The sequence below is a fragment of the Anolis sagrei genome, chromosome 4, assembly GCF_037176765.1.
Source record: "Anolis sagrei isolate rAnoSag1 chromosome 4, rAnoSag1.mat, whole genome shotgun sequence".
Classification (NCBI taxonomy): Eukaryota; Metazoa; Chordata; class Lepidosauria; order Squamata; family Dactyloidae; genus Anolis; species Anolis sagrei.
In genome coordinates, this window is record NC_090024.1 from 187,109,452 (window position 1) to 187,253,630 (window position 144,179).

General features: G+C 40.6%; 5 protein-coding genes across 5 annotated transcripts in view; all 5 read right to left on the reverse strand.

The window, feature by feature from the left end:
* The window catches only part of PI16 (peptidase inhibitor 16), a 15,690-nt gene extending 15,273 nt beyond the window's left edge, over window positions 1-417 (reverse strand). The window contains exon 1 of the mRNA XM_060773160.2: window positions 1-417. This exon is cut by the window's left edge and continues 47 nt beyond it. Within this exon, the coding sequence (XP_060629143.2) occupies window positions 1-124 (124 nt within the window). The 5' untranslated portion in view covers window positions 125-417.
* Window positions 418-17,399: 16,982 nt separating this feature from the next.
* C4H6orf89 (chromosome 4 C6orf89 homolog) lies at window positions 17,400-46,637 on the reverse strand. Its single transcript, XM_060773159.2, has 8 exons — window positions 46,515-46,637; window positions 38,399-38,606; window positions 37,435-37,600; window positions 27,021-27,172; window positions 26,775-26,914; window positions 23,625-23,751; window positions 22,172-22,295; window positions 17,400-21,062 (listed from the first exon to the last, which is right to left on the reverse strand). Exons 2-8 carry the CDS (start codon window positions 38,585-38,587, stop codon window positions 20,977-20,979), a joined length of 984 nt encoding a protein of 327 aa, XP_060629142.2. The 5' UTR covers window positions 38,588-38,606; window positions 46,515-46,637; the 3' UTR covers window positions 17,400-20,976.
* Window positions 46,638-52,736: 6,099 nt separating this feature from the next.
* On the reverse strand, window positions 52,737-86,462 carry RAB44 (RAB44, member RAS oncogene family). Its single transcript, XM_060773158.2, has 14 exons — window positions 86,398-86,462; window positions 83,285-83,513; window positions 81,177-81,288; window positions 78,746-78,908; window positions 77,647-77,793; window positions 76,570-76,660; window positions 75,737-75,832; window positions 71,323-71,507; window positions 63,052-64,130; window positions 61,188-61,269; window positions 59,370-59,484; window positions 56,824-56,925; window positions 55,691-55,767; window positions 52,737-54,384 (listed from the first exon to the last, which is right to left on the reverse strand). Exons 2-14 carry the CDS (start codon window positions 83,510-83,512, stop codon window positions 54,297-54,299), a joined length of 2,565 nt encoding a protein of 854 aa, XP_060629141.2. The 5' UTR covers window position 83,513; window positions 86,398-86,462; the 3' UTR covers window positions 52,737-54,296.
* Window positions 86,463-90,257: 3,795 nt separating this feature from the next.
* Window positions 90,258-103,458, reverse strand: CDKN1A (cyclin dependent kinase inhibitor 1A). The gene is made up of 3 exons (XM_060773157.2): window positions 103,248-103,458; window positions 93,380-93,787; window positions 90,258-92,571 (listed from the first exon to the last, which is right to left on the reverse strand). The coding sequence occupies exons 1-3, from the start codon at window positions 103,447-103,449 to the stop codon at window positions 92,522-92,524; spliced, it is 660 nt and encodes a 219-aa protein (XP_060629140.2). The 5' UTR covers window positions 103,450-103,458; the 3' UTR covers window positions 90,258-92,521.
* Window positions 103,459-139,171: 35,713 nt separating this feature from the next.
* Window positions 139,172-144,179, reverse strand: part of SRSF3 (serine and arginine rich splicing factor 3) — an 8,631-nt gene continuing 3,623 nt past the window's right edge. The window contains exons 3-6 of the mRNA XM_060773156.2: window positions 143,873-144,007; window positions 141,825-141,863; window positions 140,284-140,370; window positions 139,172-140,034 (exon numbers count right to left, since the gene is read on the reverse strand). Coding sequence (XP_060629139.1) covers window positions 140,007-140,034; window positions 140,284-140,370; window positions 141,825-141,863; window positions 143,873-144,007 — 289 coding nt within the window. The 3' untranslated portion in view covers window positions 139,172-140,006. The remainder of the gene's footprint in view (window positions 140,035-140,283; window positions 140,371-141,824; window positions 141,864-143,872; window positions 144,008-144,179) is intronic.

Consider the following 144,179-nt stretch of genomic DNA (forward strand, 5'->3'; position numbering starts at 1 on the left):
GGTTGTGCAGGTCCAGGATCAGCTTTTTGTCCTCGCTTGAAAAGGACCAGCTCAGCTCCATGGCTGTGAGCAACAGGAGGAGGAGTGGGGGGAGGAGGGGACTCCGCAGGCCTGAGCTCAGCATTGTGGCACTGTCTTGTTTTAACAGCCCACGGGTCTGGCAGACAGCTTTAAATCTCTTCCCAGAATAAGGAACACCCAAAGCCTAAGATCGCAAGGAAGAAATTTATCTTTTTACTAGAATGCCTCTCAGATCCTCAGAGGGGGACACACCCATTTCGCGGAGTATCACAGATGGAAGAAGAATAATGGTCCTTAAGGGACAATCAGGAGAGCCATGCCCATTTGCTGGAATCAGTGGGATGCAGGGAACCTATATGTGCATCTGTCGCTTCTTCAGAAAGAGGGACTTCGTTTAGGAACCATGCTGCTGAAACCCGATGCTTCACACATCACTGACCCTAGCATCCAACCCTCTCAGACTTGCACATATAACCCTCCCCCCCCCCCCCCCGCCTTCCCAATGTCCCTCTCCAAACATTTGTAACATGCAAATGGAAGGGGGAGAATGTCCCATAAGGAGATCTTCACACATTCTTCTTTTGAAAAGCTATTTTAAATTGTAAGTCGCTCGGAGCACTTTGGTGGAGAGCGACTAATTAAGACATAAAGTGATGATGATGATGATGGTGATGGTGATGGTGATGATGATGATGATGATGATGATGATGAAAAGGAGAGTGTACATTTACTGTGTTTGTAGCATGTGACAGTATGATTAGGCGCTAACACTGAGGTTTTAAAAATGTTTAAAGTCAATACCAAGTCATTACCGGGCTAGTGGTCCTTCCAGGCCATTCTTTGCCTATAGAATTCAACCTCTGATAATTTACACAGTAGTTGTGAGTTCCAGATCATTTGGAAATTACACAATAATAAGAGAGAGTACTAGAAAAACACAAGTGTCACTTTCTACCAGCATTAACTATCTATGAAAGTGTGATTTTGGGGTAAGTGACAAGATATATTTACATCAGGCATAGACAGACTTCGGCCCTCCAGGTGCTTTGAACTTCAACTCCCACAATTCCTAACAGCCAGCTGTTAGAAATTGTGGGAGTTGAAGTCCAAAACACCTGGCCGGCCAAAGTTTGCCCATGTCTGATCCTTCAGCCCTCCACATTCACTAGGGTTAGGGATGAAGGACCCTTTAAAAATGGGGAAATCTTCAGATAATCAAATCTGCAAAAGTTAAACCCAAAAACATAGAGGTGTGACTCATTTACTGAAATGTGAGGTGTGTATACCAACTGTACAGAGCAAAAGAATCTGTGACACATGCAGGCTGTCACTCCAAACTGGAGGATCACACTTAGGTAGAAACATTTCAAAGAGAACCACAGTGTTGAATGTTGAGCTAAACTGTGCTTTGAAACTACATAGTGTACAAGGGAAGTAGTTCACATATCTAACAGGGTTTCTCAATAGTGTTATTTTTGCATTGTACTTGTGCGCTTGTTTGGTGTTTGATGAGATCCAAACTACTATCTGCAAAACATTCCTGGTTGGTAAAAATCCATCTTTTCTCCAAAGTAAACCTGAAATAGCTCATTCCAGAGAAATGATGCATTTACTTCCATGAGAACAGCCATTTCAATTTTGAATGCTATATAGAATATGGCTACAGGCCATGGGCACTTATTATATTTTGTTTATGACATCACTAGCAATGAGAAACAGTTGCCGCCTCATTCCTGTGCTTTGTGACCTTCTTTTTGAAAGAACGCATTCAAAGCAATATGTTTTTAAGCACTATAGAATCCATCACCTAATCAGAGTAACATCATTAGCCCTTTCCTTTTGGGTTTTCTATTGCTCCTTTTAAATTATCTCAATTCAGCTTCATTAGATACTCCCTAATCTCTAGGGCAGTGGTTCCCAATCTGTGGTCCATGGACCACCAGTGGTCCACAAGAATGAAAATGTGGTCCGTAGCCTCACCATTACTACACCATTGCCTCAAAACCTCGCAAAACCCTCTTATAGTGCTGAGGCAATGGGGATGTCAGGATGGGAGAGGCTGACTACCCACAAATGATTACTACTACCACATCAGCTCTAGATTATTAGATATCGTTTTCTGTGGGCAGCCAGATGGAGACTACTGGATGGCATATGTTCTGTATCAGAAACTAGAGCTGATGTGGTCTATCCAATGCAATTTTCTGAATCAGCTCCCCAAAAACCGATTCATAACCCTTTTGGTACTAATGTAGGAGAGTGGTCCCTGCTCAAAGTGGTCCCTGGTCAAGTAGTCCCTGGTCAAAAAAAGGTTGGGAGCCTCTGCTCTAGCAACAGAACATATATTATAGCAACCCTTTTCAAAAGAGAAAAACATTGGAATTATCTCTTTTATAAATGATAAAATGCACAAAATTAAAATTGAAATATATGTGAAAAGAAAAATGAAGTAAAAGCAATCTCACTTTGCTTGGGAATAGTGAGGGGGAGAAGGAGAGAAGAAGCAACTCCTGCCAATTTACGGTTGGAAGAGCACAACTGCAACGGAAGGAAACCATTGCACCAGAGACAGCATTGGAAGAGCAGCAATACTGGGAGCCATTAATAGCTTTTTCCATCAATGAAAAGATGTATTCCACTAATGCTTGAAAAGCAAAGTCAGTAGCAGGAAAAACATGGGGACACATAATAAGTACTAGCCAAAGAAATTGTATTATCCTGCTATAACTGTGATCAGTTACAGCAGGATAACTGCTTAGCCTTGATAGCTTGATAGCTTTTAATCGTTTTTATAATGTTGTCTGATTTTATGTTTATTGATGTTTGATATTGCTTGTTTTTCTATGCTTATTTTAACCTGCTTTTTTGGGCATGTCCCTTTGTAAGCCGCCCCAAGTCCCTTCGGGGAGATGGAGGCGGGGTATAAAAATGAAGTTATGATTATAAGATTATTATTATTATCTTTTAACCTCGTGTGATAGAGCCCTTTAGCTGAATTTGTCACACTAGAATTTTATATTATTCTTGTTATGAGAAAGAAAAACATCCTCCAAGCTAAATACTGACCAGTTTCAAATTGATTTGAAACAGTTTTATTGAATTTTCATTTATGAGAAGTCATCTCAATCTCCTTACTTACAGCTGAAAATTATCTCCCTTTTTGTATTTATTTTGACTGGTCGGATACATGCACAATGCGCATAGTTACAGCAAAATAAGGTGTTCTTGTAAGGATATTCTGTTATCAAATTAGGTCACATGCTGGAGATACTTTAGATGAAGAGTAGTGGATTGGACCTGATAGCTCATGAGGCCCCTACCAATGCTTTGATTCCATTATTCTAATTCATTTTTAGAAGAGTAAAATACTAGGGGGAAGCTAAATGTCCATGGTAGACAATAATGTGAAATATTTGCATATAATTAAGATCAGTGGTCTGTGTTAACTGGGTAATTATGACCATAATTTCATAAGGAATTATGGGTAGAATGGGAGTTGGCCTGCAATTGTAGTTCATCTATGCCAGTGGCTTCCAACTTTTGGTCCTTTGCTTGTTTTGGACTTCAACTCCCAGAAATCCCAGCCGGTTTACAAGCTGTTAGGAATTGTGGAGGCTGAACTCTGAAATACCTGGCAGACCAAAGGTTGGGAACCACTGATCTAATTAATTGAATTAATTGTTTTCAATTGTAATTGTTGAATGTTTTTTTATTGTTTTATGATGGTAATGCATCTTATGATGCTTGTTGTGAGGCCTCCCTGAGTCCCCCCTCCTGGGGGGGGGGGGTGTGGGAAGGGCGGGATATAAGTATAGGAAATAAAATAAATAAAATAAATAAATCTATGCCATCTCCCAAAGAAAAAATCAAGGATAGCATGGCTTTCAGGATACGTTCCCTCCACACAGCAGACCCAACTACCCTGCCTAAGTACAAAATATACTACATTTGCACATGCAGTGGCAAAAATTCACCCACCAGGCGCTGTGCTACAAGTCAAGACAGTTGTGACTGTCGGCAACTAACTTCTTCTTTCTCAGCTCATTTCACTCAGAACGCAGTGGTTTCTGATTTGTTTCTAAGGATGCTTTCAGAATGAGCGCAAAAGAAATTATTCGTTGCAAACGCAGACTGTGAACATTTTGAAAAGTAATCAACGGCACAGAAAAAATGGGAATAGAAAAGGGGCTGTTTAAATCCTTGCTCGCAGCACTTCATCATGATGCTGTGATGTGAGTGAAAAATGCTCAGGGGATAAACAAGCAGGTGAGCAAACATTCCAGTAAGTACAGAGAAGAAGGGAAAAAAGATGAAGAAAACAACAGATCAGTAGAGGCGACTTTGGCATTGCACAATTAATTTTAAAACAGCCTCAAAGTGGAGGTGAGGGAGGGATAATGGTATGTGGCAAAGACAGATGCTTCCCTTTGGCACAAAAGGAATGCTGCGATTGGCACCAGGCAGGAGCAAGGAAGGCATTTTCAATAGGTCTGCAGCTACAGGGAAGAAGTGCAAATCTCCCTCCCTCTCTCCCTTGAGAGTTCCTTTTTCTACTGCATCTTATAAGGAACTTTCTGCTAGCTCTGGCTTTTTGTTTTTACTGTATTCATACTATTTAATTTCTGAAGTTATTTCTTATCTGTTTTCAAAAGGCAGGATTTATATTGTGAGAATATACACACATTACAGAAAACACACACACACTTAAGGTTGTATGAAATCACACAATGGCCGTCATGCATCCCATTCTATGCATGTCTATGCACAATCACAAATGAAGGAAGCAATACCAGAAAAAAATGCACATGATCATTGAGATGGGGGTGGGAATGCAGTGGATATATATTTTGCCCTATCTTCCCAAGGGAACTCAGAGTGGATTGCAGCATATATACTAACTCAGGCAAACGTTCAATGCCTTAATACAATGAAACACAAATACACAGACAAAGACAAAGGCAAAAGCTTCTCCTTTCATCTCTTGCTCTGGAGGCGGTGCTCATTTCCATTTCCAAGCTGAGGAGCCTGCATTGTCCATAGACACATCCTGGTTGTGTGGCCAGCATAACTTGCATGAAATGCCTGCTTGCATTCCCGCCAAGGTGGTGCCTATTGATCTACTCACATTTGCATGTTTTCGATCTGCTAGGTTGGCAGGAGCTAGAGCTAGCAGCAGGAGCTCACCCCGCCCTGCAGATTTGAACTGTCAACCTTCAGGTCAGCAAGTTCAGCTGCTCAGTGGTTTAACCTTTTGCACCACTGGGCTAATGGAATCAATTTAGACGAAAGCCCACACAAGGACAAAATTTCCAATCATATTCTTGCTCCATATAACTTGCAGTGTGCCCTATATAATCCAAACAAAAACATGAAAGGCTCCATCGATGCATGCCCCAAAATTACTATATTGTGAGAGTTTTGTATATCATTCTTCTGCAATTCATCCAAAAACCAGTGCAATGTGGATTTCAGGACTGGGTGCTTGAAATTATCCTATTCGTGACAAACCAAAGCCTTACTTCTGCATATGCCTTCTTGTTATTATTTACCATCGTACTGAAATTTGATTCATTGTAACTGTCCAGCTTCTGCAACAATACATAGAAATTTAAAATGAAGAGGCATGGACAATCATGAATTAAACATATCATGATTATCATGATACATATCTTTACACTTGAGGATTTTATCTAGTTCCTTTGTAGCAATCTTTCCTAGTCTTGAAACCTGATATCTTTAAAGACTTACATTTGAACTTGACAGTGATTTAAGAGATATAAGTGAATGAAGGTTTCAGTACAAACAGGAAAAACATTTGTTGTTGAAGGCTTTCATGGCCAGAATCACTGGGTTGCTGTGAGTTTTCCAGGTTGTATCACCATGTTCCAGAATCATTCTACATGTTCTGCAGAAAAGACGATTCTAGTGTTATTCCTGCTACATTCATCATCAGTAAACTTTATATTTTATTCCATCTCCCAAATGGTTCTGTAATACTATTTCCCAGTGGAACCTCTCCCTTTCCCCAGTTTCCTATGAGGCAGCAGGTTCATAGATTAAAACGTGCCCCACATGGTGTATTTGAAATATGTATCTGTACCCAGATAATAATACCAATACCACAGAATCGTAGGCCTTCAACGGTTGTGGTGAACGTGTTAATAATGAAAAAGTGACTTGGAAAGGTGTTCCCTTAATCTGAGATCTCATCCACAACTATTTGTTTTGGAACAAATATACGCATCACCAAATTACAGAGCAGAGATCAAACTCCCACCCACAGACTGATGAACATGTCTTCTACAGGATCTGCTAGACAAATATTAGCTAAGTGTATGAAGAATGTGGCTTTCATTATTATTAAGTGCTTTAACATAGAAATATATGGTCCAACTATATTTCTGCCTATAGCTGCAATGTAGCTACGTAACAGCTGCATGTGCTTTACGCTTTGACACATTGTAGACTTGTAGCCAAGATGACAGGATTTCAATGAGGCCCTGTATTCCTGCACATAAAACTTTAGGAACATATGAACTGTCCTGCTGGCTCAGATATGATGTAGTTATCCCAGCGTATCCCCTCAAAGGGCAACTAAAGCCAGATGTTTCTGAAGAATGCCAAGAATCCACAGCGGGCAAATGCGGTCTAATCTATGTGCATGGTGGCTTCATCCAAGAGCTTGAATTCATCTCACGTCCAAAAAGCTTTGTTTTGAAAACATGGAAATACCCTCATTCTGAAAATTCATTGCTGTCTAAATAACAAATCACTCTGTTGAATCTTCCTACAGTGTGCATTCTGAGTATTGTTCTATGTAAAAGCTGTCCACATAAACATATGACGATCCTTGGACATTACTAGAGTATCAACATTATAAGAGTTCTTGCATTTGATGTAGAGATATGAAATCTGATACATAGCCCAACACGCCCTGAACATTAATCAAATCAGAAAGGCATTTGTACATTTCTCATGCTTTCATGAGATAACATTTTGAGTACGAATGGCCTACTGCACCTTGGTTAATAGGCTGGAAGGACATGTGTTCCTCTCTAAACATTGGGGGTTCAAAGAGGAGAATCAGCCATTAGGTTTCCTTGAAACTTGTACATTCGTCATATTAGAACACGGTAAAAGTGGGATATTTCAGGCCTAATAGACAAGACTTGGGGCATGAGAATTTCATTTCATAACAGTCTAGTCAACACTGCAATACTGAGGAAGAATGCAAACTGGACTTGAGTTCATGATGCTTTTTTAAATTTAAATTTGACTTGGAAAATGTGCTTCCAGTAAGAGCCATGATCTGGTTGCACAATACAAGCTTCACTTGCTATTAAACAAACATGTACTAACATTTTCAGAGTCTGAAAGCCTTTTTTTTTGGAAAACAACTCCCAGAATCTCTAAGTCAGTATTTGCTAGGGGATTTGGAGGTTATATTCCAGAGATAACTTTTTGCTAGGTTCTGCTTTTACATTGCATATACAGTCCAAATTCCCAATGTGGATCTAATATGTTGGAAAATTCAAGCTGCAGTGAAATCCAAGAGTGCCTTTCACTTGTTCAGTCTGGTGTAAAGACTGTACAGTGTTCCCTTACTTATTGCAGGGGTTACGTTCCAGGAAAATATGTGGTGAAAATATGTTCTTCAGTCTCAGCAAAAAGTCATTTTGATGACAGGAAATTAACTTCACTGAAATACATCTATCCAGTCATGGAACGGCTTTTCAATGCTGGTTGTTCACCATTTTCTTGGTTTTTGACGATAAGTGAAAACCCATGAAGTAGGGACGCCCCCTTCCCTTCTCATCCTATTTACCCCCTCTTCTTCCTCCTCCTTGTCACTGCCTGGGCCTCTTGCTGCCCCCTTGCCCTCTTTACCTCCCTCTTCTTCAAGTGGCAGCAAGAGGCCGTGGCAGCGATGAGGAGGAGGAAGAGGAAGGTAAAGAGGGCAAAGAGGGAAGAAGACTGCCCCCTCACTCTCTTTACCTTCCTCTTCCCATGAACCGGTGTGAAGTCTAAGATCTTATGGGGAAGCCCTCCTTTTGCTCCCACCACCGTCACAAGTACAGTTGGTGGGGACGAGAGAGAGGGCCTTTTCGGTGGTCCCCCCCCCCCCCCCGCCGCCTCTGGAACGCCCTTCCAAGGGAAATAAGACAGGCCCCATCCCTCCCCTTGAAGACCTGGTGGTTTCAACAAGCCTTTGAGAATGACCAGTTCTAGTCAAGCCCCAAACATTGTTGAATATGGCCTTGCACTTCTAGGTAAGATTACCCCCGCCAACCCTCTAATAGGCCCTGGAAATGAGCAGCCACAGACTTGTACCTGCTATTGCCGTTAGCTTATTATAGCACTGTACTTAATTCCCGGCCCCCTCATATTTTGAGTTTGCACTAGCCTTGGCCCAGTTTTTTTAATTGCTATGAACAGGCAGGATTATTTTTTAATATACATGTGTTATTATGATAACTTTATGCTTATGTTGTTTTAAAAACCAGTTTTTAATAGTGTCTTGGTGTATTGTCATTGTTGTTATTTTGCTTAATTGTTTTGATTTGCTTTGTTTATTATTGTGTTATGTTTCTATTGTATTGTGTTTTGAGGCTTCGGCCTGTGTAAGCCGCATCGAGTCCTTCGGGAGATGCTAGCGGGGTACAAATAAAGTTAATAATAATAATAATAATAATAATAATAATAATAATAATAACAATAATGCTGTTTACTTTGCATGTTTCGGTGATGTTACTTGGAAACCGCCCCGAGTCCCTCTCGGGGAGATAGAGCAGTATATAAATAAAGTTTTACTTTTAATTATTTATTGTTGTCAAGTGGCAGCAGGAGGCCCCAGCGGCGATAAGGAGGAAGAGGAAGGTAATGAGGGCGAGGGGGTGGCTCTTCTTCCCTCCTCACTACAGAGTTCCCTCGCTGCTTTTTTTTAAAAAAAAAAAACGTAAAATAGCAAGTCAGCGATAAGTGAACCACAAAGTAGTGAGGGAACACTGTAAATCATGTAGTGCCAATTTATACCCAGTAATTCCTAACTCTTGTGCTCTCAGTTCACAAACATCCTTAGTGGTTCAATAGAAGCCTGTATTGGTGAAGAATGTGACTTCTCCGTTGTTCTCTGGGGGCTATTTAGTCCTTATTGTATTTTCAGACACTGTTCCAAGTGATTTGAAATCTCTTTCCTGTTATTATGATCTCTCGTTTTCCTTTATTCCCTATTTTTCAATTAAATGTTCTTCCAACTGGATACCATGACAATTGGAATTCCAATACAAAAAAACAGAGGGGGTATCATTGTAACTAAATCTCCAGAAATGAGAAAGCTATTCATTTGTCATCATCTGTCAGCTTAGCAATTTCAGACACATCCAAAATTGGCTAAGTAACAATTGTTTCTACACAGCTTCTAACAGCTTTCCTGAATAAAGAATTTTAAAAGGAGACTGCAACATGAAACCACTGAATCACACCTCAAGGTCAATGCTATAATTTGTGGCATAAACTGGGATTATGCTTTTTAGATATACATGATGAATGTATACCCAGGACACATTCACTGCTTTATGAATGTGTCCTGGATAATTTTCCCATAATTTGCATTTCAGAATTTTCCTGGAATTATTTACTTCACTTACCATCCCTTATTTCATAACCATTTGTAATACATTTCAGCAAAATATCCATCTAATAAAATGAACTCTTAACACTGTAACTGCTATACTACACTTATCTGCATTCAAAGCAGTGGTTAGGAACATCTGGCCTTCCAAATGTTTTGGATGACAATTCCCATAATCCTTTAACCATTGGCCATACTGGCTTGAAATTCTAGAAGTTAAAAGCCCTAAAGAATCAAAGAGCCAATGCAACTCTGCTTTCAGAAAAAATAATGAAATGTTGTGGCACCTTAACTGAAGTTACTGATCCTACTTTCTAACATTTATCTACAATAAATTTAGCACTAATCAAATTATTTTGCAGTCATTTTAGCAGCAACTTGCTAATCATCCTCAATATGGTTCGAAATGAAACATGTCAAACATAAGTGGAATTTCCTTGAGGAAGTGACATCTGCTATGTGTCTAGTTCAGACACAGAAAAAGAGCAGCCTCAAACACAAGAAAAATTCATGCAATCACTACATCTAAAAATGATTGTTTTATTGCATAGAATTCAATTGATAGTCTGTCCCTCCCCCTTATCCATAGTTCTGGTATCCAGAGTTTGTCCTCTCTAGACATTTTCTCTGTCTTCCAACAAGACTCTGGTATTCTTGGGTCAGGAGACCTCTTCATTTCGATAGGTTTCACTCTCATCCAGTTTTTTGTATCCACATGATGTCCAGGAATATATTCCCTGTACTGTAACTTATATTATCATTAAGAGATAAGCAAAGATATTTTTAACTGAAACAATGAATTTTATGTCAGGAAGACATCTGAAATAGGATTGTCTGCTGAAATATGGGGCTTTTAGTGGTTATGTAGAACAGGAAAGTTCAGAAAATGTTGCTTACGAGTAACAGTTAACATCCCCTCTTTTACACAACCATGACAAATTTGGGGTGTTTTACAAATGCCACCACTCATAGAATCATAGAATCATAGAATCAAAGAGTTGGAAGAGACCTCATGGGCCATCCAGTCCAACCCCCTGCCAAGAAGCAGGAATATTGCATTCAAATCACCCCTGACAGATGGCCATCCAGCCTCTGTTTAAAAGCTTCCAAAGAAGGAGCCTCCACCACACTCCGGGGCAGAGAGTTCCACTGCTGAACGGCTCTCACAGTCAGGAAGTTCTTCCTAATGTTCAGATGGAATCTCCTTTCTTGTAGTTTGAAGCCATTGTTCCGTGTCCTAGTCTCCAAGGAAGCAGAAAACAAGCTAGCTCCCTCCTCCCTGTGGCTTCCTCTCACATATTTATACATGGCTATCATATCTCCTCTCAGCCTTCTCTTCTTCAGGCTAAACATGCCCAGTTCCCTAAGCCGCTCCTCATAGGGCTTGTTCTCCAGACCCTTGATCATTTTAGTCGCCCTCCTCTGGACACTTTCCAGCTTGTCAATATCTCTCTTGAATTGTGGTGCCCAGAATTGGACACAATATTCCAGATGTGGTCTAACCAAAGCAGAATAGAGGGGTAGCATTACTTCCTTAGATCTAGACACTATGCTCCTATTGATGCAGGCCAAAATCCCATTGGCTTTTTTTGCCGCCACATCACATTGTTGGCTCATGTTTAACTTGTTGTCCACGAGGACTCCAAGATCTTTTTCACACGTACTGCTCTCGAGCCAGGCGTCCCCCATTCTGTATCTTTGCATCTCATTTTTTCTGCCAAAGTGGAGTATCTTGCATTTGTCACTGTTGAACTTCATTTTGTTAGTTTTGGCCCATCTCTCTAATCTGTCAAGATCGTTTTGAATTCTGCTCCTGTCCTCTGGACTATTGGCTATCCCTCCCAATTTGGTGTCGTCTGCAAACTTGATGATCATGCCTTCTAGCCCTTCATCTAAGTCATTAATAAAGATGTTGAACAGGACCGGGCCCAGGACGGAACCCTGCGGCACTCCGCTCGTCACTTCTTTCCAAGATGAAGAGGAAGCATTAGTGAGCACTCTCTGTGTTCGTCCACTTAACCAATTACAGATCCACCTCACCGTAGTTTTGCCTAGCCCACATTGGACTAGTTTCCTTGCCAGAAGGTCATGGGGGACCTTGTCGAAGGCCTTACTGAAATCCAGGTACGCTACATCCACGGCATTCCCCGCATCTACCCAGCTTGTAGCTCTATCGAAGAAAGAGATCAGATTAGTCTGGCATGACTTGTTTTTGATAAATCCATGTTGACTATTAGCGATGACTGCATTTGTTTCTAAGTGTTTGCAGACCACTTCCTTAACAATCTTTTCCAGAATCTTGCCCGGTATCGACGTGAGGCTGACCGGACGGTAGTTGTTTGGGTCGTCCTTTTTTCCCTTCTTGAAGATTGGGACCACATTGGCCCTCCTCCAATCTGCTGGAACTTCTCCCGTTCTCCAAGAACTCTCCTAAAAATACCAGCAATAAAACCAGCAGGGCATTCCCATTGCCCCGTGATTTCAAAATATTTCAACGTTCTTTTAAGTTATGTTTTCATTTTTATTTTTCTGAAATATTCACTCACCTGCACTTTCTCCCCTCTTTCCAATCCCAGTGTTTAGCACAAGGTTTTCCAAATATCGCTGAAGCCATACATATTCTAAGCAAAACTTAGATAGCTAACAGTCTATATGTAAATTGTCTTGGATTTGAAAAAAATATGCTTCTCTGAAAATGAAGTAATGGGCTTCTTTGGTGGATGACTTGAGCTGCTTTTCTGCTTCAGAACTACAGCAACTGTAGTAGAAATTCCTAAAATAGTGTTACATTTACCCACCAGCCCTATCCTCAAAATTGAGTTGCACCACTGCCCACCTGTGCCCAGGAATTTTATATCCGAGTGTGTATTTTTAATCATGTTTGTTTCAAGCTCGTCCCTATGTAAGCCTCCCCTAGTCCCTTCGAGGAGATGGAGGCAGGGTATAAAAATAAAGTTATTATCTTATTATTACATTTCTCTTACATTACAGTTTTCCTCTGCCCATGAGGTGGCACACAGAAAACAGCAGCTTTCAATAGTGACACAGGGTTTTTAAAAAATTTAATAATGAAGAAAAGCCATAGGAGGAAAAGTGCACCAACAGTTGTATTTAACTGCAAAAGGTAAAAATTGACCATGGCCCCCAAACATACAAATATCATTTATTTACATTTTTACAGTCATTTCCCAAAGGTTTACAAAAGTTTTCAATATATTACTTTATAATTCTACATAAAACTCTGCATGTATTGCATATTTACAGTCTTTCATATCAAAAGTTCCATAATTTGGTGTATATACCTGTCCCACATATATATATACACACACACGCCACACTATTTCCCTGACGCCCCTGAGCCATTACAATGTTTAAGTGAATCATTTCACTCATATTCCCTGCAAGAAAAAAATAACATTTTTTTAAAAAAAACAATAAAAGTCATTTTAAAAAAAACAAATTAAAAAAAAAACAAATGAAAAGCCCAGCATTTCCCTCAATTGATAAAAAAGCAAATTATATTGTTTTTAGGTTCTTGTGGGTTTTTTCGGGCTATAGAGCCATGTTCTAGAGGCATTTCTCCTGACGTTTCACCTGCATCTATCGCAAGCATCCTCAGAGGTTGTGAGGTCTGTTGGAAGTAGGAAAAATGGGTTTATATATCTGTGGAATGGCTGGGGTGGGGCAAGGAGCTCAGCTATGTAAATCGGAAGCCCATCCACCCAGGCTTTATGGACTCCCAAAAATCCATAAGGACTCCACCCTACTCAGACCCATCGTGAGTGCCATTGGATCCCCCACATACGACCTAGCAAAATTTCTTGCTGCACATTTACAAAGCCATATTGGGCTAACTACACACTACATCAAGGACTCAGCCCACTTCATAGAAAAAATCAGCAATCTCAAGCTAAATACAAACGACAAACTGATCAGCTTCGATGTGGTATCTCTATTTACCATGGTCCCGGTAGCAGACACCATGGCACTCATCAACCAGAGGTTCCCAGAAGACATCACGGCTCTGTTTCACCATTGCCTTACCACCAGTTACTTTCAGTGGGACAATGAATTCTACGAACAGAAAGATGGAGTAGCTATGGGGAGCCCTCTCAGCCCGGTCATAGCTAACTTCTACATGGAACACTTTGAAGAACAAGCCCTGGAAACAGCAACCAAAAAGCCCACGATATGGTTCAGATATGTGGATGACACCTTCACCATTTGGAGCCACGGAGAAGAAGAACTCAACAGGTTCCTGGACCATCTTAACAGCATCCACCCAAACATCCAGTTCACCATGGAAAAAGAAAATGAAGGAAGACTGCCTTTTCTAGATGTCCTAGTCATCCGCAAACCAGATCAACAATTGGGTCACACCGTCTACAGAAAACCCACACACACAGATAGATATCTACATAAAAACTCCAACCATCACCCAAGTCAAAAAAGAAGCACCATTAAAGCCTTGGCAGACCGTGCAAAAAGAATCTGCGAACCCCACCTCCTCCAAGATGAACTGAACCACCTCAACTGGGCTCTCCAGGCCAATGGATACTCCACCTCAGACATCAGAAGAGCTGCAAGACCAAGAACAAGCCATGAGAGTCAAGATGAAGATCCACCCAGAGGAAAAGTGTTCCTGCTATACATCAAGGGAACCACTGATCGCATAGGGAAGCTGATAAGGAAACACAACATACAAACAATCTACAAACCCATCAAGAAAATCCGACAAATGCTACGTTCAGCAAAGGACAAGAGGGATCCTCTCACCTCTGCAGGAGTCTACCATATACCATGCAGCTGTGGACAAGTCTACATAGGGACCACCAAACGCAGCGCCCAGACACGCATCAAGGAACATGAAAGGCACTGCAGACTACTTCAACCAGAGAAGTCAGCCATAGCAGAGCACCTGATGAACCAGCCTGGACACAGCATATTATTTGAGAACACAGAAATGCTGAACCACACCAACAACCACCATGTCAGACTACACAGAGAAGCCATTGAAATCCACAAGCATGTGGACAATTTCAACAGAAAGGAAGAGACCATGAAAATGAACAAAATCTGGCTACCAGTATTAAAAAACTCTAAAATTATAACAGCTGAACAACAGAGAGGAAAAAACCAGGCACAGATTAACACCTCCCAGCAACAGATTTTCCCAGGCTCAGGCAGGCCTTCAAATGCTAATGAAGGTGATCAGCTAAACATTCACACCTAACTGCAGCAGGGAAGAGCTCCTTGCCCCACCCCAGCCATTCCACAGATATATAAACCCATTTTTCCTACTTCCAACAGACCTCACAACCTCTGAGGATGCTTGCCATAGATGCAGGCGAAACGTCAGGAGAAATGCCTCTAGAACATGGCTCTATAGCCCGAAAAAACCCACAAGAACCTAGTGATTCCAGCCATGAAAGCCTTCGACAATATATTGTTTTTTCTTAAAAGCCACCATATATGTTTGCTTTTCTTTAAAATACAAATTATATTACTTCTTTTAATTAAAAAACCCATCATTTTTAGGATTCCCTAAGCTATTAAAATCCCAACAAAAGGCATACAAAGGAAAGGAGATGAATACCCATAAGATGTAAATGCCTTCCCGTTAAAGCAACAGAATCATTTGACACCCAGTAAATTGGTCTGGAGGGGCAGGCAATGCCTAAAATCCACAATCTGGTTCACCAACCAGAAAAACAAGGGCTGTGAGCTCTAATGCATATCAAGAGCTCAATATAGATTTCAGGATTGTCCCTTTCTTTTCAAGGCTTAAGTTCTCCTTCTGGAGAGATGAATCATAGATTGTCAGCATCTTCCTCCATTTGGCAGCAGAGAGTTTTTAATCTCTCTACAGTTGCTGAAAGAAAAAAAAGGCCAAGACTGATATTTTGGCTAGCAGTTCTACCCTGATCTAAAACAACTGTTGCACAAGGTTTTATAAATTTAAAGGTTGCCAGGGTAAGTAATGCCACAGTGATCCAAACATAGATATCCATGGAAGTGGGTGTGTTTGGGCAGCTGCAAAATGCTCTGTTTGAATATCTTACGATCAATAAGCTTCTTTCCATCCCATGCACCTCTTCTTCCCATTATGTCACATCAATTCTATTCACCAAGGTAATGTGGTTTGCTCATAAGGATAAATCTTTCATTATTAAGAAACTGGCAAGTGAGCTGCACATCTTTGGCTTGTGAACTTTTAACAACAGAAATTGCCAATCCAGGGCACCAGGATGAGCCCCTCCTTGGGACCAAAGCCATGAGGATCAGGAATGTACTGTGAGCTCAGACACTGATCTTTGTAAATAATGCAGGACAGCAGAAGAGACAATGTGCTTCTCCAAAAGAGACATAGAGAAGTCCAAAGTACACTAAGCTAAGCTCACACAGGGAATCCAAAGCGCTCTGTGCATGAAAGAACTTATCAACAACATGCAACTATAAAACCAAGACAGGAATCCGGGGGGGGGGGGGATTACCATCACAGTTCTCATGTCTAGTGCACATTTAGGGAACATGTATACTCAAGTATAAGTCAACCTCATATACAATTCGAGGGCAGGTTTTGGGGCCAAAATCATAGAAGACATGCGGATATATCAAGGATCATTCCACAAGGAAGGGAAAGCACCTCAGGTGGTCTGCCATCCTGGCCACTACCACAGGCTCTATCTTCCCACCCAGACATTTAAAAAGGCCAGTAGCAGCACCATGGCAGACTAAGCTTTTGCCCTCAAAGAAGGGAACAGTTCTATTTTTGATAAGAGTTAAAGCAAAGTATTTACACTGACTCATAGATAAGTCAAGCCAGCTTTTTTGAGTTGATTTTCTGACTAAAATGTCTAGGCTCATACATGAGTATATATTCTTTCCAGACTGAGTATTAAGCACCAATTACTTTAAGGATGCTTTGATTCAGGGATGTTTTAAAAACTGGATAATGAACAGGACAGTTACTCTTCATACTTTCGAGATTAGAAAAGCATTCACTCAGTCTTAAAATGTAGTTGAAAACACAGCTTATCATCTTGTTTTCTTCTTATGCTCATCGACCAGGCCCTCAATAAAACAAGAAATATGACAACACTAGTACTCTGGGCATCACACAAAGGAATGAAAGCAGGAGTTAAGCATCCTTTAGAAAGTTATTTGAAATCAGAACAAAAAAAAAACCCAATCTAATTAAATGCTCCTAATCAGCTGAAAATCAGAGAACTTGGACTTCTTATTTCTGTTGAACAAGTACTTCTGCTTTTAATTCCTTGCAGCTTGGAGAAAAGAAGGAGAAAATGTACTAGATGTTTGAAAACAAATGATGTAAACTCCAGAGGGAATGTGGCTTGGACATGTGCGCTGCACCTCCTAGACCCAGATCTGGAAACCTATGCGAAGACAAAGTGCACGTGGAAAGCCAGTACATAAGCAGGACACAACCATTATCTCCTGTCCAAGACGCTAACCATTTCCTCATCTGCATCTAAGGTTGCAAGAAGAAAAATATTTTATGGTAACACTTGTGTAGCACATGTGTATCCATTGGCCTTTAAAAACTACTGCACTCTGGAGACCCTGAGGCTGATTGTTCGACCTATTAATTCCCCCATCCCCACCCTGCTATTAGGCTGTCAGTCTCACTGACATAATCCCCTGACAAATAGGCATTTTACTACCAAATCAGAAATTGTCTCCATACCTTTGTACATACGAAGTGCCGTTAAGTTCTTACATCTGATTCACTTGAAAGTCTGCTTTTAATTTATTTATATTGCATTACTTGCATGAAAAGCCATAGCAACTTATGCATACTATGGTTCAGGGTGACTGTATTCTCAGCAAAGTCCTTGGTAAAACATGGTATGGCAAAACTTGGAAACCTGCTAACTTCAAATTACAAAACAAAGCTACCTAATAGAGAGGTTACTCATGAAGCAATCCCTTCTAAGTCTAAGTTCCCTTCTCTTTATTGGAGGTTAAAGACAGTCCCCAGGTTACAGATATGATAAGCTCTGTAGGTTTGTTCTCAAGTCGAATTTGTAAGTAAGTTGGAAGGCGTATATTTTTAAAGCGTAACTCCAAGCCATCTGGGGGGCATAGGGGAGGGTTAACACCCCTGTAATGTTTCTTTTGCTGTCTGTGCCCCTGTTCAGAAGATTTCACCTTACTTTCTGTCTCTGTGATAAATGGATTTTAAAATTTGGGGTTGTTGTGGAAACAAAGATTGGTGATAAAACTTCAGTGGAGACTCCTTTTACTCATGATAACTCTTACAGGAAACCCCGAGGTTTTCCTGGGAGTAGATTTCTCTCACTTCCTGTTGTCTCACCCCTGTTCTTAACTATGAGTTGTATGTAAGCCATATGTCTGTAGCCCAGGGACGGCCTGTACTTCCAAATAATTGAATACACTTATCCCACATTTATCTGGGAGGAACAACCATTAAATACAGAGGGATGTACAGTCAGGCACCCATATCTGCCGGTTCCAGATCCATTGATTCAACCATCAATAGATTTAAAAATATGTTTCAAAAACAGAATCTTCTCGCAGCCAAGAGACTGAAAGAGGTAGGGCTGCTGCTGGGGTAATGCGACAGAACGCCCATCTGCACATTCACATTGCTTCCTGCCATTTGACAGTTCATGTGAGAATCTGGAACCATGACATAGCAGTGAAGCAGGAAGGTCTAGGGAAGCAAGGGCTTGTGCCAGGCAACCAGGGCTCACCCTATTACCCAGCACGCTGGTCTGCCTTATCATACTATCCTGCTTGACACAGGTGTTTCAAAGATAGACCAGAGTGAGGAGGATGCCTGAGGACAGATGTGTTAAACTACATGTTTTCCCCTCACCGGTGTTTACAGTAGTCTATTGCACAGCAATGCTGCAGGGGCCCCCGTGTACAGGATTGAGCATCCACGGATGTTGGAATTTCTGAAGGGTCTTAAAACTAGTCCCCCAAGGATACTGACTGTACTTCACAGCAACCCCTGCTCAGTGTCTTAACCAGATTATATCAATATGATATTCAGAAATTGCTATAAATTGAATTATCCACACTAATAAAAAAAAGCAAACAGTACAAACATTTCCTACAATTATCATATATCTATTTTACATGATACTTTACTCTTGATGCAGAGAATGAAGATTGTAGAAGAGTTTTTTCCCCTTTACAGATCTAAAGTTGGATTATAAAAAATGAGTATTTTTTATAGAGAAAAGGAAGAGTAATCAAAAAGGTCAGCTATTCAGTCAAGGGAAAATGCTGGGGAAAGAGACATGAAATGCAAAGTCAAAACGTCTATAGTGTCGATCTTTTTAAAATATATGTATCTAACTTCATTCCTTAATATAGTTCAGAAATTTGTTATGTTTATTTGCAGGCGGACCTCCACGTTTGTGGGTTTAACTTTTGAGGATTTGATTATTCAAGGATTTGATAAATATGTCCTCTCTAGGAATCTTTAGGTCCTACAGGACAGGAAGTTACCCACGGAATCATACTGGGGAACCTGGAGAATCCTAGAGAGGCGTTTTGTCAGGTATAAATTACGGTGAATTTTTTATATGTGGTTTTTCCACTCTCACAGGATTTTGGACTCATAACACCTGCGAAGTGGAAAACCTACTGTATAACAAACTGAGGATGGGGCAATGTTTGAACACTACTCAAAAGGATGGGAGCTCTGATTCTAGCAGAGATCATTAACAATATTGTCAGACCATTCCTTATAACTTAATTTTCTCAGGAAGAAAAAAAAATAGTGCTCTTATTCCTTATATGAAACTGATCTACATTTGCAATAGAAAAAGAAGGTTTTTGTTTGTAAAACAAATTTCAACATGTTTGAAAACAAAAGAATCCCCAAAAGCACAAAAAATGTTAAAATGTATGCCCCAGCCCTGACTGCTGGGCTCTGACTTTTCCCTGACACATCTGCAAGTGATCTTATCCCAGCAGGACCTTAAAGACTAGCTCCTGGGAAGCACCAGTAAAACTGGAGAGAACACATGCTTGAAACTGATCCTCTCTAAAAACATAGGCCAATTGAGTCCATGAGCAGCAAGAGGAAATGCATAAAGCCTGGAAGAAGCTCAAGAATAATTAATGCATTTTAAGACATGAACAGAGAAAACAATCTCAAAACACAGGGGGGGGGGGGGGAGGAAAGGGACAATCATGTTGATAGCACAAACATGTCTGAAGAATGTGCTTGCTCCAGTCCTGCCCACAAGGTATCCGTCCGCTGGAATTACAAGCAAAATTTGCATGGAAAGGTTTCAATGTGCATTTTAGAGCCTAAAATGGGCAAAGACAGATAAGACCAAAGTAACTGATTGGCTTGAGATGCCTAGCATAGATGCCACAAAAAGGCTTAATTTACAAGAGAATGGTGATCAGAATGTTCTAGGAGGAGAAAGGAAAAGAAAAGAAAAAGTCATCCTCCAGCAAAGTTGGCTGTTTGATGCACTTATTAGTCACTATGAAACAATCTTGGATTTGGCATTAAAATGACCCAGAGCAGTGAAGCAACAAAAATATGCATTTCAACATTAGTGAAGAAAAATGGAAAAGAAACTTGCGGAACACTTCTCCTTGTCAGCTACACAAACTCCACCTCAGCCACACACATTTGACAGATGACTGCATAAAGTCATACCAAATGCTAACTTTGTTGGGTTAGCAAAAAGAAATAGTTCTTGTTTTTGTTTTGTTCTTTAGTGAAAAGAATGCCTGAATGTTGTGATAACACATAAGGGTCATCACAACAAGGCAAGTGTGGAAAAATGCAGCTGTGGATAAAGTTCTTCTGTAAGACAGAACCAGAACCTGAGCATATACTTCCTCCAAGGGACAGTTGCATTCCTGCATAATATTTCAGTAGTTTCATCATTCTGCAAAAGTTATCCAGAAACAGATCCATCAGCAGTAATAGCGTTACCTCTCCAGGATGTCTGGGGAAAAAGTGTTACATACTGTAAGGATTCCCTCTTCGAAGATCACATGTATCACATAGAACACATGACATGTCTTTACTCTCTCCAAAATCCTTCCAACAGGTTTCAAAAACAAACCTACAGATTGCAAGAGAGAAAGTGTTCCTCGAAGCCCTACCAAACTTTTAAGGGAAAAGTCATTGGGATACAGAAGCCAGAAGACATCTTTTGGAAGTGCACACTCTCCTCCAAGAGTAAGGACCAACACATTCCTGGAAATGGTGGTTAAAGCATTCTTCTCTCTTCTTCCTGTGCTCTGCTTCCTCCTCTGTGGTCCTGAGTGCACTGCAAAAATCTTGTTTATAGCAGCTTTTAACTGACAGATCCATCACAAACAACAGTGGGTTCTGATCCCTTGGAGCTGAAGCCTGTTGTCCAATGATCCACATTTGCAAAACCTTGCAGAAGAGAGAAAATAATGGATCAGTCTGTTTTGCATCACCACACCTTTTTAAAACAATGTTCTCTATAAGTTCTGCTCTCTGTGCATTGAACTTATCTTTCTGAATTTATTTTTACTGTGAGACTTAATGATGCCCCAAGGTACTACTTTCCCTTCCACTTTAATGGTAGTTATATTAGAGACATGAATGCTGCACACTCTGCTTGTATTCTATTGTAATTCTGAAGAAAACAATTCTCTATATTCTGTATACTAAAAAAGTAATAAAAGGGGACTTTAAACATGGTAATAGATGGAGATGTGGAGGCATGACAAGACATCTTTTCCATATGTCAGATTTCCATAGTTTTTTGCTTTGTTTTCTTTGAGAGTTTTGGGTCTTGGGGAGTCAAACTGTCACATTTTTGTGATATCCTTAATGTTCTGACCACATTTTTGGCTAACATTTTGGGGAGAGTCTAGAGAGATGTTATCTAGCACCTACAAAATGATACTTCATGGGTTGCAGAGGCTCACACCTTGCATTACCCCACCCCTGCACTAAAGCATTTATGTTACAATTTATTTGTTAGCCTTTAAGGTGCTGCAACACTCCATGATTTTTTATAATTAATATAAACATTTACACAAGAGTCCTCCTTTGTTCATCTCCCTGTTCCACGCTGCTTTCTTTTAAATATAGCTAAAAGTGATATACCATGGGTTTGTTTAGTGACATATCATCACACATCATGCTCTTCATTCTTATAAATTGTTCTTGGCTTTCTGACAACTACAGAGCATGAGACACAAAGCTTCTCACAATAGCAAGGCATCATTCCAGGGTGAGGAAAACCAGTTAAGAACAGCATTTTTATGTACAGAGTTCATGTATTTTCCCCCCATAGATAGGGTGTGGAAAGCATTTATCCTCTATTGCATAATAATACTTGGAACATTTAGGGGGGCAAAATCAAAATGACTTGTTAGTCATGCCTCACCATCTTCCAGCACATCAGAAATCATTTATAGCAACAAAGAGCGCAGAATGTTATAGGGGACCGGGGGGGGGGGGGGGATCTGCTGCAATGTAGCTCTGTTTACAGCTGCAACATCAGCACTTACCAATATCCCCAGCTTCCAGTTCCACCTCTAAAGTCTCACAATGGTCTCTGCACAATGAAGAAGGGATAACATTCAAGGTAAGCTGCCCACTCCCAACCACAAAGACATTCTGTAATCTGTAGGTCTGCAAAAATATAGCACAAAGAAGCTTCAATTATCCTATTCAGAGCTTCCATTCAGATGAAAAAAGGATATAAAATAGTGCTTTCATAAGACAATGAATCCAGAGGAACCAAATTTCAAAGAGGTCACTATTTTAGTCTGTTTCAGTTTTTTAATTTAAAAAAAGGAGAAAAAAACTGTTTTATGGAATCTTTTAAGACTAACTACAAAAGGTGGTGCAGAAATAAATTAGTTAGTCCTAACCAATAAGTGCAAGACAACAACTTTTCCATTCCTTTTGAGCAGGACAAACAAAGGGATGGAAAAGCTGTTTACTGCCAAGCTGTTCTATATATAATATGAAAATCTAACCAGAACACTTTATAACATACCACATTAGAAGTCACCTCTGTATCATTATGCACTCACTCCTTCCCAGGGTTCCCTCTTTCAGTGAAGAGAAATATATACACAGGCAGTAATCATCGCAACCATTAATTTGGGATGTCAGAACCACCAAACGTAAGTCACACCAGAACAGCTGCATTACAAGGATCTAGAACTTATGTAGAGGAGCCAGTGAACTGTAATGGTTTGAACACTGGACTATTAAAATTCAGAGACTAGGATTTGAGTTCCCAACCTGCTATGGGACCTACTAGGTTTTTCCTACGGAGAAGGTCACATGCTCTCAACCTCAGAAGGCAATGGCAAACCTATTTAGACAAATCTTGCCAAGAAAGCTGCATAATAGATTTGCCTGTGGTCACCATAGGTCAATGAAGACTTGAAGGCACACAACAAAAACAGCAAGCACTTATGCTCAAGCTCTGCTATAGAGAAACATGATTACATGCTTGTTCAACCTTGCCCCTCTCCAACAATCCAAGAGTGCAGGCTGAAAGGAAAAAGGTGTGTGCATAATGCCGCTTGTGGTATTTCAAGATTATTCCAATAGTAGCACCCAATCTCCTCCCACAATCTCTACTCTGGAGAGTGTTTACCTGAAAAGAGAAGAGAGCTAGTAACTACAATTTGACTAAACCAGAAATGCCAGCTAAAAATAAAGAGTCCTGCTACCGAGACCCTGTTATCTGCGTTCAACATATTTGGATGGCAACAACAGGATCTTAGGATTTTGAGAGTTAAAAGTCCCCAAATTGTAGGACATTTTGTTGATTTTCTAAGTGGCTGCAAGATCTGATTTCTTCTCTTATTTCTCTCTTAAGTGAAACATGCATGTAGATACATTTTGCCTTTGTTCTTGATTTGAATTTCAATTTGATGTGAACTCTTTTGGGTTTGGGGGAAAGTACCACAGAAGTATTTCAATAAATATTAAAGCACTTACCTTATCCTGAAGCTGTGGATGGTGGATGAGAAAACAGTTTTCAAGAGAAAAAGACTTTGGATACAGCAGTGAAGAGAAGATGGGAAACAATTCCTGCAGAATCTGAGTCTTATTCAGTGGGTTTTGCCTATGGAGTAGTTCGGACCATACATTTAGTATCATACAAATAAAATCATAGCCAAACTTCTCTTGAACCACTTCCGAAAATATTTGTACCTATGATTATTATAAATTATTATCGTTTCTATTGTGTATAAGTAATGTAGTAATGTTATTGATTAGCCCTTAGGCCATATCACAGTAAGAAACAGAACAACAAGGCCTGACAAGACCTGATCACACTCCATGTAGAAAGTTAAAATAAGACACTTATAATAATACAGTAAATACATATGATAAGACATGATAAAACTGATAAACTGATCAAGCTGAGTATATACATCATATTTCATTATCACCCCTACAATTTACCCCAATCAGCCCTACATATGTGGTTCTCAGACGTATTGTTTTGCTTAAGTACAGAGCTGTTTTATACGTTATTTTTGGGTCTTGGCCACACATAAAATATGTTGTTCTGATGTGAGAATCCCAATACATTGTCCGTTTGATATATGGACCAAGGTGGAAGTCTCTCACCTTTTGATACAATTTGCAATCAAACAATATGTGTGCTATATCCTCAATTTCAGGTGCCCCGCAGATACAACTGTGTTCATTATAAGGGATGCTGTTAAATCTCCCGTATCTAACCATTGTCTCGAGCTGGTCAAATCTGGCTCGAGTGAATACCTCCCTGAGATGTTTTGGTATTTGCATTTTTAGGTAGTTAGCAGTTTGAAAGGTACATTTATATTGACTCAGCCATTTTAGGTTAGCAGTCTTACTGAGGGTGGCTATAGTGTATAAGTAATGATTAAAAAGAGAGAGACAGAAAAAGAGAAATAAAGAGTGAACAAACAAATGTATTTAAAAGTCAATGCACTGGGTGTACTTTTGCCAGTGCTTGGATGAGTGCTTAGACCTCCTTGGGATAAATTAAGGCCATTTCTCTTCTATACCAAAAGCAACATTGTCAGGGAACCAAGAGGCAATTATTACATACATGTATTTTAAAGACCATCCTTTTAAAAATGTCAAGTTCATTAACAAACAAAATACAAAGGAAGGGAAATTAAGGGAGGCGTCACTTAGCCCAACATTAATTAAAACCACATGGGAAAGAATTGGGACTCTTAGTCTATTCACCATTCCAGGAAAAGAGAGGGCAGGGATACATTTTAGAAATCCCAGTGTGGGGCCCTGTCATGACTCATTCTTAAATATCCTGCACCCAAACTGTCCATCACAAGTTCATAAAATACGAATAGTGCCGAGGGACAGAGAACACTGTATTCCACAAAGATAACACAGAGCATGTTCTTATAGCATATTCAAGTATACAATTACATTATATCTTCTAACCCCCACCCTGAGAAAGGTGCTGATGGGAGCAGAGAGGAGCTTATAGAATGCTTTCTGATTGTGTGAGGGAAAGGAGTGAGAAGGAAGGCTGATTATATAGAAATCAAATCCTGCTTGTACTGAAAAACACCTGAGCACGGACACAGTTGTAATGCACACACAGAAAAAAAGAGAAGTGGAGAATAACTATGTTTTGATCAATAAACTTTTTGCTTAAGAGTCTTCATACACCAGAGGGTATGAAACACATGCAATTTAGAGTATCATAATAGAACTGCAAAAAAGAGATGTGGTTGTTTCATCCATATAAGTAAAAATGTAATGTTCATTTGTGGGATTAACATCACTCAAAAACCATTGGATGAACTAACACCAAATTTGGACACAATACACATACCAGGCCAATGAGTGACCATCACTTACAAAAAAAAATTAAAACACAGCAGAAGAGACCTTAAAAGCCAAAAAAAAAACATTACAACGCATGCACAAAACCACATATATACACAAAAACACACACACATATATACAAATATATACACACATATACACATACAAAACAAACATACACAGACTGGGCCACAGCAACGCGTGGCAGGGGAAGGCTAATTTAAAATATCTGCATTCTATTACCAGCTCTATGTTGATTTTGTACCCTGTGTTTAGTGTATGTTTTTATAATGTGTCTTATCTATGTATTTTATTATCTATATTTTTGTTCATATGTTTTGACTCTGTTGGACACCACCTCAAGCTGTTAGGAGAGGTAGGCAACAAATAAAATGCATTATTATTACCATTACCATTATCATTATTATAATTAAGTCACCAGAAACAAAATCTTTACCTGTCCCATTGACTTGTTCAGACTCAAATTCTGTTCAAAAGATGAGATTCCAGAATGCCTTGACAAAACCTTCTATGCAATGGAATGCAAAGGTGATATCATTTGCCTACTGGAGCCTAAAGATTTCTACAAGTCTCCGTGGTGTTGATTTAACTTTCTCCTCTACTTCTACCTTTCTGACAGGGGCAGGACATAACCTGCTCCATAATTTACAAATTATAAACTTTACAGAGGACTCAACATAAAAATGGTCATTGCAGCACAGACACAAGTGGTACCCTCTGAAGAGGCATAGGGTGGCCCTCACAGAAAGCTCACTACCCTCCTAGACATCCAATGTACCCACTAAAGGTCCAGGAGAAATACTCCTGTGTCTTTATTGCAACTGTGCAACTGTAGTCAGATGGTGCCCAAATGTCCCCTTCCCCTTGGCAAATACTGGTTGTGGGGATGAGCCAGTGTCATCAAGCTAAAGCTGCATCAAGCTAAAGCTGCAAGAACACTTCCTTGCACAATAATCAAACAGCATAATGTGAGGTCAGACCAGCATGCATCACAACAAGATGCTGGCCTCATAAAGAGGCAGCATCCTCCTTAAACCTCTAATATACCCACTGATCCTACAGAAAAATGTCATAATGATATAGGCTTGACTGGTGCAATGTTCCAATTGGTCACAAAGAGAAACTAAGGCGGCTACAGAGACAGCTAATCGTTATAATCCTTTCTAGAGTTCTTCCTCTTCATCTCCCAAGCTTTGGAAGATGTGTCATGAATCACAATATAGTTCAGTTGGGTCAGTTCTGGAAGATGAAATACAACATCAGCACACAGCTCACCGGAACATCTGAAATGGTAGTCTCTGTCTTGGGTGGTTGCTCCATCTCTCAGATGAATCCTCTTGTATCACAAAATTTGTCAATTCAGGATACAAATACAGAAAATGTTTTATTTCTGCAAAAGACCGATGTTGTCCTGTCTTATAAGAAAGGGGGGAAATAAAATAATATTTTTTAGAGTTATCTTCTCAGGTGCGCCCAAGGCGTATACTACATTTTGCCAGTTGTTTCACACTATGAAGTTACCTTGATCAAAAGTGGCTGCAGTTGCAGGAGCTTTTCAGACAGTTGCCCCTGATCGGCTGCCACCACAAGGTTCTTCATAGAACAACAACAAGTGCAGTTGGCAGGCAGAGATGCATTCTGTTTACAGTCTAAACTCAACCAGTCTTGACACTCTTTGGAGGAAAAAGAAGAGATTAATGAATTCTAAGATTTTACTTAAAAAAAATATCAACATGCTGCAAAGATTCGGTTCACCTTCATCTTCACTAACTGGGCTATGAATGAGATCACCAATCCAAGGCTAATTTGTTGAACAGAAGACATTACGGGGCACACATGGCATGTCACACCACCTGAAAATACCCAAACAGTCTATTTCTGAATGGGGGCATGTGAATATGCTTAAGCCTTACTACTCCAGGGCTAGGGTAGTTATGCAAGTATCCCAGGAGACAGATGGGGAGATTTCACTGTCGGGATGGGGAAAGGTAACGGCGGATTGTACTCTACCCTCTGTGGATGAGAATACCAACTTAACAGATCCTGTATCTGTGCTGTATCTCAGTAAAAAGCTAATAGAGAGGGAACAGCACTTGTCAGTAATCGAAAGAGAGTGTTTGGCGATAGTGTGGGCTATCACAGGGCACACCAGAATCCAACACTGCTGCTGGCAATGGCTATGCATCATGCTACTTTGGGATCTTTCAGCCTCTTAACAAGATTTGACACATAATTTAAGACTTTTGACAGTGCTAAAGAAATGCAAACAGGAAAATGTGTTCAAGGCATAGGGAAAATCACATTTATGGAGCAGGAGTTCTGTTTCCAACTGTTTTAATTGAAACAAGAAGTGACAGGAGTTGTCTTGTCAAATGAAACCAAGTGACACTTTCAGCACTCTCTTTGGGAATTCTATTCCTATGAATTAAGGAGATTTTGCTTAAAGGCTCCTCAGTAGCACTACTACACAGCAACACAAAACAGGTATGGTTTAATCCTCCACTGGTTGTTTTGAAGGGAGCCCTCTGGAATTGAGTGACTGGATAAAAGTAGTACTGTTCATAAGAAGAATGAGAGAGCAGCTTACTTCTTTCTCATCTGCATGTTTTCTTACCTTTTCTCCAAAAAGAAAACTAACAAGAATTCTGCCCCAAGATGAAAAAATGAAGAAATTTTGTTACTATTATATTTTTCAGAAAAATTATCTGAAGGTAAAACAAAGTAAAGTGGTAAATTCTTTTTGGTGTATTAATCTGACCCAGAATGATATCCTTCACATAAACAATTATTAGAACGTGTACACCATATTGCAATATGAGCTGTTTGTTATTGGAAAAACTGCAACAGAACCTTTCTCAAAGGGCATTTGATCATAACACTGTATGCTTCTTAGGAATGCGTGCACATGATATTTTAGTTATCAACAGTTTTACTAATCATTGTTATTCACAGGAAAAAAGACAAAAAGCCCTTCTCCTCAGGAAACACAAATCCAATAAAAAAAAGAGCTCTCCGTTTTCCAATTACATTTCTGCATTCCTTTTAAATTACCACTCTGACCAGGAACATGCAAGAGGTATTTCGATTTTGAGTTCCACAGATCCCACATGGAATTATTTTGTTAATTCTCATAATATGACCATCTTGTTCACATGCCATAGGTAAGCATACACCTTAAACTGTAACATTGTGAAGTGTCACAGGAATGGCAAAGCAATAATGGCACGGTCACAAAGTTTCTTCCATTGTATTCCCCAAGCACAGGATCCTGGGTTGTTTTTTTGTTTTGTTTTGTTTTGTTTTTTGGTTGCCTCAGAGTGAGGTGGGGTCTCCTTCTCTGGAGGTTTTTAAAGAGGGACTGGATGGCCTTCTGTAAGGATTGCCTGATTGTGTCCTGAACAGCAGAGAGTTGGACTGGATGGCCCTCTTGGTCTCTTCCAATGCTATGATTCTATGAGATATGATGGACCAACTTCTACTATTCCCACCAACATGGCACAGCTGAGCTAATAATGATGGGATATGTACTCAATCACATATGGCAGAATGACCATTGGAGAGTATATGTCCAGTCTGCCAACAATAAAGATAGTATATCTCTTTAAAGCCTCCTTATTCACTCTGTAAAACTGGCTGTCTATTTCCAGTTTTAATTTATTCAAAATTCAAGATATTAGATCACTTGAAAGGCTCTGTTCCTAACTCTTAAAAATAGACATGTTACTTCCAGCTTTGATTCATTCAATATTAACTTTCTCTAATGTACCTATTTCTACCTGCCAGTTTAAAAATCAACAGCAGGCATGTTGGAATTCATGAAGTTCGGACTAAGCCAAAAATTAAGCTTACACAGCTGCTAAGGTGTCAGAAATTAAGTAATAATTTCCCATTGTCTGGACGGATCAGACATTAGATGAGTAAAATCAACGAAAGAAGCACTGTATTGTCGAATGCTTTCATGGCTAGAATCACTGGGTTATTGTAGGTTTTTTCGGGCTATATGGCCATATTCTAGAGGCATCCTCTTCTGATGTTTTACCTGCATCTATGGCAAGCATCCTCAGAGGTAGTGAGGTCTGTTGGAACTAGGAAAATTGGGTTTATATATCTGTAGAATGACCAGGAGAGAATGCCTCTAGAACATGGCCGTATATCCCGAAAAAAAAACATTACAACAACCTAAAGAAGCATTTATTCATATTGTTACTCTCAGTACACTTCTTTCTCAAGACCCAAGGAATACCTCTCAACAACCATTACAGAGTAATTCCACTCCCATATGTTTTCGAGCAGAATTAAAGTCAACACACCTATTAGCTTCAAAGGAACTAAAGTATCTTAATAGTTTTGTTCCTTATCCCTACCACTGAAGAGTGGTTAGGGAAATTAAGAGAAATAAGAGAAATGGACCAATTTAACTTTTTTCTTGAAAAAGAATACCGGGAACCCGATAAAGAGGACAGATTGGACTCTATATGAAAACTACGAGAAGGAAATAAATAAATAAGAGGAACATTATGAAGTGGATATAATGGAAAAATCATTGAGGACACAACACCTGATGGAGAGATGGAAGTCAATTTTTATCTTATATTTTTCTTTTCTCTTTTTTCTTTCTTTTTTTTGTGTGTGTGTCTTTTATATTTTTGTATTTTCTGGTGGACTTGGGAGTAGGGGGATGTACTTCTTACTTTTTTTCCTACTTTCCTATCATCTTTTTTTAATATTCTCCCTCTTTCGATGTTATTCTTAAAATCTTAATAAAAAACTATTATAAAAAAAATAGTTTTGTTCCTTTTTATTTTTGCACTGACCAAAATTATAGACAGAAATTGCTTCTGCATTTCTAATAGGAATCCTTGTTATTTTATACAGGAGTCAACCTATCACCAAGCCTTGTGCTCTAACTCTTTGAACAGTGAATGCTATATCGTTATTATACACTCTGTTTTTCTACATAAATCAATAAACAATAAAATACATGCACAGCGTACATTCCAATAACATCTTCAACAACAACGCACTTAAGACAGACTTAGAGACCAGTATTTCTATCTCCTATATTATAGGGGAACAGAAGCATAAGACCAAGCACCTTGGATGCAGAGAACATGCAACTGAGTACCACTTGTCCCCTTTGTTTCAGGCAGACCATCAACCCAAAAGCCTTGCACACATCCTACTGGCTAACTGCAACACATTCTTCAAAAGGATGCCTCTGAAAAGTCTTTGGCACGCTCAGCTGTAGTTACTGACTGCAGTGTGTTTGTTTTTTAAGCATATGATTCAGATACCATTCAGTCTTATCTGCTTCTAGTCTGTTTCCAAGGTATTACTGTAGCTTTCAATGCCTAAAACTAGGAGTTAGTTTATTAACCACACACATGGAAAACATGCCAAATTCAGTTATGCAGCAGAACAACCTGGGGTGGGGGAAATTCCATTCAGGATTCTGGTTGGGGACTCTATGTCAAGGACATGGACATGTTCCCTGATATTATTCAGCCTATGAAGATCTGTTGGATGGAAAAATCTGTGTAACCTACTAAAAGGTTCAAAGTCTTTATTTCAGCTATATAAAGGAGTAGATGAATTATTTCGCAATTAGCATTGATAGACAATGGGAATGAGAAATGTTTCCAATCACCCAGAAATCTACACACTCTAATTTCAAGGATCTTCTCCTATACATTTTGCTCACTTGCTTTAGATCAGGTCTCCACAACCTTCTTGTTTGGCTTTCAACTCCCAGAATTCCTGGCCATTGGGCAAGATGGCTAGGACTTCTGGGGGAGGCCAAAATAGCTAGTTGTGTAGGTTTGCTTTAGACCTTTGATGGTTTGTTCTAATGGTGAGAAACATGGAACAGTTAGATATTCGAGACAGAATTTTCTTGATTCTTCCATGGGGAATATTTATTTCCTTTTATCTTATGACATTTAGCCTCCTTCCATTGAATTTTCAATGCTGTTTTATTTTAATACTAATAATTTGCAACGTGAAAGCACAAAGGTCAGCTTGCACATCCCATTTCCAAATTAGGTTTTATTTTTAACGGATGGCAGTGCCTTTGTTTTATTAATGTTTATAATTTATTCAATGCTATTTTATTGTTGTGTTTTGCTACTTTGGGGTCATCCTGCTTGGCTCAGAAAAGTGAGACCGGGCTCCTTCCACACAGCTGAATAAAATCCCACATTTTCTGCTTTGAACTGGAATATATGGCAGTGTGGACTCAGATAACCCAGTTCAAAGCAGATATTGTGGGATTTTCTGCCTTGATATTCTGGATTATGTGGCTATGTGGAAGGGTCCTAACAAGTCTCTACTGTGGACTCGGGGCAGAATTTTTGCCACATTCCAGTTAAAACAATTCAAAATATGGCGGAGGTGCTTCTCTCTCTATTCTCTACTCTCTCTCTCTCTCTCTCTCTCTCTCTCTCTATATATATATCTTATTGACCATGCCCAATCCTTAAAATATTTATTTTATGTTTTGAATCAGGTGAAGAAATTTCTCAAATTTAATACAGCAACTAGGCAGACAAATTAAAAGCAGAAAACTGAATATATTTTAGCTCTATCTCCTTATCACACAGACATATAAATCTTCATGCCATGAGTGTTACATCATGCAACAGATTAGCTCATGTAACAGAATGTTTAAGAACCATCTTGCACACCAGGAGGTGGCTAAGCTCCATAGTATCAACCCTATTCCACAATTTTTTATAGATTAGACCTCATGTTGAGTTTTCAACTTTCAGAGTCTGTAACATGCAACATTCTACATTGTTGTCAGCATCCCTAGCTGTAAGCCTCAAGTATGTCCAGGACCATCCCATTATTTACTTTGATTCAAAAGGAATAAAGTTCTCTGTGAGAAGATGAGATCACAATAACATTTTGTTTAAATATTGAAATTTTTTCTGTTCCTGGTTTGAAAGTGTTATTTCCTCTTTACTCGTGAAGTGCTTTGAGAGTAGTTGTTACAGTCCAGAAACTTCGTTTTTGTGGCTATTATTTCCTTCAGTCAATGCCATTTTTAGCCTTTCAATGTGCAGACCGCAACAAAATTTCTGCAGTTTAATTAACCTTTTCCATGTTTTTTATGATAGAACCAATTAGAAAATGACATTTATAACCCAGGAACAAAAATCGTGTTACAAAGTGTAATGGATGTGTCTGCTTCTCCTGGATTTATGCAGTTCCATAGATACAATACTAAGATTCTTTAAAGAATAAACTAAAAGCATCTGGAGAGCTGACAGAACAAAAGCCTCTGCCAAGAAAAGATAACTTCAATATGATCTCCAGCAACCAACATCACTCCAGGAAAGAGTAATTTCTTCCCGCTAGCTGACATGCTCCAATTCAAAACACAGCCATCTACTATGCACTATTGATTTAACATTCACACAACTATAATACTAGACTTATGCAATCATAAATTTGAGCTCTGACTCACAATCTGCTAGAAAACCTGACAGTAAAATAGAACATCCTTACTGTAAAGAGTAATTTTTCTTCAGGGGAAAATGCCTGAACCAAAAAATAAATAATCATCTGAATCATGCTACAGAGTCACTGAGAAAGAGGTATATAGCTTTTATTTTGACATTTAAATCAGTGGTGGGCAACTGCCCAGCTGTCTATAACAGCCTATTTTAATGCACCCGAAGTGATACAATTTCACTTCCAGCTACCATTTTATCTTATTTTCATCCAACTGGGGAGCAGGGAGGGTCTCTGAGGGGCTAGGAGAAGTGAAACACCATATTTGCAGGTGGCTTTAGGATAGTTTCTTGAGAAAAAAAAGTGTCTCTACTGAAGCTTTCTCACCAATCCTTGTTCCCACAACAAACCAATTTCTTCAAAATCCAATTATCACAGGGACATAAAGCGAAGTGAAATGTTCTGAACAGAGGCACAGACAGCAAAAGAAACATTAAAGGGACATTAACCCTTCTCTGTGCTATTCAAAACATACATATATACATATGAATGGAGTTACATTTAAATGTACCTGTTCTGACTTACATACAAATTCAACTTAAGAACAAACCCACAGAACCTATCTTGTCTTTAACTTGGGGACTGTCTATATAAGCTAAAATAAAGCCATATGTTAAGAACATTTTCTTCTCATTTCTACAAAGCTAGCCTGGCCATTGAAAAATGTGTGTCAACACATGTGTTGGCTATTAGGCCTCAGGCAGGTTATAATAATAATCTGTTTGCAGTGAGACTCAGCACATTTGGCAATATCACAAAAATCCAAAGAGTGCCCTAGTGCATCAAGCTATAATTCACTTTAGTGAAAAGATGAAGCAGCTGGGCTAGTCTAAATGGACAACATCCCCCTCAGGCACCAGAATGTTTTGGTGGGGCTTAGCAAAAACAAACAAAATTGTGATGGAAATCCTTCTATATGTTCTACAGAAAACTCCAATGAGGCCATTCTATGGAATGGATTGAGTGCCCTGAGAGCTGGCTGGAAGTCAAACATGTCTCAGGCTAAACTAGGCTGTGCAGTATGGGGGTGAGACTGGGACTCCGAACTCTTCCAAATGGACAGAGCATGCTAACCACACCCTTGTCCATAATTAAAGCTTGGAGGTACAATCCAAGATTTCTGAAATCTAAGAACCCTACTGTTAACATTTCTATTGTTTCAGGCATCTGATGCAAGATATTGCTGACAAGACACACTGGTAATGTGCCATATGAAAATTTCTGAGCTGTTCTTTTCTCACTACTTCATATCACATACTCTAAAAAAAAATTAAGGATCTTTGCCAGAAATCTACCCTATCTTTCACCGCAAAATTCAATTTCTGGTTGTCCAAGGAATCTTCAAGGAGAAACAAATGTCAATGTACATTAAACCTGTATTTGAAATGTCCAAGGCATTCAGAATGTGAAAGGAACAAATACTGCTGACATGTCTCAATAAAACTGTCCCTCTCAAAACAGGGCAACCATGGCAAGACTTGAGGCTAACTATCTGGCCATCCCCAAAATTATACAAAATAAAATCAAACTATGGAAGGAAGGTTCTCCTGGAGATACTCATATTCCCATATTTGACCAGAAAAGGGCAGCCACAAAAGTCTAGAGGGGCTGACAAATACTAAAACACTGGGGAGGGGAGGCTACAGGTAGCCCCAAAGTTACACTTTGCCTAAAAGAGACAGCTCATTCACAAAACCTACACATACAACTAGAACATGTCCAGTACTAAGAACAACCTGTTTCCCTTTGAGTTTCACACGATAACGATGCATATGGTCTTCAAATAGCAAGCTTTCACGTGAGCAATATTTATGATACTGGAATAGTTCGCATAATGAAATGGTCACAAAGAATTTTTGACTACAACACCCATGAGTGTCAATTCCAGAAAAAAATGTACTTTCAACATTTTGGATAAGATGTGCAAAGCCAATGACAATATACAGAAATTCCACTAACTTAACCTTTTTTTTCCAAAGGTGGCTGATGCAACTGCATAGAATATCTAAAAACAGGTTAACAGACTTGCTAACATTTAATCCATCTTCTGATTTAAATGTGCCAACTCCCTTGGCAGCCAATAATAGTTAAAACTTTAAATTACTATTAGAAAGGTAAGTATTCCTAACAAGGAAGCCTCTTTCCGCAAAAAAGAAAATCAGCCTGTCTGGCAAGGCTTGCAAATACTACATATTAACAGTCAGAGATTAAGGCTTCCTGAGTATGCTACCACCCTCTGAAGCAAGATTCTGTTACTGGTATCAGAAACGTTTGGGTAACAGGAAACTTCTGGGGTTAATTATATAATTCTAACCCACTCATTTGATGTTAGTAATGACTGATAGTTATGGGCTTTCTTAAAAGTTTAGCGATCATACTGTATCATCATCTATAAATAAATGAATTTCAATGACAACCTTTTTCAAAAAGCAAGAATGGCCAACTTCTATGTTCTTCAGGGGCTAATTAAGCTCATTAAATATTGACATTTTAGTGCACCAACAGACACATCTAAACAATGTTTTGCAGATACTTGACATCTAGCATGAGTCAGCTCATGAACAAGATTCCTCTCTATGAAAACAAAGCTGCTTAGTTACATTTACTCTTTGTGCTGTTCTTTATATTCCATTTGGAACACAGATGTTGACATGGCAGCAGTCTTTCCTCTTTTTTATTATTTTCTATCATGATGTCGAGGAAGAGGTTCAAAGGGAACACACTTTTGGAAAATAGAGTTGCAGGAAGTGATCTACCAGGCTAGAAGCAATTCAGTTAAACAATGCAAGGCTGGGAAAGGGACAGCAAGCTAAGAACAGTGGCTTTTGCCAAGACTTTTGACGAGTTGCCATTTACATTGGCCTTGGCCCATATGTCATATATGTACTCACACACACACACATCAAACCATTACACTTAAAAGACTGCATTTTCCAAAGGTATGTTTCCTTTAAACCTCTTCCCTGACATCATTATAGCAAAGTCTACAAATGATTTCCAATGTAGCAATTTCAATGCCTTTACATTTTTGAACGCATTTCCTCTTACTACCTTTTAAGCAATGTATGTAGCAGCAATAAGATTTTACATCAATTTTTCTAAGAAAGCAAGAGGAGCTACAATGACCTTTCAGCAAGTCGTAATTCAGACACTTGTGCCCACACTCATCTGTGCTTTCTATTAGAGAATGGTGGCTTATTATGTCAAGGTTTTCTGCTTTGAAAATTTTCTGCAGCAACTGAAAATGAAGTTCTACTAGAAAAGGCAAATCTTTTGTTGAATTTCATTTGAGTGCCTCTCACTCTTCTGCTGACAGAAACCTAAACCATTCATTTCTTGATTTGTATATTTTAAGCCTTTCAACAACAAAAAAGTGGGGAGGGGGGAGGCACTTTATCATTATTAATATCCTCTTTAAAATATCCCAAGGGCAACTAAAGAAATCCTTTAAATACCTTGACAACTGAGGAAAAATAACAATTCCAGTTTTGAATAATTTTACATTCCTAAGCGTTATATTAATCATACACAAATATAACGGCTACAAATAATTCCTCAGTAACTTGTAGCAGTGTCCTTTATAGACATGTAATTGATATGGAAGTTTTCTACATTCTACTGAAGAAAATATGAAATCCTGATTCTGCTGCTAAAGGGATTACTTGAACTCTTCCTTAATACCAGTGGAAACTGTGGATAAATTTGTCAACTTATTGGATTTTTTTCTTAATCTGTACAATAAGTGAAATATACAAGAAAATGTTTAACCTGCAAAATTTAAATAATAATTAATCCTGTGCATCTATTTCCTGGCTTATTTCTACAAGAGTATATTTGAGATTTCAATTTGTATCAGACCTAAATAATCTAGAATTTCTCTTTTAACACATCTCAGATTGGCATAAACATAAATGTGGTCTGTTATTGTCCTTATAAGGTGCAAATTTATTATACAAGAGAGTCACCATAATAGGTTGCTTCTCTTTTTCAAATATTCTAAACAAACAAGAATTTCCCAACCAATAAAGATGTGTCTGTGCTGTTTCAGTGGCCTTTCAGAAGATTCTTTTATTAGAAGATGTGATCAACAGGCTAGCAAGTCACCACAGCGCAGTGTGCTGATGTGTCCAAACATGTTCATTGGAACCAATTCGCTAAACTTTATTATGAACGCAAAATAAAGCCTTTGAGCATGTAGAAGAGTCAATTAGAACTTTCTGCAGACAAATGCTAATGAAACTCAGTAGAACTTTTTGTGTTGATCCTTACAAAAATGCAGGGTTTTGATTTTTTTACAGAAGTTGAGGGAGTCAATTGTGGTTATTATTCCCTTGTGTTAATTAGAATTGATAAATCATTATCGCACCCCACTTCTGCATGTCAAAGTGTAATTAAATTGATATTTAAATCATTTTCTTACTTTCCAGCATATACTTCTTCGTAATGGGTAAAGGCAGAAGCCGGATGTGATTCATGAGGGAGCCCCACACATGCGCTCTGGAGAGAGTCGTTTCAGGCACAGAAAGGGTATGTGGCTGAATCATGAAGTATGCAGTCAGCAGAACTAACCCCAGGGTAACCAGGCCCTGTAAGGGAAGAAAAGCATTTGCCTGTTGACACTGCAATAACCAGGTATGTATTTAGATTGAGACTCTCCCCTTAAAGGGCGTTCTAACTGACTAATTCACAAGCCTGGAAACTATGAGGTTTGCTGGTGGCCATTTCAAAAGCTGTAGTAAAAATAGCCCAAACTATTCTGCCACATTAAATAACATAAAGAAATGGCATGTATCAGTCATATCATTGTCTATGCCAGTGGTTCTCAACCTGGGGTCCCCAGATGTTTTTGGCCTTCAACTTCCAGAAATCCTGACAGCTGGTAAACTGGCTGAGATTTCGGGGAGTTGTAGGCCAAAAACATCTGGGGACCCAAGGTTGAGAACCACTGGTCTATGCAATAGTGAGGTACCATACACCCATGAATATTTAACAGCATGGCAGTGGTCAGCACACAAACATGCAATCACCTTTGAGTAACCAATGTAAACCAGGTCACCAGACACTGAAGTCATTCCCCTGTAGACTTCTGGGTGTTGTCTAAGACTCCTTCCAGAAAATAAAGTCAACTGTTCAAATTACTGCTATGATTCAATACTTTGCCTGCCTGCTCTATGACTGAGTTGATATCAAACTACAGTGCACTTTCTGAAATGGGAAGCATATGGCCCTCCAGTGTTGCTGGATTGCAATGCTCAAGACACCTCACAATTTACTATGGTGGCTAGGGTTGATTGGATCTATAATCTACCACCCAGAGGTCAACATCTTGCCCAACCCTCTTGTAAGTACACAAAAAACAATAAGGCCATTCACAAATGCTTTACCTTATAAAGAAACATCAAGAGGGGGAAGCGTGGAGGTCCCCTTTGGGGTTCATTTTTTTCCAAGAGTTGTCTGATGAATTTCTCAATGGCTTTTTCAGACATACCACACTGGTAACCAGTCTGTCTCACCAAGTCAATGGTCTCAGAGAGTTTATCATAAATGCTAAGTTCATTAGCAGAAAGCTCCATGTCCTCTGGCAAAAAAATCCTATTAGGGAATATTTTAAACAGAATTAACAAAGAAAATATGTCAGTCCCTGAAGGAAAATGGGCATGAAGGATAGCAAGTTCCCTGCCTAAGCACATTTTCTTTGGAATATAGTCACAAAGCTGGCTCTGAAAAGTGATGAACGCAGTTTGTTCGAACACAAAACAAAAACTGAGTTTAGCAAACAAGACTGGTGCAACTGCCTAAAATAAGACTATTTTGTTTATCTTGACATCACAGATCCTATAAAAGTGCCACTTTTACTTTCTTGTTTGTTCACTTTTCTTTTCTTTTCCTCTACATTCTACACACAAGAGCTGGTGCAGATCGAGCAAACTTTAAAAAAACAATCAAGATTGTTTGCTGGGATGTACACTCAATCAACTGTCACCTTCACTATGAATATTTTACTTTATTTCAAACTCAGAAAAGTCTTTTAGATATGATGACAGTAATTTTTGAAATGCCTATACACCAGGTACACTGAGACAGCTACTACAAGTAGTTTTAACAAAATGTCTGATTCAAATCTCTTTGCCAAATTTTTTACCATGTGTCTTCAAATCATTTCAGATGTACGATATCCCTAGGGGGAACCCATCTTAGTGTTTCCTTGGTAAGATATGTTCAGAGAGAGGTTACTGTTATCTTCTTCTGAAGCTGATAGAATGTGACAAGGTTGTCCAGTGGGTTTCCGACCACTTGGATTAGGACTCTGGTCTCCAGAGTCCTAATCCAACATTCAAAACACTACACCACACTGGGTAAGGTCTAATTCACTTTCTTAATTCAAAATATTACACCACACTGGGTAAGGTTTAATTCACTTTCTTAATTCACTATTTCATTAGTGAATTAAGATCTTATAGCACGGCCATCCAGACAGTTCGAACTTCATTGCCCAAAAGTTCCCACCAGCAATGTCAAATAGTAAAGAATTGTGGGAAACACAATCCAAAACATTTAGAGGAGTAAAAGTTCCTCATCCCTGTCTTAGAAATATGCCAGTCCATTCAATTTCTTTGGCTTTCTCAAATTACCAAAAAGAAAAGAGTCAAAGAAGGGGCTGGATTGACTTTCTCATTTTATTTCTTTTAACAGACACTGAGGCAAATCATGGCATAAGTGGACTGGAAGCCTGTACAGCAAGAATAGAATTCCATATTTCATTTGTTGAAATGTTTATTATTTTAGGCAAGTATGAGGATTGCAAAACTGAGCATCAATTTTGTAACTCCCAAGGGCAAACTCTACTCAATGTCTTATCACATACATTTCTAAATAAAAATTGCACACAGTTCTGATGGCTGCTGAAGCTCATCTGTGCCAAATGGGATTTGTCCTTCCTCCAACCCCATCAAACAAACATAAGCACTGGTCACTGAGTATCAGAACAACAATTATCCAGCCATGGAAAGCCAACCCTATTTCAAGTAACACATTGTTTGAGGTGGGCAGAGAGGCACCAAGTAAATCAAATGCATTCAGATTACAACACGTGGGAGGAATTCAAGGCCCATCAAATGGTAATAGATACAGCTGTCATCAGTTTCAGACATCCAGCCAACACTCATATATAGAGGAAGCTTGTAGTCCAACATCTACAGAAGCCACAGGCTGTCTTATTATTTATTTATTTGTGATATTTCTACCCCATCTCTCTCGAACCCGAAGGTGACTCAAAGCGGCTTTACAACATAAGCAGCTATCTGATGCCATTAAAATAATGTAAAAATTACAATAAACATTTAAAACAGAATTATAAAATACATACATTAAAACCTTTAAAAATATATAAAACCACTACCTTCACTATTAGCCTCTTACAATGTGGTTTCTGTATCATTTGGCCATTATGCTTACAAAGGAATTCCATATTTACCTAATACAAGATTAATCAAGTTTAAAATGCCAACAACTACTTAAACTTATGCCATTGCATGTTTTACAAAATTAAACTAGAGTTATGATGGAATATGTAGCTGTATAGAGCAGGCATGGGCAAACTTTCTAACATGGGGGCCGCATGGCGGGCTGGGGTGGGGTGGGCGGGCTGGGGTGGGCGGGCTGGGAGCGGTGTTTTCCCCAAGTCCCTTCCCTGCCCATTTCTCCCCTTCCTCTTCTCGTTTGGAGGAAGAAAGTGAAGAAAGACAGGAAACATTTGGATCCCAAAAGGGTTGGTCTTGGTCAGGATGGGATGGTGCATGGGGGAGAAAAAGTGTATCCATTAAACCCCATATTGCCTACTCCTGATATAGAATCCTAGAGCTGGGAGAGACCCCCAAGGGCCATTCAGTCCAACCCCCTGCCATGCAAGAAGGCACAAACAAAGCATTCCCGTTAGATAGCACCTGAAGAAAGGCCTCCAGAGAAGGAGACCCCACCACATTCTAAGGCAACCTATGCCACTCTCCAGGAAGTTCTTCTTAATCTTTTCAGTCGAATCAATTTCAGTGCCATTTGAAACCATTGCTTCCTTGTGTTCTGGAGTGGAAGGAAGGAGGGAGGGAAGAGGGAGGGAAGGAAGGAAGGAAGGATGAAAGGGTAGAAGGGAAGGATGGAAGGAAGGAAAGGAGGGAGGGAAGAAAGAGGGAAGGAAGGATGAAAACATAGAAGGGAAGGATGGAGGAAGGAGGGAAGGAAGGGAAGGAGGGAGGAAAAAGGCAAGGAAGGAAGAACGAAAGGTTGGAAGGGAAGGAAGGATGGAAGGAGAAAGAGGAGGTAAGGAAGGTAGGGAAGGAGGAAAGAAAGAGATAAGGAAGGAAGGAAGGATAGGATGGAGAGAGAGGGGGGGAGGGCCTGAGAAAAGAGCTCAAGGGGCCACATCCAGCCAGTGCGCCGGCCTCTTCCTGACCCCGGAGGAGCTGCTGGAGCACCAGGGAGAGCATTTCATGGGCCTGGGTTTACCCATACCTGGTATAGAGTCAGACTTTTGCCAATACTTTTTGCTTATGATGCTGAAACCTTTGCTTTTTTTTTTTTTTTTTTTTTTTTTTTGTGCAGAAGAAACAACAGAATAAGTCACCAAAATCTCATGTGGCATAATGGCTTCTTTGAGCTTCCTAGGTGTAAGCAATTTAACACATATCTCATCGTCATAGAAAGTGCCTGATATACTGCATTCTAAGCCAGGTTTTTTTCTTCCTTTACTCAAAAAAATCCAACCTCCATCCAACACAAGTGAAAATGAAAGTTGCAAACTAGCCACTTCCAGTTACAATTTCCTCTTATTTTTTATTTATTTTTGAATGCTTATCATCCTCCCCAGTTAAAGGTTCCTGCCCATGCTTTAAGCTGCCAACATTTCTCAAATGAATCTCAACTATCTGTGTGAGCATGTGCCTACAAATTGTTCAGCAACTTATGCTGATCCCATGAATTTTATACTAATTTTGTAGGCAAAGGATGCGCAGAGTGGTTTTAAAATTCCTTTCTCTGATATATAACTTGCAGCACTTACTATTCGTGGTGGTGTCCCATCCAAGTACTAACCAGGACTGACCCTGCAGATAGGATTTGCTGCCTCGAGTCTAGGGAATTTAAAGACTAGTGCCATTGCCAATGAACTGCATGACCTCTGGATTCTTTCTGATCCTATATTCTGCAGTCATGAGAAAAAGCAGGAGAAATATCCTACATGTGTTACAAATGTTACAAAGACTGATAACACTATCCTATACATAGTTACTCACCAGCAAGCCCTTATGTATTCAACTAAGGTTGCTCCTAAAGGCACAGAACCGTACCCACAAATACATGCCGATGACATTTTAATAAGAACATTTTAATTTCAGTTTTACATCTTCCTAAGACCATCATAACACTGCTGGATCTGGTTAAAAGCCTATCAAAGCCAGTTTGCTTTTCATAGTTGGCTTCACAGTACATATCTGGAGGCCTTACTTTCTCGCAATGCAAGGGCCCATTTGGCAGCACAAGTTTTAAGGTGCTGTTTTGCAACAAAACATGATGCCACACTGGTACAGCAATTTAGAGAAACTTCAATGTGCTGGAACACATGAAACACACAAATCCTTGCATAAATTTGCATGTAGGTGGATTAGAATATGACACCAATTGCAAAAGGCATGGACAGAAACCTCTGGCCTGGAGGCCTAAACTGGCTGGCAGGAGTTTATTCTGACTTTATCTCTCATCAGTGATTTAAAAGAGAAACAAGTTCCATTTCCACATCCCAGGAAACTTATATATGAAACTGGAGGCTTGATTTGTAGCCTGGGAAGGAGGAGGGTTATGTGCCTCAAGGAGTGTTCACTGGGGTAAATAAGTGAAATGGACACAGGGGCCCATACACTTTGGTCCCCCACAATAGCCGTTGTCTTCACAAAGCTGAAATGCAGCTTAAAAAAAACCCTTTCAAAATTGGAATAGTTGTCATAAGGAGCCTTCTCTCAACTTGGCAACTTTCAGTACGATCTATGTATGAAATAAGAAAATCAGCTATTTTCAGCATCATCTTTCAACTGCCAAAATTTAAACGATGCCAGAACTTAAGCGGTACTTTGCCAGCAAAGCTGGTGATTGAGATAACATATAAAGTACATCTTAAAATCATGCCCACCCACCCCCCACAACCCCCCCCCCCCCAAAAAAACCTATTTAACTGTATACAGAAGCTACATACAGGGAGCATACCACCCCCTTGTTGTGTCAACTCCACTGGCTGCCTGTCCACTTCTGAGCTCAATTCAAAGTGCTGGTTTTGACCTATAAAACTCTATATGGTTCTGGCTCAGCTTACTTGTCTGACCGCATCTGCCTCTACGTCCCACCTCGTAACGTAAGATCATCCAGGGGGACACTGCTCTCGCTCCCGCAAAGATCGCAAATGCGGCTGGTGGGGACGAGAGATAGGGCCTTCTTGGCTGTAGCCCCCCGCCTGTGGAACATGCTTCCAAATGAAATATGATTGACCCCATCCCTCCTGGCATTCAGGAAGAAATTAAAACCTTGGTTTTGGGACCAGGCTTTTGGACAATAAACATAAAGCAGCACTTTGACTGGAAATGGATTGGCAAGACGATATATATGAGGATACAGTTTTATTGTTCTATCAATGGGTTTGTGGACTGAGTATTGTTTTTAATTTAATGACTGTTATGATAATTTGGTAATAATTAATTGCTATCGTTTTAACTCTGTATATATTTATGGTTATATACGGTGTTATTGATTTGTGGCATCAAATTGCTGCCTTTGTTAGCCGCTGTGAGTCGTTCCCCCCCCCCGGGGGGGGGGGTTGAGAAGGGCGGGGTAAAAATGCTGTAAATAAATAAATATAAATAAAAATACACTTCAGCAAGAGGCAACAGGAATTCCCATAATGTCCTGAAAATGCATCTAAAAATCTGACAGATTCAACGGAACTGCAAGAATTATTCACCTGCATGAAATCAATTACAGTACACATCTAATTATAGTCCTTAACTATAATTGTGTACATGCATTACTCAATCTTGTTCAGATGGTAAACATTAGAAATGTAAACATCAAGACGCAACACTTTTCTAGGCCCAAAAGCCGACCAGACTTCATCCTTAACCATTAGAACTCGCATAGTTTTTGGAATTAGATACATTATGAAACAACAGTTGCAGCAACTCTTCTACTTCCTCATTTTATTTATGCAAATATCCACCCTCCACTCACCCTAAAAAAATGGGACTTAAAACAGCTCACAATTTTTAAAAATGCATTAAAATCAAAGTCAAAATAGAAAAAAAAACCAATTATTTCTGCATAACACAGGGGGCTTGGCAGGGGGTTGGACTGGATGACTCACAAGGTGTCTTCCGATTCTATGCTTCTAAGTGAGTCAAAGCAACCAGAAAGGGATGCCTATTTTTTCACTTCTACTTTCCTGCTTAGAGGCTCTCTTCTAATAGTGTGTCTCTATAATATAGCAGACCTGCTCATAAGTAAATTTCTCTCAAAGGGGCCTGCTTCCAGGTCTGAGCAACACAGCAGCCAGGAATATTTTGGAGAGGAGGGAGGCTGAAGGTAGCACCGGGATTGTGGTGCAGCTGGCTGAGTGTCAGCTGCATTAAGATTACTCTGACCAAAAGGTCATGAGTTCGAAGCCAGCCTGGGTTGGAGTGGGTTTCCAACCAATTGTGTAGCCTGTTGTCGACCTTTGCAACCCAAAAGACAGTTGCATCTGTCAAGTAGGAAAATTAGGTACCACCTTAAAGTGTGGGGAGGCTAAATTAACTAATTTGTGAGGCCATAAAAAAGACTCCAGCAAAAAAAGCATGCGGGGAATGCGGAAGTACTTCATCAGTATTGCAGATGGACGATGAACACGACAGCTCCCCTGGCGGCCAGAAAATGTTAAATAGCCTCTGTGTATGTCTGTATATGCAGACATACACAGATATACATCTCAGATATGCAGATGACACCACTCTGATGGCCGAAAGCGAGGAGGAGCTGAGGAGCCTTCTAATCAAGGTGAAAGAAGAAAGCGCAAAAGCCGGGTTGCAGCTAAACGTCAAAAAAACCAAGATTATGGCAACAAGAATGATTGACAACTGGAAAATAGAGGGAGAAACCGTGGAGGCCGTGACAGACTTTGTATTTCTAGGTGCAAAGATTACTGCAGCTGCAGACTGTGGCCAGGAAATCAGAAGACGCTTACTTCTTGGGAGGAGAGCAATGTCCAATCTCGATAAAATAGTAAAGAGTAGAGACATCAGACTGGCAACAAAGATCCGCCTAGTCCAAGCCATGGTATTCCCTGTAGTAACCTACGGATGTGAGAGCTGGACCTTAGGGAAGGCTGAGCGAAGGAAGATCGATGCTTTTGAGCTGTGGTGTTGGAGGAAAGTTCTGAGAGTGCCTTGGACTGCGAGAAGATCCAACCAGTCCATCCTCCAGGAAATAAAGCTCGACTGCTCACTGGAGGGAAAGATACTAGAGACAAAGTTGAAGTACTTTGGCCACATCATGAGGAGACAGGAAAGCCTAGAGAAGACAATTATGCTGGGGAAAGTGGAAGGCAAAAGGAAGAGGGGCCGACCAAGGGCAAGATGGATGGATGGCATCCTTGAAGTGACTGGACTGACCTTGAGGGAGCTGGGGGTGGTAACGGCTGACAGGGAGCTCTGGCGTGGGCTGGTCCATGAGGTCACGAAGAGTCGGAGACGACTGAACGAATGAACAACAACAAATGTCTGTATATGTTGTTAAGTCAAAATTGGCATTGAATGTTTGCCATATATATGTACACTGTAACCCACCATGAGTCCCCTGCAGGGTGAGAAGGGCGGAATATAAATGCTGTAAATAATAATAATAAATAATAGTAAAATAAAATGCTGGGCCTTCTGCCCCTAAGGCAGTAAAATTGCAAAATTAATGCACTTTGACACCACTTGAACTGCCAGAGCTTAACACTATGGAATCATGGGAGTTGTAGTTTTATAAGGAGGGAACTGCAACTCCCAAGGTTCCAGAGCACTGAGCCATGGCAGTCAAAATAGTCTCGAACTGCATTAGAGTGTAGAACAGGCATGGGCGATCTTGGGCCCTCCCTCCAGTGTTTTGAACTCCTACTCCCACCATTCCTAACAGCCTCAGGCCCTTTCCTTTTCCCCCTCAGCCGCTTAAGGAAGGGGCCTGAGGCTGTTAGGAATGGTGGGACTTGAAGTCCAAAACACCTGGAGGGAGGGCCCAAGTTGGCCCAGGCCTGGACGTCACCAGCTGTTCCTAGCAACTTGAGTGAAAAACAACTCCTGCTGCAATTTCTCCTCTACTCAAGCACTGAAGATACAGGAGCCCCCTCCAGCTCTCTATGTCGGAAATCTATGTATTCCACCTCCCTCTTTGTACTTAAGTGCCTCGCTGAAAGCATGACCAGCCCCCCGACGCCTCCCTCCCCGTCCTCACCCCACGAAGGGCCCAAGGCCGCAGAGACCGGAACAGCCGCGACCATGGAAACGACGAGGCTCCCAAGCTGGTTTGTTATGGTGCCGAATCTGCGCCGGCGAATGCGAGGCCTGGCTGCCACCAGAACCCGGATGTAGGAAGCGCCGCGCATTCGCTGACGCAGATTCAACACTTGGCCTCGTGGTGGCCTCTGAGCAATTCTTCCTGCTTGTCTCTGCGGCAGCTCTGTCACGTCCTCTATCTTATGTATCATATCTATCCTATCTATCTATCTTTCCTTTCTATCTATCTTTCCTTTCTATCTATCCTATCTATCTTTCAATCTTTTCTATCTTTTCTTTTCTTTCTTTTCTATCTTTTCTTTCTATCTTTCTTTTCAATCTTTTCTATCTTTCCTTTCCATCTTTCTATCCTTTCTTTTCTTTCTTTACTTTCTTTCTTTTTTTCTATCTTTCCTTTCTATTTATTTATTATTTACTTTGCTTGTATACCGCAATTTCTCAGCCTTGTAGGTGACTCAACACGGTTTACAACAAGAGCAAAAGTCAATCCAACTATTTATTTATTTATTTATTTCTATCTTTCTATCTTTTCTTTCATAGATAGATAGATAGATAGATAGGGGATGTGACAGAGCTGCCGCAGATAGCTAGCTAGCTAGCTAGTTATAACCCGTCTATTCCACGTTAGATGAGCCTGCAAGACTAATACTATATCCCAGGCATGGGCAAACTTTGGCTCTACTGGTCTTTTGGACTGGCTGGAGGGCCCATGTTTGCCTATGCCTGCTATATATACCCCATACTGTACCACACCATACATTCTGTGGTGATAGTATGAGAGCTGGGTCCGGAAACTCCGAGCGTTACAATGTTTCCACCTCGCTCCTTCGGAAGCACTATGCGCAACACAGAATGGAACACATGACTGAGAAGGGGGTGGAGGGGTGGTAGTGAGAGACTTACCTAATGTAAGCAAGGATGGAGACAGATAATATAGAAAGAATGTAAGAGTTCTTTAATGGTGAAACCCTTACCCTAAACCGTACCCTTATGCTAACCCAAACCCTAAACCTTACCCTAACCCTTACCCTAAACTGTACCATAAGTCTAAACCTATCCCCTAACCCAAACCCTAACCCTTACACTAACCTAAACCCTAAAACTTACCCTTACCCTAAAACGTACCTTAAGCCTAAGCCTAACCCCTTACCCAAACCCTAACCGAAACCCTAAACCTAACCCAAACCCTAAACCTTGCCCTAAACCTTACCCTAAGTGTCCCCTCCTTTCTATCCTTCCTTCAAATGCAACTACAAAGTATATTCCCACCCTGACTGTGCCGCTCTCCCCTCTCTCACTCTGCCCCCTCTCTCGGCAACGTGATCCCTTCCCTTATTCACAACCGCCTTTACGGCATCTCCTTAACACTCGGAGCTTCCGGACCCAGTTATCATACTATCACCCATTCTGTATTGACTTGATACTATTACTGTATTTTAATCTTTGTAGCATATGCTTTAAAATGTGTTTTATTCCGTTTATGTTGATGTGTTTTGACTGTTGTACCCTGCCTAGAGTTGTAAGAAGTGGCGGGTAACAAATAATAAGGAGGAGGAGGAGGAAGTTTGGATCGTTGATGTCGCCATACCGGGTGACAGTCGCATTGAGGAAAAACAGGAAAAACTCAAAATTGAACTTCAAAGGCTCTGGCATAAACCAGTACAGGTGGTCCCAGTGGTCATCGGCACACTGGGTGCCATGCCAAAAGACCTCAGCCAGCATTTGGAAACTAAACATTGACAAAATCACAATCTGTCAACTACAAAAGGCCACCTTACTTGGATCTACATGCATCATTTGAAAATATATCACACAGTCCTAGACGCTTGGAAAGTGTTTGACTTTTGATTTTGTGATAAGAAATCCAGCATATATATCTTGTTTGCTGTGACATACTGCATTTTTGTGTCAGTAAAATAATAATACTTACAATTATACTGAAATAAAGTAACGAAAAGCAAGTAAAGACAAACTTAATACAGCTGTACTGTATTATTCATATTTATTTTACTGCATTATAAATATTGACTTTATTTTAATTTTTATTTAAGGTATTATTTCTTTGCTTTTTTTCACTTGTTGCCTAAGAGTTCCAGTTGGTTGAGTTCCAGTTAACTGAGTCCTCTTTCACACAGCTGTATAAAATCCCACATTATCTGTTTTGAACTGGGTTATATGGTAGTGTGGACTCAGATAACCTAGTTCAAAGCATATATTGTGGGATTTTTCCCTTTATATTCTGGATTATATGGCTGTGTAGAAGGGCCCTCAGATAGCCTAGTTCAAAGCAGATACTGTGGGATTTTCAGCCTTGATATTCTGGGATATAGGGCTGTGTGGCCACATATCCCACTTCAAAACGGATAATTCAGATTATTCAGGTGTCCAATTATATGCCGTGGCATAACAAAATAGTATCCCCTATATAAAATGTAAAAATTAAGATTTGCTTTTTGGAATTTTGGGGTGGGGTTAATCCATGCATTCAAGATCTGTGGATACAGAGGACCAGCTGTAGCCAAGTTGAACTCCATAACCACTTGTCTGTTGGTTTTTTAAATTAAAATGAACAAGTCCAACAGACCCTGAGAAATTGTGAGCTTCAGGGATGTATACAGAGCTTCAGGGATGTTCACGGTGGCAGCTGGGGGACAGGGAAAAAAGGAAGGAAGAGTGGAGACTCAGTAATTGGCCTGTCTAATGCCTTTATCCTGAACAGATGGATTTGGGTTTGTGGGGCAAGGAATTTCCTGTCATGCGTGATTTTTAAATCTCTACTTCCTACTCAATTTAAAAAGGTTTTGAGAGGGAGAAAATGACACCTTGTCCTCTTCCTTCTCCAGAAACCCCATTCCCACAATAAAAACATGATAGTGTCAACAATAAGACCATAATTATGCAGCATGTCACCACATTTCTAACTACTGCCACCCACAACTTTATGACCTCTTGTCATGATCACATTTCTCACCAATTCATCTACTTGCCTGCCTATAAAGCATCTTCCAGCAGTGGTAGCACTGCCCTGCTTCATCATCCTTCCTTGCTTTTGAGTTATTTATTTCGTATCAAAAGCATTGCATAAATTAGTATAAAACTGATAAAAATACAAGCAGCACAAGTGGCTAAATATTTTTGACCAAAAATGGGCAACAGCAACCGCATTGTCTGTAGCCTCCAACAACTTTTCCTCTACGTGAGGCAGGACATTGCAGACAAGCATACAGATGCAGAGTTGTCTGTTCTACTCCACAGTCGCACGAGGTGCAGGATTCTTTTAGATAGTGCCATTTTGCCATGCTGTCTTTTGATCTGCCCACTCCACTTCTGAGTCCGCTCAAGGACTTCCAAGTTGCCCATTCTTGGTTTGCCTCTGGAGGCAGACCCTCATGGGGGGCCATCCAATTGGGATTTCCCGGTTTAGCTGCCTAGAGGGATACTCTTATTGTTGCTGGAGGAACATTAAGAGAGTGGTGGTTCTCATGAAGCTTTTGAGTAATCAGGCCCCTTAGAGCTTATCACACTGGAATATACCCTGTTTCTGGGGGTCTTCGATCACTATTTCAACCAGGTCCTATATCTTGATTTCAATAAGGCTTTTGACAAGGTTTGCAATTATATTCTTGCAAACAAGCTAGGGAAATATGGACTAGACTCAGACTTCTTAAACCTTTCCTTTTGTGGGACCCCTTTTGGCTTGAGACATGTTTATATGACCCAGGTATATGATGTAAAAAATGGGTATAAAAATCTAACATTTACTGATAGCAAATCAGCATTCACAAGCCCCCGGTGGTGCAATGGGTTAAACCCTTGCACCAGCAGGACTGAAGACCAACAGGTCGGAGGTTCAAATCCGGGGAGAGCACGGATGAGCTCACTCTGTCAGCTCCAACTCCCCATGCGTAGACGTGAGAGAAGCCTCCCACAAGGATAGTAAAACATCAAAAACATCTGGGCATCCCCTGGGCAACGTCCTTGCAGAAGACCAACTCTCTCATACCAAAAGTGACTTGCAGTTTCTCAAGTCGCTACTGACACACACAAAAAGCTTTTACAAAACTTATTAAAGAAGCCGATTAACCTCGTTATGAAATGCAGTTGAAGCATCTTCTGCAGTGTCCACTGTCAATGTTGTACAACAGATTTGTGTAAATGTCTAAAACAGCCACCAGGTCTTGTTCAGAAAACTTTTACTGTTCAGGACCCCATCAATGAGCTAGGGGGACCTCATTCGGGGTTGGGACCCACAGTTTAAGAAACCCTGGACCAGACAGTGGTCCTGTTAAGTAGATTGGGAATTGGTTGAGCAACCAAACCCGAGGGGTGGGGGGTGGGGCTCAACAATGGTTCATCTTCATCCTGGAAAGAAGTGACTAGTCGAGTACCTCAGGGTTCGGTCCTAGGCCCAGTGCTGTTCAACATCTTTATTAATTACTTGGGTGAAGGTTTAGAGGACAGGCTTGTCAAAGTTGCAAATGACACAAAATTAGAAGAAATAGCTAATATCCCAGAGGATAGTCTCAGAATCCAAATGACCTTGATAGATTAGAGAGCTGGACCCAAATTAACAACATCAATTTTATGTTCAGTACTACACTTAGACAATAACATGTATGGTGATACACTTAGGTTGGGCCAAAACTAGCAAAATTATTTTCAACAGGGAGAAATTTAAAGTAATACACAAAATTTATCTGTTGGGAGTGATTTGAGAGGGCTGGACTGGATAGCCCTTGTAGTCTCCTCCAACTATTGTGGTTGTATGAGTGCTCCCAAATCTTGATTTTGTTGAATTTCTCCAAGTTGCCTTTTCTCTGCCTTTTCTGCCCACTCTCCTTTTGTATTAGGGTTATGACTCTTCGCTTTTCCATTTTCCGCCAAATCAATAAGGATTTTGTACATGCATGCCTCCATGTTGCTTGTCAACCTATGACAATCATGTGAAGTTCATAGGCAAGGAATACACAAAGGTGGTTTGCCACTGAGTTTTGCAGCATTTTCATTTCCCTTTTGAGAATCTATGAGCCCTTCACACAGCCATATGACCCAGAATATCAAGGCAGAAAATCCCACAATATCTGCTTTGAACTTGGTTATCCAAGTCCACACTGTCATATAATCTAGTTCAAAACAGATATTGTGGGATTTGCTGCCTCAATATTCTGGGTTATATGCCTGTGTGGAAGGACCCTAAAATACCCATAAAATAATCTAGAACATTGTTTATGATCTGTCTTTCTATCCTTCGGTCTGTCTGTCTGTCTTTATTTCTTTCTTTCTTTCGTTCTTTCTGCAACACCAGGCCTGTAGCCAGAATTTCGTTTCGGGGGGGGGGGGGGGTGAATTTTTTTCAAGGGGGGGTTTGGGGGGGCTGAGTTTCAAGGGGGGCTGAGTCTGAGTGAAAGAGGGTCTAGCCTAGCAAACCTTTTGTATCATTACCCCAATACCCCCATGCATATGGGATATATTGAGTATGGTGATCAGATCATGATATGAATAAACATAACAGTTTAAATAATGCACCAGTAAGGCCTTTTCGCGAACCACCATGAGAATTTCGGGGGGAGGGCTGAAGCCCCCTGAGCCCCCCCCCCCCCGGCTACATGCCTGTGCAACACCAATCCTTGATCCTACAAATCCCCATGAAGTAATATTTGCAATACAGCATATTTTGTATTATTTATGCTCCAGTTGTTATCATCTCTGATCTTAGTCACCAAACACAATGCTTTACTCTTGTTTATAGGATGATTGTGATTAGTGTTTAATTTGTTTTTCATACTGGTGCAATTTAGTTATAAACAGCTGTTTTCATTAGAAAAGTCATTTCATTTTTGCTGATTTTTAAGTTGTTTACAGACATAACCTGGAAGAAATTCAAATTGGCCCCACTTTGTTAATACAATTGATTAAGTTTAAATTGTGTTTGCTGCCCTCCTCTGGTGGAGGATCATGCAAGTAAAAACAACCATAAGGCCAGAGTGTGAATATACAAAAGCAAGAAGATCGCCATCTTCTGTGCATAACCAACATTTAATATAATATATTTATTTATATGTATTAGAGGTTGAGTATCCTCATCCAAAATGCTTGGGAAAAAGAAATGTTTGGGGTTTCAGGGTTGTTGTTTTGTGAATTTTGGAGTGTTTGCATATACATAATCTTGGAGATGGGACCCAGGTCTAAACACAAAATTCATTTATGTTTCATACACACCTGATATACATAGCCTGATGATACTGTTATACATTATATTTCTAATAATTTTGTCCCCAAATTACAGATTTGGATTAAAATGCTGTATAAAAACACTGGTAAAAGTATCACTATAAACATTAATTATAAAGCAATTAGCATTTTATAATTTAAACAACAGAACATTAAAATAAATTTTATTTATAGATTCAACAAACCACAAATCTGCGTAGCATGTCATTAAAAGGCCAACATATTCAATTTTTTGGAGCTTTGTGACATAAAAATGTTTCTAATTGCCAATGGAAGGAGGGAGACACACTGTTTCCCTTAGGGAAGGATTTCCAAAGGCTGGGAGCCATCACCAAGAAGGCCCTCATTTTTGTCCCACCAAATGAGTATAAGAAAGTAGTGGGACAAAGAGAAGTATGTCCATATTAGACAGTGAGAACAACTGATTTACAACTCTAGCTATACAATTATTCAGAGAAATCCATCAATTTTTACACTCACAGTGTTCTGAAATGCCTGAAGTCAAGAACATGGCAGACTGGCTCTCCCTTGACCCCAAGAAAGTACCATACTGCCAGTGACATAGAAAGTTATATGTGTGGTGTTAACCTTAATTTATCAATGCAAATAGATGCTTGTGAATTAAGATCACCATCCAGTACCTACTGAAGTTTTGTGGCAAAATTCCTATAGACTTCAGTGATACATTATAACTCAGATTTGTTCAGAGCCTCACTTAAACATGCTATGGTCTGTCTCATGATTTGTATAGTATCAATGTTTTATGTTCCCCATGAACAAAATCATCGTGAAATGCCTTCAGTGGAAATTTACTCTAGCTAGTGGCTTGACTGACTAAAGTTATTAATCACACATACATATAGAATGAAAAGAATGAAAAATGGAAGAGTTTTTAAAAGAGAATAATTAAATATGTATTTTTGTGTCACTTATACATTTGTGGAACTTGTTTCCAAAAGGTATCAAATCCATCTGAACAAATTTTACAGGAATAAGGGGGTGGGGGAAATGTGCTGAGAATAAGCATTCTTTTGACATAAAATCCAATTTTCCCCAAGTCCTGTACTGAACTGATTGGATATATGTATTTTGATAGTTTAGATTTGTGGATAATAGTCTACTCCTAGCCATCAACGTGCTGACACCTATAACTCACTTTTCATTTTGCGGGTATTTGGTACCTTGTGGGAACAAACTCCCTATTTGCCAATATGATGTCAGAAAATATAAATAAATTATAGATATTCTTGCTCATTCTGCAAGTTCTATAGACCAAAGTTTGAAACTTTTGCTGTACAGTATGAGATGGAAAGTTTGAGATCTGCTTTATAATGCTTGCCATCAGTCTAAACCTGGTCTTATGAAATGGCTCTGTTCCAGCGCTATATGAAGTAGCCTCCATGCCAGATGATACAAAATACAGATAATTACATCAAATCTGCTGATATGCATTAGCTCTTAACACTTTGTGTTCATCTTTTCACTATTGTTACGAGCAACAACTGCTTTTCTTTTTAGGTATTACTGTTAACTCCAGAAATTCCTGTTTTAGCTGGTCTTCATGGGCTTTCAGCAACCTGCCATTATAAACATAGAAAGAAAGGTGGGTTTAATATTCTGTGGGAAAATAGCCGATTATCCATCTTTCCCATACCATCTGAATAGCAGCTTTCACATATTTTCAGTCATATAGTTGATAATTAAAATGTGGCCCATGTTTAATCATTAGTCCTCCAAAGAACAGGCTTGTTCAATTCATGAAATGTGTTGGCTTACAACTTACTTTTTATTCTTAAAGAAACTTTGTTTTTGCTCAGGGTGTTCTATCTCTTGCTATAATGATTACTATGCAGAATGTAGCTCCATAGGTGTTACAAGGAGACATTTGAAATAAAATCATACAAAAATCCCTCCTGTCTACCCTGGTAGGAAAAAGTGAACCTCTGCTTGGAATTCAATGTCTTTTGATCTCTGTGGTTGAGATTTCTAAATACCTCTCCATAAGCTGCCAATCCCAGGATATGACGTGATGCTGTCAGGGCAGTTAAAGCAGAATAAAAGTGCTATAACTGTGTAGTTATATGCAAGGGTATGCCTTGCTGTTTACAATGTTGTTTACAATGTTATTTTAAATCCAATTCTGGACACCACCGTTCAAAAGAGATATTGACAAGTTGGAAGGTGTCCAAAGGAGGGCAACTAAAATGATCAAAGGTCTGGAGAGCATGCCCTATGAGGAATGTCTTAAAGAGCTGGGCCTGTTTAGCCTGCAGAAGAGAAGGTTGAAAGGAGACATGATAGTCATGTATAAATATGTGAAAGGGTGTCATAAGAAAGAGGGAGCAGACTTGTCTTATGCTGCCCTTGAAACAATGGATTCAAACTACAGGAGAGGATATCGCATCTGAACATTAGGAAGAACTTCCTGACCGTACAAGCTGTTCAACAGTGGAACTCTCTGCCTTGGAGTGTGGTAGAAGCTCCTTCCTTGGAAACTGTTAAACAGGCTGGATGGCCATCTGTCAGTGATATTTTGTGCTTTTCCTGCATGGCAGGGGGTTGGACTAGATGGTCCATGTGGTCTCTTCCAACTCTATTACTCTGTGCTTCTATTGACTTCACACATCTTTATGTCCCTTGTGGGAATCCTCTTCATCAAACCTGAACCTGTTAGCTATAGAAGTAACCATATAGGTAGGAAAAACCTATCATATTCCAAAGAACTATGTTTTTGTAAAACTTCATTCATTCACACTATTGGTTGAAGGTCAGAGAGTTTCTATGGTTTGGGGTTTGTTTTTTGTTTAACAATTTTATTTTTCATTCTACAAGCTGATACATTGAGATCCACAACCTGAAAACAGGCAGGGACCAATGACTCACCTGACTAACTTGACCATGGAATCAGTCACATTGTGACCGGAAGCAGCACTGCATTCATAAAATGAGAGTCCATATTCCTGGCACAAATGCATAAGATACTGTTACAATTATACATGAAGCATGTTTTTATAATGCCAGTAGTTGCCAACCCAGCTTTCAGTCCCACCAACTGATCTAGAAGTTACACATCCACATACTGGTCATGGACCAATGCCTCTGTTCCAGCTTTAAAGAAGAAGAGAAAAGGTTGTTTACATTTTGTCTTCAGTGAGTCCTGACTGGGCCAGCAAAGGATATTTAAAAACTTTTAGCTCCAATACATTTTTTAACTTGAAATTAATCATGACAAGCAACCATACCTTTTCAATCAACCCAAGTTCTAAGAGAATGGGAAGATAAGAAAAGAGATCTCCAAATGACAAAAAAAATCTCCTGGCACCTTGAGGACTAACATGATTTCTTATGGCATGAGCTTTCAGGGACACTGTCCACTTTATCAGACGCATAGTTGTTTGATTTATATAAATTGTGGTTGGGAAAGTGAAATGAAAAAGGACAGAATACAATAATCTTAGCCACAGCTGTGCTATTTATTTGCCAATTTGAGGGTAATTATCCATTTTGTTTTTGTTTTTAAAATAAAAAGCAGAACTTGAAATTTGACTGTTGTTTTGTGCCTTCAAGCTGTTTACAGTCATCCTAAGGTGACCCATTTACTGGGTTTTCTAGAGCTGGGAATACCAGTATGTGCTTTGCCTGAGGGTTTTCAAGGCTGAGCAGGGAATTGAACCCTAATCTCCAGAGTCATACTCCACTACTCAAGGCACTACAACATGTTGGGCTCGACCTCCTCCCAGTATCCCTTAGCTGGCATGGCTGGTAAAATATTCTGGGAATTATGGGCCAAATCAGGAACTTTTCCAAAATCTGTAAGGAAGTAAGAAGGAGAGGGTGCTACCACAGGGCCATCACTTCTTCCTCCATACTCATCTACATTCTCCATTTCCTATAGTGATAGTTAAAATTTTCCAGAAGAGACCTATCCATTATTATGGGTTAGATTTAACCTGAATTTGGTATGTTTAGCCTTAACTGGATGAGGAACAGATTGAAAAAAGTGTTCAGGGGCATACCTTGGCCAAGTATTCACCATCCTCCATTGATACTCTTCTTTCAGCAGCACAGTCAGTTTTGTTACCAAGCAGAAGAACAATAACCTCATTTCCTGCTCCTTCCTGTGAAGAAAGACACCTTTTGAGTGGTATAGGAACCTATTCTTTCTGTGCTATTTCAGCTCCTAATGCCAACTTTTCCTGAACGACTCAAACCACACAACCTACTTGTGTCTGTAGTTCCCTGCACCATTTCATATGCTCCCACCAACTGGAAGGAGCCCCTGGAGGTGCAATGGGTTAAACCCTTGTGCCAACAGGACTGAAGACCAACAGGTCCGAGGTTTGAATCCGGGGAGAGCATAGATGAGCTCACTCTGTCAGCTCCAGCTCCCCATGTGGGGACATGAGAGAAGCCTCCCACAAGGATGGTAAAACATCAAAACATCTGGGCATCCCTGGGCAACATCCTTGCAGACGGCCAATTCTCTCACACCAGAAGCGACTTGCAGCTTCTCAAGTCGCTCCTGACACACACATACAAAAAAATCACCTGGAAGCTTTCTAGGCCCAGAAGGGCACCCTACTGCTGTTGCTCACCAATGGGGGAAGGCACAGAAAAACTAGTCTCAAATTGGTCTGATGGGGAGAAGAAATGAGGGTGTGCTCTCAAATGGAGCACATCTGCCTTTTCATTCCCTGAGAATCCAGAGCAATTGGGTCTTCATGGTCTGAATCCCAATTCCTTAACTTCCACACTAATAAGCTAAAGCACCAGGGTCCCTCCTAGGGCTTGACAGTTGACAAGAAGTTAACCTTTTAATAGAGTGCAACGCCAAGAGTAAAACCCTCTGCACTCCATCCCCAAAAGGACATGTTCACATGTACCAAAACTGTACCAGGCTACATATTAATCATGTACTGTGCCACTGGTTTGCTTTTTGTTTTATTCAAGAGCAAGCAGATTAGAATCCAGTTCATATTGGGACAAGTATCCATGGGCAGGGAACTTTAAACCTCCCCGTCTGATTGTTATTAATTTCACTCCTACACACAAACACCCACCTCATTCCACATAAGGGCTTGAAAAAACACATACAGCTTCATTGACATCAAAGAGGTTTCTTTTTCTGAATTGTTTTACTGGCCAGGCTCCAATCTCAAATTAGGATGACTTTATGCTAGAAATTGATTTACTCCCCTACCAGTCAATTAAGTAGGAGGTACAAAATGTCCTTGCTTGTTCATTTAACTTTGTTCATGCTTTTAAAAAAAAAACAAAAAAACAAATCTATACACAAAGTTCCAAGTGCAATTCCTCCTAACAACAACAGTATTGTTTCAGTTGTATTTATGTTCTGTTTTTCCTCTATGGAGGTCAAGAAGGGATACGTGGTCCTCCTCCCCATTGTCTCATCACAGCTCTGTGATATATTAGGTTGTAACTGGTCCACAGAAGTATAATTTATTAGAATATAGCACTCCTTGGTTTTTCTAACAGTTGCCTCTTCGGCACCCACTTATTCCATTGTTTTAGTGGATTGTTTCTAGCAATTTCTTGGTCTAAACAGGTAAAAGATTCAATGACTTGAATGACATCAAAATAGCTTTAAAATCATGGGTCACATACAAACCCCCCAATTTTTCCAAAATGGGTTTGATGCCTGGGTTAAACGATGGTGCAAATGTGTACAAATTGATGGTGACTATGTTGAATGGTAGTTTTGAGTAGAACAGTGGTTCTCAAACTGTGGGTCCCTAGATGTTTTGGCCTTCAACTCCCAGAAATACTAACAGCTGGTAAACTGGCTGAGATTTCTGGGACTTGTAGGTCAAAACACCTGGGGACCCACAGGTTGAGAACCATTGGTATAGAGCAGGGGTCCTCAAACTTTTTTAAACAGAGGCCAGGTCACAGTCCCTCAAACTGTTGGAGGGCTGGATTATAATTTGAAACAAACATGAATGAATTCCTATGCACACTGCACATATCTTATTTGTAATGCAAAAAACACTTAAAAACAATAAATAACTAAAATGAAGAATAATTTTGCTTTCAGTTGGTGATTGTCGTTGTTGTGTGCTTTCAAGTCAATTCAGACTTAGGGTGATCCCGAGCGGGGGTCAAGTAAATTACCTTGGAGGGCTGTATCTGGCCCCCGGGCATTAGTTTGAGGACCCCTGGGGTAGAGGATAGCTCCAGCTATGATCTAACAACTTCTGCTAATATATGTTCAATCATAACATTTTTATGACACAGGAGACAAAACTTTTTGTCCCACTCCCATACTTCTAGTACCTCTTGCTGCTATCTTAATTTTATGGAATAGCCAATGTATTTCATCATGCTGTTTAGGTGCATTGGGATAACACAATGGGAATAATACTTTAATCTATACACATCTATTAGGAATTAAGCCTCAATGAAAGCAGATTTACTTCTGAATGACAACACACAAGATTATTTTTAGTATATCTATAACAAGTTCTTTGCTAGCCAAAGTTAAACTCATGCAAACATAAATGAGGGAAAGAAATCAGTAACAGGATAGAATTGCCATCCTTACCTGGATGCAGCTGAGCCAATACTTGACATCGGCAAAACTGCATTCTGAGGTGATGTCATACATCAATACCACTCCATCAGCCTTTCGGAAGAACTGCTTGGTGAGACTGTGGTATCTGTGGGGAGGAAATGCATTTTCCTACAACATTCACATTGACAGGTTTCAGGGATGGAAATCACCCAGCCTTCCAAATGTCAGTAGAGTGTAATCCCTAGCATTCTTCAACACCAACATATGATGGTGATGATGATGATGATATAAAATTTTATTTATAGGCTGCTCTATCTCTTCAGGGGACTCAGAGCAGCTTCCAAACAAAGGCAAACATTCAATGCCTTGGTGATAAACAAACACATAAGTCACAAAACAGTGCATCGTAACATCATTATAAATTCATAAATTACTAAATAAACACAAAGCTCCAACAAACACAAAGCTCCATATGATGGCTTACATTGCTGAGTTTTGTAGTCCTATTGGAAATACAATGTGCCAATGTGCGTATAGTTGCATTTTTCTCATGAGAGAAGGACAAATTGTTAAATACAGTTGCAGCTCTTTTGCTAAGTAGTACTGAAGAATGAAGCATGCCTCATAGCGAACAAAGGTAATAGGATTAGATAGTTTGAGTGACCCAAAGTGTCCTCCCTCTGTGTTTACCCATTCTGACCTCTCTAATGTAAACTGGTAGTCTTAGGGATGTCTCCTTCACTTTTTCTTCTTCCCATGAATTCTCTCTTGACCTTCCAAGATGTAGCTAGCTTAGATCAGCATACTGAGTAACTCTCTTATCTTAGAATAGAGTTCCAACTAGAAAAATTAGTTTATTTCTCCAAATTACTGGTATATTTGCTTCTTAAATCAAGATCTCTAACCACACTCTAACAATTCCAGCATCTGAAGAACCACACAATTCTCATCCCAGGTCAACCAGGATATGTTTTCAAATAGAAGTTTGTCTTCATATCAGAATGAAGAATTTGGCTGTTAGAGCAGGTGCGTGTTGAAACAAAAGGGAAAAACTCATCATCTTTTCACATTGGCTCTGTATATCTGTGCGTGAAATGGGTCACAAAAATTTCTCAAGGCTGTTTACATAGAAAAATAGGGCAGCTCTTAAAATATTCTTCAGTAATTACAAACACATCTGCAATGTTTTCTAAAGCAATGAAGTTGCAGAAAAAAGAGCTGCAACTGTATTTAACAATTTGTCCTTCTCTCATGAGAAAAATACAACTATACGCACATTGGCAAAGGCAAATATAGTCAAGTGGTGTGTGTCTGTATGCTTAGGGAGGCAATATGCAAGTACATCAACACCCACTCTTTTTTTTATGCCATTACAAATATATATAATCCAAGCACAGCCCTATTGTAAATTTGCACAGACACTCAGCAGTCTAGTCTTGCCAAAAATAGTTTGGGTCCCCCACAGTCAACACTGGGCCAGCTGAAGATGTACTGAATTTGAACCCATCTTCGATTAGGGAACTGAAAAATATTTAGAAGTCAAAGAATTGTTTCCATATTAAAAACTGGAGAGGTCTGTCATATTTAATGGTTGTGTAGAAGAGGGAGTTTTAGCAATTCTTGCTTATCACTTGCTGAAATTTCCTCTTCCACATAACCATTAAGTATGACTACCTTTTTCTGTTTTCACTCTGGACTGGATTTTTACCAGCATTGTAGCTGCGCTGGGGGAGGTTTCATTTTCTTAGAAGATTTCATATGACAAACTTTTACTGACTTTAAAAAAGTCAAAGTCCACTATCATCAAATTCATCATCACTGTCTCCTCAATACAACCCTCTATGATACCTTTCTTGTCCAGCTGTGTCCCACAGTTGTAAAGTGAAGCACTTGTCATCCACAAAGAGGTTTTTGATCCGATAGTCAATTCCTAGGGAAGACAATACAGCTATTTCAGCAAAGTTCAGCTAGTGTCTCCAGTTGCTTGAAAGAAGTGAAAAGGACAGGCTCCACTTCTACTGATAAAAATAAAATACTGCCCATCTCTTATGCCCCATATTGACATTATACAAAAACGGACAATCATGGACAGTATAGCACTCAAAATGTTCTCTATTATGAGAATATAAATATTGAGGGTAGAAAACCTGACAGGAAGAGAGAAACTGACATCCTTCCAAGATAGTATTGATTGTTATCCTATATGTGTGTGCAGATGGAGAAAGAGAAAAAGAAAAAGAGGAGGGAGGGAGGGAGGGAGAAAAGTACCATCAAAATAATAGTCTCTGGTAAGAAATGCCTAGCATCAATAGGGTCACTGACTATGCATCATTTTAAGTTCTGCACCAAAGCAAAACTATAGTTTAGTCTCTTACTACACAGAGAAGGATACAGGAAGACTTGAGTAACTATTCCCCACATTCAGGAAACAAGTTAGAGGAATTCACTCTGTCCCACAGGGTATATACACTGCATGCCTATAGCAGTGAGATACCACTTTAACTGTCATTACCCCATCCTATGAGGACCTGGCATTTGTAATCCCATAATTCTTACAAAATAGTTCTAATACAATAGTTCAGGGAGTTTTGGTTTGAGAAGAACTTTAGCTTTCTCTACCAAATAATACTGATGCCTCATCAAACTCCAGCTTTTGATATTATTAACCATGGCATCCTTGTGGGAATTGGAGGCGCTGTGCTGCAGTGGTTCTGGTCGTACCTTTCAAGCAGGTTCCAGATGGTGGTGCTTGGAGATAGTTGCTCCTCAAAAAAAGAGCTGTTATGTGGTGTCCCAGAAGATGCCATTCTATCCCAATGCTCTTTAATATTTACATGAAGCTACTAGGAGATATCATCCATAGGCATGGGGCAGGGTGTTATCAGTATGGTGATGACACCCAAATATATCTCTCCATGCCTTCAAAAACAGCTTCAACCAAAAATAGTGTGTCTCCTCTGAATTAATGCCTGGTGGGGGTAATGGGCTGGATGAGGAAAAACAAATTGAAACTGAATCTCCTACTCCTGGATCCATCTCCCAAAATGTCAGCCCAGGTAGATGCGACAGTCAGGAGTGCTTGAGGTAATTAGTACATGCACTACCATTTTCAAGTTCTCCAAATCTAGGAAGGGATGCAGCTGGTGTATCAGCCAAAGGGGTGTGTGAGGAGAACACATTTTAGACCTTTCTCTTCCAGCAGGCCTACCCAGCCAGTTTTAATTACAAATGTTAAACTTGCATCTTAAGTTTAATCTTTGTTCTGTGTATTTTAATATGCATTTTATAGAAATATGTTTTAATATGAGTATTTTATAGAATTGTTTAGATAATAATATGTTTTAGTGATGTTGTAATCCACCTCAAGCCATAAGAAGAAGCAGGTAAGAATTATTATTATTATTATTATTATTATTATTATTATTATTATTATTTCCAACTCCTCACATGCCACACTTTTAAGGTTAAACATTTCAACATCATCATCAACTCTATCTCCATTTTCCATAAAAATACTTAGCTTTTGTATGTGTTTGCCCTCAAGTGGTTTAGGGAAGCTTTAGGGAGAAAGCTTACTGTCACCAACACACTTTTCTGCAGTCCAGTTAAAAGTGAATAGAAAAGCCATCACTGAACCCAGTGCCTTCCAAGAGAAATATCTAGATGCATACCACATTGCATCATAGCATAAGGTGATAGATTCATTTCATACCTATAGTCGCAGTCACATTTCCACTAAATGAATCCTCCTGTAGCCGACACAAAAAGGAAGTCTTGCCAACATCAGTATTTCCTACAAAGAGCACATTGTACAAGTGATCTGGATGAGAACTAACAGCTTTGGTGACGTTAGAACTTTCTTTTGTGCCTACATTCATTTGGCAATCCCTATTATCTGCTTTAACTTTTGCTTCTTCATCCTTTATTGCTTTAACGTCATGATTATTCTTACAACTCGATATGTGCATGTTTCTATCTGGTCTATTTTCTGATAACAGTTTTTTTGGCTCTTTGGGGGGGTTTGCCTGCACTTCTGGGTCAGGCATATTTTTAAATTGGCTGTTTGGGACAAATGAACTTTTGGATCCACTTCCAATGTTCACGTTGGGCAAAGAGCTCCTGTGTGAAAAATCAGATGGTGTCACATCTTTCACCAAAGTCTCAAATATGTCTTTATCTGGCATTTTCATCTCTGGAGATAACCTTATCACTCCTTGCTTTAAAGCTAGCAGTGAGCCCTCTTTGCAGTCACTATCAACATGTGTCTTCAGTCCTGAATAAGCCAATGGTTGAGCCTCAGGCATAAGACTTCTTCTTGGCATGGGCTCTGGCATTTTGACTCTGGGATTATTCTGCTTCACCTCCAGACAACTGCCCTGAACTTGATTTGGTCCTTCTTTATGATGCATCTCTCCTTGTAATCTGGCCTTGCCAATAAGTATTTCAGAAGTCCTCTTTTCTGGACCACTACTTTTTGAGGGAGCTTCCTTTGGAGGTATTTTTTCCTGTATGAACCTTTTCTGAGAATTTCCACTTTGCTTAGTTTGAGCTATAGGTTCCCGTCCTTGAACAACAAAGTCATTTATTTGTTGTTGGTGTGACTCAGATGCTTTGATCTGAGCTGCTATAGCTTCATTCAGCTCTTTGAACAAAGAGTTTTGCCCTACAGGCTCCTCAGGGAAATAAGGCCCTTCTCCAATAGAGTTTGCCACAGGATCTTCTTCAATAGAGATCACTCTTTTTCTGGAGTCTGAGTCAGTGTTGCTCATTGATGTAACATCATTAAATGCCCTGTATGGAAATAATAATATATGACAGTACTTATTTGGTGCACATGCAACAAAGAAACAAGGATTGAAAAGGCGTAAATTTAGAAGTGTCCTGAGAACTCAAGGACATATAACTTGAAAAGCTATTTATCAGTTGAAATAGAGTACTTTCATAGTTGCTTTTCATGCAAAGTAAGAATTGAGCACATCTATTTCTGGTGTGTGTGAAATGTTAAATGTTGTGATGTCCAAATAGCAAAATAAATCATGCTTGTAAAATATAGTGAATATTGTCCCACCAAAAACAGAAATCAGCATTCATTTAATAGGAAAATACCAGGACATTTCTAGAAAGCTGTAGAAGATAAATTTCTTAAAGATTAAAATTCATACTTCCATGTCGAGGCTTCAGAAGACAGGAACATTTAACATTAAAATTCACATTTCTGTCTATAAGCTAAAGAGTTAATAGTGCTAACCAAAATATGAATGTATTCATATTGTGTCTGATCAAAAGGCTTTAGACTAATTATTTGGGGGCTTGAAGATGACAGCTCAATCATTAGCCCAAAAGCAAGCTCTAAACACAAGGGTGGGAGTTCTAGAGGAGAAGCTGAGGAACAAAATGGGATCCACAGTAAAAACCAACAATAAATTAATAGGTACAAACAAACAACTTTGGGTATCTGTACACCTTCATACAGAGTTTGGGAAATAAACAAGATGAGCTTGACATCCTAGTACAAGGAGATAAATATGACTTTAGAGGCATAACAGACATCTAGTTTTATCGCTCCCATGATTTGAATCTTATGATTGAAGGATATAAGTTATTCAAAAAGAAGAGATGTGGCAGAATAGGAGGAAAGCAACATATGTCAAAGGCAAATTCAGATGCATAGAAATCCATGAGAATGATCAGGGAGGACCATTTGAGTGCATTTGGGTACATATAATTGGAGAAAGCAATAAAACCAAATTGTAAGAGGGGTTTGGTACAGCCCACCAATGCATGAAGAAGTTGTGGGTGATACTTTTCAGAAAAAAATCTCAGAAATCTGCAAGACACAAAAATTAGTAGTTATGGGGGACTTCCATTACCCTGATATCTGATGCGAGACTAACTCCACTAAACATAGCCTGTCTGACAAATTATTAATGTGCCTTGTATTTATTTATTTATCGTGTCAGGAGTGAACCAAACAGTTGTATTGCATTACAAACAAACAAACAAAACACAAATTTGCAAATTTGGTAGTTGATTAAATGTCCTTTGACTAGTAGCTGGCCACTTGGAGTGCCTCTGGTGTTACTATAAGAAGGTCCTCCATTGTGCATGTAGCAGGGCTCAGGTTGCATTGCAGCAGGTGGTCTGTGGTTTGCTCTTCTCCACACTCGCATGTCATGGATTCCACTTTGTAGCCCCATTTCTTTAGGTTGGCTCTGCATCTTGTGGTGCCAGAGGGCAGTCTGTTCAGCGCCTTCCAAGTCACCCAGTTTTCTGTGTGCCCAGGAGGGAGTCTCTCATTTGATATCAGCCACAGATTGAGGTTCTGGGTTTGAGCCTGCCACTTTTGGACTCTCGCTTGCTGAGGTGTTCCAGCGAGTGTCCCTGTAGATCTTAAAAAACGATTTCTTGATTTAAGTCATTGGCGTGCTGGCTGATACCCAAACAGGGGGTGGGCTGGAGATGTCACTGCCTTGGTCCTTTCAGTATTGGTTGCTACTTCCCGGCAGATGTCAGGTGGTGCAATACAGACTAAACAGTGTAATTTCTCCAGTGGTGTAGGGCACAGACACCCTTGTAGCTGGAGCTGCACCAGCTCCACTGGCTGCCGATTTGCTACCGGGCTCAATTCAAAGTGCTGGCGTTGGCCTTTAAAGCCCTAAACGGTTCTGGCCCAACCTATCTATCCGAACGTATCTCGGCCTATCAGCCCACCAGGACCCTAAGATCTTCTGGGGAGACCCTGCTCTCTATCCCGCCTGCTTCACAGGTGCGGCTGGCGGGGATGAGAGACAGGGCCTTTTCTGTGGTGGCCCCTTGACTATGGAACGCCCTTCCCATGGAGGTAAGATCAGCCCCCTCGCTGATGGTGTTCTGAAGAAGATTAAAAACCTGGATGTTCGGACAGGCATTTGGTTAATTCAGTGCAATGAATGTGATGATTAAAGGATTGGTAATATGGACGACAAAACTGGATCACGATTTTAGTCAGGAGATGCATTGGATTGTTATTGATGTACCAATATTGTGTGTTACGTTTTTATGGTTTTAAATTGTATACTGTTGACTATTGTATTTGGTATTTTGTTGTAAATCGCGTTGAGTCGCCAGCTAGGCTGAGAAACAGCGGTATACAAGTACAGTAAATAAATAAAATAAAATAAATTGTAGATGATTTCCCATTTGAAAACATAGAGGCAGCAACAAGGGGTAAGCAATCATGGACTTGATCCTAATCAATAAGAAGGAGTTGGTCACTGGAACCAAAGTAGTTGGTATTTTAAGGCAAAGTGTCGGTGCAATGAATTCACAGTTGTGGGACAGGGCAAAGAAAAATACAGTCAAAAACAGACATTGGGTTTCAGGAAAACATGATTTAAGTAAGTTCAAGGAAATGCTGAGTGAAATCTCATGACTACCCTAGAGGGAAAATATATAAATCAAGTGTGGGAATTCTTGAAAAATGAGTTTCAAAATATTTCATGGAAGAAGAAAAAAGGGAAACATCTGAAAAAGCCAAGGTGACTGCATAGTAAGCTCAAGGAGGAAGTGAAAATAAAATAAAAGAAACAGAAGAATGAATCACCAAGGAAATGTACAGATGTAAAGCCAAAGCTTATAGGAATAGTATAACGAAAGCTAAAGCTCAGACTTATGATGACTCTATCGGGGGGTTTCTTAGCAAGATTTGTTCATAGACACTTTGCCATTGCCTTCTTCTGGGGCTAAGAGTGTGACTTGCCCAAGGTCACCTGGTGAGTTTAATGGCCTAGTGGGAATTCGAACTCTGCTGGCGTAGTCTAACACTCCAACCACTCTACTATGGTGGCTGTCTAGCTTTTCTTTGCTAAGGATGAATCTGCTGCATTTCTGTGTATAGTTAGAAGGAAACCCTCAGAAATTTCAACTGGTCCAACGGGCGGCGGCCAGGATGTTAACTGGTGCCCCTTACAGAGAGAGGTCAACCCTCCTGTTCAAGGAGCTCCATTGGCTGCTGTTTATTTTCCGAGCCCAATTTAAAGTGCAGGTGTTTATCTACAAAGCCCTAAATGGTTTGGGACCATCCTACCTGCATGACCGCATCTCTGTTTACGAACGCATGCGCTCACTTCGTTCATCCGGAGAGGCCCTGCTCGTGATTCCACCTGCATCACAGGAGCGTCTGGTGGGGGCGCGAGACAGGGCCTTTTCTGTGGTGGCTCCCGACTCTGGAACACCCTCCCCAAAGATCTTAGACAGGCCCCTACATTGGCAGTCTTTAGGAAGAACTTAAAGACCTGGCTGTTCCGATGTGCCTTTCCAGAATAGGAAAACTCCAACACCAAGTCCCAGAAGCACTTTAGTAGAAATTAAGATTGCCGGCACACTGCACTTACCCTATAATCCTACATATCACCTGTCACTTCAGCACTTTTAATCTGTACCCACTACTCTGGCCCGGCCCAGTTTTATTGTATCTTGGTGTATTGTTTTATTGCTTGTTGGTTTTAATATTGCTTAACTGTTTTTGATTTGCTTTAGGTTGTGTTTTGTTATATTGTGTTTGAGGCCTTGGCCTTTGTAAGCCGCATCGAGTCCTTCAGGAGATGCTAGCGGGGTACAAATAAAGTTAATAAAGAAGAAGAAGAAGAAGAAGAAGAAGAAGAACCCTGAATCACTTCATACATAGATACACAGCAGCAAACTCACTCTTAAATGAGATCCCCTGTTGAATCTCTTTACAAGTCACAGCTCAGTGAATCACACAGAGGCCAGGAAACAGTGTCTTGTGAAAGCTGGTTGGTCTTATTCTTCCCTGTTCTAAGACTGCAGTCCTTCTTGGATGTAAGCTTCACTTCCGACTAAATGTGCAAAGAGATTCTGTAGCAAAAGTATCCCCCCCCCCCCCCCAGATATTACTATGAAAGCATGTCTACAATTTGAAACTGAACATTGTTAGAGGAGGGAGGAAGACTGGCATACTAGAAAGAAGAAGGCAACAGTTTCTAGGCAGCTGGTTTGGGCTGTAAAGGAAAACAAACAAGCAGTTATTTAGTTCACTTTTTCGACATGCCTATTTTGATAGAAAGATAATCAAGAGTCTCTTCCCCAGGGGCTTAGTCAACTTGCGATATTTTTCAGCTTAAATGGAGAGGAGTCATTTGGTACTCTACCTCAGACAGCAATATCTTGTTTTGGCAGCTGGATCTATCATATTATTGGGTCAATTTTTGTCTAAATTTTAAGGAAACTATCCAAGGCACTGGGCATAATTAGGATATTATGTTCATCATATTTCTTTGATGTTCAGATTAAAACCTAGAGTAAGTCTGCTATCCCAATGATATTGAAACCCACTCCCTATTCACAACTTCAGTATCCACTTAGCCATGCTCCAAAAATATCCACCACCCACTTGGAAGTGTTTGTGCGCCTCTCTGGGACCTCCAAAGTGATTTCAAAGAATGCCTCTAGCTCAAATACCGTATATGAAAATTTAATAAAATATCAAGTCTGCTATTAACCATGATTTCAGGTATCTACACGGGAGGTCTTCGATGCATTCCCCCATGGATACGGAAGCTGTATCCATGGGGAAATAACAGTACTCTGAGAGATGGAAAGGCTTGTTAAGAGTTTCCAAAGTGAGAAATACAGAGGCCTTTTGCACTTTAAATAGTAGTTAAGAAGGGAGAATTTCAGCAGATATTGCTCATTCTCTGACTGGATGGCAAGAAAATAACTGCTGAAGTTCCATTTTCTACAGAACTATTAAAGGATCAGAAATGCTTTCCACTACTCAGTGTAGTTACCTATAGCTTCTATGGAGGGAAGTATTACAAAGAATGGTATAAACAAAAGCTACATGTTCCTCAAGGAGAAAAGAGGTTGGGCACTTTAATGAACTCACACTGTATGGCAGAAATGTGGATCATATGGCCTTTCAGATATTGCTGAACTACAAGTAATAGAATCATAGAAATGGAAGGAAATACAGGGATCATTTTCTAGTCCAACACATACCATGCAGAAATACACAAGTAAGGTAGGTGAAGGTTTTCCCCTGACATGAAGTCCAGTCATGTCCGACTCTGGGATGTGATGCTCATCTCCATTTCTAAGCCAATGAGCCAGCGTTGTCCGTAGACATCTCCAAGGTCATGTGGCCGGCATGACTGCATGGAGTGCCGTTACCTTGCCACCTATTCGAATTGCTAGGTTGGCAGCAGCTGGGGCTGACAGCGGAAGCTCACGCCGCTCCCCGGATTCAAACCTACGACCTTTCAGTCAACAAGCTCAGCACTTTAACCCACTGCACCACAAGTAAAGCCTTCCCAAAAAGGTATTAATCCAATCTCGGGTTAAAGGCTCCAAAAATCTAGAGTTTGTCACCCAAAATGCAGTCACAAAACTATCAGATAACTCTTGCCATCAAGAGCTTCTTCCTAACATTATGTGTTTTAGGTGTAATCACTTTTCTTATCATTTCCATTAGTTAGTGTTCTAGTTTCTAAAGTAGCAAAACACAGTTTTGCTTTATCTTCTACTTTACATCCCTTCAGATACCTATCATGTCATTTCTCACTATTCATTTCTCCAGGCTAAACATTACCTAACCCCTTAAGTTATTCCTAATAGGGTTTGGTTTCCAGTCACAAGCCTGTTAAGCACTGCTGGTGGTGAAGAGTGCTAGGAGCTGCAGTCCAACAACATCTGAAAGGTCAATTGATTCTCAAAATGTTCTTACTTTTTTAAAAAGTGACTGTTTTTCAAAGCTCTACTACAAGAGGAGAAGTGGCAGTTATAACAGCATGTCCTGCCCTGCCCCATCCCGCCCCACCCTGTGCTTCATCACATAAACAGATTTTTGGCACAGTCTTTGCTAAAAGATAGAAAACAGCCTAATGCTACCAAACTAATCTGCTTTTACCTGATCCTCAGGAGTGACTCCTATGACATTAATTAATGGATGTCAGACAACAGTAGGTCTCTGAAAGTTAGCTATGTTATGGGCTTCCATGCAGTCCAGTGACACAATGCCAAATGTACAGTCATGAATAAATGCAGCCTGGTTGAAATGATAGCAAACTACTGGTATTCTGTGTGATTCAAAAATGCCTGAACAACTCAAGGCTAAGATCTATACTAGACTTGTTCATCCAGTAGCCCTCTACGAGGCAGAGTGCTCTCCAACAACAAAGAAACACGAACAAGCCCTTCACACTATGGAAATGAAAATGCTGAGATGGACACTTGGCTTGACACTTCTTGACCATGTGACAAATGATGACATCTGTCAAAGACTAGGAATAAAAGCAACCAGAAAGAAAATGCAGGAAGCAAGACTACGGTGGTACAGCCATGACATGAGAAGAAAACCAACATCAGTAGCACAAACAGCACGACATTTGGAGACCACGTGAACAGCCAAAGAAAAGATGGATGGACACCAACAATATAGACATGTATGCTGTCAACCTGATACCTGAGGATGCCCAAAACAAAGCCCTATGGAAGCAACAGTCACAATCCTAACCCCTCCTTAGGAAAATAGCTAAGAAAGAAGAAGAAAACAATAGTAGATCTAAAGCCATGACATGAGAAGAAAACCAACATCAGTAGCACAAACAGCACGACATTTGGAGACCACGTGAACAGCCAAAGAAAAGATGGATGGACACCAACAATATAGACATGTATGCTGTCAACCTGATACCTAAGGATGCCCAAAACAAAGCCCTATGGAAGCAACAGTCACAATCCTAACCCCTCCTTAGGAAAATAGCTAAGAAAGAAGAAGAAAACAATAGTAGATCTAATGATACTACATTCAATATTTTCTGTACAACCTCATTGCAGTGACTGGACTCAACACTGCTTAGTTTCAGCAATGTCAGGCTCCTGACCATGCCCTGGAGGAGCTACGTCAAACTAGAACCCAGCAAGGTGTTTCCTAGAGAAGAGTCTCCAGGGAAATATGATTTGTGAATTCATGTTTAGGCCTTACCTGCCATATTTGTGCATTTGGGATATTCTACCCTTCATTTTATCCAGGCGGTGTTGAGTCTGTTGAAGTTGACAAAGAGTTTCCTGTAGCTGTTTCTCAAGCACCTTATTGGTTCGCTTGAGTTCTTCGGTTTGGGCACTGCCCACATGCTGCTTTTTCCTAAGGGTGAGGAGGTGAGTCTCAAGCTGAGGAGAGAATTTAGGACAATATTTAACCATCAGAAGAATAACTCAGTCAGTTACACATAGTGGATTTTTCTGCAAAAAGATTTTACAGATCAGTGTTGGCCAACTTGGTGTCCTTCAACTGTAATGAATCACTACTCCCATCAAACTACAGTTGTTGATGTTGTGTGCCTTCAATTATTCCCAATTTATGGAGATGTTGCATCTAACCTATCACTGGGTTTTCTCAGCTAAGAGGATCCGGGTGAAATTAGGGGGCTATTCCTTCTCACTTACTCAAGAAGGTGTACATTCTGCCATATAGGCAGACTTACTAATAACGGGAATAGATATATCATGATTTCTAAGGATCCCATATTGATTCTCCCCTATCAAAAGAACAAGTGGTGACTGAGTATATGATGTCCACTGAAGGCCATTTTGTCTCCCTATTTGGAAATGGACTTTACTGATAATGCAGAAATAGCCTAGATATAACTGAATACTTTCTAGAACGCAAACACAGCTAGGACTTTTTCTTCTTTTTATTAAAAAGTAAATATCAATATGAATTCAATTTTTTAAGAGAAGCAGTAAAGAAAGTATCAGCTTCTCCATGCAGCAAGTCTCTGCAGCATTTTTTGGATTAGTCCAAAGCCAGACAACACCAAGGCAACCAGAACTATCACCGTAGGTTGGATATACAAAGGAGATACTAGAGCTAGATTGAATGAGGTAGCAACCTTAACAAAGGCGGTAACTGGTGGGAGAGATGGATACAGAGCAGAAGCAAGAGGTCAGAAGATAAAATGCCTTTACCATGCAGCTATTAGCTACATGTGTGGCATTTTCAGATGTGGTCCAGAATATTGTCCCGCCAATGCTGTTGTAGTACAATTCAACTGCCAATCCAGTCATCTTCAGTACATAAAATCAGAAGGGAATGGGTGGCTGCCTCCTTGTTCTTGCCCTCAGACAGCAAAATGTATTTGGACAGCATTGGTCTTATTTTTAATCCACCCAATATTGTATTACATTGTGTCAATAAGGCCAGCAGGTATATGCACTTACAGTCATGCCTGTATGTGCCTTCAGGTTTCCTGTCAAGTTATGGTAACTATGAATGTCATAGGATGTTCTTAGGCAAGACATACTAAAAGGTAGCTATGCAAGTTCCTTCCCCTGTAATACAACTTACAGCATTTTGTTGTGTATCTAGGACACACTGAATCATCAAGGAACCATAGCAGGAGATATAACTGTTTGGCCTAAAATATTTCTACCCTTAACTAGAAAATATGTCTCCTCCCCAGGAGGTGGTGCTGTTTCCTTTGCAGAGAAAAGCTAAACTGTTCCATGAAGACTCAAGTCAAGTGGTCTTTGGCCTCTCCTTGAGAAAGGAGTCTGGCGTGCTGGCAGAAAACTGGAGAATGTGATAGATTTGCATTTTCTTGCCTGGCACATTGTGGGAAAAACCAGACAGTAGTGTTTGAAGCACTGAATTCTACATCATTCCCAATCATTTTCTCTCCTATGCTGCTCCATATTGCTTTGACCTACTTTATCCCATATCATAGAATTATGGAATCATAGAGTTGGAAGAGACCTCATGGGCCATCCAGTCCAAGAAGCAGGAAAATCACATTCATATGAACAGCTGTGGGCCATCCACACCCCCGATCCAGGGGCTTGTTTTCTCCTTGCTGGTTTTTAGGAAGTAGATTAGATTGAAAATTCAAGACAGTACATGTATCTGTAAATTGCTTAATTTTTTTAGAAAAGGTAATTTCAGCAGGTGTTGATTGTCACACAACCAGATAACAAGAAACTCTTGTGGAAAATGCCTTTTTCTACACAACCATTAAAGGTCCAGGAGTGATCCCCAGTCTAGCAATTCTAGAGGTGGACCTATCCCATCTCAACATGCCCTACTTCATTGCCAGATCCACTCACAGAATATCCAACCTTTGAATCAACCAGCCATCCTTCACCACTTCCTTCCTTTTGCTAGCCCATTCCCCACACCTAGCCAGGTAAGTAGCAGAGTCAAGCAAGTGTAGAAGATGGCTACTGCAGTTTAAGAATGCAGAACTTATACTGGCATGATCTGGTTTTTATCTAGGGTTGCCGGAGTGAAAATAGAAGATGTCTCCTGTCCCTTTAATAATGTGCAGAAAAGAGAATTTCAGCAGGTGCTGCTTGTTAACTGGTTGTGTGATGAAGAACATCTGAAAGTCCCTCTTCTATACAGACATTAAAGGGACAGGAAAAAAATCTTCCATTCTCACTCCAGCAACCCTATTTTTGCCATCTCCTTCAACATGAATGCATGACTAAACAACAAATACATGACCTGCTTTAGCAGTACATGCAATGATACGTTGTTTCTTGTGGATTTATTTGCACAATATGTTCAGTCTGCTTCCTCAGATGCACACATAAAATACAATGTTGACTTTGAAGCAGATTATTAAATAAAATGGCTGTTTGGTTATTATTAAATTGACTTTGACCTACAACAACCCTATGAATGAGCAGCCTCCATTAATTTCAGTCATCAACAGTCGAAATCTGGTCTTGCAAACTTAGTAGCTTTCCTAATTGAATCAATTCATTCTATAATGTCATGTTCTTTTCCTAATGTCTTACACATCACTAGGCGTTCTCCAGTGGGGAACCTTGTCTTATGGTATGCCCAATGTCCAATAGTCTCAATATAAACATCTTGAAATATTTTATATAGGTATCCCAATCCATACCCAAGAATCTCAGGGAAGTGTTTAAACAGCAATCAATTTTAAAACAGATTTTAAAGTATGCTTAGCAGTTTGACAAGTTAACTCCAGACTGTGTGCCATCAACTCATGGTCAGCCAAAGGCTCAACATATATTTGTGTTTTCTGAGGATGAGAATGTGAGACTCACTCAAGGTCACCCTATTTCATGGCCAAATAGGCAATCAAGTCCTAGTCTCCAAAGAATTCACCTTCAAACTGTTTGAGACAATTTAAAATGAGACTTGTGTGCAAATTTAGATGAAATCCATTAGGCTCCAAAGATTTTAACAAAATGCTCTCTTTTTAGTTGGTGCCATGGTGACACTCCAGTTTTGATGGTAGTTGTTCCCTAAAAGGAGGATGTTACATAATCAAAGCGCCACAGCAGAGAAAGCCCTAAATTCTGATGCTAGTTCAGCAATAAGATGCTACTTCTCTGGTTTCTGTTACCATGGCTGGTGAAGATTTGTTGTTGTTTTTCTGTGTCTTCAAAGACATTTTCAACTCATGGCAACCCTAAAGTGATGGCCACATGTTTTTCCTGGCAAGATTTGTTCAGAAGTGCTTTCCCCAAGCTTGCCCAGTGAGTGTCCATGGCTGAGCAAAGATTCGAACCCTGGCCTTCAAAGTTTTAATCCAACATTCACAACCATATTCCACACTGTTTCAAAATACAGAAGGAATATGGCCAAGAGCGTGAAGACCACAACTGACTGAGAACAAAAAGATGTCTTTAGCAGAACTTGCTTTGCTGCTTTCAATTGCTTTGCAATATCATGTTTTGTAGATGAGAAATTCTAGTTTTACAAAACCGGTACTCCAACCCCATTTTCCAGCTCTTCTCTACCTCATCCTGACCTTTCTCGCAGTCCTACATACACATTCTAACATCAGAGATCTGGAGGATCACAGTTCACTATGGTTTGAGTCAATGATGAGCTTCTCTTGTTCTCATGGAGAAGAGTAGTGACCATACCTTTGTCACAATGCCATAGTGATTCTGCAGTATACTACACAATGCTGTCAAACATTTATCAACTAAGAAATAACAATCAATGCAAATGAATACTGAAGCATCACATTCTCTAACAACTGTGCCTTTCCAGATGTCTTGATGCCATGCTGCAATATCATCATGTTTGATAGAGAGGGAGGAGCTGGATAAATGATAAAAACCCATATGTGTAAAAGTCTTGCATATCAGATATACCAAGCATGTATTTCAAAGAAAGATCCCACTGATTTTGAAAACAAGCCTTTTTTTTAAAGTGCAGCAATCCACTGTAGTTTAAATTTTAAGAGGTATTCCAAAATAGAAATATTGGTTATGACAAATATGTTGACTGGACTACTCAGACAGCTGTACGGAGTGTGGATTCAGAATGAGAGAGCACAAACATTTCATATATGAATGATCACTTGCAATATCAGTATTATCTCATATGAATTCCCAAACTGATGTTGGTATCTCACCTCTTTTTGAATAGTAAGGAAATTCTGTATTTCCTGTTCCTTGATAGTCAGCACTTTCTCCATCTCCATACTATACAACTGACTCCTGGTTTTACTCTGCAACAACAAATGTGTTAATAACTGTAAATTTTAAAAGTCAGCTCTTAAGAAATTTCACAGACATGAGTCATATTGATATTTAAATCAACCTACAAGCAGGACCAGCAATGAAACGTTGCAGCATTAAATTTTCAGGATATCAATCAACCTGCCACGCCCTTTCCCAGGATATTCTGTTCCATTTCCATTATCTTCTCCCTCCCCACCCTCTCTCATGTGTGTGTATGTGTCTCCCCTGATTTTGTCTAAATGGAGGAAAGTCAGATTATACAGACAGACAATCAAACACTCGATAATACTAACTAAAAGTGGCTGTGTGTTATGGAGACATCGGCACATTCACAGCTAGTCCAGGTTTTTGGGGCAGTGTAGATAAGCCCTAAATCCTTAACTTTAAAAGCTACCAACTTTATTATCTCAGTCTCCAAGAAGCTTGAGCTCCCTTTGCATTCTCATAATGTTCACTAAATGTACAGGACATCTTGTTCTAAAATGATTTTCCCCCCCTGAATCATGCCATAATGCAATGTTATGGGCACCCTTAGTTTTTGCAAAATAGTAGGACTGAAAACAAAGCCAACACACCCTTTCCCATACATCCCATACTGCTGCTGTAAACCGCTCCGAGCCAAATTGGGAGTAGCAGTATACAAGTCAAATAAATAAATAAATAAATAAATAAATAAATAAATAAAATCCTGAGGAAAAAAATCATGATTTGGCCATGCACCTACCTCATACTGGAGCCTTTGTCTCTCCTTCTCTGTTTGCTGTTCCATTTCATCATATAGTTGTTGTACCTTCTTGTTATGATCAGCAACTTTCCTAGTACAGAGGACCAAATGAAGAGGTTTGTCTGCACATTAAATCAGCTGTTATTAAACTGGTAACATGTTGTCGGTTGCACCTTCCATACAATGTTGGCTTCTAAACTGCTCAGTGGCTAATTTTATGAAAAGGGGCTACTTTGATCAGCAGGTGAACCCCATTACTACAACTGTTCGCTTCTGCTTCTACACACCTCTCTCAACTCTGGATCTGCAACAGGAAGGAAGAGCATTGACTCTTGGGACTCCTAATTGCAACTATTTGCCTATTTATTTGTTTGCTTATTACAAGCATTTATACCCCACTCTTCAGCCGCAAAACTTATCAAATCAACTTTTCTTATGTGTTTTCAAGGCATTTTCAACTTATGGTGACCCTCAGAGTCTATCACAAGGTTTTCTTAGCAAGATTTGTTTATAGAGCGGTTGCATTGGACTTCCTCTGAGGTTGAGAGAGTGTGACCTGCCAAGCTTCCCAGTGGATTTTCATAGAATTTGAATCCTGATCTCCAGAGTTGTCGTCTGACCCTTAAACCACTGCACAATGCTGGCTCTCTACCTCAGATCAACTTAAAAATGGTTAATTTGAACATTTGCTGCCTTCAGGTTTATAATCTAATTAAAATAGGACACACAAGGAAAGAGGAATGGCAGTGGGAGAACGGAGTAAGTCTAGCTGCTGCCATCTGTTATCTCCCTCCAAGACTAGGACAATGGTAGTTGGGATGCAGGTGGGCCTTCATTTCCATTAGGTCTATATTTCAAGACTGGTTCTTAACTGGAGATGCCAAGAATTGAGTCTGGGCCTTCATTGAGTAATCCTTGACCTCCCAATATTAGGCACTTCCTAAATCTTGACAAAGTTAGTTTTTTTGGACTACAGTTCCCAGAATCTCCAAAAGCCCCTTTTGCAGGAGTCTCCTTTTTTATTCTGGAAAGAAACACTGCTCGGATCATAACTCCACCTTACATTCCTTGACCTACATTTCCAGCATGAACTGTAGCGTTTCTTTTGCATGCTTAGCTTCTTTAATCAAGTGTGTCATTTTATCCAAGAATTCTTTCAGGTTTCCCAGCAAATCTGGTTCATCTTTCCGGAGCTGCAACCAAATCCTCCAGATCTCCGACTGGCTGTAAGAGAGAGAAAATGTTTTCCTCTTTGTGAATATTCTGCCCAAATGTTGATTAGACAGAGCCTTCCATGGACCCCTCATTTACAGTAAGGTTCTGCTATTGTTAGTACAGGACCCAGGTTTAATTGCTAACATGTTTATACCAACTGAATACCAATTTAATTTTGGGAACTCTTCCAAACTACAAATCCCAGGATTTCTTAGGAGGAATCTGACATCCTATGGACTGATGAGGCCATGGGTTGGAGGTTCAACCACACTGCATTATAGTAGGGAGTAGAGCAAAACAGGTGAAAGATCAGGATTTCCCAATTGATATTTATGGAATCACAGAGTTGGAAGAGACCTCGTGGGCCATCCAGTCCAACCCCCTGCCAAGAAGCAGGAAAATCACATTCAAAGCACCCCTGATAGATGGCCATCCATCCTCTGTTTAAAAGCCTCCAAAGAAGGAGCCTCCTCCACACTCCGGGGCAGAGTTTTCCCCTGCTGAACAGTTCTCACAGTCAGGAAGTTTGGATGATTTACCCCAGATCACAGCATCTGATTCCTAATTTTCAGAATAGCAGTATCAACAACGGATACATACAAGGTTTCTGATGCTAAAAAGCTTGGAGGGTTTTGTGTGTGTGACCTAGGATTTGAGAACTTGGTTTTGGCTCATTGTTTCCAAGAGAATATATTCTGAGGAACGCTGTTCCTTAATTCTTAACATATCTCAGCATGCCCACCTTAGCCAGTATTTTGCCTTTCTCCCAACATTTGGCTCAATTTAGCCATCAAACCTAAGATTAGCCACTAAATCTACTGGCTGGATTTTCTGAGAAGTTGTATCTTGCAAAAGTTCTTTTTCCAGTTTTATTTTTCTTTCACTTACTCCCATTCCTGCTCTCTTTGGATCCCTCTGTAAAATTCAGTAAAAACGAATCGGAAAGTTAGCATATCCTTACTCTTCAAAGATATTGTCCGCTCCCAATTGGTTTATGAATGCCTTGAAGTGCTTTTGCTCCTCTAAATTAGCTTCCACCAATGACAGGTTTGTAGGATTCCTTGCTGATGTGGCCTTCCTCTTCCTGTGTTCTCTTGTTGCTGTCTGTGAGCTCAGAAAATGCCCTGCCACGTAGACAACCAGAGTCACACCACTGGACAGACATAGCACAAAACAGATCAGCTTGCACCACAGGGCTTTTTGCCTATAACTCCTCCAATTCTGGGAGTTCTTCAAGTTGTGATCCAAAAGGTACCATTTCATGCTCTGTTAAATTGCTACCTGTGATAAGTGAACACTTTATTGGGCCAAGGCACCAAGCCACAATTGGCACAAGGCATTTTGCTGCTTGTAGCAGAGAAGCAAAATCACTGTCTGCCAAAATCAGGGCTTCTAGGATCTTCTAGTCAAGTTATTTGGGTAATTGAGACAAAATAAAAGTGTCTCTTTCTTGGAAGTAAGAACAAAAAAACTTTAAAGACATCCTAAAATGTGACACCTGAAGTGGTCACCTCATCATGCCATGTGGTAGGGCATGACCTACACTGAGCACATGTGAGGTACACAGGGCTCTGCTGATCCAGGTGGACGATCATAATAAGTGTGGATGGCATAAGAGAGAAATCATTGCTTCAAATGTCTGTACAGTCAGCCCTCCACATTCATTGGGGTTATGACTGCAGGACTCCCCACAAAACCAGGAAGAAAACCACTTTTTAAACATGTGAGAATACCTCCCTAGGAATTGCTAAGTCCTCCTGTGCAGGTATATAGTGGACACTGATGATGGAAATTGCACTGGAGAGACCATCGTAATAAAATCTGTGAATGATCCAATCTACAAATGTTAAACCTACAGCTGCATTTTCTAAAAGCACTTTTCCTCTTGTGTGTGTACTTTTTGCATTCATGTAGCTATAAGAAGATCTAGGAGCAGACCTTGGAAATCTTCCAGGAACAAACCAACAGAAAGACAAAATGGGAAAACACAGGAAGGTTACAAACCTGGGGACAGTGAATCAAAATCCTGGCTACGGGCCTGACTCAATTAAATACACTACCAATTTTAGAGTATTAATTATTGCACTTCTCTGCATTAGCGCAATGGCAGTGCTTTGGTGAGTTATGGTCCTGCAACCTGCACAACCTCCATAATCCTGCCTTCCTGGCCTATGCCCTACCCAGTATGCCTTTCAGAATGTTTTATTTTTACTGGAATTTCACAATTGTGGCAATATGATAAAAGAATAGGAGAAAGAAGGAAAGCAGCTTGCTTGGTAATAGCAAGGAGGAGTAGAAGAGAATCATGCCCATTGATGCCAAATGACTTCTAGCATATAGGAATTGCAGCAGAAGGGACTTACCAGACAGCTATTACTAATGAAAAAGCAGCAATATAAAAAAGTCATTGTTTGGTTTTACCCACCCATTGAAAGATTTATTTATTTATTTATTTATTTTGCTGCATTTGTTGACCGCCGTTCTCAGCCCTAGGGCGACTCACGGCGGTGTACAACATATAAAAGACAATTTACAATAAAGCAATAACGAAAAATCAACATATCACTAATACACAATAATATAATTACACTAAAATAATCCGCTCCGTCTTATCGTAGAATCATAACCAATCTCGTAATCCATATTCCGTTCCAGATGTCATTACCAGTTAATGTAGCACTCAGTTAAATGCCTTCTCAAATAGCCATGTCTTTAGGCTCTTACGGAAAGACATAAGGGAGGGCGCCTGTCTGATGTCAACAGGGAGGGTGTTCCTCAGCCGGGGGGCCACCACCGAGAAGGCCCTCTCTCTTGTCCCCGCCAGACGTGCCTGTGAAGCAGGCGGGATCGAGAGAAGGGCCTCCCCAGACGATCTCAAGGCCCTCGTGGGCTCATAGGCCGAGATGCGGTCCGAAAGGTATTTTGGGCCAGAACCGTTTAGGGCTTTGTAGGCCAACACCAGCACCTTAAATTGTAGCAGATCGGCAGCCAGTGGAGCTGGAACAACAAGGGCGTTGTATGCTCCCTGCGTCCCGCTCCTGTTAGTAACATGGCTGCCGCGCGCTGGACTAGCTGAAGCTTCCGGGCCGTCTTCAAGGGCAGCCCCACGTAGATGTGCCATACTAACAGATGGAATACAAAGTAGCACAAGGATGAACACAACATTGTGCAATAATTACAGCCAACAATTCTGCTATCTTTCTGAAATTCCACTCTGCCAGTCTTGTGTATTAAAGCTCTAAGTTAGAGTTAGGAAACCTCCAAATGGTTTGAACTATCACTCCCGCCAGCCCTAGCCAGCATGACAGAAGGTGAGCAAAATGGAAGCTTTTGACCAAAGCATTTGGAGGCCTTCAGGTTACCTGGCCGTCCAGGATTAAGCCAATGCATACTTAGCCCTGCAGTGAACTCTTCAATGGTTATGTAGCCTTTGTTGTCAGCATCAAGGCCATCAAAGAGAAGCTCCAACTCTTCTGTGCGCCAAGGCACCTCTCCCTCCAGTTTCTGAAAAGAAGACAACATTCATTAGACTCACCAAGCTCCAATAGGATTGCCAGTCTAGGATTATCACACATCAGGAGTATTTTGAGAGACTTCAAATACTTTGTGGTATCACAGTGGATAGGTCCTGGCAATGTTCTAAGGCCGGTGTTACAGGGCAAATCTTGGTGATGTAATGAAGTGTGATAGATGAAGCATCAACTACAAATGCACAAAATTTATATAGTAAACAACAATGGTAACAAATGAAGAAAATAGGTATCTGTGCATGTGCACACATGTAATTTTTCAATGTAATGCTCTCACCTTGAGATTTTTTCCCCTCACGCTGAGAACTAGAGAAGGTGATCCAGACCCTGAGACTTCAGAAACTTGGTCTCAATTGTACAACATACAGGAAATGTGTTCCTCACCTTGAGCCTTCAGACACTTGCAAAATGCACACAAAACAATGCACATATTTCTGATGTGCCCAAACTTTTGTATAGTTTTCACATAATTGAAAACTATACAAAACGAGTCAAATAGGATAAAGCAAAATATGTTGTGCAATTTAAAGGGGCTAAATAGAGAAAATGCTATAAAATTATTTTTTAAATGTCAGTGTTAGAAGGAAATACAAATTCTCATGAGTCAAGAGGAGCAAAGACAAGAAGAAAATTGAAATGGAGCATGAAAAAAATCACTGAAATTGCTGCTGGAAGATACTCACTTCCACTATGAAATTAGATCTGTGGACAATCTGTTCAAAAATCTGGGTCCAGGCTATCTGAAGGACTCTTCCTTTTGAGCCTGCTTAGGTACAAAGTCTTTCTAAGGAGTGCCATATTTCCATCCCTCCATCCTCTGGTCAGAAAACCATCAGAGAGGGCCTTCTCTGTGGCTTCTCCCAGGCTCTATCACTCTCTCCCTATTGAAAAAGACCCTCTCCTACGGCTTTCCTGCCAGAGGTTGCTGTGGGGATGGGGGCTAAAGTGGCTCCCTTCTTATACTCCTTCCACTGATAACCCAACTGTGATGGACTTTTGTGATGTGATGTTGATTTCTTTAAATATTGTCTTTTGATTAAATTTTAATAGTTTTAACTATATATGGTTTATTTTTTTATTACACGTGGAGAGATAAGTGATGGATAGATAGATAGATAGATAGATAGATAGATAGATAGATAGATAGATAGATAGACATAGGTATTTAATAATTTGTGTGCTTTGGGGTTTTTTAATTGTACTGGACTGATAATTTGTAAGTTACATTGCATACCATTACTGAGAACAAGTCAAGATGAGGAAGGAAGGAAGGAAGGAAGGAAGGAAGGAAGGAAGGAAGGAAGGAAGGAAGGAAAAGAGTGAAAGAGGAGATTGAGAAAAAGAAAAAGGAAGAGGTCTGATATCAAATAAACAAACACATCCCATGGGGTAATCTGTCCTGCCACTTTCCACTGAGTGCTGAAGACCTTCCCATTGCATCAAGCTTTTCCCTTGCCAGACAGATGACGCCTGAGGGAACCAACCCCAAGTCTGGTATTTATTTTCTGACCGGCCTTCATTTTTTAAATAAGGCTTTGTTTTCATCCTGTTTTATGATGTGATTGTGGCATTTTAACTATTGTAAGGTAATTATAATAATATGTTTTGTTCTAGAAAAGCTGGATACATTTTTTAAAAATCAAACAGAAAACAGTTGTAGCAATTCTGCCTACATTTGGGGAAACTTCCCGAAACCTAGTGTCTTCCAGATGTGTCAGGGTATTATTTCCATCTTCCTTCAACCTCCATTCAGGGGATTATGGAAACTGCAGTCTAACAGATTAAGGACTGGAGAAGGCTGGATGAAAACAACACAGTTAAATTGTACCTACATTGGTTAATACCTCTTCCCCTTCCCAACCCCGAGAACTATCTTATATAAATAAAAACCAAGAACATTTTTTTCATGTCATTGCTTACTGACTACAGTATTTGATCTACAAAACAGATTACCTACGTCAGCAATTTACCTGCATATCCTCTCGAGTAATAAAACCTTGCTTGCTTTCATCATGTTTTTGGAAGATGTCCCACATCTTTTCAGTGATTTCAGAATGGAATTGCTCTTCCTCTGAGATAAGGTATGTTTGCGCATTTTCCTCCATGCTTCTTGGTTGTCTCCAGCGATTTGACCCAAGCTTTCTGCCTCTAACTGGCCTTCTCAGCTTATCCATGGCCCTGGCAGAGGTTTGCTTCATTCTTTAGAAAGAAGATGAGAAAGGCACCAAGCCTCTTAATATTCTTCTTGAGCTCAAATGATTTTGACTAACAAAAACATCCCATGTTATTTATTACATCTGTTTGCAGAAATATCACCCTCATAGTTACCTTGAACTAATGGAGACTGCAACTATTGTAAGATAAGATCAATTTTCTGCCTGAGACATTTATTCCATATAGGTCAACTGGTTTCTTAGTTTCAGCTATGGGATAACTATAGGCTTTTTGGTTTCTTCTACTCTGTCACTTCATAGAGTTTTTAGTTATAGAGTTACTAAAGGTCATATATGAAATAAAAAACCTTTTATTGGTGTTCTTCATAATATATTCCATGTGCATGGCCTGAATATTTTCCAAGAAAGGATTTCATAGTCAAGACATGCATATAGAATGAATATTAAAGTTCATAGCATCATAAAGTTGGGAATGCAAGAGCCACCTAGTCTAGTTCCCTGCTGTGCAGAAATACCCAGGTTAGAATTGATCTTCAAACTTCTCTTGAAAAACCTCCAGACTTGGAGACTCCGCGACCTGCTGAAGCAATTCATTCCCTTTTCAAACAGCTGTTATCTTCAGAATGTTCTTAAGGTGGAATCTCCTTTCTTGGCAATTAAATCCATTTGTTCATGCCATAGCAAAATGAATCCCCAAGCTCGCTGATCTTCCTCATCATACCCCCTCCATTTATTTCAAGATGTCCATCTCCACTTCTCTGAAGTTAACTTATCTAGCTCACAAGACTATATCTCACAAGACTATATCCTCACCGGGACATATAGGCAGTCCCCGAGTTATAGACAACTGAATTACAAACAACTCATAGTTAAGAATAGTTAAGAATGGGTCTGAGGCAATAGGAAATTAGAGAAATCTACTCCCTCAGAAGGGAAATTATCTCCTGAAAGACCTATCACGGTGAAAAGTGTCTCCACTGAAGCTTTAGTACCAATCATTGTTTCCACAACAGACCAGATTTTTAGACATTCAATTCTCACACAAGGACAGAAAGTGATGTGATGTGAAATCTTCTGAATGGAGGCACAGGCAGCAAAGCAAACACCACATGTGTGCTAACCCTTCCCTATGCTATCCAAAACTTAAAAATATTTTGGCTGGTGTTGGACTTTAAAAACTGTACCTGTTCTAACTTACATACAAATTCAACTTAAGAACAAACCTACACGTTATTCATAACTCGGGGACTGCCTGTATAGAATTATAAGAGATGCCTTAAAGACATCCCAAAGGATGTCTTTAAGGCATCCCTCAAAGATGGCCCAAGATAGTCTTTGCATAACACAGTCACAGTAGAGGACAGCTGTCTCCCAAAGGTTCCTTTATAATCTGTTGAGCAATGAAGTTAATCAGGAATAAGTCATAAAAAAAACTCTACTTGTTTTCTGTTGAATTGTGGTCTTCTCAATATACAGTCAGATTTCCACATCTGTGATTTTACTTTTGTGGATTTGGCAAGTATGTTCTCTCTAGGAATCTCTGGGTCCCCCAAGACAATTCTTTGGTGAACGTCTGGTGGAAGCTCACCACAGAGTCATCCTGAAGATCTTAAGAGATTCCTAAAGAGGTGCAATCTCAGGTTAAAATTTACATTTTTTTTAAATCGCAACTTTTCACTTTCACTGGGATATTTATCTCCTAACCCCCGCAAAAGTGGAATGTGTATTGTAAATGTTTAACATATACTTAATGAAATAGATGTGTCCTTGGCCATGACTGTTTTAACAGAAAACTTCAGACCTGGTGAACAAATAACATGACATGAAGAGGTTAGCTTTCTACACCACAAAAAGGAAGAGCAGTTCAACACATTTCAGCAAAGTTTGCATCCAAATGTAATGCTTCACATGTGAAATGCATCCCGTGATTATTGTTTGTTTGTTTGTTTCATTTGCCTCTAGTTGTTATGATTTCTATTTTGGTGCTTTGTAATGTGAGACTGGTGTATCTGCTGTTCCCCTTTCTTTCTGTTTTTGTGGTTCGTGCATGTTCCATAAGGAATTCTGGAGGCAGCTGCTCTTTTTCTTGACTGCTGTAGGTAGGCACACATAGCTATTGCAAAATAATGGAGCAGAAAACCATTCTTACACAGCTCAAGCTTTTTTGCATTGTTTACCACAGGCACAGTGCTACAACCTGAAATTAAAAACCCATGTTTCTCCAGCCTTCACCATTCTCTGAAAGTTAACGGTAGTAAACACTTCCAACTACACAAAGAATGAGAAAGAAAAAGGGAGACTGAGTGGACATAAAATACTTTGTGGAAAGGAGCTTCTTTGTCAGAGACTTTGTTAACTCTGGTATGCGTATGGTATATATACATGCAGCTATTTTAGCTTACTCAACCATTCTAAAAAGAATTCTTCCATCTCACCCACTTTGACCTCAACCATCCTATTAGGCAAAAAAAATATGAATGACTAGACCCAAGAATACACAATAGTGATTTAATGGTTCAATGGGATAGAGTCCCAGGTCTCCTCAGTCCTATATGGACAACTACTGTGCCACATTGGTTCTAGTCTCTTTCAACTACCTGATAAGCAGAAATTCTGCAAAAGTCCTTTTTCTCTCTGAAATAGGGATACAACAAGGTGAAAATGAGAAACTCATTAAATGAAGTTTCCCATGCAGATAATACTTAATGGAAAACAACAACTACCAATTAATTTTTCCAAACTTAAACCAGACTCCAAAATAAAGAGAAACTTTTCAGCCAAGCAAAGCATTAATTACTTCTCTCTTCCTAATTTAAAAGAGCCCGTTTAGGATGTCACAATGCAAAAGACGGTTTGGATAAAAACATCAACTGACATTAAACGCTTGCCAAATTGTTTAAAACACTTACCATTCAACAACACCTAAAGCTATTTCAGTTGCTGCAAAGTGCAGGACAACTCTTGTAAATGAGATAGTTCTCTTTATTTTTCGAGCGGAAGTTGGCAAAACAGCCGAGAAGGAAGGACACTCTGTGGGTTGATTTCATCAACCCGTCTGAGGCAGACCTCCCTCTTTTCTTCTTGCTCAACTCATTTTTGAGTTGTAGACTTGGCCAGAACTATCTACTATGTAATATGCATCTTGTTTACCTTTCAGAGTTTTGTGACAATCTTCCATGTTCCCTGGTGATATGGTATAAGAAATTATTCATTTATAAATAGACAGTTATGTAGTGGATGGATGTTAGGCCAGCACTGAAGATGACTTATTTCATTGTAGAGCCAAATATTTCACATTTGAAGGAGAATACAGTGGAATTTTCCTCTCTTCATTTTATGTAAATATAAAACAAATTTAGATCACACTGTTAAATTAGATCACAGTTTAGAGAACTGTGACACATATACAGAACTATGTCTGTATTAATCAGGTAACTATCATCATCTTGATATCAGATACCTTTCTATGATGCAAACCTGGATCCAAGGTTTTTGTTAAGGAATTTGCCTCAAGCTTAACCTGGTTCTGAGATGGCTATCAAAAGCAATTGTCTTGGCTCAAGCTATTACCATTCTGTGTAAACATCCTGAGCTGCCTAATTACCCATTTTTCTTCCTTCCAGCTGGTTGATGTTATCTGTATATTGATCACAAATTTGCCAGGTAACAATAGCTCAAACGAGTAATTGCCTTCCAAGTTACACCCAACAGAAAGGAGAAAACGTCACCAGTTGTGCATTCTACGTGTTCAGTGTTTCCAGGGACTGGGCCAATTATATACAATGCATTATATAAATGTTTTGCAGCAGTATTCATTTGTAAACATCATTTGATAAATTGTATTACATATTCATTATTTTCAAGAAAAAAATATTACAAAAATGTTCCATGGATAGCAATTGCCTTGCCTTCTGTACCTCCTATCTATTCCTGTTGTTGGAACGCTAGTCCACCCACCAGAATCCCTTTGCAAAGGGAGAGGCTGTATTTGACAAATTATTTTTATATAGTCCTCCACTTTTTATTTCCATTTCTTCTTACCACTTTCCTGCTTTCTCCCAGTTTCCCCATTCACTCTTCAAGTTAATTCCAACATAAAAGTAAAAGGCAAAGGTTTTCCTTGACATTAAGTCAAGTCGTGTCAGATTCTGGGTGGTGATACTCATCTCCATTTCTAAGCCAAAGATCTGGCATTGTCCACGGTCATGTGGCCAGCGTGATTGCATGGAGCATGATTACCTTCCTGCTGGAGCAGTACCTATTGCTCTACTCACATTTGCATGTTTTTGAACTGCTAGGTTGGCAGAAGCTGGGGCTAACAGCTGGAGCTCACCCTGCTCCCCGCATTCAAATCACCGACATTTTGGTCAGCAATTTCAGCAGCTCAGCCGTGCCACCGGGGGCTCCATAACTCCAACGTACAGCAATGGTATTATAGGAATTTCATGGCAAGATTTATTCAGAGATCTGCCATTGCTTTTGCCCTGGTTTGAAAGAGTGTGTGTTGACAAAGCTCACCCAAAAGATTTCCATGGCTGAGCAGGGATTCAGATCCGTGTCCCCCAGGGTCCTAGTCTAAGCATTCAAATCACTACACTTTGCTGGCACTTGATAGTATGACTACTGATTGTGTGCACACGGTCCTTCAAGTCATGTTGATTTATGGTAACTCCATTAATCTCATAGGGTTTTCTAAGGAAGTACTCGGAGGTGGTTTTCTTAGTTCCTTCCTCTGAAATATAGCCTACAGCAACCAGATGGCAGCTTCCCATCCAAGTACTAACTAAGGCTGACCCTGCTTATCTTACTTCCCTATTATTGCAAGGTGCTTTCATCTGAAGACAAATTGTTAACTGGAGAAAAAGCATTGTGCTTTTAACGGCCAGTATTTTAATGCCATGTATTCAATAACATGCATATAGAGAGAGAGAGAGAGAGAGAGAGAGAGAGAGAGAAACATTGCTATTGATAATGTAGGAAATGCAACAATTGTTAGCACTGAAGAGTGAGGAATGTCTCACAGTGGGCTATAGTAATAGGGCTAGATCATTTGAGTGACCTAGAATCATCCCTCTATGTCTCCTTATCCTGACACTCTCTGATATAAACTGATAATACAAGGGATGTTTCTCCACCTATTCTTCTTCCCATGAGTTAGGAAGTTAGATTTGCATCATGAATAACTTTTCTATCTTAGAATTGCATTCCCACAATAAAGATTAGCTTCTTTCTCTAAGCCCTTGACACGTTTGCTCCTTTAATCAAGATCTCTAACTGCTATATACTCTGATAAATAACATATATCATGTGTCCAGCATTGCCTATGACAGGTGTGGACAGAAGGTATCTGGATGATTTGTAATACATTAACAAAAATTTCCAACATCAGGATACCCACCCAACCTAATTGTATTGTTCTCATGTGCCTTCAAGATGTTTTTGACTTACGACAACCCAAAGGTGAGCACAGAGCTGAGCAGGTTTCAAACCCTGGTCTACTGGAGTCCTAGTTCAATACTCAAGCCATGAAATGAGAAACTTTGGGATAATCAATTTGGATTTCTGTGTAAAAGAATTGTGAGCTGTGTTCCGTTTCAGTACTCAAATGAAATCCCTAGGCTCAGCATTCTACAATTCAAAGTGCATGTCTTTTGCAGTGTTTTAGGCTGGTAGCTCCAGATTAGTTTATGGTTTTTAAAGTACATTGTATATGTTGAAAGCCTGCCCATCTGATCTATGGTATCCTCTCCAGTTTCTTGATATGATACTTTCAACAGCCTTCTGCATGTGGCTTTTGACTGTAACATACAGGCGTTGAAGAGTAACATAAACATGGTTGTGAGAAAGTATTAATGGATAAGTTTTCCTACCAATTCTAAAAACGTATCCATTAAGATTTTCTCACAACCATGTTTTTGTTACTCTTCAGTGCTTGTATGTTAAAGTCACTCCACTGGTTGCCACTGGAGCCCCCAGTGGCGCAATGGGTTAAACCCTTGTGCCGGCAGGACTGAAAACCGACAGGTCGGAGGTTCAAATCCGGGAAGAGCACAGATGAGCTCCTCTGTCAGCTCCAGCTCCCCATGTGGGGACATGAGAGAAGCCTCCCACAAGGATGATAAAACATCAAAACATCCGGGCATCCCCAGGGGAACATCCTTGCAAACGGCCAATTCTCTCACACCAGAAGCGACTTAAGTTTCTCAAGTCACTCCTGACATGAAAAAGAAAGGTTGACAATTAAAAAGTGTTGTAATTAAAGATCTACATGGTTTGGGTCCAGGTTACCTACAGGATCATCTTCTCCTGCACAATCCGCCTGTTAGGACACTGAGGCCCTCTGGTGGGCAACCACTCCAACCAGCCAGTACCCGACTGGTGACTGCTACCCACCTTTCCATCAGCCACCCAAACACTGTGGAATAACCTACCGGAAGAGCTCAGACAGCTAAACAAGATATCGGAATTTAAAACACAACTGAAGACCCATTTCTTCCAGTAGGCCCACCCAGTCAATTTTCAGAGTTTTGATATGCAGTCTATCACTGCTATATGTCAATTCTGTAGCTGTGTTTGGTATAAGTTTTCACGTGTGTGTGTGTGTATGAAATTTAGTGATTAATTGTATTTTTATGTTCATGTGTTTTTTAATTTGTTGTGTCCCACATTGGGAGAAGTGGGTAATGAATAAAATGTATTATTATAACATTCAAGATTTGTTCAACTCTACACAAAGATTGCACCATGAAACTCACACCAGACAAAAGCATTGCTCCATTATTAAGTGGCTTTATTTTAAGCCCAAAGCTTAATCTGTCAGTTCAGCAGCATCATATTCACACAAAAAAAATGGATTAGTGCTGAAGTGTCCTAGCATTACCCTGAATGTAAAAGTGCAATGGGTAAAGAGGTCAGGCCCTGCCCATGGCTGCTCTAACAACAAAAAAGAAAGAATCAGCAGACCATACTTATTATATTAATAAAGTGCCTGAATCTGTGCTACTAACAGGATGAATCTTACACCGCACAATTATCTGTACGATATAGATCAACCTGCTTCCCCCCAAAATGGCCTTTTCAGTCTGGCAAGTACATTCATAAATCCATCCTTGTAGAGACTCTGCCACCTTGGCCTCACCAGTTAAACCAACTGAGGTTTTGTGGCTCGTCTGATTATCTAGGTTATTAATATTTTAGGTATTCCAATGTATTACATCTATAACATTGAACTCTTCTTCTGTATTGCTGTTCCCCGGTCCTCTCCCTTTTCTCAGGCTTGTGACCCAACAGGTCTTGCTACCTATTTATCTCACTCCCTTTTTGATGTAGGAACATGAAAGCAAAGGAAGCCCCATGAAGCACACACACGCATCTACGTCCATAGTCACAGGTAGAACTGTATAAATAAGCTGTACCACTAGCAGAATCTTTCCACAAAACTATAAGATTCCCACCCACTCCTCCCTGCTACAGTACAGATACTGTGATATGGTGTGCAGCTCTAGACTTTTTCCATCCTTCTAATGAAGCACAACATCTGGGCTTACAAAATCTGGAAAGTGGAAAACTATATCTAGCGTCACAATGGGGAAGCCCCCTTAACAATGAGCTGAATAGTAGACACAATGATCTGGCTCTGATCTTGCCATTTTAGAGCTGGAATTTTAGTTTGTAAAACCAGAATTTCAGATTCTAGTGTCCCAATGTTGTGCCTCGTACTGGTAAAATGAAAGAAGATTTGACAAAAAGCTTCTGGTTGCAAAACTGTGACAGATGCAAACCTCTCCATTTTAAATGGAAATCCTCTGGATTATCTCAACATGAAGTACTTAAACTGCAGCTTTAAGCAGTGTAATTGCCAGTTTGAAAATGTACCATCTTTTGAGGACTGCTAGCAAGGACACAGGTAGCCACAGAAAGTATGAATTATAAGCTTTGACTCATCTTCAGCCATGACTGCTCCACAGCACAGAAATTAAGGAAAAGAAAGTCAAAGGGTATGCAATATCAATCTTTGCTAGCACACACGTAAAACAAACCCTGAAGTTTTTTCATTTGCTTATTATGTTACTCTGTTACATGCAGGAAGTTTAGAATGTCAAAAGAATCAAAGAGTGTTTATGACAGCGCGCTCAAAGCAGAGTGTTGGTAGAAGCCAATAAAATCAGTTAGTAGTTCCCACAGATTCACTTTCCCCTTCAGAAAAGTTCCCCTACGTGGGCTTTGGCTTAGCAGTATTTTGGACAGTTGAACAAAATTAAGTTTGAGCTGCCCATGAGAGTAGTTGCATAACAAAATTAAATTTAAGCTGCCTGTGAGAGGAGCTGCCGAAGCAATCGCACACTCTACATTATCAGGTTCAAGTGAATCCTGATCCTATCGAAAGGTATTCATATGTGATCATATGGCTAGGTAAGTATTTACTACTCACCATAATAGAAAAAAAATCACTTCCTACAGAACAATACAATTCAGTTCTTTTCCACTCTCAGATTGTTTGCTTAACTAAAGAGTATGTCAACCAACATGATCACAGAGCTGGAAAAGTATTGTCCTTACAGAAATGTCTGGATGTTAGATCTTGCAAAATGGCTCATACCACGTGCAATCTTTTGCCTGAAGGCAGGTAAATGAAAACAAGCAAGTGGCTGAACTATGAGGCAGAATCTGCCTTGATATTATTAATTGGACCCCCTCACACGAGATTCCCTTGCAGTTGCTCTCCCCAGAAAATGTATAAAGTCTGTTTTAACGTGAGGTCTCACAATGTTCCATTGCACATAAATATCCAGTGCTGTAAAAAAATTCTACATCCTTCTGAAGTGTTATACTAGTCCACTATATAGTTTATGAAATCTAAGAAGCCCAGAAGAGTCTTCAGAGCAGGACTGTGAACTTGCTTAGCTGCTCCTTCAAATAGCCATCTTGGTGACATCACTGGGTGTTGTGTCCAAATAGGCTCATGCCAGCAAACAACAGTGAAGACTTTCAGCTGGGGGACTGCATAGAAACATTTTGCTTGTAGTGTAGTCTTCATGGGCTTGACTTATATGGGATTGTTCTCCTCTTTGAGTTGTAGAAGTCTGGAAAAGAGAATAAAGACAAACTGAACCTCCAACTAGAAAGACCAGAGCAGAATGCTGGGAGGTATTCCTAGCAAAGACTAATCTACTCAAGAGATTTCAGGACAACTAAAGTGTAAGTGGTTACTAAAAGTAGATCCCAAGAACTTCAGTGGATTTTTTTCCATCAGGAAAGGTCACATAGAGCTTTGCCTTTAACTACCCAGAACCTAATTTCCTCTTAACATTTGGAGATCTCATTGCCTCACTCAGAGGGCCCTTCCACACAGTCATATAACCCAGAATATCAAGGCAGAAAATCCCACAATATCTGCTTTGAACTGGGTTATCACACTGCCCTATAATCTAGTTCAAAGTGGAAAATGTGGAATTTTATTCAGCTGTGTGAAAGTGGCTAGAGATACTACTATAGATGCATATATTCCAAGACAAAAGCCTCATCTATGATTTTAGTTGCTCTCGCCAGCCATGCAAGACTCCTTTAGCTGAATGGCAGGAATAGAAACTCAAAGGAATCCCTCCTATTCACCTGCTTTATGAATTATGTTGAAATGTGCTGAATATAGTCAAGATACCCTGTATTTAATCTGGTATAACATGTGAATACTACACATTCACTCGCATTCAGTATTTGTTCAATGATATGCCACTGTATTTAACATTTTCCACTGCAGTTTAATTAAATTAAGGAATATTTTCCCTAGCTTTGCACATAATATTCAGGACGTGAATATTCTTTCACCTCAAAACGTGAAAGAAGTGGGGTTTCAGGTCTTACTTTGGGAAAAGAATGATGACCAATGTGTACCTTTTATGGATGTCTGCTTTCGCTTCAAACTTCTTGAAGAGTCAGCTGTGCAAGCCTCAAAGCCCACCTGTGGCAGACTGTCCGTCTTTGCAGGTTTCTTGAGGGCCACAGGGGAGTTCAAGCTTTTCTCCCCAGTGCATGTGTTCTCCTTTGTGTGGCTTTTCAGGTCTTGAGATGGAAGTGTGTGTAGGTGGGAGATCTTCTCCCATTTGTAGTTGCCTTCAAGTGGGGTTTCTGTTTCAAAGTCAAAGTTCCACTTTTGCTGTGCCTCCTCCAGCTGGGCCCTCAGCAAGATCTGGAAGTCTTTCCGAAGCTGTTCATGGTCCACAGCTCCAAAGAGGTTTCTACAGATTTTCTTGCTGCAGGAAGGTCGTTGGATATTACTCTCAGACAGAGGCATGTTTCTAGCTGAAAAGAAGATAAGGAACATTTACAATCTCTCTAGAGTATTGATGTATATATTAAATACTATATTTTGTTCTAAGATTAGCAATTAAGAAAATATTTTAAAAAGAAAATCACTGTCCAAAGCCACTTGTCATGCCAAGAGAGACTGACCAGGATCACTTCCCACTGTACCTCTAATGACAAGAATGAAAGCAAGGCCTTTATGTGAGAACAGCAACACATAAGGGAAATGCGGTCTCTCCTGATACCCCAGTCCCCAGCTGTGAATGCAAATTGTGCATCCTTCCAGATCTTGGATTGCAATTTGCAGCATTCTTCAGTACAGTATTGGCTCATTGGAGATACAGTTCAACATCACTGGGTGCCGGGGGGGAGGCACATAATCCTTGCTTGGCCTTTGACACCAGCTTTTGAAAGAAAATAGAGTTATCCAATAGCTGAAAGCAGTAGAATGCTTCTGTTGCTGAAAGAGCTTGCCAGTGACATCCATACTTTCACACATAGTTTAAATGAGTTTTAAATACTGTTAACATTCTTAATAAGATACTGAAGATGTTTTTCACACTTGCCCAGATCAGAAGGACTCAAAGAGTAAGAGGAATTCTATCTGAAAATTCCACTCACAGTTGTGTTGGAAACATAAGATTACAATTAAGCACAGGTTTTGAAAAGCGTACAGCTGTAGAGGTACTCCATGTGTAATTATGTTTAGGATTGCAATTTTAAACACCATTGCTAGGGGAATTATCTCCATTTAGCCCAGTGGGACTTATTCCTGGGCAAACACATTCAATATTACACTACACATGGCCTTTTAGCATTGACAGTGCCAAACCCCGCCTGTTCTGTATATATGCATGGGTAGATTAACCATTTTCTAACAGGTGTGGATAGCCTGAGGCACCAAAGGTTGCTAGTGACTCATATGCTGATAAATCTACACAGCTGGTTTCAGATCTGTGGTTTCAGTACATCCAATTCTCAAGGAGCTGGGTTTTCCTGTCCTCCCTTGTCATGCTAGATCACCCAAATATCCACACTTCAGACAAGAGTGTTCTCAACCCCATTGTTAGAAGCACACACTTTGCCACCAGACCACAACTTTCATCCATTTTCAGTGATGAAATGTCATTAGCGTAGATCAGATGCTGCAAAGCAATCATAGACTCATAGAGTTGGAAGAGGCCTCGTGGGCCATCCAGTCTAACCGCTTGCCAAGAAGCAGGACAATTGAGTTCAAAGCACCCCCAATGTAATCCCTTAGTTCAGTGGTTCTCAACCTATGGGTCCCCCGATGTTTTGGCCTTCAACTCCCAGAAAACCTAACAGCTGATAAACTGGGCGGGATTCCTGGGAGTTGTAGGCGAAAATACCTGGGACACACAAGTTGAGAACCTCTGCCTTAGTCAATGCATATAGTCACACCAGCTTAAGTCTCTTAAAAGCAACCTTCAATGTCAATTGTGAATATGCATAGCTTGGGTACAGAAGGTTGGGTCCACCAAGGTGTTTATCAAAACTCCACTGTCCAGATCATTGTTTTGTGTAGCCCAGAGGTTCCCACTTGTGGTCTGGGGACCACCAGTGGTCCTCAAGAACTAAAATATGGTCCACAGCATCACCATTACTGCACCACTGCAACAAGAGCAACTAGTCTCGTGAAACCCTCATAGTGCTGAGGCTTATTAAATATGGCTTTTTCTGGGCGAGCAGATGGTCATGACTGGATGGCATATGTTCTGTATCAGAAACTAGAGCTGATGCAGTGTATCCAATGCAATCAGCACCCCAAATAACCAAACCGAAGCTAAAGTTGACCAAAAACCGATTTGTACCCTTTTGGTACTAATGTTAAAGAGTGGCCCCTGGTCAAAAAAAGGTTGGGAACCACAAGTTTAGCCCAATGTTTTTCCATGCCACCATCAGCCTACATCTCATTTGAGTAGCACTTTTCCAGCTCACAACCATCTCTATTGGCCAACAGGTCTGATAACGCTGCCTTTCCCTCAATGTTCAGGCTACAAGCGAGAAACAAAGCTGTTTAAAAATAGCAAGTGTCTTCATGCACCCTTTATAAACAGCTATGTCGAATGACCTCATTGGGAGTTTCAGGCATAACAGAACAAGTCCTGACAGGTAACATTTCTGCCAAAGACAGGACTCAACTTGATAACTTGTTGAGTCACCACTTCAAGCCACTGGAGCAAAGTGCCTGCTAGGCACCTCCAATTCCCACAGTTGCACTTGTTCTACAAACTTTGGCCACACCATGAACAGCATTTATATGGCAGAATAGCTGCCATGAGCAAGGACAAAGAACAGCTGAGAAGAGCTTTGACATTGTCATTACCATCTCATAATTTAATCCTATGACTTTCAGCAGTCTTGGACACTGTTTGTAGAGGAAAGGTGGGATATAAATTCAAAGAAGTAATAAAAATGCAATACACTGAACTTTAGCACATAGGTATGCGTACATGCAAACATATGCCAGCCAGCTGATCACAGACTGACAATCAACCTTTGCAACTGGTTTTAGGTGCTTTCCTTATGGTTTTATGTCCTCAGAGTCTAGAAGGACAGTCTTTGGATGTGATTTCCAGAGCAATCACTTAATCATGGTGCTTTTAATGGCCAGGGAAGCTGCTTTTTCCAGTGGGCAAATGCACAGGCCAAGGACAGTGGTTCTCAAACTGTGGGTCCCCAGATGTTTTGGCTTTCAACTCCCAGGAATCCTAACAGCTGGTAAATTGGCAGGGATTTCTGGGAGTTGTAAGCCAAAACACCTGGGGACCCACAGTTTGAGAACCACTACATAAGGGGTTTCTTCACAGATTTACCTCCACCTGAGAAGTGTACCTGTTGAACTATTGTCTGTTACAACTCCACTGGAAGCTCAGTGCTTCTTCATATAAAATTTATCCATCTGTGTAAGTACAAGTTAGTGACTGGCTTTAGGTCTCTCCAGTTTCAGACAAGAGTGCCTCAGTCCTACTCAAAGGTAACTGAATTAGTAATATTTGAGATATCATCCTTACTCATCATGACAACTCCTACAGCCCCACCCAAAAGTATACAAATGTTAGCAATTTATTCCACCCAAAAAGAAGTTTGGTCAGTTTTTACCTTTGCCAGGAATATGTCTTTTGTATAAACCAATGGGTCTTAATTACTCATTGAAAACCAAGCGCTTCCCCAAACATGAAAACAGTTAAATGCTGCCTGAAAAACACTTGTACTAGAAGAGAAAGGGGCAGAAAGTCCAAACTGGCTGGTAGATACTGCTGTCAATCCTGCTGATCATAAAGTTTCAGAGCTTCCACACTTCGACTCCCGGTGAAGCTTTAAAAATGTTAAATTTTTACTGTAACCATTATCTACTACCACTCTGTGATTTCAAAATAGAAGTGCAACTCTTCCTATAACTAGCATTTGGGATCTTCTATATTGAAACCAGGACTTCCAGTTCCTCCAAGGGGGAGAAGAGTAATGGCCATTCCCTAAGTCATAACACTTGCCTATATTTACCCTGCTGTTGTGGTAGTAAGCCTTCAAGCCATTTCTGTGCTCCACTGAGCACAATTCAAAGTGCAGGCCTTAGCCTATAAATCCCTAAACGGTCCCAGTCCAGCTTACCTATCCTAACACAACTCCCTCTATGAGCCAGTTAAAGCATTAAGATCAGCTGAGGAGGTCCTGCTCTCGGTCCCACTCTCTTCGCAGGTGGTGGAGACGAGAGACAGGGCCTTCTCAGTGGTGGCACCTTGGCTGGAGAACTCCCTCCCCAGTGACATCAGATCAGCTCCCTCCCTTCTGATGTTCAGGAAATTATTCAAAACATGGCTTTTTAAGCAAACATTTGGAGACTGAGATGAAGCAGTCAAGATAACTTTGGGATTGGTGCAATGTCCAATGTTCTATGTTAAGTTGGGGTTTTTTTTTTGTTGGATGTCTTATAGTTACTGGTTTTTATTATATGATGATGATGATGATGATGATGATAGTGTTCTGTTTTATATTTTGTGGGGCATTGAATTTTGCCATTTACTTTGTTGTGAACCACTTTGAGTCCCCCTAGGGCAACGTTTCTCAACCTGGGGATGTCAGAGGGGTCACCAAACACCATCAGAAAACACAGTATTTTCTATTGGTCATAGAGGTTCTGTGTGGAAAATTTGACCCAATTCTATCATTGGTGAGCTTTGGAATGATCTTTGATTGTAGGTGAACTATAAATCCCAGCAACTACAGTTCCCAAATGTCAAGGTGTATTTTTTTAAGCGGCTGAGGGGTAAAAGGCAAGTGCCTTAGCCTGTTAGGAATGCTGGGAGTTGGGGTCCAAAACACCTGGAGGAAAGGCCTAAGTTGGCCCAGGCCTTCTCTAGCTAGTGCATTGGCTTGTTGATGTTAATAGCCAAGCACTCCCAATGTAGGTCATCCACGGTTGGAACAGTAGTCATTGGGGGAAAAAGAGGGGGGGGGGGGGAAGAGCAAACTTCCAGTATTTCAAAAGCATTGCAACCCCAGTCATAAAAGCTCCTGCCCGCTTGGTGACTTAATTTTCCCTGCCTGGAAGTCAGCAGTGGAGGAGGAGGAGGGGGGCTGGCGAGAGCGCGCATGCGCAAAGGCAGGAGACGCTTGGCTTTTATCGTAAAAGGGAGGAGGCGCGCGAGGCACTCACACGCGTCGCCCCCCCCCGCGATGACGTCACCTGGCCCCACTGCGCGCGTCACGTGCCGCCGCCCCTGGAGTTGCGCAACCTGACTTTGTTTTCTTGCTTCAGACTTACTAGGTTTTTGGCCAACCACGCCCCAACTCGTTAAGGAAGGGTTTAAAAAAAATAAACCCCGACAACCCATTGCTTGGAAATTGGAACAGAAATCTTACAAAGCTTCAGTTTATTATTATTATTTTACACATTATAGACAACATCACAGTAAAGTATCAATCACAGTATAAAAATCTAAGTTATCCCATCTACGCCCCATTCCCAAGACACAGATTAGTTTCCTGTCAGTGCTTTTACTGATAAATTAGCATCTATTGTCTGATATTCTCAATAGGCATATGTTTGTTGTAAATATGTCTAATAGACCTATTATAAAATGTTAATTCTATCATTTCATAGAATCATAGAGTTGGAAGAGACCTCATGGGCCATCCAGTACAACCCTCTGCCAAGAAGCAGGAATATTGCATTCAAAGCACCCCTGACAGATGGCCATCCAGCCTCTGTTTAAAAGCCTCCAAAGAAGGAGCCTCCATCACACTCTCGGGCAGAGAGTTCCACTGCTGAATGGCTCTAGCAGTCAGGAAGTTCTTCCTCATGTTCAGGTGAAATCTCCTCTCTTGTAGTTTGAAGCCATTGTTCTACGCCACGTTCTAGTCTCCAGGGAAGCAGAAAACAAGCTTGCTCCCTCCTCCCTATGACTTTCTCTCACATGGCTATTATGTCTCCTCTCAGCCTTCTCTTTTGGAGGCTAAACATGCCCAGCTCCCTAAGCCACTCCTCATAGGGCTTGTTCTCCAGACCCTTGATCATTTTAGTCACCCTCCTCTGGACACATTCCAGCTTTCATATTTCAATTGTAGTTGTATTTTTGTATTATATTTTACATCAATATTTATATTATAATTATATTTATATAATTTTATATTATAGTTGTAATACACACACACACTTTACTTGAAGGGTCTGTTTAAGTAAACCGAGATATATAACCTATGGATCAATGTGTTATCGAAGGCTTTCATGGTTGGAATCACTGGGTTGTTTTCTGGGCTGTATGGCCAATGCTTCTGGAACATGGCCATACAGCCCAGAAAACTCACAGCAACCCAGTAACCTATGGTTGTTTTTATTCAAAACAGGTGAAACACATGCCAACTTTGGTCCAGACCCATCATTGTTTGGGTTCATAGTGTGCTCTGGACCCAGAGAAAAAACAGGTGAATTTGTGGGGATTTATATTATAATTATGTTCATATTATTTCCATATTTTTGTATTCTTATATTCATAATTATTTATATTTATTCTATTATTGGCTTTATATTATATCATATCATATTGGCTTTATATTATATCATATCATATAGAGTTGGAAGATACCCCCAACCCTCTGGGAAGAAGCACAAAAATTGCATTCAATCACCCCTGACAAATGGCCATCCAGCATCTGTTTAATTTTTATTGTAATTATATTATTTTGTATTGCATTATATATCAGATTAGATTATTATTTATTATTGCATTTGTATTATTTTAGATATTTAGATTATAATTATGTATATTATATTGATATTGACATTATAGTTAGATGTATAATTTATACATATTCAAGTCGTTGGTGCCAATTATATTCATATTTTATATTTGTTGTTCATTCAGTCGCTTCCAACTCTTCATGATCTCATGAACCAGCCAATGCGAGAGATTTTTATTATATCATATTTTATTCTGATTATATTATTGTGTATTATTATATATTTCTATTATAGATTATATTTATAATTACATTACTTTAGATATTTAGACTGTAATCATGTGTTATATTATGTTATTATTATAGTTATATTATAATTATATATTCTATTATTATATAGTTATTAATTTTAGTTATATTATAATTATCCATTATATTAATATTATAATGTTGTCTTGTATGATGTTAATATTATATATAGCTATAATTGTTTATTTATTATGTCAATATTAATATTATGTTGCTGTTCATTCATTCAGTCGTTTCTGACTCTTTGTGACCTCATGGACCAGCCCACTCCAGAGCTCCCTGTTGGCTGTCACCACCCCCAGCTCCTTCAAGGTCAATCCATTAATATTATAGTTATATTATAATTGTGTACTGTATTATTACTATGTAGATATTATATTATAATGATGTATTAGATCGTTAATAGTATTAGTTATGTTATAATTGTGTACTGTATTAATATTAGGTCGTTATTAATATTATGTTATAATGGTGTATTGTATTAATATGCCAATATTAATATTATAGTTATATTATAATTGTGTGCTGTATTAATATTATGTTGATATTAGTTATTTTATCATTGTGTATTGTATTAATATTATGTCGTTATTAATATTATATTATAATGGTGTGGTGTATTATGTCGAATTAATATTATAGTTATATTATAATTGTGTGCTGTATTATGTCGATATTATTTTATAACTGTGTATTGTATTATTACTATGTCAATATTAATATTATAGTTATATTATATGATAATTGTGTATTGTATTAATATTAGGTCGATATTAACATTATAGTTATATTATAATTATATATCAATCCATATACAGAGAAGATATATAATTAAATACATATTCAAGTCGTGGATACCGAATCCACGGATACGCCGGGGGAGGGCGAGTGCATTTCATCAGAAGGAAATGACAATGGTAGCAAGGGAGCCTTAGCAGTGCCAAACGAGCAGCGAGTTCTGTGCAGTGCTTCTTGCCCTAATAAGAAAAGAAAAAAAAATACTTGGGTCGAGTGTGTGCGCGCGGCGGCAGCAGCAGCAGCAACAACAAGATCCCAAGTCAAGTCGGGAACACGGAGTTCCCAAGCAAAGCGCGAGAGAACATCGCGGGTCTGGCGGGGAGTCAAGAGAACTCGTGCGCCTTTCGAGTCCCACCCAGCAGCACAGCAGCACAGCAGCAGCAGCAGCACTTCCCTCCCTCCTGCTTTTTCCTGCCTTCGTCAAGCCAAGGCGAGGGGATGCTTCTGCTTCTGGCTTATGCATCCTCCTCCTCCTCCTCCTCCTCCCCTTCCATTCCCTGAGCCCAACCCTGGGCCCAGACTCTGATCTCAGCCCCAGGAAAGCGACCGTCACCCTGAGTCACAGGCGGCGGCAGCAGAGGCAACACTCTCCCCTCCCTGGAGTCCAAAGGCAGGACATGCCCTGGCAAGCTCCCCTTCCCGGAGACTCCACAGCGCCCCGTGTGGCCAGGCAGGGGAACAGCCCCGGCGGCGACAGCAGCTCTTCAGACCACATAGAGCAGGCATGGGCAAACTTCGGCCCTCCAGGTGTTTTGGACTCTGGAGTCCAAAACACCTGGAGGGCCGAAGTTTGCCCATGCCTGCTCTATATGCTCTATAGATGAGTACCTACCGCGTCTCTCTCGCCCCCCCCCCCAACCCTGAACAAATGAGACAGCCCAATTCCTGAGCGCGCATTCCAAGTCTCTTCGAACAAAGCGGCCGCTACCATTGGGGTCAAGGGGGGGGGGGGGAGGCTGAGAAGAAGGTGAGGTCAGCTTCCTTCTCCTGCGATGGGCATGACCGCCATACGCGGGTTTGGCCGCTGGATTGAAGCAACCTTTTGGGGGGATCTGGCTCGGTTTCAAGGCGACAGGTTGGTCAAAGGTGTCGAGGGGGAAAATACGGAGGGAAAAGGCGCCCTGGAAAGGGAGGACAGGTGGAAAGGGAAGCCAAACATCGCCTAATGAAGGACCAAGGACCAGTCCTCTCCTCCGACATAAAAGGGAATTGGAGGAGCAGTCCACACAGGGGGAAAGGGACAAGATGCTTCGTCCCAAGGGGAGAATATATTTATTTATTTGCCATATTTATATTCTGCCTTTCTCAGCCCGAAGGCGACTCAAGGCGGCTTACAGTCGGCAATCAATGCCCCAGACATAAATATAAGTAAAAACGTTAACATGTAATATAAGAAACAATAAAAACAATATTGTATATATTTCTCCATGATATCCTTTGTATTTCCTCCCTTTGATGGGGTTAATATTTCTCTCTGTGTATGTATATGTGTGTGTATATATATATACATACATACACACAGAGAGAAAATATATATTTCGCCTTGACATCCTTTCTTTTTCCTTCCTTTGATGGGGATAATATTTCTGTGTGTGTACACACACTATCTATCTATACACACACACACACAGAGAGAGAGAGAAATTAGCCCCGTCAAAGAGAGGAAATAGAAAGGATGTCAAGGCGAAAGTGATAACTCACAGCCTCTGAGGATGCTTGCCATAGATGCAGGCGAAACGTCAGGAGGGAATGCTTCTGGAATATGGCCATACAGCCCGGAAAACACACAGCAACCCAAAAGTGATACTACTTATAATGGCATTTGGGGGGGGGGGGGTTAGGGAGAGCCGAGGAGGGTACATCAATAAACATAGAAGTAATACATACATATACATACATACATAGTATTTCCTAGTTTCCAAAAAACCTCACAACCTCTGCCATAGATGCAGGCGAAACGTCAGGAGAAAATGCTTCTAGAAAGCCAGTGATTCAGGCCATGAAAGCCTTCAACAATATGTATATAGAGCCCAAACTATATATATAGATCCCACTATAATATACACCCCAAACTGTCCTCTGATAGAGCTTGCAAAGCTACCCAAAGACAGCAAAATATGAAGCCTTCCCAAGCAATAGAGGCGCTCACCTCCCGTAAAGCTTCTTTCTCCTTCTCTTCTCCTTCTCTCCCCTCTTTCGACAGTTCTGAGCTCCAGATTCCACCGCAGGGCTATATATATAGGCGGCGAGGCCCCGCCCCCTCCGCGCGAAGGGGGCGTGGCCTGGCTGCATTTGGCCCCGCCCAGGAATTTCCACAGAACCTCCTCGCTGCGCTTTGTCACGATACACATACTACCTTCCCGAGCCCCGCCCCTCCTCCTCCTCCTTCCCAGGCTCGCGCCCAAGCGCCTGCGGCAATTGCATCTGCAGCGCTGCAGAACGAATGCAGTTTGATTGACGCTGCTGGAGCCCTAGGAGTTGTAGTTTTACAAGGTCTGCTGCTCTCTCTACGAAAAAGTGCCGGTGCTGACCAAGCTACAGCACCTAGTTCTTTGGCAGAGAGGGCTAAAAGGTCTTGTCAAACGGCAACAGTCTTGAACAGGCATGGGCCAACTTGGGCTCTCACTCCAGGTGTTTTGGACTCCAACTCCCAGCATTCCTAACAGCCTCAGGCCCTTTCCTTTCCCCCCTCAGCCGCTTAAGCTGTTAGGAATGCTGGGAGTTGGAGTCCAAAACACCTGGAGTGAGAGCCCAAGTTGGCCCATGCCTGAACTAGATGTATCTTGCTGACCCTTCCAATTCTGTTGCCCCATTTTGTTGTGTCTCTCTGGACTGAATCAAGATCTCTATGCCTCCGAAAACCGTGTGAAAGTCACCCACCACATTCTCAGATTTAGCAAAAGCTGGCTTTGTACCCTTCTCTCCAATTACGCGAGTCGAGTTGGCTTGCCAGGCCTCCTCAGGCTCAGAAACTGGGAAGAGGCTGTGCCTATTAAGCACTCAGGGCTGGCACCTGTCAGAGCAAGGTGTGGAACCTGGAGGCCCTCCGGGATTCTCTTAAAAGAGATCTGAAAGTCTTTGGTAGGATTACTATCTTGTTTCCCATGCATTTTGAAATCCCTGTGTGCCAGTGCCAAGAATCGTTCTTGGCCTATAAGGGGAATCTGTGCATAGCAAGAAATGCCCCTAGAATTGGCACCGGCTCTGTCCAGATTTGCAGCCGTCGCCAGCCGCAATGTACATTCGGCAGCCAAATGCACCAAGGAGGCCAACAACCTAGATCCACATGACACTTTGAATATTTTCTCTGTCAAAGAAAATGCTTTAGATGACAAGAATCCTTCCTTTCACACACATGTAAGTGTAGTGAGTTCAATCAGGACCATTAAAATGTGGAAAAGATCACATCCCTCAAGCTGCACAATGAAGGATCCAGTAGTGTGAAGAGTGGAGTGACAATATGTTGTCGAAGGCTTTCATGACTGGAATCATGAAAAGAATTCATATGGTAACAGAAAGTCCAACACTAATTATCATCATTATTGTGTTGTCGAAGGCTTTCATGGTCGGAATCACTGGGTTGCTGTGAGTTTTCCGGGCTGTATGGCTATGTTCCAGAAGCATTCTCTCCTGATGTTTCGCCCACATCTATGGTAGGCATCCTCAGAAGTTGTGAGGTCTGTTGGAAACTATGCAAGTGAGTTTTGTATATCTGTGGAATGTCTAGGGTGGGAGAAAGAACTCTTCCCTGTTTGAGGGAAGTGTTCAGCCAGGAAGCAGTCAGGCTTTGAAGCTGCAAGGCCACTCAATGATAATCAAGGTGGCCAATTGCAACATTCACACTTGCCTCCAGCAGACCAGAGTTCTTTCTCCGACCCTGAACATGGCACAAATATATAACCCCCACTTGCCTAGTTTCCAACAGACCCCTCAACCTCTGCCATAGATGTGGGTGAAACGTCAGGAGAGAATGCTTCTGGAACATAGCCATGCAGGCTGGAAAACTCATAGCAGCCCGGTGGAGTGACAAATAGACATTTATTGATCAAAGTTTTGCTCACGGCAGCCAGGTCCGGGAGATCCACACCCCCCCCCCCCCCCCGCTCCAAATTCTCATGGTGGTCCGCGAGAAAGCCTTACTGGTACATTATTTAAACTGTTATGTTTATTCATATCATTATCTGATCACCATGCTCAGTATATCCCATATGCATGGGGGTATTGGGATAATGATACAAAAGGTTTGCTATGATAGATCCTGACCCCCCCCCCCCCCCCCCGGCGAATCAAAATCCTGGCTATGGACCTGACTGCAGCAATATGCTGGGAGACAGACTACACATGTTGAGCATCTGTATTTCATACAGTAGGACCCTTCCCTTATTTTGAAAGCCCATTCATTGCAAACTATATTTGTCCCTCTCTCCCCATCAAAATATGTGAGCACTGTAATATCAGAGAATCAGAATCTATCTCAGTGGTTCTCAACCTGTGGGTCCCCAAGTGTTTTGGCCTACAACTCCCAGAAATTCCAGCCAGTTTACAAGCTGTTAGGATTTCTGGGAGTTGAAGGCCAAAACATCTGGGGACCCACAGGTCGAGAACCACTGATCTAGCTACAAAAGTCTGTTTAATTGTCCAAAAAGAAATGGATGTTGTAGCAGTTTTCTTCAAACTTTCTGACCAGCTATTTCCCCCCTAATAGTCCAAAGACTGATATCACATTTGACTACAACAGATTCTTCTTTCGTGGAAAGTTACTGTGGAAAGTTACCAATTCATAGATCACCACTTTTGAGTTGCACTGATGTACACAGTTTTCATGCTGTTTCACAACCTAACTAGACATAGTAATAATATAATAATAATTGTAAAAAAAACCCAAACAAACCTTTATTTATATCCCACCACCATTTCCCCGAAGGGGCTCGAGACAACTCACAAAAGCACTCAACAGTGCAAACATACAACTACAGCAAGTGCATAAAAATAGTACGATAACTATAACAAATAGTACGCCATAAAACCCTACTAGTTAAAAATCAATAAAATGCAACAATGACTGCAGATATAAAAATATATAAAATAAACTGTGATTAATATCAGCCCCATAAAGTGCTAAGGTGAAACAATAGCTGAGTCCTCAGGTATAATCATTAAATAATTCCTAAACAAGGCCTCTTTGAAGAACTAAGTGTTCCAATTTGTTCGGAAAACTTGGAGAGTAGGAGCTAATCTAATCTAATCTTTTTTGGGAGGGCATTCCAAAGCCAGGGGGCCACCCCTGAGAAGGCCCTCACTCTCATCCCCACCAACCCTGCTTGAGACCGAGAGGAGGGCCTCCCCGGCAGATCTCTGAGCCCGCACTGGTACATAGAAGGAGATGTAAATACAAAGATCTTGACAATCCCAGAATCTCATAGTGGTCATGGAGGAAAAACCTCTGGGAGTTATAGGTTTGAGAAGATAATTTTCTCCCTCTGCTACAAAACTTCAGTGGAACCACTAAGGTTGGTGTCACCCAATGTGGTAACTCACAATGTCACCCTGCTGGACTTCCTTCTGTGCCAGGCCAGACCACAGTATTGCAGCTAAAACATTAGAGCCAGTCCACTCCCCCTTTGATAAAACCCACCCAGCTTTCTGCTCACAGTAAGCTTTTCTATGGAAAGTTCTTCCAATCCATCAGTTTAGCCTTGGTGGCCTTTTGTCAACACTTTGATAGGAGAGGAAGGAGTGGAGACCAGGTTCTTCCCACCTCCTCTACCATTCAAGCAGGACAACAAGAAACTACCAGCTTCTCCATCTGTGTCTCTTATCCAAGACTCTCAAAAGGGAATGGAAGAGTTTTCATATTGTGAATCAGGAGATTCATTAAGTCAGACTTGGCCATGATAGTCCATGCTCTTGTTACATCTAGAATAGACTACTGCAATGCACTCTACATGGGGTTGCCTTTGAAGACTGTTTGGAAGCTTCAGATGGTCCAATGGGTGGCTTCCAGGTTGCTCACCATAGCGGCGTACAGGTCACCATAGTGGCGTACAACTCCCCTGTTGCATCAGCTTCACTGGCTGCCAGTTTGCTACCAAGCACAATTCAAAGTGCTGGCTTTAGCCTATAAAGCCCTATATGGTTCCGGCCCAGCTTACCTGTCTAAATGTATCTCCCTCTATGATCCACCTTGGAGGCTAAGATCATTCTGGGAGGCCCTGTTCTTGGTTCCACCCCCCATGCATGTGCGACTAGTGGGGACAAGTAACAGGGTCTTCTCAGTGGTGGCCCCTCATCTATGGAACTCCCTCCCGAATGAAATTAGATTGGCCCTCTCCCTCCTGGTCTTCAGAAAAAATAAAAACATGGCTTTGGAATTAGATCTTTGGTCAGTAATGGGTGCAGTGCAATAAGAGACTATAAATTAACACTGACGACTTGGACTAGCTCTGGATTGTTGTTGTTTATTCGTTCAGTCACTTCCGACTCTTCGTGACCTCATGGACCAGACCACACCAGAGCTCCCTGTTGGCCATCACCACCCCCAGCTTCTTCAGCGTCAAGCCAGTCACTTCAAGGCTCTAGATTATGAGCTGGATTATGTGATTTTAAATTGTTGCTTAATGTGATGTTTTAACTGGTTGGTTTTAATGTTTTAATGTGTATGTTTATTTCTTGATGATATGGGTACAAGCGGCATTGAATTGTTGCCTTTGCAGGGCTGCTCTGAGTCGCCTTTGGGGTTGAGAAGGGCAGGATATAAGTATGGTAAATAAATACATTAAACATTAAACATGAAAACAGATGGTACCCAGTGATTTTTGGTGGAGCTAGCATCTTAATACAAACAGTGGATGTAGCTCATCCCTTGAGCATTTTAGTAAAACTGCCTAGATAGGCGGATTTCAGACCACAGTGTTCTAATAAAGAACATGTTTGGACATGCAGTCTAGAGAGGCTGCATCCTAGCTGAATCTCCTTCTTCTGAGTGAAGTAAGATTTTAGAAAAGGAGAATACGGTCCAGCATCTCTAATCTTTCAGTGACAAGCTTTCATGTGAATAGCAAGGATTGTGGTTTAACATCAAACATGCTGTTTATCTGCAGCTCAAGGAGATTAATGTATTAATACTTGGTTTGCTATCTGTTCGGAGTTTTTTTTTCCCTGCAGCACGAGAAAGCCAATGAAACAAGAGGAGGAACGTTCCTTCACTCCTTTTTTGAAGATGGAATTACGTTTCCTGATTCATATTTAGATATGAAGTATACAAATATGCCCACGTTTCAATTGATTTGCATATTTGGGGTGCCGCAAGTCGAAGATCTGTGATTCATTACACAATTGCCTATGATGTGTATGCTGATTCCAGGAAAAGATTTGTAATACCTCTATTGCATGATGTATCTTTTAGCTGAGTGAATGTGTCAATTACTTACAGATCATGAATCCTGTGTATCCGGTGAAATTGCTTTGTTTGCTGTGGCTGTGCCCTCTTTCCCTCAGAAAAAACAACAATGCCGATACATCAAAAGTTTGTAAAAACAATTGCACAAGCTGTGAACATGACACATTCATTGAATTGTTATGTTTAACATCCTTGTAGTATCTTTAAGAAGAGCCTATGATTGTATGCAATAAATCAGTCTGGCAATCCTGTTCAGATGTATCAGAAATAGTGATCATTTAGATGGTGACACAGTCTTTTGCAGTGTGAGATAAAACAGGAACCAAACATTTCATAGCAGCGAAGTGCCCTATTTTCTTTGGACCGACCACTGTTGCCTTGCATTCATAACTACTCAGACCTGACTCCGTGACCAAGTCCTTCTCTGGTGCGGCTGTTAAGATAGGCCCTCCCTCTTGGCACAGGGCCCCATGGAAAAGAGTTCCCTTGTTGTGCCCACGGCGCTCTCACTCAGCTAAACAGAGCAGAGAAATTGTGTGTGTGTGTGTGTGTGTGTGCATGTGGAGGGCATGGGAAGGCACTGATTTCATGCCAGGAACTGTTGCTGTTACAAGCTTGCAGTAATGAGTGTGAAAACAAAAACTGATCACAATCTCACCATATGTTTTCAGGAGTCTAAACGCCTGCAATAAGAACAATAGCAAGAGCTGTCTTCTTCGTTTTCTTTTTAAAATTATATCACATGCCTTGTTCTATTGACAGTCATGGGCTAACTGTGTGTTCTGTAATGTGGGTGATGTGCTACGCAGAAAACTAGGCCATCTGATAAAAACCAGATCTATCTTCTGTATTTGTCGTACGCTTTCCAGACACTGTGGCTTTTATCATGACAGTAGTGGTTTTTAAAGTGAGGGACAGCTCCCCGTAGTCTGGTCCCACAACAAGGCACTGGAAGGAAATAGCTGGGAAACATTAAAAAGAATGGGATCCTGAACCAGCCACAGAGTTGCCTAGCAAGAGAGTTCAGTATTGTAGCTATCCAAATAGTTATGCTAACCATGGACAGTGCTGAAGCAAGACATATGTGGGAATTTCTAACCACACTAACATCATTCCACTGACCTCCCTGCATTTATTTAGTGCATGAAAGTTAGGCATGTTATTTGTAGTCTATGCTCCCACCCCACCCACCCCCAATCCAGCATGACTAGGACTTTGAGAGTTGTAGTTCAAGCTTTGGCAATACAGTAGTCTCGCTTATCCAACCTTTGCTCATCCAGCGTTCTATATTATCCAACGCAGCCTGCCTCCTGCGCAGATCCGCAGCTGTTGCAATACATTGCAATGTTTTGATGCTAAATTCGTAAATACAGTATTTACTACATGGCATTACCATGTATAGAACTGCCTTTTCTGTCGATTTATTGTAAAACATGATGTTTTGGTGCGTAATTTGTAAAATTATAACGTAATTTGATGTTTAATAGGCTTTTCCTTAATCCCTCCTTATTATACATTTTTGCTTATCAAGAGTTCTGCCGGCATGTTTATGTTGGATAAGCAAGACTCTACTGTATGTATATATTCAAACACAGTGGGTTAAAACACTGAGCTGCTGAACTTGCTGACTAAAAGGTCAGCAGTTCGAATCCGGGGAGCAGGGTGGGCTCCTGCTGTTAGCCCCAGCTTCTGCCAACCTAGCAGCTCAAAATCATGCAAATATGAGTAGATCAATAGGTACCGCTTCGGTAGCAAGGTAATGGCACTCCATGCGGTCATGCTGACCACATGAACTTGGAGGCATCTACACACAATGGCAAGTCTTCAGCTTAGAAATGGAGATGAGGACCATCCTCTAGAGTAGGAAACAACAAGACTTAATGTCAAGGGAAGCCTTTATCTTTTTCAGTTCTCTACACTTGTGAGTGTGACTTATGCAGATTTGATTAAAATATTCTCTAGAGAAATCTGTCATCTTCAGTGAGATTCTATGGTCCACTTCCAGCAGAAGGTGACCATTAAGTGAAGCTACAAAAATTAGAAAAGCCAAGAATGCGTTATCTCAGTTTTTACAAAAACAGATTTTTTTTGTTATATTCATGGGGTTTTTTTACTTTTCGGGGGGGGGGGGGTCTTATGCCCCTAACACTAGTGAATGTGGGCTGAATTTGTAATGATCAAGAGCAGACATGTATACTACATGAGCTGACTGTATACCTGCCCCCCCCCCTTCCCACCATGCCCCTGTTTTGCCCACTCAATAATCTTGGGAACCCATTTAGACAGGGATACACATCCAGAACCTTGCATTCCTTTAACAATTAGACCATTGCAAGTTATTCTATAGCTGAAAGTTTGGAGGAGGGTGTCTGCGAGGCCTTTGGGTTCTTATGTCAGTGTTGGCTCAGTCCATTTTGCACATAACAAACAGGAGGCTGCATATATGCCACTCTGTGTGAGCACACTCTGTGCTTGCCTGCCAAAGAAATGGCTGCCAAAAAGGTTGGGAGGCTCAGCAGGTAGAAAAAGTTGTGATGGGGGCCAGGGTTCCAAAAGTTTGTGCAACATTAAATTTGACTGCGGGCGTGAGAACCAGTCTTGGGAAAAGTAGGAACAGACAGGCGTGGGAGAATCCTGCACCCAAATTGCCTTGGCTGGCACACAGATAGTGTCGGCTCTAATGGCATAGTGATCTTCCAGTCTGCAAACAATATGAAAATACACAGAGAAGGCATGTTAAGATTTTAACAGGGAGGAGTGGGAGGGGCGGGTACAATTTAAATTTTCTCATGTTCCATTCCCCATTCTTTTAAAAGGGTTAGAACACCAGACTGGACTTCGGAGCCTACTGAGGGTGCACCTACATTGTAGAATGAATGCAGCTTAACATCACTTTGAATGCCACTGCTCAATGCTATGGAACTATGTAGTTTTACACAATCTTTAGCCTTCTCTTCCAAGGAGTGCTGCTAATACCTCACCAAAGTACAACTCCCATGATTCCATAGCACTGAGCCATGGCAGTTACAGTGGCGTCAAACTGCATTCATTCTACAGTGTAGATTCATCTTGGCTCTCCTTTCTCAGCCTGACCTACATAGCAAGGTGGTTGTCACTGGGCCCTTTCACATAGCCATAGCACCCAGAATATCATGGCAAAAAATCCCACAATATCTGCTTTGAACTGATTGATCTGAGTCCACACAGCCATATAATCCAGTTCAAAGCAGGTAACATGGGATTTTATGCAGCTATGTGGAAGGAGCCACTGTGAAGATGAAATAAGGAAAAGGAGAAGTATAGGAATAGGGCCATTGCTTCCTCTTTTTCCACAGTCATAAATCTCCTGGTGTTTCTTTTATCATAAATGTTTAATGGATTATCTGAGAAACCAAATAAAAATGTCAGGCTATTAATCTCACCCAAGTTGCAGGGCTGAAAATGGCTTCCGTTGTGGAGATTTTTGTGCTACTTTCTATTGTCCTTTGTACTTCGTTTATTATGTTTTGGTTATTTATCGCTCCTAGGATAACTCATAGGATAACTGACATATGTACAATAAAGAGGCCCCAATTTTGGAACGGCTGCATATTAATCTGGCCTTGCTCAGTAGCCATCTTGTCCAGTCATTGCAAAAGAGATGGGATACAAATATAACCAATAAGCTCATCAAAACTCCAGTTTGAACATCTGCCCCACACTTTCCAACTTTCAGACAGTTTTCTGTGGTTACCAAACATCATTGGTCATCATTGCGCTGTTTTGGGATCCCCGCTTCAGGTTTTCCTCTACAGTTCCCTATCGCAATACCCAAAGCTTGATAGCATCTCCTGCTTGTGCCATTCACTGCATAAAGATAGGCACTTGCTATTAATATTTGTTTCAAAGCCGATCTAGTTCTTATGGCTAAAACAAAGATATCTGGTATGTTTAATTCCCCAGTGGTCTTTTTCATCAACGCTTTCAATAAAAACCTATTTTGAGGACTGAAATAGCCACCCCTTGTGGATAAAAAAGCTTGCATTTTCCTCTTAGACCAGTGTTTCTCAACCTTCTGAATGCCGCGACCACTTAATACAGTTCCTCATGTTGTGGTGACCCCCAACCATAAAATTATTTTTGTTGCTGCTTCATAATTGTAATTTTGCTACTGTTATGAATCGTAATGTAAATATATGATATGCAGGATGTATTTTCATTCACTGGACCAAATTTGGCACAAATACCCGATACCCCCAAATCTGAATACTAGTAGGGCTCGAGGAGGGGATTGAGTTTGTAATTTGGGAGTTGTAGTTGCTGGGATTTATCGTTCACCTACAATTAAAGAGCATTCTGAATTCCACCAACAATGGAATTGAACCAAACTTGGCACACAGAACTCCCATGACTGACAGAAAATGCTGGGTTTGGTAGGCATTGACCTTGAGTTTGGGAGTTGTAGTTCACCTATAACCAGAGAGCACTAAGGACTCAAACAATGATGGATCTGGACCAAACTAGGCACGAATACTCAGTATGCCCAAAGTGGTGGAGTTTGGGGAAAATAGACTTAGCATTCGGGAGTTGTAGTTATTGGGATTCATATTTCACCTACAATCAAAGAGCATTCTGAACCCCACCAATTATAGAATTGGGCCAAACTTCCCATACATAATCCCATGATCAACAGAAAATACTGTGTTTTCTGATGGTCCTTGGTGACCCCTCTGACACCCCCTTGTAACCCCCAGGTTGAGAAATGCTGTCTTAGACCATCTTCCACTTCCTAACTAGTTCTTCACCATGCTGAAAAATGTATGCTAAGAGATCTTGTATAGTCCTTGTCACTTTCTCCTTCCTGTTGAATGTTTAATCTGAATATAAGAGGTATTATTATCTCTTAGAGTTATAATCAGCCTATCTCCTCACCTAGAGCAAAGAACTGATTACACATTGCAAGGCTTTTTTATTGTTACTCTATGTTGTCCAGGCCTATTTAAGGCAGCACCGCACCCACATTTTGTGGTAAGAGCAGCACAGTTGTTTATAGCAGTTGCAGCCTGGAGGCAACTGTTATAACGGATGGAACTTATAGTATTTTCTGAAGCATTGATTGTGAACTTCTGTCTTTCCCAAATCTACTGCATTTGAAATGTTCTATTCATGGGACTATTGATAATTACCTCCCTGAGCCATAAGACAGTTCGGGATAATATTTCAGGGTTTGTCTTCAGATGAGAAATCAATGGTTTCTTTGTAATATTTGTCTTGTATTTTCAAAAATATCTATGCACACAGCATAGGAAGCTAGCACGGTGTAGTGGGTGAGCATTGGTCTAGGGCTCTGGGACTCTTTCTCACTCAGCTAATGGAAAACCATCGCACGGCATTGGGCAAGTCACACTCTCTTGGCCTCATAGGAAAGCAAGTTTCCTTTGAATAAAATCGATTAAAAAACCCTAAGATAAAGTTGCCATAAGTTGAAGTCCACCTGAAAGCATATAATTAGAGCAAAGTGCGGAGCAGAGTGGAAACAGGAAATTCACCCCTTTTTGGATAGTCCATTTTGTTGGAGCATGCAAAGAATCAGTTAATGTGTGTGTGTCAACTGTAAATAAGATGCATGAAGCTGATTGGTCGTGCAATGCCCAAGGAGCAGGCTGAGCCTGGAACTTTTGGTTACTGTTACATTTTTCAGGCTTGAGCTATGCAGGTGAAAGAGAGAGAAGCAGAGAGAGACAGAGTCTGGAGTGTGCTCTCGCTTCCTGAGCTGCTGAAGGAGTTTATCCACATGGACAAAGAAAGACTATTTTAAATCTCTCAAAAAAGGACATTATGCGAGTTGGTGCAACTGATCACATTGTACATATGTTGTTCTGGATTTATGACGAGTAAAAGGTAAAGGTAAAGGTAGTCCCCTGACATTAAGTCCAGTCATGTCTGACTCTGGGGTGTGGTGCTCATCTCCATTTCTAAGCCGAAGAGCCAGCATTGTCCGTAGACACCTCCAAGGTCATGTGGCCAGCATGACTGCATGGAGCGCCGTTACCTTCCCTCCGGAGCGGTACCTATTGATCTACTCACATTTGCATGTTTTCGAACTGCTAGGTTGGCAGAAGCTAGGGCTGACAGTGGAAGCTCACGCCGTTCTCCAGAATCGAACCTGCGACCTTTTGATCAACAAGCTCAGCATCTCAGTGCTTTAACCCACTGCACTTGTTTTTTATTGTTCACCCGCGTGGCATATTTTCTTCCTCTGTAGGCTGATCAAACATGAACTACACGTGGTTTATTTTACTTTACACCACACATTTTATTGTTTTCTTACTTACATAATAGAAAGGGCAGTTTCATACACAATCATTTGGAAACTATACCTGAGTGTTTTCCACACAGCGCTATATCCCAGAATATCAAGGCAGAAAATCCCACAATATCTGCTTTGAACTGGGTTATCTGAGTCCACATTGCCATATATTCCAGTTCAAAGTAGAAAATGTGGGATTTTATTCAGCTGTGAGGAAAGAACATTGGTCTCCCTCACCCGCATGCCCCAGGTAAATGGCCCATTCATGGTACTTGACAGGACCAGGAATAATCAGTTAGTAATATCAATATGTCCCAGTACTAAAGCTTCAGAAAGTTCTTTTTGGATGACAACCCTATAATCTATGGCCATGCTGGTTTGGGGGCTGTAGTCCAAAGAGCAACTTTCCCAAGATCTGCCCTTACCGCAATTAAGACAAAGAACATGATCTTGAAATAATGACACATAATAACATCACTATCCTCTGATTACTTCTGCTTCCATTCCTCCTTGCTTACTCTCCTTTCTCTTTAGTTTTCTGTTTGCCTCTTTAGGGACAATCAGCTCCTTGGGGGTAGGAGACTTTCAAATACTTTCTTCATTCACCATTATCAAAACCGTTCCACATGAGCTGGGAATAGAAGTACAGTAGATTCTCGCTTCTCCAACCTTCACTCATCTAATGTTCTGTATTATCTAACACAGTCTGCCTCCCACCAGGATCTACAGCTATTTCAATACAATGTGATGTTTTGGCGCTAAATTTGTAAATACAGTAATTACTACAAAATGTTACTGTCTATTGCACTGCTTTTTCTGTCGATTTGTTATAAAACACAATATTTTGGTGTTTAATTTGTCAAATCTTAATGTTATTTGATGTTTAATAGGCTTTTCCTTCATCCCTTCTTATTATCCAACATTTTCGCTTATCTGGCATTCTGTGGTGCTGGAGGAAAATTATGTGAGTACCTTGGACCGCAAAAAGATCAAACCAGTCCATACTCCAGGAAATAATGCCCGCTGCTCACTGGAGGGAAGAAGCAAAGATGAAGTACTTTGGCCACATCATGAGAAGACAATAATTCTGGGGAAAGTGGAAGGAAAAAGGAGGAGGGGCAGACCAAGGGCAAGATGGATGTATGGATGATATCCTTGAAGTGACTGGCTTGACTTTGAAGGAGCTGGAGGTGACCACAACTGACAGGGAGCTCTGGCGTGGGCTGGTCCATGAGTCACGAAGAGTCGGAAGCAACTGAATGAATAAACAACAACAAGAAAGCATTCTGCCAGCCCGTTTATGTTGGATAAGCGAGACTCTACTGTAATGATTTTGTTATTTTCTGCCAAACCTTTTACTCCTTGTCTTGTAAAAGAACCATAGTTTTCATTAGTAAGGAATCTAGGTTTTTATTTTGTGCTCCAAGACAGAGACCAAGGTTTGTACACACCCAGAACACGATGCCAATCCTGCAAACCATACATCCTTAATCAGAAGATCTGGCAGGATCAGTTTCATAATGTTGTGACAGAGGCTAAAAATTGCAGTCACCTGACTTAGACTTTAACAGTTCTGCTTGAATCTACTGAAATCAATGGGTTTATATCTCTCTCTGTTGTATTGTGGCCCAGGTTAACATTAGGCCCTCCTTTTTAGTATCTCTGAAAAAGAGAGGAACAAAAGATTATGTTATTGTCTCAATTCAAACATCACACTCCAGTCCTGACTTCAAAAATTAGATAATAACAGAACAATATTGTTATGGGGACATCCTAAATTATGTCCCTAATATTTTCATGTTATGCTGTGTTGGGCTGTGTAAATTTACTTACACAGGCAAGGTTAGCATAGAGTTTAAAAGGTAGCTGTCCACAAAAGCAGATCTGACTCCTCCATCAGCAGCCATGCAAACCATGCCCTTATGCAAGGGTAGATTAAAAAGACATTCCAGCAACTCAGATGAAGCAGTGGAATCTCAAAGGGACAGAAACAGCTGCCACACTGAATTTCACATCAGTGAAATTCATTCTGCAACATACTTTGTGGATCTTCAGCAGCTATCTGAAGCAGGCATTACACAATGGCTCTACTCTCCATTCCTTCAAAAGGCTTCGCTTGCTGAATGAATTCACTAACCTTCCAGATACGTTAGCCTGTCATGCAATCCCACACCCAAAGTGCAATCCTGGGGCTCTGTTGCATCAGCTGGAGAATGGAAGGAAGGAACCTACTCAAAGCAGAGGGATTTTAACAATAGAGTATAGTTGTGTGCTGTAGGCTTGAATATGCACCAGAGTGTCTCAAAGATTGTATTACCTGATATGAACCTGCTAGTGTCTTCAGATCGAGGGAAGGCTTTTTCTCAGCCCCACCACCATCACAGACCCATCTGGGGAGGACAGAGTAGCTGCTTCTAGGCTGCAGGCTAACCTTTCATTGGATGCTAAGCATGCTGTCTCTCTGCTATTCTTTTGTCAGTAGGCAAAAAACCTTTGTAGTCAAGCCAATATTTAATTGTCTTTTTATGGAGTGTGTACACTGTATTTTTAGCTTATCTTTATGTTATTAAAGAGTTTTACATTTTCAAAAATAAATTGTGTTTTAATTGGTTGTTTTTGTTTAATTTTAGCTTTGTTCTTACCACATATTAGCTTTATTTTGTTGTATGCCAAGAAAAAGGTGGCCTATTCAATGGACAAATCTACTCTCACATCTGGGACAGAAGTAATTTATTTTTTTTAACTACAGCTCCCAAAATGCTGGCAGAATAATTCAGGAGCTGTTGTCTGTAAAAGTAACTTTTCCTTGCTCTGAGTGACATGAGGGTTGTGCCAGAATAATATTCATTGTTGTAAGCCTCCTGTATGCACAATCTGCTGGCAGAGGCCAGGTCAAAAAGCTATCATGGCATGGATGGGACTTTGTTATGATCACAGCATCAGAAAGTCATTTTATTGGATTATAATTCCCAGAATGCTCCAATCAACAGTAATATGTGAACTGAGGGGGGCAGGGTGCTCTGGTAGTTATATTCCAAAATCAAGAAATTCAGCTTACATAGCCAATATAGCAGGAGCATATCAACCTGCCAGAATAATGGTTTCATTGAATCACAATGCCCATGTTGTAGAACAGAACCATGGTTACAGCATATATGCCATCATCATGCACAGATTACTCTTAATGGAAACCTATCCTTATGAAGGACCACTTTTAAAAATACATCTTTACAGTATATTCTTATGAAAGCACAGAAAATACTATTGCCTATCTCCCCTTTGTTTCTAAGGCACTAGATATTCCTCATGAATGTTATCAATGGGAGAGATCAGTGTAATTAGTACCTGACTTAAATAATACATTTTCTCCATTGTGGCCACATCTGTTTGGCCCCATTAATAGATTAGTAGGCTCATTTCTCAGGCCAAATGGGTCTTCAACGTAGTTTCCAAAGAGCAACAGAAGCAACAGAAACCATGTAAGGGAAATCATATAGCCCAAGAAAAAAATGAAAAATTTGTATAGACCATATTGCGTTTAACATTCACTTTTGAATATGAAGGCTATCTCAGTCATTATTTAACTCATATCCCTCCAGTGCTAAGAAACAGCTGCTAAACCGGTAAATCTGAAACCAAGTGGCAATGTCTGTTAGTTTTCTTCCTCCTTTTTAAAAAACAGAGTATAAATAGCATGAGTAATCTAGAGCTGAGCAAATGCACTCTTGGTGAGGGTGGATCTCCAGCAAACGAAAGGGATATTCATTTGGAGAGGAAGATTCAGAATAGGACATGCCTGAACATATTCCTTCAGCCTTTTAATTTCTATCCTTTGAGGATTCTGGTCAATACATAAACATGCAGCTAAAAATGTTTATTCTCAAGAGTAAAGGTTTAAAATCCCTTATCTGAAATGCTTGGGGCTTGAAGTGGTTTGGATTTTTTCAGATTTTGGAATATTGGCACATATGAGATACTTTGGAGATGAGACCTAAATCTCAATTTATGTTTCATGTTCACTGTATATACACAACTAGCATATATATCTGGTGTTGCCGAGATGTCATTGAGACTGCTGACCACCTACTTTCTCCCTTCTCAGTTTGGAGAGGCCTACCTCACAATGTCAAAATAGCAATGGTGGGTAAGCTCTCTGTGAGGCTCTTTCCCTCCTGCTCATACACACTTGCCTTTCCCAGTGACATCACAGAAGGCCATGTCAACTAGCAGAAGCTAATCCTTTACCTAGCAACAACTAATCCAGTTACATCACAAGGGCCACTTCACCTAGCAACAGCTTTTGTGATACAGACATACAGACAGGCATACATACATTGACTTTTATATAGATTAAACATTTTTGTGCATGAAACAAAGCTTCCCTACTGTAAACCATCAGAAAGCAAGTGTCACTTTCTCGGCCACCTATGTGGACAATTTTGGAGTACTTTGGAATCCCAGCTAATCGATGTTCAACCTATAATATGTACTCAAGCTAAGTATAGAGCTTGGAAAATCCCGGCCACTCACTCTATGAAGCCTTTTGTCAAACATCCTATGAAAATCTACTAAAATGTATAAGAATATAAAATAAACTCCTGGTGGATTATATCCAGGTGTCTAGTAAGACAATTTGCAGGGAGCAGGGTTAAAAGATTTGGGTATCAGTTGTTACAAAAGATCTCTCTGGGCAGGCATGTAGACGGGGGGGGGGGGGGGCTTGGGGGGCTTCAGCCCCCCCCCCCCCCCGAAATTCTCATGATGGTCCGCGAGAAGGCCTGACTGGTACATTATTTACAGTGTTATGTTTATTCATATCATGATCTGATCACCATGCTCAATATATCCCATATGCATGGGGCTATTCGGGTAATGATACAAAAGGTTTGCTAGGGTAGACCCTCTTTCACTCAGACTCAGCCCCCCCCCCCCCCCCCCGAAACAAAATCCTGGCTACGGGCCTGTCTCTGGGGAAATGTTTTCATAGGTAATGGCAAAAATAACCTCAAATTAATACATTTTAATGGTGGTTATTTTAATGGCTTTGAGGGTACATCTGTAACTATATTGAGTAAGGACAAAATGTTCTTGACATCTGAGATGGAGGGAGAAGCTACTGGACTGTGGAGTAGGGCTAATATCCTACAGTCATTATGGTCATCCCTTCAGTTTCTATGGCATTGTGTGTGAATTCATGTTCACCTTTGACACATGAGCAGGCACCATACAGATGTTCAAGTGCTTCATCAGAGAAAAGGACAAGTTACTTTCCTGTAACTGTGTTTCTTCAAGTGGAAAAGAAAAGTTTGTAATCTTGGCTTGAAAGTAACATATTTCAAGGAAATACTTGAAGGCATTTCAAGGAGACTGTTTCTCTGCAAGTTTGCAGAGCAATTATAGTGTGTTAATAGACTTTATTAACCGTTGAAAGCATTATGGTGAGATGACTTGCACAATATGCATGTGCTTTCTAGTCATATTACTTAAACAGTTATTTTGCCTGTGGAAAATACTATATTTTAAACTAAAAAAATAAAACTGGAAGCTTCACAAGATACTTTATCATTAAATTGCATTAGCTGGGGGTTACTTTTGCCATTAGCTATTGAAACTCTTTTCCAAAGAAAATTCGTTTATACAGTAAACAATGTCTACCCCTCACCTTGTCCTCAGTAAGTAGTGCAAAACCAGAGCACTTTTGAGATGTTACCCAGTCAAATTCTGACTTATCCCAAATGAATATGTTGATGGATATTCCCATGTGGCTCCTTCTGGCTTCCCTTGGCTCATTTGGCACAGGGGTGACAATCCCTGACCTTGTTGCGACACCTGAAGGCTACCTGTGCAGCTCACTGTAGACTCCTTCACTCTCCCTTCCCTACGCCATTGCTGTACATAAGCATATCCTGACAGCATATCCCATTGAAATGAAATCAACATCCTCCCCAGTCATCAAACAGGTGAGGAAGGGGCCCAAGTATGCTGGGAAATGAGACATGCAGCAAAAACCCTGTTTCCTTCCTTCTGTTCCTCTGTCTCCCTGCATAGGAATGTCTTCTCTGTTTCTATTACAGGCCCAGGGATGACTTTGACCAGGAACCACTTGACCAGAGACCTCTTGATGAGGGACCACTTGACCAGTGACCACTTTGACCAGGGACTACACTCCAACATTAGTACCAAAAGGATTACAAATCAGTTTTTGGTCATCTTCAGATTCGGTTTGGTTATTTGGGGTGCCAATTCAGAAAATTGCATTGGACAGACCACATCAGCTCTAGCTTCTGATACAGAACATATGCACCCAGTAGTTGCCATCTGCTTGCCCACAGAAATGTAATAATCTATTCAATCATATTTAATAATCTAGAGCAGATGTGGTAGTAGTAAGCCTTCATGTGTAGCGAGTCCCTCCCCTCCCAACATCCCTGTTGCCTCAGCACTATAAGAGGATTTTGCGAGACCATTCACTCTCGTTGCTGCGTGGTTTCGAGGCAAGGGTGTAGTAATGGTGAGGTTGCAACCATATTTTCATTCTTGGGGACCACTGGTGTTCCAAAGACCACAGGTTGAGAACCACTGCTTTATACCAACAATATCTGGATGTGGGAAAGTCTATAAAACCTTCCAAAGAGCCTAGCTGACTCAGGATCTCATGTTGTTTCTGGTGTGAGATGACTCAGGATCTCAAAACACTTTTAAAAGATGCATGGAAAAGTCCAACACATTTTGACCAATGTGTACTCTAGAGGCCTTTTTCGGAATCAAAGTTCAGAAATCTCTAAACTCTGAAACAATTTACTGAACAAATGAAAAGGCTTTTAGAGCAAATATAGGACAAAATATGTATGTTGTTTCCACTAATAAACCACCATCGTTTGAGCATCTCTTGCTTCTATGGGTGCCATTGGATCCTCTTCAATTTCCCTTCTTCCTTCTTCTGATATGCCAGTGTATCAAGCAAAGAACAAACCCTCATCTGTAGTTTGTAAGGAGAGAAACAGGTCAGAATGTGCAGTTTGAGCACAGCATAGAGAAACAATGAGCAGAGTGTCTCCGACTTTTTTAGAAATTCCTTTTTTGGGGAGGACCCAAAAGGAAACAATTAGGCAGTTCAGAATAGCATGTTTGCCCCCACTTGATAAGACAGAATATTTTAAAATTTTGTATAGGGACATATGAACTGGATGATATATTTGGGACCTTGTTGTTTTTTCAAAAGATGAAACTCTCAATAAAGTTTCGTCTTTGTACCTAATTTTACCAGTGGGTCCCAGATTTAGTCTGGATGTCACTCAACTGTGAAAGTCCTGTGTGTGTTGCTCTGTCCTTTGCTGGCAGTACAATCCACCCCCAAGAAGCCAGAAGCTATTTAGCAGGTCTTAACCTGCCATATAGGTGTTTCACTACCCAAAAAATGCTCTTTTATTTAGAAGGTTTCAGTAGTCCGACCTGAAATGCCCATGGGAGTGTCTTGTATCTTTGTTCCAAAGAGGGAGAGAAAGGCTTCCTGCCTGCAGAGCTAATGTTTCACACCTAGTCTGCCAAACACATGCATAAAGAGATAACTGTCCTCGGTGGAAATTGGGCTCTTAAGACTGGAATCCTATGCACACTTATCTCTGCTCAACCCCCATTGTGCTCAGCAGAGCTTACTTCCAAGTAAACACACCACTGGATTGTGCCATAATTCTTTGATGGATTTTGTTATCTCTACTGACAAGCATCTTTTCTGAAAGCGGGGAAATGTGAACACCCTTAATGGAACTCATGCTTCAATAAGAGCCTAAATGAATCCAGTGTTCGGCTGAATGGTGCTCACATCCGAGGGAAAAAATGTTTCCCCATCAGCCCTTTGAAGTGCCTCTATTAAGTGATTTTATACTAATAGGATTTTCCCATGAAAGAAAGACAAGAATGACAAAGCAGGGAATGCTTGATTAACTCTGCCCCTCTACTAATTTGGATCATGTTAATTGACTCCCTCCGTGCGATGCCATATTCAGCCATTGTCCGCTCCATTTATGAAAGCTCCACGATGGGACCCAAAGCGCAGCAGTGTGTAAATACAATCCTGCCAAACACAGGCTGGATGAGACTTTTCCCAAAACAAGTGACATTGGTGGATCCAAGCAGTCTGCTTATTGTATTTGATGAATTGCTCATTTCTCATTCGTGCCTTCCCCCCACTTTCTCCCCCATTCATTTTCACCAGTACGTGTTTTCTGGGCACGGTCATTAACATAATTGCTTCAGGAATGTTTTTTGTTTGTGCTTGGTGGAGTTTGAGGGAAATGGCCAAGGGAAAAGATGTAATTGCTTCACTATAATGCACCCAAAAAACAGCAAAAACAACCTGTGCTGCTCTTTCAACAAGGTTTTGCCGAGTCACACCCCCATTGGCAGTATATCTGTGACTAAGCATTTTCTCTGCACAGATATATTACATTCACAGTCAAATTCAAGAGATCTAGTGCTGAGGCAAGGAAGAGATGAATGCCGTTCCTTGTCTCAGTGTCGCCAGCAGGTTGGAATCCTGCACGTCCTCTCTTGAGAGCAGGTCTTATTAAAAATAACACAATTTACGTCATAGGCTGAACTCCATTAATTTGCCTCATATCCTCCCAACTGTCCTGATTTCACAGGGACAGTCTGGAATCTGGATTAATCCACTTTCAAATGTCCCAGTTTTTCTCTCTTCCCACAGTCCCCTTTTGTCCTTGGGATTCTTCAATTGGGGTAAGTGAAGTTTAAAGTCCAAAAGTAGTTTGCACCAATTAACTCAGTAGGGAAAGAGGAGGACTTGTCTGTTCTTTTTCACTGATAACTCTTGCCTTCTTGTCCACACTCTGTTGTCGCTTGATCACGTGTCCCAGTTTCCATCTGTGTAATACTGGAGGGTATGTCACCTGGATATATACCCTTTTGAATGAATTAGGACTCAACTCCAACAAGATATGTATAGAATTCCACAGCGCAGTGTACGGATTAGCCACAGAACGCAAAGACAGTTATCATTAAGCAAATGCTTTTTTCTTTCTTTCTGAGAGATGGATAATGTTCTTTCTGAAAGAAAGCAGAAACTGATCCCTGAACATAGGAAGTAAAAAAGATGTTTCATTAAGCCTTGGCGCTGATGAAAGGGCAATTTTTAAATCTTCAACTACATGGGTTATCTAGAAAGTAAGGTTTCAATTTTTTTTAAAAAAAATACAAAGAATGAATATATTTGAATTAAAATTTTGTGGATTGTAGCATAATATTACATTATTTTTTCACATAATCACCATTCAGTTCAATAAATTTGTTATATATGGGACGGGTTTTTGATGCCTGTTTCATAGAAGTTTCCCTCCGCCTTTTTCAGTCAGTTTGTCACTTCAATTTTCACCTTGTCATCATTGGAAAAGTGTTTTTCACCAAGGTGTTTCTTCAATATAGTGAACAGATTATAGTCATTGAGTGCAAGAGAAGGGCGGCTTAAAACATCCCAACCAAATGAAGTCAACAACTCTTGTGTTGCATAAGCGGTGTGTGGACGCACATTGTCATGAAGGAGACAGACTCCCGCTGTCAGCATCCCATGACATTTATTTGGGATGTCTCTGCTGTGGACAAGTCTACATAGGGACCACCAAACGCAGCGCCCAGACATGCATCAAGGAACATGAAAGGCACTGCAAACTACTCCAACCAGAGAAATCAGCCAGAGCAGAGCACCTGATGAACCAACCTGGACACAGCATATTATTTGAGAACACAGGATTGCTGAACCACTCTCACAACCACCATGTCAAACTACACAGAGAAGCCACTGAAATCCACAAGCATGTGGACAATTTCAACAGAAAGGAGGAAACCATGAAGATGAACAAAATCTGGCTACCAGTATTAAAAAACTCAAAAATTACAACAGCAAAACAACAGAGGGGAAACAAACAGGCACATAAAATCACTCTCAACAAGAGATTCCCCCCCAGGCGCTTCCAGTCCATTGAATGCTAATCAAGGTGATCAGCTGAAACATTCACAGTTAGCCCCAGCAGACAGGGGTCCTTTGTCTTACCCTGGTCATTCCACAGATATATAAACCCATTTTTCCTACTTCCAACAGACCTCACTACCTCTGAGGATGCTTGCCGTAGATGCAGGTGAAACGTCAGAAGAAAAATTGCCTCCAGAACATGGCCATATAGCCCGGAAAAACCTACAACAACCCACTGTCTGTGCAAAGTTTCTTCATGGTATCACTATATATTCCGTACCCATTTTGTCACATGCTATCTTGACATTACGTCCTCTCCATAAACTGAAATGATTTCACAATAAATTGCAGTGGTATTCATGCACATAGCATTTCGGTAGTATATTACAGCATGAACTCTGCACTTGGAGGGAAACGGAACGAGGACGCTCATCTCTAACCTTCACCACGATGCCAGTGGATGAGTTACTGATGACTGGCACTGCTCGTTCACGTCTGCTGGCTTCCCGCTACATTGCAGTGATACCAATTTCCCCCGTGAAAATTCCCCATGAGAGCTACTTGCCTTGTAATCTTACTTTCCAGGTAACTCTCTTATATTTAAAATTATTAACATGCAAATAATTATATATTTGTTCTTCCTTTGGTAAAAGTGATGGATATCAGACTTTCAGTGTTTTGCTTTCTCTCATATATATACACACACATACATATACATCAGTTATATAGCAGGCAAAAATTGATCACAAATATTATCTATCTTTGTATATACTTGTTGGAATAAATTGCACCCCTTGATTTTCTTCCCATTCACAAAGATATTAAAAGTATAGGAGGAAAGGTAGGATTCATTGAGTCCTAATTTCAGTAGCATTTAAATTTGCTAAGGAAAACATACCTGCATTGGTTTAAAAATCTCCAGACAAAGCCAGTGGAATAGGAGCATGCCTACAAAACCTGCATTTTGTCCATGGATTTCAATCATGCTCATGCTGAGTGCATTGATGTCTTAAATGTTGCATAATGTACCCATTTATTTTGCATGTTTGGCATAACTTTTAAATGGGACCTATCCCATCATAAAAGGGTTCTCTGTGCATTAAATATAAATAGTGCAAATACATATGAAGGCATTTCTGGTTGACACTCTAGTTTCCTCACATTCTCTCCCTTGGAAGCATTAAGGAATATTATTAGTGAGTCAGGCCCAGAAGACAAACTTAGCAACACCTTGCAAAATATCACACTAACAGAAGGTGGGGACTAACAAACATTCAGCTTTAGATATGGAAAAGTCTTTACACTTTCTTTTTCAAATGCAAGCAAATGTCCAGATACAAAAAGGACATTTACTCAAGGAAAGGAGGTATGGGAAGACAATAACAAGCAAAGACAATAATCCTATATAGAGTTCAAAGTGATAATAAATGAAGTCATTCTAACAGCAGTTACATATAGCACTTGACTACAAGCACGGATTTCAGATGTGATGCGAATTTACAGCAGAGGGAACAGTCTGCAAAAAAAACATTTTTGGCTTTCGGATTAGATTGTTCTAGGAAGACAGTGATTTAGGCAAAGTCTCATAGTTTTATAGGAGTTTGGATCTTGCAAATCTTAGCTTCTTATTAGGGATGGATTGTTGTTTTGCCTATGGCATGATAAATAAATAGTAACTTTATTTATAATTTACCCTATCTCCCAAAGGACACACATGAATTCTGAGTGATGAATTCAATTTCCGATGTCAGTGGTCCAGTCAGCTAATTAGAAATTTATTTAGATGCTATATCCTGATTCTTAATGACTCTGAACTTAGTAATCAGAAAGGGTTAGCTAGTTCCAACAAAATGAAGCAATATAAAAAATAATATTATAACTTCTCACTATTCGGAAAAGCTGCCTAAGATTTATACTAATTCATACTTGAAGATAAGATTATAAAATGCTAGACTCTTGAGTTTGAGTGGCTGAATTATATAAAAAGACTGGGGTTCCCTGTCATCAGTGTGCTAATGACACACACACACACCCCCCTCGATGGACTGTCACCTTGTCGTGGTGAGGGGGCTTGCGCGTTCCGATGAACCTGTAGGCACAACAACTGGAGTCGTGCACTCCCAGGAGTGGCTGCGGGGGAGGTTCCAGACCAAGCACAGTCCGAAGACCCAAAGACCTCAACGGCGGAGCAGGCGGAGGATAACATGGCACGTTACAACGGCTGCGAAGGCGGAAGAAGGCTGCAACAGACTGAGAAGCCACGGTCATTGTGTTAAACTACATCACCAGTGGAACCTCACTCTGTGAAGTCTGTGTGTTGATCAGTTGTGCACTGACCTCCACACATTAAAAAAACCCACGCACAGGCGTCTTCCAAAGAAAATAAAAACAAACCAACCAAAGCCCCATGGCGATCAGCGAGTGGCGACGGGGGCAGGACTGTGAAATCTGGAAGCCCCTAGTCACAGACTGGCACATGGGCGGTGGGTACGGACTCAGTCGTTCTACCTCAAGGTCCGAGGCAGTTGAGTAGTTCGGCAGCTGTATCCACGACTGAGCAGCCCTTTTTAGGACCCACTCTGCTCACCCCACACGGGGAGGGGGCTAGAAAAGGTGCCCTAAACATAGTCTGCCTCACTTATCCCTGACTGGACTGCCGCGTCCAGTGGGGTCACCACCCTGCGGCCAAAAAAGAAAAATGAACTTCGGTACGTGGAACGTACGGACTCTGATGGACAACAGCGGCAGTGAACGCCCCGAACGCAGAACTGCCATCATTGCAAGGGAGCTGGGACGCTTCAACATCGACATAGCAGCCCTTCAGGAGACCCGGAGAGCAGGAGAGGGACAGCTGAAGGAAGAAAAAGGAGGCTACACCTTCTTCTGGAAGGGACTGCCCGAAAAAGACCAAAGAATGCACGGAGTTGGCTTCGCCATCAGAAATGATCTGATGAAACATCTGTCTGAAGCACCCACTGGCATCAACGAATGACTCTCAACCCTCCGAATCGATCTTGCCAAAAACCAACGGGCAACCATCATAAGTGCCTATGCACCAACACTAGATGCTGACGAAGACATCAAGGAGAAATTCTACTGTCAGCTGGACACCGTCCTATCGGGGATACCTAAGGAGGACAAAATCATCCTCCTGGGAGACTTCAATGCAAGAGTCGGGCGAGACTTCGACCTGTGGCCAGGGACCATAGGAAAAGACGGGGTTGGAAACAGCAACTCAAATGGCATCCTGCTTCTCACCAAATGTGCGGAGCACAACCTTGTCATCACCAACACGCTCTTCCGCCAGAAAAACAAATTCAAGACATCATGGAAGCACCCCCGGTCAAAGCATTGGCACCTCTTAGACTATGTAATCACACGCGCCAGAGACCGCTGTGACGTGCTCCTCACAAGAGCCATGACAGGTGCTGACGACTGCTGGACTGACCACAGGCTAATTCGATCCTCGATGGCTATCAAGATCGCTCCCAAGCGCAGACTCCAAGGAAGGAAGACAAGGTGCAAAATGAACACCCAAGCCCTTCAGGAGCCCTCCAGACGAGCCCATCTCCAAACAGCACTCAAGGACCATCTACCCACAGTACACCCCGAAAATGTTGAGGAACATTGGAACAAACTGAAGACCTCCATCATCCAAGCCTGTGAAGAAACTATTGGATACCAAGCCAAGAAACATCAAGACTGGTTTGATGAAAATGACATCGAGATCCAACAGCTAGTTGACAAGAAAAGACAAGCCTTCCAAGCATGGCAGAGAGACATCAACTGTGCTGCTAAGAAAAAGATCTATGGCAGTGCAAAAGCTGAGGTCCAAAGAAGGACAAGAGAGCTCAAGAACATCTGGTGGACAAAGAAGGCCGAAGAAATCCAACACCTGGCAGATACCCATAATGCTCAGGGATTTTTCAAAACCACAAAGGTCATCTACGGGCCAAGAAACCATGGCATACAGCCTCTACGCTCATCAGATGGAACCAAACTCCTGAAGGACCAAAACTCAATTGCACTATGTTGGAAAGAACACTACCAAAGCCTCCTGAACCGCAGCTCCAATGTGGCCGAAGAGGTCCTCTCACAAATCCCACAACAACAAACCAGGGATGAGCTTGCAGCACTGCGCAGTTTGGAAGAAGTCAGCAATGCCATCAGCCGACAGAAGAATAACAAAGCCAGTGGACCAGACGGGATCCCTGCTGAAATCTTTAAAGAGGGAGGACCTGAGCTGACTCATCAACTCCACCAGCTCATAGAAAAAGTGTGGGTGACCGAGAAAATCCCAGCAGACTTCAAGGATGCCACCATCATCACCCTCTTCAAAAAGGGGGAAAGAACAGACTGCGGAAACTATCGAGGTATCTCCCTTCTAACCTCTGCTGGGAAAATCCTCGCAAGAATCCTTGCAAACCGCCTTCTGCCCCTCTCAGAAGACACCCTCCCAGAATCCCAGAACGGCTTCCGCCCCTCCAGAGGAACCGTGGACATGATCTTCACTGCACGACAGCTCCAAGAAAAATGCAGGGAACAAAACCAACCTCTGTACATGGCATTCATCGACCTTGCAAAGGCATTCGACACAGTGAATCGCAGTGCTCTCTGGACCATCCTCCACAAAATTGGGTGCCCAAGCAAATTTGTGAACATCCTGCGGCTCCTCCATGATGACATGATGGCAACAGTCTTGGACAGCAGTGGCTCCCAAAGTGACCCATTTAAAGTGGAATCCGGTGTCAAACAGGGATGTGTTATTGCCCCAACTCTATTCTCCATCTTCATCGCTATGATACTTCACCTTGTTGATGGGAAGCTTCCCACCGGAGTGGAAATAATCTATCGGACAGATGGCAAGCTATTCAACCTCAGCAGACTGAAAGCCAAAACCAAGGTTACAACAACATCTGTTATAGAACTCCAGTATGCTGATGACAATGTCGTCTGTGTGCATTCAGAAGAAGATCTACAAGCCACTCTAAACACCTTCGCAGAAGCATACGAGAAGCTCGGCCTGTCATTGAACATTGAAAAAACCAAGGTGCTTTTCCAGCAGGCACCAGCCAACCCCTCTCCAATGCCAGTGATACAGCTTAATGGTGTAACATTAGAAAATGTTGATCATTTCCGCTACCTTGGCAGCCACCTCTCCACCAAAGTCAACATCGACGCCGAAATACAACACCGCCTGAGCTCTGCAAGTGCAGCATTTTCCAGAATGAAGCAGAGAGTGTTTGAGGACCGGGACATCCGTAGGGAGACCAAGGTGCTTGTCTATAAAGCTATTGTCCTCCCAATCCTGCTCTATGCCTGTGAGACGTGGACTGTCTACAGACGTCACATGCAGCTCCTGGAACGTTTCCATCAGTGTTGCCTCCAGAAAATCCTGCAAATCTCCTGGGAAGACAAGCGGACAAACGTCAGTGTGCTGGAAGAAGCAAAGACCACCAGTATTGAAGCGATGGTCCTCCAACATCAACTCCGCTGGGCTGGCCACGTTGTCCGGATGCCTGACCACCGTCTCCCAAAGCAGTTGCTCTACTCCAAACTTAAGAACGGAAAACGGAACGTTAGTGGACAGAAAAAGAGATTTAAAGATGGGCTCAAAGCCAACCTTAAAAACTCTGGCATAGACACTGAGAACTGGGAAGCCCTGGCCCTTGAGCGCTCCAGCTGGAGGACAGCTGTGACCAGCAGTGCTGCAGAATTTGAGGAGGCACGAGTGGAGGGTGAAAGAGTGAAACGTGCCAGGAGGAAGGCGTGTCAAGCCAACCCCGACTGGGACCACCTTCCACCTGGAAACCAATGCCCTCACTGCGGAAGAAGATGCAGAGCAAGAATAGGGCTCCACAGCCACATACGGACCCACAAGGAAATCCATAATGGAAGACCATCTTACTTGTCCAACGAGGGATCGCCTAAGTAAGTAAGTAATGACACCCCACTTTTGACTTCTTTCTATTTGAGCTATGGAGTTTTAGTACTGGATGCTTGACATCAAAAAATACTGGAGCGGAATTTACAAATGGAAGATTAATCTGGCCAAAACAGAAGCATTTCTATGTACTAAAACAACCAATTAAGAATATGAGGCTGCAATGCTTGAAGAATTGGTTTGCCCATTAGAGGAGAGATCAAGCTTTCTTCTTGGGTGTTCAAGAGGTGGCGGTGTCCAGAAACAATTTTGCTCAGCTCAGGCTGATGAATTGCTGTGTCAGGTTTGAGTGAAGCCTTTGTTACCTCTGTATTAGATTATTATAATTCCCTCAACATAGGTTTGCCTTCAACCAGACATTTCACTTGCTCCCCAAAAAAAGTGCTGCAAGACTGTTGACTGGTTAGTTATCTGGAGGAGGCATTTCCTTCATGGACTGCCAGTTCAATTCCAGACCTAATTCTAAGTACTGGAAATGGCCTTTAAAGCTCTTAGGACCAAGACACATGAAAAGACTGCTTCCCATCACATGAATCCACCCACTCGCTCAGGTTATCAGCAGGTCTTGTTCTATATATCCTGCTGGAAGAGGAGGCTTGACTTGACTAATGAAAATGAAAACCAAGCGTCTATCTGGTTGCTGTGCTTTAGAATTGAATCTCTGTGTTCTCAGATTAGTGTCATTCCTTCCTGATGGTATTTCATATCAATCTTACAGCCCTTTTGGCTGAGAAAAACGTCTCTGAAGTTCCCAGTTTTGTGCTGTTGAAACCAATGTTACATTGGATATACCTGGGAAAATGTACACTTCATCACAAGATAGCTCCTGATATTCTCAAAGACTTTTCATTTTAACTTCCTAGGTCAGCTTAAATTAACCCAGTAGTTTCTGAATATCTATTTGTATTTTCTTGTTTGCTTTGGATATTTTGAAAAATTTAAATTGACATTTTGTTTTGAAGACAGAAAGGAAGATTTATTTGGTGAAGACGGGGAGATTACTCAAAACCAACAGGGAAATGAGCACACATCTACACTGTATTTATTGTCTTGCCAACAAACACACCAATCCACACAAAAAGGTATAGATAAAATATCTATACACATGGCACCATATGATTGAACAAATCAATTGCATTATGTTTGGCTTTCCTACTTTATAGATATGGAACAGGATAATTTTCTGATGTAGAGTTCAAACAGAAGAGATTCTTGACATTCGAGGGAGGAATCATTTAGTCCTGATGATGGAATTGCAAACCCCAGCAATCCTAGCCAGCTGATTGTTAAGGGACCTTAGGAGATGCAATACAACAATTCCCATCCCAACGGAAACAGACAGGCAGATATGGTTGGTGGAGAACTCTTTTGTTGTTGTTGTTGTTCATTCGTTCAGTCGTCTCCGACTCTTCATGACCTCATGGACCAGCCCACGCCAGAGCTCCCTGTCGGCCGTCACCACCCCCAGCTCCTTCAAGGTCAGTCCAGTCCTTAGGAGATGCAATACAACAATTCCCATCCCAACGGAAACAGACAGGCAGATATGGTTGGTGGAGAACTCTTTTGTTGTTGTTGTTGTTCATTCGTTCAGTCGTCTCCGACTCTTCGTGACCTCATGGACCAGCCCACGCCAGAGCTCCCTGTCGGCCATCACCACCCCCAGCTCCTTCAAGGTCAGTCCAGTCACTTCAAGGATGCCATTCATCCATCTTGCCCTTGGTCGGCCCCTCTTCCTTTTGCCTTCCACTTTCCCCAGCATCATTGTCTTCTCTAGGCTTTGCTGTCTCCTCATGATGTGGCCAAAGTACTTCAACTTTGTCTCTAGTATTCTTCCCTCCAATGAGCAGCCGGGCTTTATTTCCTGGAGGATGGACTGGTTGGATCTTCTCTCAGTCCAAGGCACTCTCAGAACTTTCCTCCAACACCACAGTTCAAAAACGTCTATCTTACTTCGCTGAGGCTTCCCTAAGGTCCAGCTCTCACATCCGTAGGTTACTACAGGGAATACAATGGCTTTGACTAGGCGGATCTTTGTTGCCAGTGTGATGTCTCTACTCTTCACTATTTTTTCGAGACTGGACATTGCTCTCCTCCTAAGAAGTAAGCGTCTTCTGATTTCCTGGCCACAGTCTGCATCTGCAGTAATCTTTGCACCTAGAAATACAAAGTGTGTCACGGCCTCCACATTTTCTCCCTCTATTTTCCAGTTGTCAATCATTCTTGGGAGAACTCTTTAGGTCTACTGTTTCTAACATTCTTGTACCTGAGTTTAGGAAGGTTTGTGTAGATTTAAAGTGTACTGGGTGTGGATTATACAAAAGGCAACTGAGACAATTTCCCCCCTTTTTAGGAGGCAGAGGGAGTTTACATCCACCATATAACATAAAACATTGCTTTAAATAAAAGGTATGTATATAGCCCTCATGCTGTATTTTTAAACAAATGGTAGGCAGGCTTTTAAAAAATACAGGCATGAATTACATGGAAAAGCCCCCCACTCCCATTCCAAAGACAGTGGCCATAGTCCCCCCTCCTCCTCTAGTCTCTAAAGGACTGGATTGCACATAATTATTTTGCCTGCCATATCCAGAGAATCCGAGACTCCGAATGCATCATTGACAAGTATTAATTGGCAAGAGCAAGTCTGAACTTGTTTGGCTCGATTATTCATCTTCCATGAACATGTTGAGTACTAGACTAAGTCAACAGCCAAGTTTATCAACAAAGATACAGTGAAGATATTTCGATGTATCGCAGGATACAATTATTTTACCAAGTACGTCAGACAGTTTTTTTTAATCTCTTGCAATAAGAAAAAGCTATGTTCCTTGTTTCCAAAGATGAGCCCTACCTGCTTAGGAGGCACAGTGGAACTTCTCACACAGGAACCTCTGCTCATAATGATGGCTCTGTAACCAAGTGAACTGTAACTACAGGACTGACACCAATTACAGAATTTCTCAGCAGTTACTGACATCTTGCCATGCAGCCAGGAGCCATTTCCACACTCGTGCCTATCGAAGGGCTGCCTGTTCATCTTTCCCCCAGGAAGCTGGCTCTGGAAACAACTGACATGTCAATTTCCCACAAGAGCAATATAGGAAATTAAAATGGCAGCTGTACCTATCATTTTAATTTAATGAAGTCTTCTGGAGCAATGCTGCTGAGGTAGTATAGAAAACTGTGAAGTTCTAAGGCAGCCTTACAGGACCGACACCGTCATCACTTAAAGGCCTAACAGCGGAGGACACCAGAAAGAATCCTCCAAATATTCAAAATCATTAAGGACACTTATTAAACTGCAATGTAAATTTTATCTTTTAAAAATTGTTTTCAGGTTCACTTAATGTTAAAAAATTGACTCACTCTTGAGTGAAATTTGTTGTCTTGAGGACTCGTGAGGCTTCTGTCATTTAGCAGTAGCATAACTGTTTTGCAAAATGTGTGGTGTAATGGTTTGAGTTTTGGACTTCAACCAGGACAACCATGGGCTCAAATCCCCTTGGTCATGAAACTGGTTGACCATGGACAAATCACATTTCTTCAGTTTCAAAATAAAACCCCCTTTGAACAAATCTTGCCAAAAAAATCCTGGGATAAGAGTGCCTGTAGGTTTGGAAAATGAAGTCAGAAAATTTGAAGTTTTAGCAACCCCATGGATACTGTGGGGAAAAGCCTAGCAAGTTCCCCTAACTGCGAATGTTGAGACAAGAAACCAGGATCTCACCAGTGTGAAGGAGAACGACAGAAGTTTTATTCAATCTGCAGAAGGGCAACAAAAGCTCAAAGTGTGTAAGTGTACTGAATATGGAAAAGGCAGGCATCCTTGTACACATAGAATTCCATGCATTAACACTGCTACCCACCTGAAATTCCCTCCCAGTTCTCCAACTGGTCCATGCGAAAAAGCCAGCAGGTGTTTTCCTGGCCTGATTGGTCTGGGAGCAGGGGACTTGCTGGCTCGCTGACTGGCCAGGGAGGAGGTGACTTGGCCTGGGTTCCCCACCCAACTGGGCGGGGGAGCCCTGGGGGTCCCAATGGTGAGGCAAGGGAGGGCCTTGCGAGACATGGCGATGTTTGTCCAAAAAGTCTGAAAAACTGAGCGAGTGGATTATGTGGATATCGAGTCCAGGATTCTGGAACAATTGTGGGGAAAAAAGCCCCAGAGAAACTGGGAGAAAACCTAGAAAAAAGCCTGGGGGGAAAAAAACACACCTGTTTTCCACTTTTTCCAGGCCTTCCCATCTCTAGTCAAGACTACTGCAGACTAATCAGTCTTGTGACTCCTTAAGATCCATAGATTTCATTTGCATTAGGTTCAATGGATTGCACCTTGATATATAAGATGAAATGGTTTGCAGCCCATGAAAACCTATGCCACAAAGTCTTGCTTTTAGTTTACTGTCATTTATCATTCACATCCCTTGACCTATTTGAAGACATTATCTGCTTCTGCAAAGATGTCAGGCCTACAAAATCCCAGAAGTCATACCTGACTTGTGTCTGACACCTGTTCCTAATCTTTCAGAAGTTGATTAGAGATTTCCCCAATGATTATAACTTATACCTATATCATAGGCAAGCTATGTAGAGGTTGCACCTGCAGGGGTTTTTTACCGCTATAAAGTATTTCATTTACTATGTGACCGAATATCCACAGGGTAAAACTGTTCACCAATGCCACAATAAAAGGACAGTGTTTTGGGTGGTGTTTATGGCTGTTGGAAGAGCCTTTTGTCTCCTAGTTCACTGCCAGTCCAGAGTTGGTTTCACTCCTAGTCCCGTTACCTTACCTTGCAGGGCCTATGGTGCCCTTTTCACATACCATGCTGTAGCTAAATTAGTTGACTAGTAACATAAAACTTAGAAATAGGTTATGCTTATACTGTTGACTCACTGAGCTTTCTAAGGGCAAACTATAATCCTAACTCTTTTATCAGGAACTTGTACTATTAGGAAAAATCTCCTCATTGGATAAAAAGCAATGTACAAAATCTAAGGGCTGCAACTCACCCTGGTTTAATGCTGAAGTTATAATACTGCTATCTGAATTTCACATTGTGTTAAGTTGTGAAGTTTAAATATATGCACTCTGGCTGTCCAAATAAGTAAAATACTGTTTTGATTTGATAACATAATCCATATTGTTATACTTTTAGAATCTACTTTCAATTAGAGCTCAAAGATTTTTGTATCACCACAGTAAAGTCTCATGTAGCCACTACCGTGTCCAAGAGAACTTCAAACGTTTTCTTAAATCAGATATCAGCTACAATGTGGATTAAAATTCCCTGAAGAATTCCTAAGATACAAGTTTTAGACACATGAAACAGTAGTTCTTTTGAAAGCTTAATATGATATGCCTTCTCAATCTTTTTCCCATTTATCAAGAATAGAAAGTCACATATATTGAAACAATGTGTTCGCAAACTGATCAGCAGTGTTTCACTGATGTTGCTTTGAAATCAATAGCTTCTGGGAATGAAAAGAGGCCCTGTTGCTATCACAAAGATTTTATGCATCACACCCATAGGTATCTAGTTTATTCACAAACACAAGATAAGCCGTGGAGAAAGGGCGCCAAAGTCAGTTTAAATGCATCTGTAAATATCACATTGCACTAGCTCTCAAATAGCGTTTTATACAAAATTTTATATGAATATTAGCACCAAAAAAATAAATAGACACCACTTTGCAGGACAACTGCACACTTATTTCACCATGTACAAAGACTAAAAAATGGTGACGGATATATGTGGTGTTCCATTTGGCAATGATAAAGATTAGTGCGTTCTTGGCAGTGGTGCCCCCTTCCTATGAAAAAGTGCCACCACCACCTTACCCCCAGCAAGGCCTTAGCATTCTTTGGCATTTCCACACCTATAAACTGTAAACTTTCTTTTGTCATATAGTTGCATTTGTTTCTTTTTAAAGTTATGGCTCCTCTGCAAATCATTTTGGGATTTGTACAAGTGAAGTTTCATAGAAATGTTCCTAGTAAAATATGGGAACAGAAAACACATGTCTATAATATTCTACAAAGTGTGTTGTGAGACCATTTCTTTAGTAACTACTTCCATCACCTAAAGAACACTACTCCCCCTTTTGGTAGACTGGTTATTATACAGCCCAACAAAATATATATATATTGATGTCCTGCTTTTTAGGCCTGTGCACTTGTTCAAGAACTTACATTGAATATATATCAACTCCAGTTTCTTAGTTATAGTTATCCTGATTTTATATAGGCAAACTGATGAAGATTGGTATATGGCATATGTTCTGTATTTCAAAAACTAGAGCAGATAGGGGGAAACTGGCACAATTTTTGGAATCGGCAAATATACCCAGAAATAGAACTAACATTTGAGGCACCAAAATGTGTGTTGACCAATGTTATTATTGTAATACACGCATTACTATTTGGAACACATCCTCCTATCTTTGATTTTCAAGGTCAGGTCAAATATGCAAATGTACAGAGAACAGTGTTTGCATGTATACCCTTCCCTCATAAGCTTATCTAATTGGCAATAAAATCCATCAGCTGGACCATCAAGCACAAACTGAGTGGGATAACTCATGCCCTCTGATATAATCAGGCAGAAGACAACACTATTGAAATCTTCACTTCTATATTTCTAGCTGCAACTTGGCAAGAAAAAATAACTGAGGTATTTTTGTTACATATATCTTCTATTTTTCTAGATTTTATAAGTCAACAATGTCATTTGCCCAGTTTACCAGACACTTAGGGATACCATAGATTTCCCATACCTTTGTGGGCCACCACTAGATTCCAGCACAATAGCCCTCAACCAGTCTATCTGTTAAAGTATGATAGGTTGGGGTAAGATTGCTCACAAAGACAAGACATTTGCAACTGAACTTATTTTTGTGCAGCCCCAATAGTTTGAACTTCTTCATCTATGGTATGAGTGCAAATGTGCAGCAGAGATAAATGGTTTAAAAGGGGTGAGTCCTCTACTGTTTTTCAGGAAGCATTTGTTCCCAGATATGACCAAACGGACCCTTGTTATTATTCCAGTTGTGACTTAACTTTACTCTCGGTTTTGGTAGCATTCTACTATTGACAACTACTTATTCACCAACCAGTTTCCCATACAGGATTATGACACAAATTCTATTGGTAGTCCCAACAAAAGGAGCTATTGTTGTGCGCCTTCAACTCATTTTTAACCAATGACGATCCTTCCACAGGGTTTTCTTGACAAGATTTATTAAGACTAAGACTCCTTCTACACTGCTATATAAAATTCAGATTCTCTGCTTTAAACTGGATTATATGGCAGTGTAGAAGGGGCCTAAGGTTGATTTTGCCTTTCAGGGACTGACAAGAGTGATCTGCCCAAGGTAACTCAGTAGGTTTCAATGGCTAGTTCAATACTCACCATGCTGGCTTCCCAAATATAGTCCCACTGTTCAACGGGAAATATGGTATTTGTGCTTTACAATTTCAATTGTTTTTCCTTTCTGGAAAATTGGCAGAGACTACCACATACTTGCCAAGGAAGCACCATTTACGTTGGCCTCTTATTACCATAAGCCTACCACTGTGCTTCAAAACAATCTACACAACTTGACAAGGCACACAGAAGCTCCACAAATCAAATCTTTAATGAAGAGTTGCAGTTTCCCAGTTGAAATTCTTCTGTTTGTCAGAACTCCTAAAGTTCAGGCTTTGGATGATCATGTATGAATTTAATCCAAACGTACAAAAGCAGTCTTTTCTGGAGTACAAGATGGATGGACATTTTGGCATTCTAGTCACATGCCACAAATGGCTTCTGTTGTGGTTAAATACTACATGCAACATTTAATGTCTGACAGCTTTGTGGACGTTAGAAAGCAAAGCTTGGTGTTTTAACTCTTGCTTAACAACTTTTGTTTTTGGCATACAAGTTTGAGTGCTTCTTGACTGAAATGAATGCTCTTCTAAATATAAGCATGCTAAGCCAACCATTACTGTAGCTTGTTAAGATGTGTGATAGTAACAATTTAACAGGATGATCATGAGCAAGGAAATTCCCTTCACATCAGACACAGGTCAATAGAAGCTTTATGTTCACTGCTACTTATATACAAATACAGTCCTCCCTCCACCCTTTCTGTTTCAACTTTTGTGGATTTGAATCTACAGATCCTCAAATATGGATCTATGTTCAGTTTCTAATGGAAGTTCACCAGTCATGCTAGATCTAGAATTTCTAGAGATGTGTTCTCTTCGGGTAAAAAGCCCAATTTGTTTATTTGTGGTTTTTCACATTCACTGGAGACCTGTGCTCCGGTGAATGTGGAGGGCCAACTGCAGTCTCATAGCAGATGACTATCCAAATACAGAGACAGTGAAACTATAGCTTCAAAGTGGTCACAGCGAAAGAGCTAACGCTCACCTAAATGTTTATATTTGTCAGATATAAAAGTACTTAGAACAATTTGTAACCAAAACTTTAATCCAAAGATCTCAAAGAGTTACAGTGACATGACAACTTATGCACAAAAAGGATGTTTTTTGCATCTACAATGTACCCTTATGCATCTACCTTTACCCAGTCATTTGTTCTTATTTTGGTCTGAGCAACAAAGACAACTATTATGCAGTTCATTAATATTTTAAACAGTTAAAGAAGCCCTCCACACAAAAGTACAAAACTTAATCTACACTTTACAGAATAGAAGACAGCTCTGACTAAGCTGGTATAAAATCAGAATTGTAAAACATTTTTAGAAAAGTCTAACTACAAGGCTGTCGGTTCCTTTGCGCGCTATTGGCATGCACCTGTCCACTACTCTGGCAAACTAATTAAGCCTCTGGGTCCCACTCTGCATAGATTGCTCAGCTGTGATTGTGACAAATGCTCATGATTAATAGTCCATGTGTTGCAAAATTTCTTTCAAGTTTAGATCCTGTGAAGATGCCAGATCACAGTCTAAAAGATTAAGAACATTTGTCACTGCATGGCTTTTGAGGTTTTATTTGGTAGGTCTATGCAAGGTGATTTCATAACATCAATGCAAATCAAAGTTATGCCTAAGGGTACACTGTAAAATAACAAGTTTTATTACACTTCATGTGACCTGCTTAGAACCATATACAGATTCACAACTTACATTTGTCACCTGTTACAAGAGACAAGAAAAACAGAATTTGACAGCTAAAACATCTTAAAAATGCACCAAGCTCATGAAGTCTTAAAGAAAACAATGTTCTGTACATACTCCTCTCTTCAGATTGAATGTGACTTCCTGTACAAGTCTCTTCCTTGTGTCCTACTTCCTGTCATTTGACCTGGAGCGGCTACACAAAATAGATATTAAAGATTTTCAGTTAAACAATGCAAGTTGAATTCATCAATAGATTTTAACATAAAAACCTTGTAATGCAATTGTATTCATGCTGAACTGACACTTGGAAATTCATCTTGATCAAAAACATACATATACGATTAAATAATCTTAATTGCTACATTATTTAAATTAATCTAATGAGAAGTTTTTTTGAATAAATTTCTTGACCTACTGTTTGGACAGTGAGTAATGTTCTTACCTACGAGATCTGGAAAACGAACGGGAAGGCTTATGATTTCTCTCCCTTGACAGTGATCGCTCTCTCCTCCGATCTCTTGAAAGGGACCTGCAAGACGCATATTTAGAATTACAGGCGAACTCTCATTAACCCTCATGCAGCAAGACCAAAGCCTTCCATTGGGTGCTGTATTTTAAACATATTAATGTATTATTAAAGCTGTAAGTTGTGCCTAGAATTATCCTAATGACAATTCCACAATGTTCCCACAATTTGTTTTCAAGTCAGGAGCAACCTGACAATCTGCAAGTTGCTTCTGGTGTGAGAGAATTGCCCATCTGCAAGGACATTGCCCAAGGGACGCACGGATGATTGATGTTTTATCATCCTGTGGGAGGCTTCTCTCATGTCCCCACTCTCCCCAGATTCCAACCACTGACCTGTTGGTCAGCAGTCCTGCTGGCACAAGGGTTTAACCCGTCCACAAACCTTTTAAACAGAGGGCCAGGTCACAGTCCCTCAAACTGTTGGCGGGCCAGATTATAATTTGAAAAAAATACGAATGAATTCCTATGCACACTGCACATATCTTATTTATAGTGCAAAAACATTTAAAAACAGAATAATTAAAATTAAGAACAATTTTAACAAATATAAACTTATTAGTATTTCAATGGAAAGTGTGGGCCTGCTTTTGGCTGATGAGATAGGATTGTTGTTGTTATTGTGTGCGTTCAAGTAGTTTCATACTTAGGTTGATCCTGAGCGAGGGCTGGATAAATGACCTTGGAGGGCCGTATCTGGCCCCCGGGCCTTAGTTTGAGGACCCCTGGTTTAACCCATTGCACCATGCAGGGCTCCTACAATGAAAATGCCAACATGTATTTTTGCTCCAATACTTTAGATTGGCTGAAAAAAGACATAGCCCAATAGGAAAAAGCAAAACATTTTAAAGAAAGAAACTGCACACATCAAGTGGCCAAAATTATGAGTGGCAGAGAATGTCTACATTGCAGGTTTAGCTCTATGTGGATTACACAAAAAATGGCACTTGAGGGAAGAAAATATTCTGTTCTGATGTATGAAACTAACAGTTTATGGAAGAATACTTTAAGCTGGCAGACCTTGAAAAAATATTTTCCATCCACTTTAGTTTAACTTTTAATTTTTACACAAATTGTTGATTTTGATGCACATACAATGGTGATTTTTGTACCTGAATGGTGCACAGCTTCAGTGTGTTAGGCACTCTTCAAAGTCCATTTAGTTACACATATTTTGTTTGAAGAGTAATTCAGCATTTTTATTTCAAAAACATTTCAAACACAAGGCATCTTCATTTATCACATCTCTTTATACTAATGAACCCCCCAGAAAAAATGTAAGAGTGAATTCAGATTAGGCTATGATTTTTAAAAAGTCAACTATTTGTATTAAATGTTAAAATTATACATTTTAGTTAAGTCAGTTTTTGGACCACCAAGGTTACATTTAAGTAAAGCTCCCCATTCAACATTTGATTTTTATAGAACTCATATTCAAAATCCAATATTAACAGTTACCTGCTGCGGCTACGAGAGAAACTTCTCCTTCGTGGAGATCTACAATCAAAAACAGCAAAGTGAGTCTTTTCATCAATCCAACACTGCTGGTGTGAGGCAATTCCCAACTTGTCAAGTCACTGTTGGGCCCAGTGAATGTGCCAAGATAAATAGCACCCATCGTCCAGCAAAATGGAGAGATTAGGGCATTAAAAACTCAGCGTCATCAGAATGTTTCCAACCATGAGTTTGCTTTAACTAATTCCATGTCATAGCAAACCTGTCCAATGCAGCACTTCCATCTGAACTAAATCCACTGCCTAGAACACTATACCAAAGTCCCACAAGTAGTTCCAAAATTAGCATAAACCAGGATTTTGGAACACATGCAAGGTTGAATCCTTAACAGGACATAAGGTAGCTGATGAAAGACTAATACACACAGTGACAAAGCCATCAAAACTGAATCATTTGTGAATGTAAATTTTAACTGTCACAGTGTGCTCAGTCTAGAAGAATAGTAGTTTGCCCAGTTTAATCCCAAAAATAATTGTTTTAAGTTCTGAAACTGTTAGTAAAACAATTTAAAGGTGAAAGGAATTGGCAGATTTTTGCAAGAAAAAGCTAAGTTAGCAATTAAGTGGTTGCCATCTTGCATGCAAATATACTGTTTAGTTTTTTACATTAGGTTTCCTTAGCACCCTTAAAAGTTTTATTCAAGCAACATATGTATGTTACCACGAAATTACGCACAGCCAGCCTTTGATTGAGAAAAAGTAATTACTTATAAGCCGCTTACTCCTTATTTTAACCAGCAGTAAACTGTATAAGCAGGAAAAACTTACTAGTTTTTGGTTTCAACAAGCTAGAAATGGTGAGGTGAGGCTGCCGGACTGACTGCCAAGAAGAATTTGCTGAAAAGGTTTTGCCAGATGTTGCGTTGTATTTAGTTGGTTGGCGAAGGGGGTGTTGTGGATTTTTCCTGCTTTTTTGTTAGCCGAAGGCTGCTGCTGTAGTTGTTGTGAAGACATTTGGTAAATAAACAGCTGAGCTGATTGGCCGGGAATGTGTGGGCGGTCGAGGTGGCTGCTGCCGATTTGGTTAAGGTTGGAGAGAAGGCTGAGAGAAAACAGCATGCTCGGGAACCAAAGGGCGGTGCAACCTGACGACTGGCCATGCCTGGGTCATGTGAAACGACACCAGCCAAGCTGAATGGGGCGCGCTGGTCACATGACGCTGAAAGGGCTAGTTGACTGGCTAATGCAGACTCAGAGGGTGGTGAGAAGAGACATGATGGTGACTCTGTAACGGGTTCATTTTTTATTAACAGATGGACCAAAAAGCATAAAAAAATGAAAAACAAGCCATCAGTACAACCATCTATTAGCTAACAAATACTCCTATTGTGTTCTACAGTGAAGGGGACTATGGCTCACTCTATCTTGAATGGACTTCACCTGCAACAGGCTAAGATTTCTGCCCTTGCCAGAAACCTGGATTTAAATATTGTAGTGAATACTTAACATCCAACAAACCTGTCTGGATCATTGATTGCGTCACTAAGAAAAAAACCTTTATTTTGGAATTTAGTATTGTGGCACTACAATGGAGTCACATTTCAACTGCTTGTGACTCTCAAGTCTAGCTAAGCAACTGCTGATTGCTTTAGCATTTTTAAAACAGTTGCCTGCCTGGCATCATTTGTGATTACAGCAGAAAAATATCTTGAGTGGAAAAAAGCCAAACAGCTGAATGTAATGTTTATCAACAATGGAATAAAGAAAAGCAAAAATCAAGTTTGAGTACTGGGAAGAAAAAAGAAGCAACTAGAAGATGAACAGACTTCGGGAGGAAAGGTGATAATCCATGTTAGAGGGAGCTATCAACTGGTATAGATACCTAAGGATAAAAGTCAGTGTTCAACAGTGTATCCCTCTAACACATACTTAAGGAATTTAAAATTTGGTGATTCAATAGTGACATACATCCACAAGCCTTTTAAAAGCCTATTATGACAAAACGTTAATATTGCCAAAATCTCTGTTCAAGTTTTTTTTAATGCCAGATACCTGCGGCGAGGTGGAGGACTTCTCCTGCGATAGTCATCTCGAGGACGCCTACCCCACGAGGGAGGAGGACCACGGTTTCGACTACGTTTTTCACCATTAGACAGCTCCACTCTGACACGACAACCACAAAGTGTTCTGCGAAATAAATTAGCTATTGTTAAAGTCCAGAATTAATTCAGCCAAATGTGCCAACATCTAAAAAGAAGTCCAGTCTACTTCAGAACCAAAATATATTCCAAGCCTCCATTGTTACTGGAGATGATAGCAATAACGATTTTATTTCTTATCCACCTTTCCTCGTGATAGC

What these genes read in the sequence shown, in the direction of transcription:
- C4H6orf89 (XM_060773159.2), bottom strand. Translation starts at nt 38,587, where the DNA reads ATGGAGCTTTCTGCTAATGAACTTAGCATTTATGATAAACTCTCTGAG. An exon ending in TCTTGATGTTTCTTTATAAG is followed by an intron (nt 37,601 to 38,398) that starts GTAAAGCATTTG and finishes CTTCCCTTACAG; the next exon opens with GGCCTGGTTACCCTGGGGTT. An exon ending in ATCCACAGCTTCAGGATAAG is followed by an intron (nt 22,296 to 23,624) that starts GTAAGTGCTTTA and finishes ATATTTTTGCAG; the next exon opens with ACCTACAGATTACAGAATGT.
- RAB44 (XM_060773158.2), bottom strand. Translation starts at nt 83,512, where the DNA reads ATGAAGCAAACCTCTGCCAGGGCCATGGATAAGCTGAGAAGGCCAGTT. An exon ending in TTACTCGAGAGGATATGCAG is followed by an intron (nt 81,289 to 83,284) that starts GTAAATTGCTGA and finishes TCTTCTTTTCAG; the next exon opens with AAACTGGAGGGAGAGGTGCC. An exon ending in GACACAGCTGGACAAGAAAG is followed by an intron (nt 59,485 to 61,187) that starts GTATCATAGAGG and finishes TCCTCCCCACAG; the next exon opens with ATACCACAGTCTCACCAAGC.
- CDKN1A (XM_060773157.2), bottom strand. Translation starts at nt 103,449, where the DNA reads ATGTGTATCGTGACAAAGCGCAGCGAGGAGGTTCTGTGGAAATTCCTG. An exon ending in AGAAAGAAGCTTTACGGGAG is followed by an intron (nt 93,788 to 103,247) that starts GTGAGCGCCTCT and finishes TCTTCTTTTCAG; the next exon opens with CTAGAAACATGCCTCTGTCT. An exon ending in AAAGCAGACATCCATAAAAG is followed by an intron (nt 92,572 to 93,379) that starts GTACACATTGGT and finishes TCTCTTTTCCAG; the next exon opens with ACTTCTACAACTCAAAGAGG.